The following is a 144,179-nucleotide window of genomic DNA, read 5'->3' as shown; positions in this document are numbered from 1 at the left end:
CCTTGTTCTATCTCTTGCCTAAACAAGTTCTCTAGATCTGTTTTTCCATGAAAAGTCTGAGTCCCTCTCAGAGAAGGAATGCCCTTTTCCTAGAATTAAGATTCCAGAAAGGATTAATCCTGAACCTGGCATTGTGGTAGGTTTGGTCATCCTCCAAAACTTGGCATCATGGCTGGTTAGCTCAGTCCCTACTCAGAACCTAAAATGACCCCAGTTCAGGGCTGTAGGTAAGCTTTACCCCTCTAGCTTTTTCATAAGCAGGAGCTCTTTGCTCCTCTTTCTTTCTCAATGTAATAAAGTCTCTCTAAACTTAAAACAAACAAAGCAAGTGAGCAAAAATGATTATATTAACTATTCCAGTCTTATAGTGAAAACCAAAACATTTTGTTCAGTAGATAGCAGCTGTACAATATTCTAACTTTGAATGCCTCTGAAATATTTGTTGCCGGTCCTTGACTTTTACAGACATTTAATTTTATAAGGAAATTATTTCATTTGCATAATTTATATAAATGCCAATTCACTAAAGGTAAGCACACTATTTAGAATAGCATCTCCCCTCAAATAATTTTTTTCTTCATAAACATTTAATATAGATTCAGTATTGTTAAAACCAGGGTTTTTTTTTTTTTTAGCTTAATTGACTGCATGCATTACTTACTTACCTTTATATTGACTCTTTTAGAATAAACAACAACTTCCTTTTATACTTGTTTTCTTTCTTCTTCTCTTTCCCCTCATTTATTCCTTCTACTTCTTCCTTCTTCTTTCTTCTTTCTCTTAGTCCTTGCTTATTTTTATTCTTCTACATCCATCTCCCTCCCCCTTTTATCTCCTTTTCCTTTTATCGTGTGTGTGTGTGTGTGTGTGTGTGTAGACAAGATCTCATAGAACTTATAGCCCAGGCTGGCCAGATATTTGTTGTGTAGCACATGCTACCTTTAAATTTACAGAAGTCCCGTGCTTTAGCCTCTTAAATACTCAAGTCACAGGCATGCAGAACCATACCTGCTTGCAACCACTTCTTAATTTAAAACCTTTATGTGATGTCCACATTATAAAGTTTAAAATTCATTCACTAAAATTTGACAAACATGTTCTGAGAGGTTGCTGTATATGTATTTTATTGTAGGAAGTAATATAGTGATGTATAAAACATTCTTCTTGCCCTTATTACAACCTTTAAGTTAAGAATCATACTAGATAAATGCACTTGTCTTTTCTTGGCACATCTTTCTGTGCATCTCGTGTTTTAGATAGCAATTTATTCAATTATTCTTTTTCCCTGTCAAGTCCCATACATTGTAAGTTCAATGAGGCTATTTTAGTCAATCCTATATTTTCAGCCTGATGCAAATCAAAGACTCAAGAAATATTTGGTGAGTAAATTTATGAATACTACTATTTATGGTCCTTTTCTTAAACGTGTATACCTTTTCATGATCTTTTGATTAAAGTTATTAGCAAACAACAAAGGGAGTTGCTTCAGAAAGAAATCTTAATGTAAAATAGGCCATAGCTCTAAGATCTGAAAATTTTTGCAAGGGAAATATCTGATTTACTTTAGCACATTTGAGTTATGGATCCAGTTCCTTTTACTTGAGGTCACACTGTTAGGGTATGGAAGATTATAATAAATTTAGTATTTCAGCTCTACTGTAGAGCTGCAATTTAATCTGTACTTCAAGAGGATGGAAAGGGGTGATATAAATGAAAATTTGTTTTGATGTAGATCAAAATTATTTTATTAAAATGCAAGCATGGTAATAGCTCACCATGAACAGAAGAAAGTTTAATAAAAGTAAAGCAGTTGTAACTTTACTCTCCATTGGAGAATCTGCTTCTCTTTTTCAGATAGAAGCAGATTCTAAGGAGAGAGCCACCCCATCATACCTCAAAAGAGCCCTGGCTGAAACTAAGAACAATTGGCAAAACAAATAAGGGTGCTGTTTTCTTGGTGAACTGGGTATCAGCACAAGGGTGAAGGAGATCAACACAGAGAAAAATCAACTCCTACCAAATCAGATATCCAGAGACCCAGAGGCCCCCAACACCTTGTCACTGAAGCAGACCCAAAATGAACCCAACATGGCTCAGGGAAATTTTGCGGAAGAGGGGGCAGAAAGAATGTCAGAGCCACATGTTGGGTCATGATACGCAGAGACATTTTTCCTGCCCATAAATGTGGGATAACTCCATAAGGCATGTCCCCATACCTCAACAAGGAAGGGCCAGGAGAGGGGGTAGGACATTGATGGTCCTAACAATGGTACCAAATTGACTGTATTCACTGAGTACAAAACTAATGAATAAAAATAAAAGTAGAGCAGATGGGCTTTATAAATATACATTGCCAAGCTGAGATAGATGTCATTTGGGACAGTTGCCCTTCAGATGGGATCAGGTATATTCAGGGTGGTAGTGTCATAGATTAGTAGCCTTTTAGAACGTATATTTGAGATACATAAAGAACTTCATATTAAGTCTTCATGTTCTCAAATGATACTATACTGAATGTATCAATCATCTCCAAGAAGTGTTTTCAAGTTCTGATGTCTGTCCAATACAGTTTAAAATATTTTCAAAAGTTTCCTTCTGCATCAACTGGCTTTTGGTGATGTCTGTCTGTCATACAAATTAAAGCAGGCACTGGGTAGCTGCACTGAATACATTCAGACTTAATAAAAAAAATTATGGCAAGACAACCTTTATAGTTAATGGACTATTTTATTGTTCTGTTTGCACTTTAACTGTGACATGAGAGATTTGCTTATTTGAAAGAGCAGAGTCAGTAACTACAATATATGACACTTGAGGTACTGGTTATACTTTAAAGAATTTTCTTCCATTGCCTTCTGTGAAAACATGGACGTTAAATGATGAAAAACACATCTTGCAACATTGTTTGGGATAATTTCAGAATTGGTGGATAGTTTTGCAGACTTTTTAAGTAGAACACTTGTAACTGAGTGCCTGTTTCCTCTTTAAAGTATTTAGTGGTTCACTCTTAAAGACACCTGCTTCCAACAACATTGAGTGGCCTGGCCATCCTAATATTGCAGCTATTGTTTGGAATGCTGTCTTCTAAGGCTGTCTGTGGCTTTATGCTGTCTTCTTGGCTAGGTCCTTTCTGATGCTTTCCCCATGCCTATAAGATACCCCAGCCAGAAGCCTTTTGACAGGAGCATAGAACAAAGCCACAGCCTTTCTCAGACCAGCTGTTGGGGCTACACTTCTCTTCACTGACTACCTCAGATATGGTACTTTGTTGCCACTGGGAAGCAAAAGGTCAGCCCTGCTCAGAACAGTTTTTTTTTTTTTTTCCCAAAGATATGGCCTCATTCTATATCTTTTCATCTATGTCAACCACATGCTGATTCATCCAAGAAGGCAAATATGCTGGCCAAAAAGTTCCCTTCTGTATTTTCTTCTTAAGGTCACAAAATAATGCCTTAGTCATGTTCTTCTGAATCCTTGCTTTTTCCAGAAAGGTGTCCAGGGTGCCTATTATTTCCCTCATGGTGTGTGCTCTCAGATGTAGTGATCCTTGGGTGACACCTGTCAGTCAGGGGAGGGCCTTCTTTGGATCTCCTATATGAACATATGAACATATAGGTGCACTTTGAGCATTAAGGAAGCCATGCTGCAGAGGCAGAAGTTAACACACATCTGCAGAGCCAGGCGAAAGATGAGTGGTGTACAGAGTCAATTCTTTGTAGAAAATTCTATAGGAAGAAGCAGCGACTGAGTGTAAGAGGCAGTCAACCAGGTGGAACCAAACCAGTGCCATCTACAGATGGATGTTTGCACTGTGTAGTTGCTTTCTTCTATGTGTTTCTGAGGGCCCGAGTCCAGATAATTTTAGTTTTGCTTGATGGATGGACTATTGACTATTGACTTTATAAGCTAATAAATTAAGGTGGATGGAAGAATAGATCAAAGCATAAGGGGCATGGAAAGATATAATGAAGTTACTACAATAAAATGTTGATTGCATAATATATATGGTAGTTATAATAACTTTGGTGATAAAGTTTGTTCAACTTTTTTATTATATATATTCACTATGTAGTCTCAGGAAGACATGAACTCATGGCAATATTCCTATGTGTGCCTCCCAAATGCTAGGATTAAAGGCATGTGCCACCACACCCAGCTTGATATAAATTTTAAGAAAATGTTGTTTGGGGGCTGGAGAGATGGTTTAGCAGTTAAACGTTTGCCTGTGAAGCCTAAGGACCCTGGTTTGAGGCTTGATTTCCCCAGGACCCATGTTAGCCAGATGCACAAAGGGGTGTACATGTCTGGAGTTCATTTGCAGTGGCTGGAAGCCCTGGTGTGCCCATTCCCTCTCTCTCTCCCCCTCCTTCTCTCTTTCACTCTCAAATAAATAAATAAAAATAAACAAACAACAAAAAAGAAAATGTTGTTTTGGGTAGGTTGTCATTCCATCACCATAACAAAATATCCGAGCTAATTAACTTAGAAGAGAAAATACTTATTTTGGCTCAGTTTTTCAGATTCCAGTCCATAATTGATAGACCCATTGCTTTGGGCTTCTGATGGATGTACTAGGTGAAAGTTGTGGTAGTATATGGCAGAGTAAGCTACTTCCCTCTTGGTTGGGAAAGAGCCAGACAGTTCCTTAATGGCACATCCCCAATGACCTAAAAACCTCATGCTAGGCTCTCCCTCCCTCCCACCCTGGAAGCCCAGTCTTTATCCTGATGTAAGTTTGAGGCACATGCAGCCTTAAAACTATAGAAGGTGAGAAAATATAATGAAGATAAAAAGTTGATGGAGTTGTAAAACTTAGTTAATGAAAATCTACTAATTTTATTATGTAGACTCCTTGGTGTGGATAGTTGAAAGGGGTAAAGTCACCAGCAAATTTAGATTGATTTGATCAATTCTGTACTAGAATAATCTAGTTATATTTATTCACCCCAAGAAAACCATTAAATGTAAGTCATTTTTGTTAAGATATTTGTCCTTCTATTACTGCTATTTTTTCCTGAACTTTTTGAATTTTATAAATCCTAAGAAGCCTGCTGACTGTTTTAACTCCTTGGTTTTTATACCCATAAAGTTCAGCTATCCATGAGTGCCCTTATGGTTTTTATTTCATCACAAGAATGGGAATCAAGAGGAGTGTTTGGATCTCACTAAGTTTTGACTTATCTTTGTCATGAATTTGCAAGTATGTGGCTTGATCATAAGGGCATTGATTTATATAGTTTGTGGCTCAGAAATCTGACTTGTTTAGACCGTGTCATAACCCATGCATCATCACAGTTGGTAACCTTCAAAACACTGATGCATTTTTCTACATGCTGTTCCCGAATGTGCTGGACCAGCTGTTGAGAGCAATACCGTCCAATCGCCTGGAAGACCTCTTCTTGGACCACAAATCACCTAACATACTCTCCCTCTTTGTTCTAATGAAGGATGGAAAAATTAAAGCAAGCCACCGTGGTTTATTACTCATGTTTCCTCTGTTAAGTGTGGGCGTGGGAGTCACTGCATTCACATTAGGCGGCCTTGGCATTCTAGGTAAGCATTCATGCTGGACATGCCAATGAGCTCAACATTCTTAGGACTGAAAGTAATTTTGTAAATGTTTGAGTGTGTGTCTGTGTGTGCATACATGTTCTTTGTCAATTTCCCAATGAAAATTGCCCTGACAGATCTCAATGTTAATGTATTCCTGCTTACATTTGACTTTGGAATATGTTACAGCTAATTATCATTACACAGGCTGAAAGATCAGAGGCCTGAGTGAGGTGCTTGGGTTTAGGAACAAAGAGACCAATGCAGCATCTTGGCTCTAGGCCCAACTATTGTAATTATACATCTTGAAACTGGTGGGATCTTTACATTTTAGTTATTTGTTTGTTTGTTTTCTTCCATCACTTTTTGAAAGGGAGTGGGGAAAGGGGTTAAGGGTTTGAAGGGGCTGAAATTTCCCCTTGAACATGATGTCAATATGTTGGCATGTCTCCTTTTATTAAGATGCCATCCAACTGATAACAAGTCCTGCTGTGTTTTACCAACATAAAAAATTAGACTGGAGACCGAGGAGCGGCAGGTGGCTTTTGGCACCAAGAAATAATCACACTTGATGTGGAAAGTAAAGTAAAAGGAGCCATCTGTTCACTGCAGGAGGACGTGAAAAATCACATTAACATATTGTCACTAACATCATGAAATACACAGTTAATAATAAATTTAGTTATCATAGCAAGGCACACTGGATACTTTCTCTGAAAATGTAAGATTTGAAAGATACTCATTCTTTCCCACCCCATCTTATTTTTTGAGAGAACAACAACAACAAAAAAGCCTTTCATTGGTGTGTGTGTGTGTGTGTGTGTGTGTGTGTGTGATGGGAATGCAGAAAAAGTATATTTCATTTAAAAGCCTAGCTATGTTTCATTGATGCTAAGTGAGGAAAATAGCTTCTTATGCAAATGGAATGAATCACTTCTCTGATTCTGCCTACTGTGTTGCTCTATAACCTCTGACCTGTATGGGGAACCAGAGACTTAGAGAAATAAAAGATCTTGATGATGTTTCTTACAGAAGATGCAGAGCTTGCAAACCTACTGTGAATAAGACTTGGGTGGCAGGGTGCAGACGCAGAGAATGGCCAGTGTCTGCTGCCTTTCCTTGATAGGCATCTGAATTTGCTGTTATTCCTGCAGAGTATTTTCCTAATGGGTTTGGTGTGAAATGCCTGTGCATACTTTATGAGAGAACAAATGTGTTAAAGCCATGTGAGAAGAAGGATTCCTTGCACTTTTTTGTGTGTATGATGTTTGCATATGTCAACTAAATAAAGAAGCTATAGAGTTCAGAGGTCAAAATGTACTCATAAAACACCAGTGTAATTGTTATGGAGTTGTCATTAATGCCATATTTAAATACTTTTTGTGGTAATTGTGTACTATCTAGTTTCTCTAGTTATTGCACAGACCTGCAAATTTGTGATTTTAACTCACCCTATTATTATATTTTTTAGTATCAAGATCATAGTCCACTATGTTAAGAAGTTAGTTGTCACATACTATAAATATTCTAATAATAATATCACTAATAATAATTCCTTGTTCATGGTTTTTAGTCACATTCAGTCAATTTTGTATTTCCTTAGAATAAAGAGAACTTCTAAAATGTGTTTGCTTTCTTGAGAAGAAAAACAGAATAACAATCAGAATTTTAGTTCTAACCATGATTTTAACTACCTTTATGATCTTTAGCAAGCCACATTGTCTCTCTGGTCCTTATATTTTGACCAAGAATAAAGTTAAAATAGCCTCCAAAAACTTCTTTTAATTAAAATGTAAGTTGTTTTAAAAATGCTCCTCAATGAAAGTTGATTTTTTTTTTAACTAAATGGAAGTAAAATAATGTTTAAGAATAAATCATTTTGGTAATGTTTACTTAAAAAAAACCCTGCGTTTTCCTGGAAGGTGACGTGTGAATTAGGTTTGCCAACTTTCATCCAGGCAGAGTCAGCAGGTTGTGATGGCATATGGGGGAGACCTGCTGCTTTGGGAGTGGGCTGGAAGTGGGCTTTCCTTCAGTGGCATATGTGCTATTCTGTTCTGAGGGGCAAACAGTATGATATAGTCCTGACTTAGGTGCAAACTCTGTCTCCTTTCTCATCATCACCACATCTCATTCCAGCTATTGCAAAACCATAGAGATGGAGGAAAGAGAAATTTCTGTTTTGTATTCCTGGGGGAATTCTGAGGAGTGATGCAAACTATGTTCTCCTGGAATGCTGGTCATGGAAGGAGTCTGTTTTCTCCTGACAGAAGTTGCAGGAGTTGGAGAGCTGCTGGTTTTCTCCAGTCATCGTGTGTCACATGTTGGTTTGCTCTGCTGGACATTCCTCCTTCTCCTCTTCACCTCCTTTCCAAAGGACTTTTAGGTCATTCTCTCCTTCGTCCTTACCCAGAGCCATCAGCGATGTTGAATCACTTTGCTGTCATGCTCCACTGTGCTTCTACTTCCCATCTCCTCTAGCCATCATGTCTCTACTGGGCGGACATGGACCAAGAAAACTAAACAATATACTTAATAAAGCTTTTTGTTGCTCCCTGTACATGTGTCCCCTCAATGCTTAATATATGTGTAACAACTTATGTACTCTGTTCCAGATAATCAGCTCAACATAAACACAAAGTTTTAAAAAATTTCTTGATGACTTCATACATTTTCTAAGTTTATTAACATAGTGACATCATCATATCTTGGACAAGCTATTCATCAGTAAACTAGAGTTCATGATTTTACCATTTTTTTTCAACTTAGGAAAATAATATAATTTTCTAGAGAAGATAAGATGGCAGAAAATTTTTTTTATGATATCAAGAAAAAAATATGTGCATCTATTATTGTGACAATAATGCATGGAATGAAATGAATTGCCAAAAATAATTAAGCAATATTTGAAATGGTGAAACAAATTGTTTATTCCCCAAAACTATTACCAGAACAGCTATATTGACAAAGTCCTAGATATTGCATAGAAGTATACCATACATACCTTATTGAATATTCAATATTTATATGTATGAAATATTTTTAATAATAAACAATTTTAATACTGAGAGATCACATATATATTGTTTTATAAACTGAAAAATTGGCAAAAAGCAGCCATCATGAATGAAGTCTGTAATAATCATCTTAAAATATGGATAAAATTAGACAGTCATCAAATTTAATGATTCTGAATTATACTCTGTAGGAAGATACCAAATGTTTGGACTTAGGTTGGAAATATTTTGCCACGATCCATAAAAATTACCTCAGATCCTTTGAGACAATTTTACTAACTGACAAGCATTTTTAGAATTGACATCCTCCCTTGCCCAGTAGATATTGCATTCCCTGCATGCTGGGCTTCTTTGCAGTTGTGGAAAACCAAGGCAGATGGGCACTCCAGTCAGCCTGAGGGGACAGGAATAACATACTTCAGAGCCCTGGGTGTCCTGAGATTCCTCCTTTTCATCAGATAGGCTAATGGATCCACAGAGGCCAGGGAGTCAGTGATATCCTAGTGGATCTTGCAGGCGGTGGGCATTGAAGTGCTGCAGAGACTTCATGCTGACCCTGGTTTCACAGAGAGCATTGAAAGCACCACTCTGTCACTATGACAGCCAGACTTTGATGTGAAACTGCATGGTAGAAAAACATGGGTGTACAGTATAGAAAGCATTCATTTGCTGCTAGAACAGCCCTAGTCTGCCTGTCTTTCTCTTTCCCTTTCCTTCTCATTGGTTGATTCTATATAGCACTTTCTTCCCCTGAACTTCTAAGGCACTCAGTGTCTCTCATTCAACATTACCAATTCCTTTTTCACATCTAGAATTCATTTTCCTCTGTTTAGAATATAAGATACTTGACGGGCTGGAGAGATGGCTTAGCGGTTAAGTGCTTGCCTGTGAAGCCTAAGGACCCCGGTTTGAGGCTCGGTTCCCCAGGTCCCACATTAGGCAGATGCACAAGGGGGCGCATGCGTCTGGAGTTCGTTTGCAGAGGCTGGAAGCCCTGGCGTGCCCATTCTCTCTCTCTCCCTCTATCTGTCTTTCTCTCTGTCTGTTGCTCTCAAATAAAAAAAATTAAAAAAAAAAAAGAAAGTGCTGGTATTAAAGGTGTGCACCACCACGCCCGGCTATACCTCACTTTAAAAACACACAAAAAAAGAATATAAGATACTTGAGGGCATTATGTTGATGTTTGTATTATATATTCTCAGTAATACCTTACATATAAGAATAATAATGCATAATTTTGCTCTTTTTTCATTAAATATTTGTTTAATATCACATATTTGAGAGTCACTGGGCTAACTTCTGGAATATAGTTGTGAATTACACAGATGCAATCTTTTCCCTTATGAGGTTCAAATAGGTAATTATGACAAAACAACAATTCATGTAGGCAAACTAAAAGTAAAGTGTAACAGGCAGTAGAGGAGTTCAAATGGGAAAGCCTGAGCATTACTGGTGTTGGGATGGATGTTATCTCTGCTTTTTATTTATTCATTCATTTATTCATTTATTTTACTACTTTTCTCTTCTCTCTTAACTCTCTCCCATTCTCTGACAGGCATTACAAATCTCTTCTTTCAGCATGACTACAAAAAGCTAATCTTTATCATTATGTTTTTTCTTTCCTATACACCTCTCCAAAGTGTGTAGTAGTATATCTTTTTACAGAAAGGAAAGGGCAAGGCTTTATCTTTTCCAGATGTAGTAGTAATGTGCATTCAGAAGATAACACATAGAATAAATTTGAACACAGATGGTACACTTTGCTAGCACTGAGAAGTTTCCTTTGAACCCTCTCTGGCTTACAGATTGACAAGTTCTTTTTGTCTTCACAATAATCTTAATCCTCATTGTGACTGTACCGGAGCTCCAATATCTGTTTTGTAAAACCACCAATCTTATCAGAATTGAGCTACACATATATCATTTTATCTTAATTAACTCTTAAAAGTATGTATTCTCCATCATGTTGTAGTTACCTTTGCATTGCTGGGATAAGTAACTGACCAAAAGCTGCTTGTGGGAAGAAAGGGTTTATTTTGGTTTACAAACTCAAGGGGAAGCTCCATGATGGTGGGGAAAAGAAGGTAGAGCAGAGACTGGATATCATCTCCTTACCAACACCAGGTGGCCAACAGCAATGGGGGATTGAGCCAGATTCCAGCAAGGGGTACCTGGCTATAAACTCCCCTAGGCTGTTCCTAACAACACACCTCCTCTAGCAAAGCGCCACCTCCCAAATTGCCGTCAGCTGGAAATCAAGAATTCCAAATACATGAGTATATGGGGATCATTTAATTCAAACCACCACATAGAGGTTAGGTGGGGCTTTAGTTTTTGAATGAAGCAATTTCGTTAATTGTGCATATTAAGGCAAGAATTACTCAATCATCCAGAGTCAGGGTGAAACTAGGAAAATGGAAAAATATAAGAATTTGCACTAGAGGGAAATTAAAGTAAGAAATTCATTTCACAGAAAATGAAAGAACTGAAAATCCAGAAGAGCTAGTGAAGCAACCTAAAGATTAAAAATTGAAAACCACCTAATAAATCCAAAGTGGAGAGACAAAGTAGTAGCCCTACCAAAGACAGGTATGGGACAGCCTGGGAGAAGTAGATCCATCCAGGTCTGCCTAGGCTGGGCCTGGGAGCTTGAGCCATAGTTTAGCACAGCTAGTGCTCCAGAGAGATGGGAGAGCCCTGTGCTTTGTCCTTCCTTCTGCTCTTCCTATACTCTTACTTCTAGTGGCTAAATGTACAAAGAATTTGCTAATGTATGAGGCTAGGACTTACTTATGTCCTGGAGAAGAAGAGCAGTGAACAAGCCAAGTGATTCGGAATTGCCCTTTAAATAAATGAAGGCTGATTTGCATACTTGTATTTATGGTTAGCACTGTTATATAAATCTACTCACAAGTGGCCAAAGAAGACTTATGCTATTTTATCTTTGTAATTACTTAAAAAATTATTTCCTATTTGTTGCTTAGAAGAACTATTTTCCCTCCTACCTCACAATCTTTGCATTTTAAAATTACAAACTTTCTTAAAGCCTTGCTTGAATTCTCCTTGAAGTTTCTTTCTTATTTTGTTTTATTTATTTATTTATTTATTTATTTTTGGTGTTTTGAGGTATGGTCTCACTACAATCCAGGATGACCTGGAATTCATTATGTAGTCTCAGGCCAGCCTTGAATTCATGGTGATCCTCCTACCTCTGCCTCCTGAGTGCTGGGATTCAAGGTGTACACCACCATACATGGCTCCTTGAAGTTTCTTAAGTTTTTTTTTTTTCTTTTTCCCTTTTCTTCTTAATCCTCATGTACTGCCTATACTCATACCAAGGAAGTAACAACTTTCTCTTCTAAATCAGCAATTATTTTCATACAGATATGTACTTTACTGTGGGGAGCCCCTCGCCCACATGGCCAAGGCCTATGGGGAGAGTACCCCTGGCCAAGCCCTAAAGATGGCGCCTGACGGAAGTTCAGTGCTTGGGACAAACAAGTCCATATTTGGAGGAGTTTGCCATCTCTGCCGCTCATCCGTCTGGAGGGGTTGCGTGGCCTGGGGTGATTGGGCGGAGTGAGTGCACTTATAAGGAATCCCCGCCAGAGGCTCGGGGGAGATGAAGCTTGAAGCTGCCTGAATAAACTGCTGTAAGGAGAACTGGTGGTTGTGTCTTCCTTGCTGGTCGAGGTGGATGCGACACTTTACAAGGATGGCAGCTGGATGTCCACATTTTACTTCTTAATACTGCAGCTTATACCATTTTGAAAATCAGTAAGTATGCCCAAGGAAAAACTGTCCATAATAAAAATGTAATAATACTAACATAAGTCACAGTCAAAATTTCTAATCTGATAAACCCTCCTACAATTTCGTCATCATCTTTTAAAAAGATTGTTTTAAATATGTTATTAATTAATTTATTTGAGAAAGAGAGAGACAGACAGACACATATAGAGAGAATGGGTGTGCCAGGGCCTCTATACACTGCAGACTAACTCCAGATGCATACACCGTCTTGTGCATCTGGCTTACGTGGCTACTGGGGAATTGAACCTGGGACCTTATGCTTTGTAGGCAGGCATCTTAACCTTAACCATTAAGCAATCTCTCTAGCCCTTCATCATCTTTTACTATACAGATATTGAAATTAAGACAACAAAAGGAAATTTTATTTTTGGTTCATTTTAAGGAAGACATCTCTTGCACTTTCCTAGGTGAGAACTCAGCCTGGAATTCAAGGATATACCCACTTGTCCCATTTAAATATGAAAGAGCTTATAAAATTTTAAATCAGTATTCTAACCTAATAGGACTTTTCTGGTTTTGCTTTTTCTTTTTTCATCATGACCCCTTTTGTAGATATTGAAATCAATACATTCTTTCCACTAAGATTTATTGAGTCTATATGTGTGTGAGGCATGTGCTAGTCTTTGGAGCTATATTAGGAAACACCATGCAAATTCAGGCTTGCACTCTAATGAGATTAGCTTAATATAAAATGTAAGTTTCTTTGAAATGATGTGTGATATGAAAAGGGAAATACAGTAAGGTCAGATATGCTGAATAGAGGTAGGAAGGTGGTTGTCATAAACAAGTTGAATAGTCAGCCTCACAGTGAAGGCCATATTGGAGCAGAGACTTTGCATGTCATTAAATTACCTGTATATGGGTGTGAAATATAAGCCTTCCAGAAAAAATAGAGTGCCTAAAATCTCCCAAACATACAAACAGTACCAACAGTGTTTTTGTCATTCTGTCTTTTGTTCTAATGTCTCTCTACCAAAAGAAACACTTAACATTTCCGTTCATTAAGTATGTGTCTCAAATAAAAATATACATAGGTATATTTTGCCAAATAATTTAGTGGTAATTTGCAAATATATATATATATATATATATATATATATATATATATATATGATATAAATCATATATATATACATATATATTATATATATATATTTATATAATTTAAGAGACAGAGAGAAAGAATGTGTGTGTGTGTGTGTGTATGTGTGGTGTTAAGGATCAAACCTAGAGCCTTCTTCATCTCTGTTCTACTAAGTACTTTTCAATGGACCATATATGTTTACAGAAAACTAAGTGGTTACCCAAATCTTGGAATTAAGTGGATATTGATATAATTTCTTCTGATCTGTGTGGATAATAAAACCATCCCAAGAATCATAAAGATATGACTCCTAAGAAGGAGCTGAGCACAAATTTATTTTGAACCCGGGATCTGCTTTCCCTTAGAAAGTTGAATGTATCCCATACACTTTTGTGAGACTGTTCTGTCACTCCAGGACACACCTGTGAAGAGTTCGTGGAGAGTGAGTATCGTGTATTTGAGGAGCAACAAGAAGGCAGGTGGGCTGGAAATGACAGAACAAAAGGGAAATAAATATAAACAAGAGAGAGGTAACACGAAGAGACAGATGCATCATTCTTGTGGTTGGTAAGAATAGCCCTGTTACTTTAAGTAATAGGAAGTGTCTTACTTCATTTAGGCTACTATAATAAAATATAATCTAAGTGGAATAAGGACAACAAAAATTGATTTCTCAGTTTGGTAGAAGTACAAGATCAAGGAAGGCACTTGCAGATGCTATGTCTGGATATAGCCCAATTATAGTTTACAAATGAGCCTTGCCATGTTCTCAAAGTCTCAAAGTCCTTTATGTAAGAGCATTTAATGCATTCATGGGACTCCACTATCATGACCTAACACCACCCAAATCATCATTCTGATGTGAGAAATTCAGCTTATGAATTATGGGGGATGGGTGGGAAATCATAACAGGGGAGTTTGTGCTAAAGAATGATCTAAACATTTTCACTTTGAAAGCTGTGTTGAGAAAAATAAGAACTGAGTGGTAAAACAAGATTAAAAATCAGGAGCCCTGGCAGAACCCTACTATAGCAAACTAGAAAAGGAATGAGACCAGCATAGGAATAAAGTAGGTAGTGGGATAAGGCCGTACTTAGAAAATGAAACCATAGAATATATTGATTAGACTTGAAATGGAATATGAGAGGAAGAGGAGAATCAAGCGTGGGTGGATTTTAGGCTGATGGACTATAAGGAAGGACTTGCTGTGATCTAAGAAGTAGGGTAGACCGCAGGTGGGACAGGTATGAGACCTGTATTGTAGATCTGTTCAGTTTTAGACTTTAGTTATATGTATAAGAGGAAATGTTGGCCTTGCCAGCTAGGGATATGGGTGTGATGTTCAGAAGGGGAGTTTGGATAGAATTGTAGGTTGGGATGGTCAGAGGTTCAAGGGTGATATTTGGAATCATGGAGCTGAATGAAATACTGATGATGAGAATATATAGAATAGAGAAAGGTCCAGAGGGTAAGTTTTGGCACTCATCAATATGAGAAAAGAGAAAATTAAAAGTTCAGTGAGAAAATGAGAGTGTGGTACTCTGAAATCTTGACAAGTACATCTATTTTGTCTAATGATGTTGAGAGGTCAATAAAGAAAGCAGTTCAAAGTTGGTAAGCTCAGAAATTGAATTTTTGTCATTTAACATCATCATTGGTATTACTGTGCCTGACATCAATTGACAAATTACCACATGCCTTTGCTATTGAAAAATCAGAAAATTAGAACCATGCTCCTATGGTTTGAATCTGAAATGTTCTCCAAAGTTTTCTGAGTTGAAAGTTGGTCCACAATACATCAGTGTTCAGAGATGGGGCTTTTGGAGAATGATAGAACCAGGAGGCTCTGAACTTATCAATAGATCAATGAGTTCATAATTTGCTGTGTTATTGGAAAGTGATGGTAACTTAGGCAATGGTAAAGCATGATTTGGGGGGTCAGGTGTGGTCACCCAGTATTTATGAACCCCAAATTTCAAGTTCTGTCCTAGCTTTAGTAAAGATCAATAAAGATGGACCCAAGAAGGATAAATTATGAATTATTAAGTTTATTTAGGGGGGGGAATCACAAATTTGAGGGCTTATTTAAGGAAGATTTGGATTTAAAAGAAACTGAGGCTTTTAAAGAGAGGTAAAAGTTGCAAGCACATGGATTTAAGAAAAACTAAGTTTTTTTTTTTTTTTTAAAGAATAGAATAAAGCTGCCAGCATGTGGAAAACTCACTTAAGAGAAACTGAGGACTACCATCAATCATGGGCTACAAGAGGACTTATACCTATTAAACTCTCTATTAAAAAAGTAAGGTCTATCTCATTTGTCCTGGTGCTAACTTACTCTCCGTTGGAGAATCTGCTTCTCTTTTTCAGATAGATGTAAATCCTAAGGAGCGAGCCACCCCACCATACCTCAAAAGGGCCCCGGCTGAAACTAAGGAACATTGGCGAAATAAGCAAGGGTGCTGTTTTTCTGACAAACCAGATAACAGCACAAGGGGGAAGGAGACCAACACAGAGAAAAATCAACTCCTACCAAATCAGATATCCAGAGACCCAGAGGCCCCCAACACCTCATCACTGAAGCAGACCAAAAATGAACCCAACATGGCTCAGGGAAATTTTGCGGAAGAGTGGGCGGAAAGAATGTCAGAGCCACATGTTGGGTCATGATATACAGAGACATTTATCGTGCCAATAACTGTGGGTTAGCTCCACAATGCACGACTCATATACCTCAACAAGGAGGGGCTAATGGGGAGGGGCTAGGTCACGGATGAGCCTAATAATGGTACCAAGCTGCCTGTACTTGCAGAATAGAAAACTTAAAAAAAAAAAAAAGAGAGAGAGAAAGAAAGAAACAAACAAAAAAAAAGAGAGAAAAACTGAGGCTTTCAAGAAAAACAGGAGTAGAGCCACAAGCATGTGGAGGATAGAATTTAGGAGCTTGTGTAAGGGAGATTTATGAAGAACACCCACGGCATCTTCCGTGTGCTTTCCTCATGGGAGAATGTTAGAAGAGCAAGATTTAAGAAAGGATAGCAGAGAGTAAACATCAAAGAAGAGACCAAGAAATTCAGAGGAAGAACTAGTAAGGAAGAGAGTTGCACTCATGGTTACCGCAAGTTTAAAGAAACGACACAGGTAGCAAGGCCTGGAGTTAGGGGCACCCACAAAGGTAGATAGAGAGTGTAAGGCAACTGTGAATTTGGCAGATTCACAGGCCAGAGGAAAATCATGCATGTAATTAAAGTGAAGTTACCCCAAAACGTAAAGCAGAGGCAAGCTGAAGAGTTGCCCCAGACCAAGAAACACTGTTATGCTCTCCCGGCTCACCCAGCCAGACTGGATGAGGGGGAAGCCAGACCTACATGTATTCCAGCAGAGATGAGAGGGAATCCAGAGAGAAAGAGAGACCCACAAAGCTCCACGAAGAGGAAAAAGACCCAGACAGGAAAAAAAAAAAAATGAGAGTCTTTATATAAAGGAGAAGACCCGACTGGTTTGTGGATTTGAAGGGCAGACCCCAGGAGCCAGGACACCTGAGCCACCCCATCTAGGTAGAGTGCTAGACTGTGGGCAGCAGAGGGCGCTGTAGATCAGTCTCAAGCAGGCATGAATTCCATTCTGCCAAATGGAACCGATCTTGTGCCAGATTGAGGTAGCATGTGGGATGTCATCTCCCGGTTCTCTGGGCCTCAATCTCTAACTGAAACTAACTAAAGGAAGTCAACTTTCTCTATCCTCCTTCAACGGGACCTAGTTGAAGAATGTGGGTGGGGGGAAGAGGGGGTCATGTCTTTGGCAATTATGTCTTTTTCCTGGGCCTTGCCTCTCTGTGTCTCTTTCAGGGTCTTTCTGCTTTTTCACTGCCATTAGGTGAGTAACTTTCAACATATGCCCTTTTTCCATGATGTATTACCTTACTATAGAGTCCCAAACAAAAAAAACCTAGTGATCATAGACTGAAACTTCAAAATTTTGAGCCAAACATATTTTGTTCTTTAAAAGTTAATGGGGGGTGAGGGCTGGAGAGATAGCCCAGCAGTTAAGAAGCTTGCCCATTAAGCCTAATGACCTGAGTTTGATTTCCCAGTAAACACATAAAGCCAGATGCTCAAAGAGGTGCATGTGTCTGGAGTTTGCGGCAGCTAGAATCCCTGGTGTACACATTCATTATCCCCTTCTCTCTCTCTCTCTCTCTCTCTCTCTCTCTGTCTCTCTCTCTCTGTCTCTCTCTCTGTCTCTCTCTCCCTCCCTCCCTCCCTCCCTCCCTCTCTCCCTCCCTCCCTCTCTCTCTCTGTCTCTCTCTCTCTCTGTCTCTCTCTCTCTCTCTCTCTCTCCCTCCCTCCCTCCTTCCCTCCCTCTCTCCCTCCCTCCCTCTCTCTCTCTCTCTCTCTCTCTCTTTCTGCTGCACACTTCTTTAATCTTAGCACCCAGAGGCTGAGGTTGAAGGGTTGCTGTGAGTTTGAGGCCAGCTTGAGTATCACATGGTGAATTCCAGGTAGGCCTGGGCTAGAGTAAGACCTTATCTCAAAAAAGCAAAATAAGTCATTTGATTAAGAATTTACTAAAGTGATAAAAAGTGAAAAGCTGACTAACTTATATTTTTCTAGCCCTGTTGTGTGGAGTTTATCGCAACTACTTACAATAAATTCTAAAACAAAAATTGTTTTAAGAGTTAAAGATGACAATAATAATACTGATACAAAAATGTGGTTAATTAAAAAAAAAACTATTGGCAAGATAAATACCTTGGAGGTATATGGCTGCGTTTATGTTGTGACTTAGCACATATTTAGTACTGCTGGATATTGCAGAACATCTGGTGAGAGCAGGTAGCACTTTTCTTCTGAGTATATTTTAATTAGCAATTTGATAAAGCTGGAAAATAGAAATTTTAATTTAAAATTGTCTTTGCAAAAAAGCAATTTCATTCCTATTTACTGTGGATGCTTGAGTTGGTTCCCTCATTTCAAAATAAAATTTTCTTAAATAAATTTGATAAAAAATCTATTAAGGTATGTTTTATTATTGTTACACATTCTTAAATATCTCATTTTTCACTGAAACCTACCATTGTCAACAACGTGGATTTTTTTTTTTTGATCCAAAGATACTGTTACTTGACTCCATGGATCTTCTTGCTGTGGTTTCTGTGTGTTCTCATGACCTAAGACATCCTTGTGGACCCCTACTCACCTGGCCTGAAACTCATGAGTGATCACTGAAGAGATAAGAGAGGGATGGTGAAATGGCTCTAAAAATGAGGTCCTATTCAGCTGATACGAGGCTCTTTGTGCCTCTGTGATGGGACTGTTTCTGAACGTGCAGCAAAAACAAAACTGGAACTTAGAAACCAATGCTCCAGTGATTGCCACTCTGGGTAACGAAGCGTTGCTGGGTGCATAAGACAAAAGTTGGGCTGCTTGGGGACTACATTTTCTTATTTTACATCTTTAGTGGTTGAAAAACTCATAAGACTATCTCATGATACACAGAAATTCTATGACATCACATTTTCTGTGTCCACAAACAAGGTTTTAGTGAAGCTCTGTCGTTAACCAGCCTGTCGTCTGTGGCTGTGTATGCGCTGCAAAGTTTAAAGGAGTATACACAGAGACCTTAGGACACACAGCCTCTAATGTTTACTGTGTGGCTCATTGTGAAACGTTTTCCTGTGTATTCTTTATACTCATGAAGCTCAGTTGTGGCAGTAGAAAAAACTAAGCTGATTAACATTTCCTGACAAGGACACCTGCTGTTTACTCATCTGACCTTGACCAATCCCCTCCTTCCTTTCCTTGATCAGCTGCTGCAGATTCTCATCATTGTCCTCTGTCAACATTCTTGCTGCACCCCAAGCTATGAATTCTGATCCTCACTTTTCATTGCTCACTCTTTAATGCACTGCAGTTCTTTTCTCACCTTTAACTAATCTTATGAAATGCTACCGCAAAGGTCATCCATGACATCCCAATTCCCAGTTTCACTCCTATCTTCCTGTGTTTACATTCCCTAATCTCTCTGGTATTCAGTGTTGTTAGTCACTCATCCTTAAGATTTTCCACCCCAGGCTTCTAACACACTGCATTCTTCTGCCTTCCCACTTTTGTTTTTTTCCTGAGTATTTCCTCAACTGTCCCTGATTTAGGTCCTCTCCTGTGTTACTACTCATGCAATGTCTTGTGCAGTAGTTTTCTTGAGCACAAGATTGTAAATCAATATCCACATGCTAAGAAAATTACAAGTATATCCCCAATTTGGCCCCAGTCCAAAAATAGTATAGCCACCTGCCCAGTGTTTATCCCTACCGGTATGAGTGCATTTCAGTTCAATTTATCCAAACAAGGTCATCATTTTATCAGTCCGCTTCTTCTTCATTACTTTTTTATGAGATCTTTGGCTTATAATCAATCAACCAGAGAACTATGAGTCACTCTAGATTCTCCTTTTTTACATACTTCAAATTCAATTAATCTCGAAGTCTGCCCGATTTCCATTTTTAAATATCTCACAGTGTTTTCTAGTGCATAGGCTCTTGCACTAAAACCTTCCCTTGCCCTGCTTTAACTGTCATCATCTCCAAAGTGGGTACAATCACAGGCTGTAACTGGAGGGCCCTCTGCCTGCACTTGTTATCCAATGGTCACGTCCCACATAGTGCAGCACCATCTTTGCATGACTGGACTGTCGTGCCTTTCCTCTGAAACCCCTCCAAGACTCCTCTTAACCACTTATGTGTGAATTTTAAACTTCTTCACATGCTGAATAATACTATGTGGGCTTTCTCTCATCACACCCTAATAGTCTCATCATGCTTCATATTTTTATGACCCTGTGTTCAGAAGTAAGTAAAATGCTTTCTCTTCTTTGAGATTTTTGCTAAATATTTTGTCATTCTATTTAATTGATTCAAGAATTATTGTGGATAATTATATTATAAATAAAACTTTAGTGCAAATATGGTTCATGTAACACAATATCAGACCCTGTGTTCAACCAATTGTATCCCTGACAGAATTTTTTTGTCTCTAGCTACACAATCCCTTACCCAGAATTTGTTTACAATATTTCAAAATTATTTTTATTCATTTGTATTATTTTCCTCAAAGAATATGAGAATAATAAGAAAATAACACATATTTGTCATTTTCAACAAGGAAATAAAAAAAGTGACAGAATGAGGAGCTAAAGGATGCCTGGTGGTAGAAATAGTACCCAAATGAAGAAAAATAGGCAACTATATGAAATATGTAATGTAAGCTTGGTAGTTTCCACACTCAGATTTATAAAATAGTTCCTTAAGCTATCTTTGGAGCTTCAAAGCTGAACCTAGGCCTCATACTTTCACAATCACAATGCAGGAAAGAAGACACAAAGCTCTACAGCAAATATCATCGCTCTCTATGCTCCAGAAATCCCCCACTAAGCAAAGTGTTGAGGATATTTACAATGGTTCTTAAAATAATTAACTTAATGTTTGATGTGCATGAACATAAAATCAGAAACTTAAAATAAATGGTCTTTTATTATCTCTGGTAATATTCTTTACATTGATATTCTACCAATCTGTATCTGAATATATAGTGCCATGCACTCTACCTTGTATCTGCCCAGTCACCCTTTCCATCTGTACACAAGTCACATTACCCTGAACTCAGTATCTTAACCCCAGGAAGTCTGGACTTCCCCTATTTTTAGAACACTCTTTAACTTGCCATGTTCCTAGTTTTGTTTCTGTCACTTCTTTGGCCTAAAATTCTAATTGTCTCGTGCAGTCTGTATATTAGACGCTCAACATCTGTTACATTTTTAAATCACAATTCTAGATTCTTTAGAAGGACTGGAGAGGGACTTTAACAGGAAATTTTCCCTTTCTTCTCTATGTCTGACCATAATCATACCTACTCAAACTGAGTATTGCTTTATGGTTCAGATAGTGCTTTCAGAAACATGGCTCTATTTTAAACCCATGTTATGTTTGAGTATGAAGTGCTCCCCACAAGACTGTACAATGAAATCTTGGTTCCCAGCATGTGGTGTTGTTTTAAAAAGGTGTAAGGGGCTTTGGGATGTGGGACTTAACTTCGTTGGAGTAAGTAGTGAGAGAGTGTCTTTGGGGGCTGTATCTTTCTCTGGCCCTATTATCTGCTTCTGTGTGGTGAGATTAGCAGCCTTGGGCCACATGTTTCTGCTGTCTTGATGCTCTGCTTCACCATGGGCTCAGAATCATGGACTATGGACTGACACTTTCAAACTGTGAGTAAAAATAAAGAATTCCTCCCTTGAAGGTGTTTTATTCAGGTGTTTTTGTCACTATCAATGCAGCCTGCAAAGAATTCTGGGAAGAGATATCTTGTGTAGCATTTGATGGTGAAGAATTTGAAAATCAAACTGATTGGCCTGATCACCACACACACAGTAACTCCTTACTCTTGGTGGAAAGTCAGACCCATCACAGGTACCACACTCCTGGACTCTTGTCTGGCCCTTGTTTGGCTTCTTCTCTAAAGATGAGGAATCCACCAGGCAAAGAGGAGTCTGGCCTACTTCCTTTATGTCACAAGGACTCTGAAATTGTTTGTTACACATTTCAAGATAGCTGCAATGTGTAGCTATAAGAAACTATGGTCAAAGAACAGTTGTTTTCAAGAAGGTAACTGAACTTGAACATGGGTACAGGATCCACAGATGACTTGAGGCTCCTTCCCTCACATTTTGGATAGGAAGTATGAATCAGAACAGGAGGGGCTGTGTTCTGCCATTCGGAAATCAAAATTCCCTCATCCCTTCCTCCATACTGTTGATGGGAATATGAGGCACCTAAGAATTTCAGATTTAATTCCAAACATCACAGGATGTTTTAATGAGCATTTATCAAGGTGAAATGGGATACACCACTTTTTTTATTTGTTTATTAATTTGATTTATAATTAAAACATCCTGAGGTTTCTTTAGTTGAGGACTGTTTCCCCATTTATTGATGAGTCGTGGTTAGAGCATAAAAGTTGACTATCCAGCAAATGGTGAAACAATTTTTCGAATACATATATATGAGCTTCCTGTGGTATTGGTTAAGGCTTTGTTGGGTCTGAGCTATACTTCAATGTCACCTTCTGCTCAATTCTATTTCCTTCTCATTTTCTCCAGCCAAGTTGAGTTATGCTAAAAAATTTTACATACCAAAAAGCCTTAGTATCTGTTTTTAGAGAGTCTTGCCTAGGATATCTAACCCTAACAACACTAAAAATATTTTATGAATATATGGCAGACATGTAACATATAATAACTCACAAACTATTTAATCTGTGTCTCTTACTATTCTCAGTACCTCATCCATATTATTTCCAGTGATATTATTGAGGCAAGTACTATTATCAATCCCGAATTAGATAGGAAACTACACAGTACAGAGAAAATGCATCATTAGTTTAGGGTTCTACAGTTGGTAAATCATGGTTCTAATCCAGGCTATTTGATTCTTAAGTCCATATATTTCACTAAAGTATATCTTTTAAGATATTCAGAAATTTTCATAGGATGAATTAAAAGTAATGTATTTTTGTGATTAAAATTATTCCTGATATTAATTTAAATAATCAGTTAATTATTAATAATTATTTTATTATGTATTATACTGTATTATAATGTATTCTTGTATATTATATCCTATTATATATTATCATATGATAATTATTAATTTATGCTTTGAAACATCTAAAATATAGATATTACTATTGTCTAGTAAAATTCAAACAAAGTTTAGAGTAAGAAATAAGAATTTTTTAAGAAATGTTTTAATTTACTAATTAAGAGATGTTTATTTTTCCTCCCATATTTCCATATTTATGAGAACATTTATGGTATTTTTTCTGTTCCCTTTCATGTTACTCATGATAGGAGCCAGTCTTTTGTATAAAATCTTTTTTTCTTTTAAATCATTTGGCAAAGACTATGCATGACCTATGATCTACCATTCTTACTGATAGACTGCGGTTCTTGCTTCTCCCATGTCCAGAAGCTGACTCTGACCTGCACTGAAAGGATGTAATAAAGTGGTCTGGCAGTTGCACATTGGCCAGCTCTGTGTCAGTTCAGTGATGGATTCGCTTCCCATTATCTCAGCATGAATGACTGGCTTAGATCTCATGTAGTGACGTACGTGCTGCTGTTCTTTCTTTAGTCCATAGGATCCTTGTTGGTCTTTGGTTCGTACTGAATTGTATTTCTTGGCCAGATTATCTGTCTATTACTTTGCCTTTTTCATCTGTCAGCTCAAGTGGTCATCTTTGGAGAGCTTGAAACTAAATCCCTGCCTATCGCCTACCCTGCTCCATTCTACCTAATCTATGGATTTTCACTCAATCAGTTGAGGAAAGTTTCATTTGCCTCTCTATGGGCCCTCTCCCACTTTGTTTTGTCATACACTAGAATGACCATCCCAGCTTTGCTTCTTTGTTTGTCCCTTGTTTGTTACGTGATTCTAGTTCATTCTGAAAGGTGAATTCTGCTACCATTTTATCTGTCCAAATTTCTCATTGTTTGGGTTAATTTTACAGTCTTAGGAAATGTAAAATGGATGTTTTTGTATTTATTTTAATCAAATGCATACAAAAACTTGAGCCAAGCACAAAAAAAGATTCTGTTAGGAAAATAGATGGCTCTTAAATCTGAAATCAAGTAATTGTCCTATCTCACTGGTTTTGTAAAAAATGGCACTGGAGCGCAGACCATGGAAGTACTTTTCTCAAATCTCCGTAGTAACTCATTCACTGGAGGAGTGATCGTCCACCTGACAAGTGTGTGTGCAGCGGCCACTGAATGCGGGTCTGAGTACACTGCCTGCTTCTCGGTCTTAGAGGCACAACACCTTTTGTATTTCTGACTCTACACATTTCTGTGTGTTATAGCAGAAACTTCTAATCACTTTATTAAAATGTTGGAAGCATTATTATTCTTATTGCAAAAATTAGTTTAGATACGCTTAGAAAAGTTCTGGTGCCTTAAGTTCTGGTGACTGAAAAATAGTACTGAGGGGAAAATTTCAGGCTCTTAATTATTCTTCATACCAAGTGATAAGAAATTAAAACATGAGAAGTCATAGGGACCAGATGGGAAGATGTCTCAGTAGTTAAAGTTATGTGTTTGCAAAGCCTGCTAACCTGGGTTCGATTCCAAAGCTACCTATATAAACCACCAATAAAAAGCTGTGCGAGAATCTGGCATTCATTAGGAGCAGTAAGAAGCCCTAAAAGTCCCATAATTTCACACACACACATACACACACCTCAGGTGAAATTGCCTTTTTACACTGATAGGATTGACTCTAGCACTTCCACAATGATTTAGACTATTGACTCTTAAATAAATAAGATACTGTATTTTTTTCTCTTTTTTCCCTGAAAACTATGATATACCCTTTTAAAAATTATTTATTTCCGTTAAAATTAATGAGTGGATTGTCATTCAGTGCTCCTGAATGGTCATTTTTCTGTAATATTCTCTTAAATACTTTAGCAAGAAATAAATATAAGTTGTATTCACACAGAGAGATGTACAGCTGGGAAAATCTAGCCCACTGGTATTTCTAGGATACTTACTTGCATGATACCGTAAATACAGTCAATGCATGGAGAGACACAATGTAAACTGTTACTTTGAAATGCTTGCTTTTGGCACAACTTCCTCACAGGCGTTTTACAATTTACAAAGCAGTATGGAGTAATGTTGACAACTTCTGTGTTTACAAATTCACTGGTTCCTCTCTACTCAAGGCAGGGTTTTTAGTTTGGCATCATTTCAGCTATTCATCATTTCTTCTCAATGCTTTTCTGCATTGGATATCACTCTTTATTAGAATATCTGCTATTTTATCCCAAACTGAATGGAATTCAAATAAGCTATGTGATTTCCCAGTAGACACACACACATATGCACACATAAAAATATCCCATTGAAGCTGATGTTTTAAGTCCCTAGAAAAATGCTCTATATCACTGCTTGTACAATATCAGAGGACGAGTTTTGTTTCAGCAATATCGAAGAATGTTAGAATATGAACCGAGGAGTCAAATAGTAATCATGTTTGTAAGTGTGAGGAACTACTATTATTCAGTCATTTCTAAGGAAAAAACAAAAGGATTTGGGATTTGGGTCAGTGGTTGAACACTTGCATAGCATGCGCAAGGCCCTTTGGAGAACCCCAGAACCAGAGAAGGGGGGACTTCGTAAGAAAAATGTAAAGTTTCTACCATTGAAGTGTAAGCCGTGTTATTGGCAATTTTAAGATCCCTCAGGCAAATTCAGTAGGACAGCTGTGACTTTCCAAGCCTGTGAGGTGGGAGGAAGACTAGATACTTTAGCTAAAAGTGAGAACAAAAATATTAGGAATCAGGCACACTGATATGTGCCTGTTAATTCCAGCACTCCATCCAGGTAGATGGAGGGAGACTGCAGATTTGAAGCCAGACTTGACAATGTCTAAGATCCTGTGTTGAGGAAAAGAAAATCAGGAAGGTGGTCTCAACCCATGTAGGTTCAGGATTCTGAATTTTCTGTAGGTTGGCTGGTTCAATCCTTAAAGAGATTTTGTATTTGTTATTTTCACTTGATAAGCATAAAAGCTAGAAGATGGGAAGATCAAGTTATTAATCACATAATATACAGATAGTAAGCAGTAAAATTTGATTTTTTTAGATTATGAGCTAATTAGCTCTTAACTATTGGCTATCAGTGAATATTATATAGAAGTCACACTTCACACAGGATACGTAAAAATGGCAGCATGCATCATCAAGGCTGCAGCTCACATCTACTGCAATTCCAATTCCAGATGTTCTAGATGTGAGTTAGCCTTCATGCACAAATCTTGCAATGGTACAAGATGTCTGTCCTAGGTATTATAACTCCATACTTACGTATTTGTTGAACAGATGTATAAACATATCTACAAAAGACTTGTAAAAGAATATTCTTGTTCATAAAGTCCATTCTTTGTGAACCAAGTTATGTTTAGTATAACAATAAAATTATATATTTGTGGTATGTAACACAATGTTTTAATAAATATACACCACTGAGTGGCTAAATCAAACTAATTACAATATACATTGCCTCATACTTATTTTTATGGACACATAAAATCTCCCTTAGACAATTTCCAAGTATTGCTGTTACCATTGTGTTGCTGGCACAAAGCAACTTACCAAATGCAGCTTGTGGCCTGGCATATGTCTTTAATCCCAGCACTGAGAAGGCAGAGATAGGAGGATCACTGTGAGTTTGAGGCCAACCTGAGACCACGTAGTGAATTCCAGGGTTAGAGCAAGACCCTACCTCAAAAAACAAAAGCAAAAATTAAAAAAAAAAAAAAAGTAAAGTACCTTGTGGGATGAAAAGATTTATTTGGGCTTATAGACTTGAGGGGGAAGCTCCATGATAGCAGGGGGAAATGTGATATGAGCAGAGGGTAGACATCACCTCCTGGCCAACATCAGGTGGAAAACAGCAACAGGAGAGTGTGCAAAATACTTGCAAGGGGAAACTGGCTCTAATACCCATAAGCCAGCCCCTAACAATACACACCCTCTAGCAAGACTCCACTTCTCAAATTGCCATAAGCTTGGGGATCTAGCATTCAGAACACATGACTTTATGTGGTACATATAATTCAAACACCCACACCAAGTATATGATGTCTTGTTATTAACTTTAGTCACTACATGTTATATAGCATATTTCTTGAACTTATTTATCCTATCTAGCTTAAATACTATGTACTTTAGCTTGTGCCTTCCTAATCTCTGTAGACCCCTACTTCTGGTAGCCACCTTATTACTCTTTGTTTTATCAGTTCAACTTTTTTAGATTCCATACATAAGTAAGGCCATGTGGTATTTGTCTTTCTGTGCTTGGCTTATTTCATGAAACATAATACCTTCTAGGATGAGGGTATTGTCCCCAATGACAGGATTTCCTTCTTCAGGCTGCTGGGCTTCAATTGTGTATGTGTGCTTCATTGCCTTTATCCTTTCACTCAACAATAAAAACAGGTTGATATGGCATCTTGGCTACTGTGAATAATGCCAGTCAACATGGAGGTATAGATGTCTCTTCAGCCTGGTAATTCATATCTTCTGGATGTGTCTCAGGGAGCTCTCTACTGTTCTCTGTGACGGCTGCACTCAGTTATGTGTCCCCCCCCCCCCCGACCCCCATAAGGGCTCTCTGTCCTCACTTCATCAACATTTGCTATCTTTTGATTTATTGATAAAAGCTATCCTATCAACTTTAAAATGGCATCTCATTGTAGTTATAGTTTTTATTTCCCATTATTTTTCCATATTATTTTTGGCCATTTGTGTAGTTTTTTATTTCTCATATATTTATTTATTTTTTGCAATGTCCATGCAGGTTTTGCCCATTTTTAATCTTCCTGTTTAACTGTTGTATTGATATTAAGTAGTTTAGGCATTAATCCTTTTGGGGACTGTATGTGTCTATGAGATCCATTTTGCCTATCCTGTTGTTCAACTCCACTGTTTCATTATTGCTATTCTGCCTGAATATCCATGTTGAAAGGGGGAATTATGTTCCTCTCACTTCAGTTCCACTAATAGTTGCTTTATAGATTCAGGTGGTCTGGTGCTGGGTGCTTCAGATTATGCTTTATAACAACTTTGTTCAACAGAAAATGAGTAATGATAAAAATGTTATGGATTTGTGGCATCTAATACTGTAGACATTTGTCAGGTTAGCTGCTGTACATTTGAAGTGAGGTTAGTGTGATTGAGTTTGAATATATGTTCCCCCATATACTCAGTTGTTTTTTTATGCTTGTAACTTGGATTCCATCCCACATGTATACAGAGCAGTCTGAGCTCTGGAAGTCACTCTTCTGCTTGCTGATTTTTGTTGTGTGTACTGATGATGGTGTTTTTGTTTGCTGCAGTTGAACTTCCTCCTGGACCTATGAGCTTGAAATAAACCCCCCCCCCCATAAATGGTGTCTGGTTTGTATGTTCATCCCAGCCACATAGGAATTGCACCAGGAATTGAATTTTTAATTGGTGATCTGATAGCTTCATGCATCTTCCAGAAAGTGGACATCTTTCACAAAATAAGTGGATAGCACTTTAAGTAAACATCTGGTACAGTCATGACAAATACTTTCCCCACTACTCCTGAAGATCAGAGGACTCAAGTATACATTGTAATTTCAACATAAGCTATACTTGGCCACTGAGTGCTCATTTTGCTACATTGGAAGAGAGCTGGCCATCATGTTGAATATAGAAAATATGGAGACTGGTTATTACTGGTTACCTTTTGGATTTAACTATAATGTTGTTGCATATACTCTTTACAAACAACTAAGTAAAATAGGATGGAATAGTAATGATAAAATTCATCCTGCCTCATTTTATTTACTTATTAGTGACAATACTTAACTTAAAAAGTATGAATTTTGGAAAAATTGCTAATTTAGATGGGTGCCTGGGCATTAGCTATATTCTGGGACTATCAAAGAAAATTGTAACATATGGCTACCTAATTCATAAGATATTATCATACTTAAACAAAACTTCAGTTATTTTAAAGAATAAATAAAACAATAAGGAATTTATAATAGAAATAAAACTCATGAAAACTCAAGAAGGAGGTGAAATGCACTCTAAATAATTGCATGTGAGGAGAAATCTGCTACCAAGTTATCATCTGTTCACTTAAAACAAAATTAAAAATTAAATGTATGCAAAATTCACAGTTGAAAAGAGTTTATTTCTTGTAAAACAACAGTTTTTGTTAAAAATGAAGCCAATTCTATTTCATAAGTTATTAAAGACACATTTTGGAGTTTCTGGAAATCTGAATTAAAAAGAAAGGATATGAAATATTTCAGCTTATGAATTCATATTTTATTCCTGAAAAGTGTTTCATTTCTAAATTAAATATTTTGAAAAATTAAGAAGAAAATGTTGTAAGACATAAGTTTTTAATGAGATCCCTGAATCTTCAGCTTATTTGGTAACATGCAATGAAACAATAGCTGTCACATGAAGATCTCAATTAAAGTGATATTTTGGGGTTTATTTATTTTTAAATCACATATTTTCTATCAACTTATACAGTTATAAAATACACTTTCAGTAAATACAAATGCATGATTCATCTGCCTAAAGTGAAACATCAGTACACCTGAATCAGTGAAAATATGCAATAGACAAAGAAATTTAGGAAGACAAGTGAAATATATATATCATCTGTATCCCTTTGATTCAGCAGTAATGGAGTGTCATGAGGAAGTGAGAGACTTCTGAAAGGCCATCATGATTGCTCTGCAAGTTACTAGTCATGTATGTGTATTTCTGGAAAAGGCCATTCTATGAATTATATAGGTTTAATATAAACATAGGTCAAATACAAATTACTGGTGAAGATGGTAGTCATCCCAGCAGTTACAGGGAAATGAGCAATTGTGTTAAAATCTTCTCAAGCTCCCAGGTGGCCAAAGAATCAAGGTCTCTGTGGCCAGTATTTTCTAACTTTGAATGCATCTTAGCTTACGATTTCTTTATATTAATTAAATCACTTAAACTTTTTTGCAAGAACATTTAAAGCAAATAAATACCATTTTATTTTGAGTTCTAAAGTTTATAATTTCATATCTAGAAGAATAATAAATTCATAGTATTTTTCTTTTCTGAGCTGGGCATGGTAGCTGTTGCAGACAGCTTCAGGTTCACTAAGATGAATTTCCAGACTAGGTACAGTTATGAAGGGAGGGATTTATTGAAGCTTACAGACCCAGGGGATGTTCCATTATGGCAGAAGAAGCTGGCCTGCCTTCACAGGTCCAAGCACAGAGAGAGAGAAGCACAAGCCTAAAAGCCAAAAGCCATACAGCATAGCACACTTCAGGAACTCCAGCTAGCACACTTTGTATATCTTTACATTGGAATCTTAATCCCACCACCACACCCTAAGATCTACCCAGTGACACTGCCTCTAGCCAGGTGACTACAGATGCAAACTACACACTAATAAAAAACTGAATATATTGGGGGCCATCTATTCAAACTACCACAGTAGTAGAGGCCTTTAATCCAAGCACTTGGGAGGCAGAGGTAGGAGGATCACTGTGAATTTGAGGCTGGCCTAGTAGTACAGATTGAGTTCCTCGTCAGCCTGGGCTACAGTAAGGCCCTCCCTTGAAAAACCAAACTAATTATTTTCTGAAAAGAATAAACCCTCTGGAAATAGATAACAAGATAAAGAATAATTTTAAAATCTACCTTACAATAGAATCCATGTAACCTGGTAGAATTGTATTTTGTTCCTTTGTTTTACTTACAAATCTCCCATTCTCATCGTTGAAAAATTTTCATGCATTGGGGCTGAAGAGATTGCTCAGTAGGTAAAGTACTTGTCGCTCAAGTATGAAGCTCTAGGTTCAGGTCTCCAGGACCCCACAAATAATACCAGGCATGGTGGTATGTGTTTGTGATCCCAGAGCTGGGGAAGCCAAGAACCCCTGGGGCTTTCTGGCAAGCAAGTGTAGCCAATCAATGAGTTTTAGGAGCAGTGAGAGACACTGCCTCAAAGAGTAAAATGGAGAATGACAGAAAAAAAAAGTGGATCGCTGGCTTTCCTACACACATGTACACACCCAATCACACAAACACATGCCTGCAAATGCACATATACACATGCCTAAACATGTGTACCCTCATGTATTTGAATATGCATACACATGCATAGCTCACACATAAAGAAACATGCAAAAATTTTCCACATGTTATAGAGCAGATGATTGTTCATACTTTAAACAAAGTTTCCTGAAATGAGAAATGGCCTGCTTTATAGAGAAAATTGTCACATGACCTCCTAAGCTAACATATAATTTCTACAGAGTTTATAGTTATGTTTTATAACCCAGTACCTATCAGAGTGCCTGTCAGGAGTGAGGTGTACAGTGTTTGTGGAACTAAACTTGCTGCTCAAATAAAAAACTTTATATTGACATTGCTATGTGATTCCACTTTCTTTGTTAGCACATTTTAAAAATAGGTTTCATAACTTTATATTTTATTTTGTTTTCTAGATGAATTTTGTCATCAGGAAGTATTTTTAAAAGTTTATTATACATATATAGACACTTAGAATAACCATATTTTATATATATATTATATACTGTTATTCCCTGGCCCCAACTCCCATTGTCCTGGGGGTCCTCCTCAGTGAGGTTAAGGTAACCACTGTGGGATCATGAAGGCCTCAGTCAGTCCCTATGGGGCTGTGGGGGACAATGCCTCAGGGTGTTCTACCTGTTCTATGGCTCTTATAGTCTTTCTGCTTTCTCTTCTGCAATGTTCTTTGATCCACTACAGGCCTGTTGGCAGTCTGATTTACCAATGAGTTATTTGTAGTCTCTGGAATGCTGTTTTCATAGGTTTTGGTTATTCTAAGTGTCTATCACCATCAGCCTATGGCTGGTTGTCAGGCTAGCAGTAAGAGCAGTATCCATATTGCCACATCCTCTGCAATTTTTCCTGGGTCCTGCCAGATGTGCTAGAGGTGGAAAGTCTCATTGTGGGCAGTCGGATATCTTCTTGTCTTACTGATGGATCTAGGCTCTCCTCCACTTTCTCTGCCATCTATAAAATAAGAGATTCTCCAACTAAGCATGAGAACAATTTGGATTAGAGAGGTATGCAAAGTTGTCTAGGAGATCATTGGTATGATATCCCACTCCTTCCTGCTTAGGGCATTCTGATTTAGTTTCCATTACCAGATTTAAGTTCCCTCCCACTGAGCAGGCCTTGTATCTAATCAGAGAACACTTGGTTTTCTGTGGAGGTTGTGTGCCACTATTGCACAAATATGTACTTCTTGTCTAGCTGGTTGATTTTGTAGTCTACAGGGTCCCTTGTTTATTCAAGCTGTTGATAACCATTTTCCTCTGGAAGCTCTAGTAGGGCTCTCCAGAACTATGAGGGCTAGCCATGAGGGAGCCAGTTTCCTTTCTGATTCCAGCATGCTGTTATAATGTCCTGTGACTTCAGCTGTGGCCTTTTCAGCAATAGGGTTTTATCTTTTAGCTCTAGTAGGTAATCAAGAGGTTTGTCAATGGGCTACATTGTTTCAGGGATCTCATGGGTCTCCCTGGCCAACAGCTCACTGTGGGGGATAACCAAATTCTGGACCTTGGATTTGCCAGCTAGAGACTGTGGTACAGCAACATTCTTCAATAGAGATAGAAAAACCTGTCTCAAATTCATATGGAAAAACATAAGACTCAGATAATCAAAAATGTCCTCAGCAAAAGAAATATATCTGGAGGTATCACCATACCTAATTTTAAGGTTACAAGTCATAGTAACTAAAACAGCATGGTACTGGCTCAAACACAGACATACAAAACAATGAAGAGAAGGGAAGAGAAGAGAAGAGGAGAGGAGAGGAGAGGAGAGGAGAGGAGAGGAGAGGAGAGGAGAGGAGAGGAGAGGAGAGGAGAGGAGAGGGGAGAAAAGACAATATCTTCAATGGTACAGATGCAGAAGAATGAAATTAGACTGATTTCTCTCACCTTGCACAAAAGTCAACTCCAAATGGATTAAGAATCTCAATACAAGACCTGAAACTGTATAAAAATCTAAAAGAAAAAACAGGTAGAACACTATGACATAGGTGTAGAGAAAGACTTCCTAAATAAGACCCCAGTATCTCAGGAAATTAGATCAATACTCAATCACTGGTTTAGAAAATTAAAAGCTACTATACAGACAAGCAAAGCATCATCAGAGTCAATAGACATCCCATGGAATGTGATAAAATCTCACCAGTTATACCTTTGACTAATATTTAGAATCAAACAACTCAAAAAACTAAGTAATAAAAAAATTACACAACCCAATAAAAAAAATGGGGTAGAGAATTGAACAGAGAATCTTCAAAGGAAGAAACAGAAATGTCCATTATTCATTTAAGGAGACACTTAACATCTTTTATCACCAGAGAAATGCAAAGAAAAATGATTCTAAGATTTCATCTCACTCCAATCAGGATGGTATACATCAAAAAGTCAAATGACAACAAATACTGGCAAGGCTATGGGGAAAGAGGAACTCACTGCTGGTGGGAGTGCAAAATGGTACAGCCTCTATGGAAATCAGTAGGGAGACTCCTAAACAAGATGAAAAGAGACCCATCATTTGATCTACTTATACCACTCCTGGGCATATGCCCTAAAGACTCCACTCTTTACTACAGAGATACTTACTCAACCATGTTTATTGCAGCTCTATTCACAATAACTAGGAACTGGAATCAGCCCAGATACCCATCAACTGATGAATGGATAATGAAGATGTGGTACATATACACAATGTAGTTCTATACAGTAGTAACGAAAAATGAAATTTGCAAGAAAATGGAAGGAGTTGGAAAAAAAATTCATTATAAGCAAAACCATGAAGGTACAGAAAGACAAACTTTGTATGTACACTCTCAAATAAGGTTCCTAACTGAGATCAAATGGAACTGAGTGAAAGGGTAGTTAGCAACAGGAATATAGGTATGAAACTCGAGTGAGACCAAGAAAGAGAAAAAATGTGGTGGGGAAAAAGGAGGGGTTTCAGGATAGGTTGAGAGAAAGATAGAATGTGGGGGGTGTGAGGAGAGTGAAGGGGTGGAGGTGGGGATGGTGGGCAGGGAACCACACACAAATAAAGTCAGCGTTAAGAATCAGTTTCATGGAAACCCTCATTCTGACTAGCATTCTACAAGATATAACCAGTTAAGGGGTAGGGGGCAATCTGGATAGAAGGTGGAAGAATCCTTTTTTGATACTGTCAGTTGGTGTGTGGCCATTAGAAGGAAATTTGGTGTGTTTCTAGCCTCATTCAAGCATTCAGAGACCTGTTTCTGAAGCTTCATGAAATTCTATGGAGGTAGAGTCTAGGGAGGCATCTATATTGCATTATCTCCTGAGTGATAAGACATTATCAAGAGATTTATTTGATAATTGTATAGCTTAAATAGGTTGCTAGGTTGGTGACATAGAAGAATTTGCTCTTAAAATTTAGCTCAAGAAAGCATTCTTTTAATGTATTCTTTCATGCTCTCAAAACACCCTGTCAAAAGACTGCACTGAAATTAATGGCTCAGAACCGATGCTCAGCTTCCAAGAATGCTGCAGTGATTTATTGAGTGGTGTCAGTCTCTGACTTCATTGGGTGGAGAGCACTTGTCTTCATGTAACAGGGCTAATATTACTTCAAGCTGTTGTCAGTTGATTTGGTGAGATTGCTTCTCCCTACCCTCCCCTTGTAGTTAGCCGGAGATGATTGCCCTTAAGCATTCACAGAGCAGAAGCCGTGGGGAAACGCTAATTGGCCACCCACAAGGAATATGTTCCAGCCCTGTAAACAATGTCCTGAAGTCTCTGGGCTGTAATGAGGACTGAGACCCAGCCACAGGTCTTGCTCTGTGTTGTGCCACTGCATCCAGGTTGAACAATTTTCAAGGCCAGAGTGATTGAAGTCAGGCCCTGAGCTGCACGAAATCGGCTAATCAAAGTTCAAAGATGTCAGTCTGTGGAATCTGCAGGGAGCATGAGCTCTTAGGCACTAGAGAAGATTTTTGGGCCAATGTTGAGAAATGGGGTGAGAGCAAATTGGCTTAAATGTCTATCTGTTTAGGGCACATCGGGTTCTCTTTGGTCTCTGCATAGTTGATACCTTGTTCTCTTTCTTTGAATTAACTCAAAAGTTCAGGAAACCTGTAACTTCATTCAGCTCTGCTGGTGACTTTCTCATTCCTGTGAGTACTCTTCTAACAGAGCAACAGTCAGGTTGGCAATAAAGAAAGGATGGCTCAAGTCATGCGTGTGTAAGTAAATTGGTAGAGGATTCAGAGTATGAATGTGACCAAACCTAAATCAGTCCCTTAAAACTCATTAAGGATCCAAGACAATTTAAGTCTTCATGATGGAATTTGGGGGAATAAAGATGTGAGGGGGATGGGTCAAAAGAAGGTAATGGAAGGGGATTATGATCAAAATACATTATGTACATGTGTGGAGATTGCCATGACATGTTAAATGTAAGTTAGTGAGAACAGAGCAGATAACTCCCTTGCTCCTCACTCATTAGAGAAGATAGGAGAAATGAGCTCAGAGGGATTGCTAGAGGCGAGTTGGGATTTGATCAGTATCCCAATTCCTGGCCATAGGGGAGACCTGAAAGTAATTCCCAAGGCTCAGAATTGAAATGAGAACTTGAGAAGCATGAAGAAAGATCATTAGTGGCCACTAAATTCTAAAACACTCTTGGATCCTTGAATTATAGTAAGCAAAAGCAATGCCCACTTCCATGTGGGGAAACAATGGCTTCCGGTTACTATGAATACAGTGACACTTATCTATGGACATCTGTTTCTGAGGAAGGCTTCTGCTGGCTCCAGAGCAAATATGACTTATTTGCTAAAAAAAAAAAATTATCTTAAAAATCCTATAGACCAGAAAATTTGAAATATGAGAATTAAATGTAAGAAATTTTTGTTGGCCCTTTTTACAGAGAAAACTTCAGATTTTAGGAATATGCATGCATTGGATGAGTAATGTGTTAGACATGGCTATCTTATGTAGGCTGAATTATAATATATTGATATATTTAAAGTATTTTAGTTATAGTTGCTATAATTTAAAGGAAGCTAAACAAAAAATAGATTTAGCATAGGCTCTAAATGAGATCTCAGTTTCCTATTATGAAAAGGACAATGATTTCATGATAAGCTATTCACTCACATTGCTAAGTGAATATTCATATTGTTATAAGTAAAATTCTTTGATATTGTTCATAAAATAGTTAAGGCTTAGTAGGTAAATTTTGTGGTAGATTTGCAAATAAAATTTGATTGATTTGAATAGCTTATGTTAAGTAATTAAGACAAATTCCCACAATGCCAAATATCCTCTCAAAATATTTTACTTGTGTTATTTTGATTTTTAAAATCGCATTTAATAGAAATTATGAGTGAAATTTCTTGTCCTAATATTTTCAGACATATTTTACAAAAATAAATTTAAAACAATTTTATTTATAAGAGTTTGATGTCTAATTTTGTATCAACTTGACTGGACATGAAGTACTGGACATTAAATCAGCATTATAATGGATGTGACTGTGGGTATTTCTAGATAAGATTAAGACCTGTGTGCCTTACCTAATATAGTTAGGGCCATACTGTCAATCCAAATAGAACAAAACAGTGATTCTCCCTGGATTAATCGCCTGTGAACTGTGCTACTGATTTTTCTCATCTTCTGATGTGAATTGAATCATCAGCTCTTTTGAGGTCGTAAACTTACCTACTTTATTTTTATTTTTTTGATCGGCAGTACACCATTTTGGGACAGAAATTGTACATTGGCTTTCCTGGGTCACTACCTAGCCAGCTTTCCATAATTTGAGACCTAGTTTTCATAATCATATAGGCAGTTGTTTCTCTCTTCCAAAGAACCCTGACTATTCCAAGAGCCTTGAATGAGAATCCTATCTTCCCAAATTACCAAAAAATATAATTCAAGGAAGTTCTTCAGAGCACAGAAAAAATACAATGGATGCTAAATAAACAAAGAAGATGGCCTCCAAATCTACTAGAAGTAGGGTCAAGACTATTGAAATGGAAACAGGAGATTGAACTCAGCTCTGTGGAAGCCATGGCTCCTAAAGGTTCTATGTAGGTTTATGTATCTGGTGTGATTTGGGTGGATTTTTGCAAAGGCTAAAGAGAATTCTTTAAGTGTATTCTTTTTCATTTTAGCATGCAGTAACTTTGCAGCAATACTAGTTCTCATTTTTCTTGTTAGGCAAGAGGTAAATGAAATATTAACTTAGTTTTAACCCTTGAGCTTTCTTTACTAATATGTTGTTTATTTTTTCTATTAGTTATTGGATTTTTAAATGACTGTGTTGTCTTACTTGTATTCTCAGAAAAGACTCTTACGTACAAATATTTGTAGGTAGCCTTTTATAATTGTAAACCATAGTTAATAAAATAAATACAATTTTAACACAGGTGTTTATGATTCCTTCTACTTGCACTAATATAAAGGACTATACATCATCAAAATTATTTTCTTGAACTTCATTTAGTATCAAAATCTACCTTAAAGAAATGTAGTGGTAGATAAGCTTAAGATACTCCTTGCTCTAACAAAACTTACTTTTTAGTGATAGAGCAATCAACGTAAGCTAAAACTTCTTCCAGCTCCTACATATGTTTTTTTTATTTTAAGTAGATATCATCGTTTTCCTTAAAATAAAATTAAAAATTAATTTTAAGATGATTACGTTTTTTATTCAAAGGTAACTCTCAAAGTCTTTTTGTTGTTAACTTCTATTCTGGGCACTGACACTTCAATATTTCATGCATATAAAAATTAATATGTTGGGCTGGAGTGATGGCTTAGTGGTTAAGCATTTGCCTGTGAAGCCTAAGGACCCCAGTTCGAGGCTCAATTCCTCAGGACCCACGTTTGCCAGATGCACAAGGGGGTGCACACATCTGTAGTTTATTTGCAGTGGCTGGAGGCCCTGGTGTGCCCATTCTTTCTCTCTCTCTCTATCTGCCTCTTTTTCTGTCACTCTCAAATAAATAAATAAAAATAAACAAAAATTTTAAAAATTAGTATGCACATAATCCATATGAAAACCCATATCCAAAGAAAATACTGAAGATAATGAAAGAAATACCAACTGTTTTCTGAATATATGAGGCAATTCTAAGGTTTATTGACTATCTCCTAATTTTACCATTTAGAGCATCAAGGAAGGCATTATTTAGCCCTTCCATTTTCTCATAATGAAAGACCAAAGTGTTAGACCCTCAGGCCATGGTTAGAGCTTCTCTCTCCTTTCTGTGTTTTTCAATGGTAATAGTGTCCAAGCAGCAGATCTCTAATATGGGAGTAGGAGAGATTTGCATCATTTTGACATCTTATTGCATTTTTAATTCCCTAGTATGCTATTTCACTTAGAATGAAAGAAACAGCAACAATAAAGTTACATCGTTTCTTAAGGGCTCAAGAAGCTTCAAATTGCTTATAGTTACTAGGTTTACACTTTAAGAAAACTCACAAAATGAGTAGCAGTACTTTAACATATCAATAATAACCATGCTCCATCATATGCAGAGGCTTCATTTTCTCTTATGTGACATTAAATAATAATAGCAATATCGTAGAGTGTACATCAAAGTCCTATGTCTCTAGACTTCTTACTGATCCCAATGATGCTGACATATTTAAAATTTTTCTATAAGCCTTTCCAAACACTTATTGGTGCCAGTGAAATTGTCTTCATATCATACTTAGGATTTGCCATAATGTTTGACAAGATGTCTTGAAAATCCATTGTGTGTGTGTGTGTGTGTGTGTGTGTGTGTGTGTGTGTGTGTGTATTGTTAAGAATATAGGTCAGGGCTGGAGAGATGGCTTAGCGGTTAAGCGCTTGCCTGTGAAGCCTAAGGACCCCGGTTCAAGGCTCGGTTCCCCAGGTCCCACTTTAGCCAGATGCACAAGGGGGCGCACGCGTCTGGAGTTCGTTTGCAGTGGTTGGAAGCCCTGGCTTGCCCATTCTCTCTCTGTCTTTCTCTCTGTCTGTCACTCTCAAATAAATAAAAAATGAACAAAAAAATATTTAAAAAAAAAAGAATATAGGTCAAACTATTACTTTTATTTTACTTTACCCATGTTTTGCTTTTAGATGCAGATAAATGGTCTTTGAATAAAAGTTTGGACTATGCCATGCTAGAATCTCTACTTAATGATATCCACACTGATAGTGTCAATAACATTGTATACAAGTCTACTGAAAAAATAACTTATTATAATCTACAAGGATGAGAAAAATATTTTTAAATATTTAGAAAACAACAGAGAAACAATATTTTCCAGAAAGTACTATGGTAACCGAGACAGCATGTGGTACTTTAAAATGCAAACAAAAGTAAGATTTAGTTGGTGCAGTTTTACCTTTGTTTTTACACTAGTATAACAAAGGATGGAATTAATAATATCTTTCTTAAAACATGAGGCCAGAATTTGTCTTAATTTTGCAAGGAAAGCCACCTGCCTGGAGAGTGTCTGTCCCATTGAGTACAGGATGTTGCAGAGTTAATATTGATTTCCTGGGTCTCGTGCTGAGGTTCAAAGCTTTTCCAGCCTGGGAAGTTCTTAGACTATTTAACATGTTCCATGTAATCCACTTAATTGCACACATAAGCTTGTCAGAAGAACCTCCAGCTAAAGCGAGTCAATAATGTATTCAGAGCACAGTGGGAGGTACTGATAATGGAGCGTCCACTTTCCAGAGTGTGTGGGCTGATTTGCTTCTCAGTCTTATTGGTTTGATCAATAATTAGACCAGCAGCTTCTGAGCTCTGTGGTCAGGTTCTGACGTGTGGGATCTGATTAACTGATAGTAGGAGTGAATTAAGAGTACAATTTCCACATATTGAAACCTGAATCATGAGGAGACTGGCTTGTCTGCTCATGTAATTATGAAACTCATAGCCTTCATTCTAGAAATACTCATGAATGTCCACTTATGAGCTAACAGCATATGGTGATTTTTAAAATGTTTTATAGGGGCTGGAGAGAGGCTTAGCAGTTAAGGCACTTGCCTGAGAAGTCTTAGGACCCAGGTTTGATTCCCTGGTACCCATGTAAGCTAGATGCAGAGGTGGCACATTCATCTTGAGTTCCTTTCCAGTGGCTGGGGCCCTGACATTTTCATAACTAACTAACTAAATAAATAAAATGTTTATAAAACATATATAACATTGGACAAACTTCCAAATGCAAGCTTGTCTACCCCCCCAACACACACCTCTTTTGTTCTTCCTCTCCTAATTTCTCTGTTCTGCCACATCTCACTCCAGTTATTTGAATATAGGGAAAAACAATATTATCTTTCTCTTGCCACATATAATGCTTTCCTCAATATTTCTAGAAGCATTTAAAATCATAAAACAATTAAAAATAGATCATATATAGGGATAATTTAATATAAATGTTATTTGTATGTGGCTCCATTCATAATATATATCCAAATGTCTGAAATAAGGCAATGAATTAGTTGCTATATTTTCTATGTAGACTTATATAAAGAAACAAAATGCTCACAGAACTTATCTGTGTTTAAGTTTCTACATCTAATTACAAACATGAAATTTTCAATTAATTTGGGTTTAAAGAAAAAGAAACTCACTGGATCTGTAAGTACGTACTGATTATCACAGTGGAGAAAGCATACAAGCTTGCTATTTATGAATTTGTGGGGTGGGTGACTGAAAATAGTACATAGATATGTATATAAAGTACTACATACGTTCAGATCATGTGAAACAGCCACCACCAAACAGTGATAGAAAAATTAGAGAAATCTTATGGTGCTAACGTAAGCTGAGACTTCAGTGTTGTCTAGACGAAAATGCAGCTTCAATTCACAGGTTAAGAAGAGAGCAAGTCAAACATAAGGATGAAGGGAGAGAGTTGTGGGACTGTAAAGTCAAAATCAAGTTGACCAAGTTCCATTTGAGATGAGCTTCTGTGCTTCACTGGTAAGCTTTCCTTGCTGATCCATAATAGTACCTGATATAGGGTAGGGATTCAATTAAATGAATGAATGGAGCAGAAAAGTCCCAAATGAAAATATTATGACTGTTCTGATTTATGTGTTGTTACTACCTGTTCCCAATCAAAGTAAGCCAAAAGTTCGATGTCACAATACCATCCTGAGTTATCTGAGTAATAATCTACTGGGTAAAAATAATTATTGGAAATTTATCAATATTTGTTTGAAAATGAAATTTAACAAAGCAAATGAATATATGTATGAAAAATGTTACAGATTCAAACTCTAACCCTAATAGAGATATCAGAGGTCATCTAACTCTGTCATTAATTGAAATGTGGCTTTGAGGCCAGCAGTATCAGTTGTCCTGCTGCTTGATAGAAATGCAGAACCTCACTTTCCAACCCACCCTTCAAATGAGAATCTTTATTTCAAAGTATCTTGGTGATTTTTAGTATAGATTAAATGTGAGAACTAATGCTTTATAGCAGTGATCCCCAAATTCTAGATTTTGCTGTCTTTATGAAAAAAAAAATACACTTGGAGTAAGGAGGCTTATTTTACTTTATTTTTATTTTTGATTACTGAACTGCAACCCTTGAAAAGTAAAATTCTGGTTTGGAAAATTTGCATTAAGCAAACACATTTGTCTATTTGATTCTGAGGCATCTAAATTCCTTCATTTGTAAAGTTGATAGATCTAGCAAATTGCACTGGCAACATGTTTACCTGATAATTATTTCTTGTTTATCTGAAAATCAAATTTAGCTAGGCACTCTAACAATTCCATTAGTTTGACATATCAGAGACAGTTTAAGTAACTTTACTCACCACTAGCCATATTAGACATAAGAGACAAAACAAGTTCTTGTGAGTATAAGAATTCTTTTTTAAAATTATTTTATTTATTTATTTATTTGAAAGCAGAAAAAGAGAGAGAATGAAAATGGGCAAGCCAGGGCCACTGGCCATTGCAAATGAACTCCAGATGCATGTACCACTTTGTGCATCTGGCTTTATGTGGGTGCTGAAGAATTGACCTGGGTTGCTAGGCTTTGCAGGCAAATACCTTAACAACTAAGCTATCTCTACAGCCCAAAAATTCTTTTTAAAATATAAATATAAGGCACTGATAATTGTGTCAACTAGAGAATATTTGTCTTATTTTCTAAGTTAACAAATTTTCATACAAAGTTCAATATTATTAACATGTGATTATACATAGCACATGAAAGAAAATTATGAACCTCTAAATGTAAGTAAATCAAGGGTAGCTTATTATAATAAAGTTATGTTCTCTTGACCTATGTAATCTGTTAGCTTAATGCAAAAGAAGAATCAGAAAGTTTTAATTTTTCTTTCATAATACCTTGTAATCACAGGTTTTATTTACTTAACTGTGGTCAAATTTGAATATATAAAAGTTATCTTAGATGTTTATATCATATATGTTTTTTTGTTGTTTATTTTTATTTACTTATTTGATAATGACAGAGACAGAAAGAAGCAGATAGGGAGAGAAGAGAGAGAATGGGCAGGCCAGGGCCTCCAGCCACTGCAAATGAACTCCAGACACATGCGCCCCCTTGTGCATCTGGCTAACGTGGGTCCTGGGGAACTGAGCCTTGAACCAGGGTCCTTAGACTTCACAGGCAAGCGCTTAACCGCTAAGCCATCTCTCCAGCTCATCATATATGTTTAAATAAAGAATATCTCTCAGTGAAATACAGTTTGAAGCAAAAGTTTGCCTATGAAGTAATATTTTGGAAGTTTTCAAAAATGGTGGCTCTTTTTATTAAATTATATGTGGATATTTTATTATAATTGGAATATACATAAGTATAGAAATTATTTAAAAGTTTTCTATAATCTTAGTACCATAAGTTATCAGTAAATGTCTGAGCACAATAGTTTCTAAATATTTTACTTTGCAAACATTTTTTCATTGTTATAATAATATTTTATCATAATATATAATAATATTATACTTTTGGACTTCACATTATGTCCTAAGTGCTTTTTATTACATGGAATGCTTCATTTATTGTAGATATTATACTCAGTCAGCTAGCTACACCTAAGTTTCATTTTAATTTCTTAAAATTACATTTATTTATTTATTAAAGAGAGAGAGAGAGAATGAGAATGGGTGTGCCAGGGCCTCTAGCCACTGCAAATGAACTCCAGCTGCATGCACCACCATGTGCATATGGCTTATGTAGGGCTGGGGGAGTCAAACTAGGGTGTTTAGGCTTTGGAGGCAATACCTTAGTCACCAAGCTACCTCTTCAGCTCCAAGTTTTAGTATTTCCTTCAAATGGTTTGGGCTTGGGTAGTGTTATTCAAATGTAAGCTTTTCATTAATCATGCCACAGGGCAGAATAAAAGAAAACAAGAGCATTGCTTCTTTCTTGTCCTTATAAACCTGTCCAGTCTTAGGAGATATAATGACAGTGCCCCCTTGGGAAAAGGCATGTCCTTGGATTCTGGCCTGTTATCACAGCCCACTGATTTTTGAAAACTATCTGGAAGTTCTGATGGTTTCCACATACAAGGGCTCTGAAAGCTGAGGGAAATTCAACTACAGCTGTCACTCCAATATGAGTAAGACTAAATATAATTTGTTGGGTGGAAAGAGTTAAATGAACTTTAACTGTAAAGCTCTCTTTCTCTTCTATCAGGGTAGAAAATAGCCAAGGGCAACAGCGGATGACTAATGTGTGGAATATTGCAATTAGTATAGCAAGGTACTTACAGGGATCAAATTAAAAAATTCATTAACGTACGCACTTAATTAAGAAACACTTTTCGGTTTACATGATAAATTATGACACCTATTAAATCTTCCAGTACAAGCTGTAATGGCTTCTTTGCTCCCGGGTAGGGAACTATTGCCTCTGAGGTCCTTTGAAACTCCCCAAGGACCAGCAGTGTTAGTTACAAGTGTACTAAAAACAATGCTTCCCCCTTGCACGGTGCAAGTGCCTCTTTATTGAAAACTAATTTAAACTTAAGAAAGCACTAGGGAGCAGGAGGCTATCACTATGCAAGCAAACAAACACCAAATGACCTTGAAAGGGACTGGAAGTTCTCAAATGGGAAATGGCAAGAAAGCAGTCTTTGTTTGGAGGTGGATCTTTTATCTCTGTCTTCTTTCTGCTTCCCTTAAGAATAAATGTTAGCAATGGAGAGAAAACATTGGAAGTAAATTATGTATTGGTAGATTTTTGGTGACTGTGCTTTTTTCTTTGCATTTAATGGGAGTAATTAGGAGGTAGAGAAGAAGGGAAAAGAGTAAAAGAAATAAAGGAGCAAAAGAATGAGGAATAAATATATAAGGTAATCAGATATATCCCTCAGAACTTCACTATAGAAAGTATGGCCAAAGTTCTACATTTCTATTATTTTCTTCAGAATATTTCAGTAATCCCAAAGTCAAATCTATTCAAGATCTCCAGGACAATTCTCTCATCTCTGGATTACACAAAGTGTTACATTGAGGACAATTCTTAAAGGAACCCTTGTTTACTCTGCTGCATGGCCTCAGTGTGGAAGGGTGGTTACTTCAACTTGCAAATCACAGAAGCAGAACCTACTGCTCCTGATGGTGAGGAGAAAACTTTGAACGCTGCTCAGCTTGTTGGGATCTCTGTGGGAGCTGAAACACTGTCATCTCATGGAGCAGGAAAGATTCTAGGTAGGGAGGGTGAAGCAGGAGTTATAAGAATAAGGGAAACAGAATTGAAAGATAAATGGGGCTGGACAGATGGCTTAGCAGTTAAGGCACTTGCCTGTGAAGCTTAAGGACTCATGCTTGACTCTCCACGTACCACGTAATCCAGATGCACAAAGTGACACAAGCAAGCAAGGTCACACATGCACACAGGGAGAGAACAAGTCTGGAATCCAATTACAGTGGCTGAGATCCTGGTGTGTCAATTCTCTCTCTCTATCTATCTATCACATAAAAAAGAAAGATAAATGTCTCTCTGTACTCATTTCTTTCCAATCTGACCCCTGTGGGGTCAGTGTATGGAGTGATGTCACTAACTCCACAAAGCAACATGCACATTCTGACTGATAACATGCAGACCGCATTGTCCCTGTGCTTCCCGCCCCCCATCATATCACTCCCTACATCATAGAAGCAATATGAAAACTGCCTTAAAAAGGAAAGAGTTAAAAACAAACCCCAGCACAGCTATTTTCATTTTTATTTCTTATTAAAGTCAGTACAGCTTGTAATCATTACCATCTGCAATTGTCAAATATGTCATCTAGGTCTCACCAGAAACCATTTTCAAATGAAGAAGTCATGGCCACAGAAAACACTGTCTCTTCCTCAGATTCTTAATGATTGCACTGTAGTCTTACCATGGGAGCTTGCAGGAGGTTGAGGTTTCATGCACGTCCCAGCACGACCATTATGCTACATCACATACTCTGAGCAACAGGGGAGATTGCAACAAAGTTGGGACTTTAAATTCTCTTTAGCTCTCAATATGATTTATAACTGTCAGCCTTATAAAACATCCAATAGACAGTTGGGTTAGTCTTTCAGTGTGGGCTTTTGCTACTGTTTAAAATCAGAGAAGCTCACTGAAATATCCAGGTCTTTATTCAAGGCATGATGGTTAAGACCTGAGGTCTGAGCAATCCGAGGCCATGACATCATCCTATCAACTCCAGCCTGGAGAAGACAACCTCCTCTAGGTCCTTTCAGAGTTACCTTGACTGCTTTAATTGATAGTGTTATTGCTATAATTTATTGTTCATGATATCCAATATCATTCAAAACAGCTGGACCATACCAAATTCCTAATAGTCACTATTTTCCCAAAATGATTTTCTTAGCTGTTTTCCTATTTTGATCACATTCACCCCATTGCCTTCTCATATATTCCCTCTCACTTTCTCTGAACTCTTTCTTCTCAATTATCCCCTCTTCTACGTGTGTGTGTGTGTGTGTGTGTGTGTGTGTATGATAAACTGGGTTAAATTATGATTGCTTGCATGCAGATGGGTGGGAGGTTATTTCCTGGGCAAAGGAAACTTGAAGAAAATGTTTCTATTTGCCCTGGCAACCAATAACTCCCCAGAGAGGATTGGGACCTAATGAGCTACCTTCTCATCCATGAAAAAATGTTGATGGATCCTATTTTGTACAGGTCTTATGTGGGTTAGCACAGCTATTGTGAGTTCATAAATGTAATAACTACATTTTTCTCAGAAGATAGCATTTCATAACACTCTTCCCCATCCTCTAGTTCTTACATTCTTTCTAAAATTTATTTATTTATTTTTCAAAAATTTTTTTAATTAACAACTTCCATGATTATAAAAAATATCTCATGGTAATGTCCTCCTTCCCCCCTAAATTTATTTTTTATTGACAACTTCCATAATTATGAGTAATAACCTATGGTAATTCCCTTCCTCCCACCATTTTTCCCTTTGCAAGTCCACTCTCCATTATACCCCTCCCACCATGTCAATTAGCCCCTCTTTTATCTTGATGTCATCATCTTTTCTTCCTACTATGATTGTCTTGTGTAGGTTATGTCCGGCACTGTGAGGTCATGGATATCCAGGCCATTTTGTGCCTGGAGGAGCATGTTGTAAGGAGTCCTACCCTTCCTTTGGCTCTTACATTCTTTCTGCCACCTCTTCTGCAATGGATTCAGAGCCTTGGGAGGTGTGATAGAAATGTTTCAGTGCTGAGCACTTCTCTATCACTTCTTTTCAGCACTGTGGTGCCTTCTGAGTTATCCCAAGGTCACTGCCATCTGAAAAGAGAAGCTTCTCTAACAAAAAGTAAGAATAGCATTAATATATGGATATTAACATTAAAAGAAGTGCTTACTGGGCAGTTTGGTGAGCATAGTATATACATTTAGGCAGATACCAGCACATGTTACACCCTTAGGGCTCATGACTACCCCTGTGATAGGTTTTCAGTATCAGGCAAGTATTTCCTCTCATGGAGTGAGCCTCCAGTCCAATTAGAGAGCAATTTTTTCCCCCCTATTACAGACATGCCACTATTGCACTTGTTGGCTCATTTGGCCTAGTTGGCTAAATTTAAGGCTTACAGTGTTCACTGTTGAGTATCTATACTGGTGATTTCACTCTCTCCCACTGAACTGCATCCAGCATAGCTTTTCCCATCTTTCTGCCACCTGATCTACATGGAGGAGGTTTATAGCTCAGGTCTAGCAGAATTTTTCAGTGACCTTGCAGCCCAAGTATGTGGAGTCTTCAGCAATATGGTCATACCATCTTTTCCTGGTGGGAAACCAGGAGCCTCGGTAATAACCTGTAATGTTTTGAGAGCATCAAGGACCTCCCTGGCCAACAACTCACTGAAGGTACCCCATCCTTGGCACTGAAAATTGTCTAGTAACAATCCATGGCTTCTGGGTCTTCTGCTGTCCAAAAAAGTAAGTTTCCATATTGCCCCATCTTTCCAGATGACTCTGGAGCCTTTGAAGGAGTTGTCCTTATTTCCTTTTTTAAATTTTTTTAAACATTTTTCTATATATGAGGAAGAGTGAGAGAGAGAGAATTGGCATGCCAGGACTCCAGGCACTGCAATCCAACTCCAGATGCATGTGCCACCTTGTGTGCATGTGTCACCTTGTGCATCTGGCTTATGAGGGTTCTGGGGAGGTGAATTGGGTTCTTAGGCTTTGTAGGTAAGCACCTTAACTACTAAGCCATCTCTCCAGCCCCAGTTCTTATTTTTATGTTGTTTTGTAAGAGGAAATATTTGGCCATTGAAAATGGTACAAATTACTACAGCATCCTCTGTTCTTAGCCTAATGTACCTAATAATGACATAGGTACTCTTTACTTGATCCTTAGAAATACTCACAGCTCATATAAGGTTGGAATTAATAAGTGACTCCCAGTTATTGAGTTGCTATTACAGCTGATATTTGAACTTGAGTATACTGACCCTAAAAGTGAATTCTTAATTTTTTTTTTCTTTTGCCAATCACTGAAGAGTCATTCAAGAGTTACTTTGCTTTATAGAAAAGAAGGTAAAGATGGAATAAGGAAGGTGGGAGTGTACTGACTTATTATGGAGAATAGATACCATTATGTTATCAATAGTGTTGTTCTAGAAATGTGAACACATTAATTTTCTTTTATAAACAACATATTTAACAACAATCATTTACATTTTATTTATGTTATTATAGGTGTCTATTCCCTCCAGTTAGTCTATAAGGCTGATTTAATGTTAATACATTTAGTGTTTTGATAGAATTATTCCTTGCACTGTTGACTATATAATTAAGATATATGGGTGAAGTTTGCCCTCTTATTACTAATTTTACTGAATTTATTTTACTGCAGTTGAAATTCCAGCACTATTTAATTTCAAAGTCAGATTTTTTTAAATAGAGTCCATATCTCCCAATAGTATTTATGCATGCTGTTAGTCCCACCACTCAGGAGGCCAAGATAGAAGGATTGCTGTGAGTTCGAGGATTGCCTGAGACTTCATAGTGAATTCCAGGTCAACAGGGTTAGTCTAAGACACTACCTCAAAAAAAATATGTATATATATACTTATGTATATACGGACTTTAAAAGGGGTATGATACTTTTAAATGAATCATGGGAGGGAAATGTCAGTGTGAGCATTTTCTCAGATGATGAAGTGTCAAGTAGTCTAGTAATAGATCATCCTTATGGATGTTTTCTTTGCAGATCATTTTGTGCGAAGATCCTTTATGAATTCTCCAAAACAGCCAGTGATGGCTGCTAATCACCCTTGCGTCAGAGCTTATAGCATCAATATATCTTGTTCAGACTATTTCAAGAGACAGTAACAATTTCTAGAACTAGTGCTTAAAACTGCCTTCAAATAAATTCGCAGTCCCATTTCACCTAAATGCACATTTCTATTTATGATAGAGGAGGGCAGTTGTCCTTAGTTATGAAGAAATTCTCATTGAAATCTTACTTCCAACTTTTTCTTTTTCTTGTCACTGAGAAAGCCTTAGTTTGAGTAATATGGCATCAACCACAGCACAGAATTGTAAAGTGCCTCCTCTTGGTTTTATTGGACCCATTGAATCACATTGGCAGGTATTTTCCTCAAACGTGGCTAAATTTTCCCCCTCTTTTAATGAAAATCATTATTTTTTATCCTCTAGCCTATTGGTGTTTGTTTTGACGTAACTGACTTTATAACACTTTCTCTCTCCATGTAGGTCTTACACTTACTTTATGTCACTTACTTTATGATTAAAGCTAGCTACTTGCTTCTCTCTCAGAAGTAAATGAAATCTGTTGGGATGAACTGGAAAAAAAAAAATTGTCACTAGTTCTTTTATCCTAGTGCTGGCTCAGACACATCTTAACCTGTAACTTTCCTCATGCTTCTGCCCTGTGACATTTAGAACAATCTAGCTCTTCTGTACATTGTTCTCAATGGCTTCTAGTCTCTCTACTACTGTATGTCTTTGAATTCTGGCTTTCCCAAATTGTTCTAACTGAAGACCAAAACCAAAATAAAACCAACCAACAAACAACAAACAAACAAACCCCTCAGGGCTGGAAAGATGTCTTAGCAGTTAAGACACTTCCCTGCAAAGTGCAAAGCCAAAGGACCCAGGTTCAATTCCCCAGGACCCATGTAAGCCAGATGCACAAGGTGGCACATGCTTCTGGAGTTTATTTGTTTGCAGTGGCTGGAGGCCCTGGTGTGCCCATTCTCATTCTATTTCTGCCCCTCACCCCTGTCTCTCAAATAAATAAATAAAAATAAAGTATTTAAAATACATGAATATAATGGATTTTTGTGCTTGTGCATGTTGAAAGCATCAGTTGCACAGGATATCTAGCTGTGCAAATATAAAGTAAAGCACATAATCCAATGGCAAAATTAATTTCCAGGAAATATATTGAGCTTTGTCTGACTTCTCTTTGTCTTATATAACATCTGATGAATTCTGTTTTATCAATTTACAGAGAAACATGCAGCTTTGTTTTTTCTTTTAGGTATAGAAGTTGTAATTTGGACTGTAAATGTCTCCAAAGGCTTGTGTATTAGTTTGGTTTCCAATGCTATTGGGAAGTGATGAAACTAAACAGGAATTAAGACCTAATGAAGGATTTAAGCTCACAGGGGAAATGGCCTGGAAGGAGATGCTGGGGCGCATGTCCCACCTTTCCTCAGCCCCTCCTCTCCTCGGCCACGGTGCCTTTAGCAATTTTGCTGTATTGCGTGTCCCTCTCCATGATGGTCTGCTTTGCCAAAGGCCCAGAGGGATGGGAAAAATCAGTCCTAGGCTGAAACTTGTAAGTGTGATTTTAAATAAATGTTTTTTTTTTTCCCCTACATATTGAATTATTTCAGGTATTCTGTCACAGCAATGACATGCTGACTAACAAAATGAATTTATGGCATTCATGACTTCACATTAATTTAGCATCAATTATATTTCAATCACTGTGAAATGATTGGATATAAATAATCTCTCCTTGTAAAAATATTTAGATCTAAACAAAGTTTTATGCATCATTCTCTACAAGTTACTTTTTGAAGTAAGTTGTTGATAATAGAAAGAAAGATTTTTTTTTTTTTTTTGGTTTTTCAAGGTGGGGTCTCACTCTAGCCCAGGCTGACCTGAAATTCACTATGGAGTCTCAGGGTAGCCTTGAAACATGGCAATCCTCCTACCTCTGCCTCCAGAGTGCTGGGATTAAAGGCGTACGCCACCATGACCGGCTCAAGAATGATATTTTTTAAGTTAAAAATAACCTGCAGGATGCACCCATACGTTTGTTTCTATGTGTTTACTATTCATTTTTTTGAGTTTTCCATATGCTTATATCTGTTTAAATTCCTCTATAGATTCAAGTTTAGAGGCACATATATTTAACAACCAAAAGCTGTTGCATTATTACCTATTTCCATTGAATGTATTATGATGGAATACCTTTCAAAATACCAAAGGAATATTTATTAATAGAGGCTCTGGATAAGACATGTCTTTATTTTCACAAAAAGGGTACAGATGAGTGGTGTTGCTCTCCTGGAATGAGAGAACTTGATGATGTACTGGGAAGAGTAGACAAAAGCATCACTGTATTTTCCCCTAGATTAAAAGCACACAGAAATAACCTCCCACCAATGCTCATTCAGATAACCCTAGTTAAACTCACTGGGTAACATAAATACACGAGAAAAAAGTTATCAAAGTAGAAGAGGAAATAGTTGGAAAAGAGAAGGGTTTCAGTGGAAGAAAAAAGAGGGAGAGGGGACAAGAAATGATAGTGGGGGATTGTGATCAAAATAATTATATGCATATATAAAAATTGTCTATAAAAATATAAAGACACAACACATAGAAGCAAAGAGCTCTACCACTTCCTACCAAAACTGGATGACAGCCTAAAAGCACTATTTCCCAGTGTTAGTACATCTTGAATGGTAATGTGACACATATTTCACTATGAAAAATTATGATTTATGTCACTGGTTCCTTTTTTGCTTTCCACTACCATCACCGAAGACTACCTTCTGTTTGAGGGCAAACCCAGCAACACACACCTGCGTGGCAGCTACGCTCTCTGCTTTCTTGGCCTGATCCATCTGCAGGATGAGACTGTGTGCCAATTATGACCATTCAAGTGTGATGAGAGTCCTGAGAAATTTGTGAGAAGCCAATAAACATTGAATAAATATCTTTCCCTCTCTCCCAACCCAGCTTTCTTCTATCTATACACCTCATTGTTCTTTCCCTGTCTTTCTCTTAGAGTGACCTTGCATATCAACAGGAAAACTTGAATCAGTGCCAATCAAGCCTTGTGGGGTAATTATTTGACCTAGTGATCGGCAGATACCCAGCTAAATTTTTGTAGATAGTTTGTAACACAGGTAATCACCTATCTGTGAATAATTTCTAAAATTGTGGTTACCAGAAGGTAAATGATTTTTTTGATCCTGCAGCAACAAATAAACAATTACATAAAATTGCACATGCCAAATAATTCAATTTTATTTTTAATTTTCTTTTCCTGTATAGATTCTGGAAAATTTGTTTTGATTATTTAAAGTAAGTTTCCCATATGCTATAGCATGGCTAATTTTTGTTTTTTCTTCAAATACAGAAGCTTTAATATTTCCCTTCTATTGTGAAAAACTCTTAAAGAAAAAACTGGTGAGTCTATTAAGATAGTCCAAAGCATTTGATTCCCTAAAGTATATTAAAAACTAGCTGCATGGTTGACACTTATCTTTGGTGCATAGAATATATCTAAGATATTATGGATCACAAGGGATTCTGAAATAAATAATTGTATGTGTGTACAAGGGCGGGGGTTGCTGTGTGTTGTGTAGCAGATTCCTCTGAATTGAAATATTCTCTTCTGAAGAGAGAAAGGAGGCTCTGATTCAGGAAGCCAATCTGGAAAACCCAAAACTTAAAGATGACACAACTACTCTTCAAGGTTATGTTAGTTAGAAACTGAAACATTCTGTCCTGGGAGGGGCAGGGAGGAAGTTCTAGAATCCAGGAAGTCAGCAAGTCTGGCAAAGGGTTGCAAGACCCTGTCCTAAGGCCATATAAAGGGGAAACAACTGCTTGGGAAGAGGCCTATGTAATGAAGCGTAAGTAGTGCAGTGTGCTAGAGACACTTGGACTGACCTGCCTGCCAGTGGTATAGGGTGTGTGACTCTCCACTTGAGCTGCCTGAACGTAGTTCAGTATGCTCCAGAGATGCTGCTTCTGTGAGTCATCCCAGTGTTGCGGTGAGCTTTCTGGTGATACATCTCTTTATGAGACATAAGCAACCCTTCATCTTGCTCTGTAAGTAATCCCAGTAAACTCAATTGTTCATCAAAACAATGTCTGGAGCCGGGCGTGGTGGTGCATGCCTTCAATCCCAGCACTTGGGAGGCAGAGGTTCTGGTGTAATCATCCTTTGGTCAGAGGTTTATGCCCTATATGGGGAGAAGGTATGTTTGAGTGTCTCCCCAGGGAAAAGGTTTCTTATGACACATGTGTGTGTGTGTATGTGTATGTGTGTGTAATGGTTTTTAAAATAAAACAAACAAAAAACAGGGCCACACATGTTAGGAAAGAGCTTTATAACTGAGTTATTTCTTCAGTCCTCAAAATTAGTTCAATCAAGAGGAGGGAATGAGAGGAAAGTTAATTAAAATTCAAGGTTTATGGGCTGGAGAGATGGCTTAGCAGTTAAGGCATTTACCTGTGAAGCATAAGGATCCAAGTTCAGGTTCAATTCTCAAGGTTCCATGTAAGCCAGGTCACAAGGTAGCACATGCATCTAGAGTTTGCTAGCAGTGGCTAGAGGCCCTGGCATGTTCTATGTCTCTCTCTAATAAAATAAAAAAATAAGTATTAAAAAAGTCAAAGTTTATGGGCAAACAATATGGATGCCTACATCTTCTATAGCTAATAATATATATGTTACAAAAGAGTTTTGGCAGAAGTGCTTTGTGGGGGTGGATAATGTTGTCCCCTGAAGCCATAGATTGTTTTTAGAAACAATTTCAGTGCCAGGAGTGAATACCTTTTAGTGACTTGTTGGCCAAGGAGGTCTCTGAAGCCCCCCAAACATTGCAGACTATTGGAGAAGCTCTTGGTTGCATATCAGATCTAGAAGATAAGACCCTATTGCTGAAGACTTCACATGCTTAGGCTGAAGGTCACTGAGAAATCAAGCTGTAGCTGAGCTGGAAACCTACCTGTTGAATAGCTGTCAGTATTGCTGGAAAGACATATGCAGCCTGCTGGAGAAGTCACCTAGGGTGTTAACAAGCTAGGGAATTCCTGCCTGGTACTAAAAGGCCTATGGCTTGGGAGGTCTTAAGCCCTATGGGGGAAACTACTACTAATGTCTGGCTAAATTGATGTATTATGCCCACCAAATTGTCCTCTAAATACTTATGTTTATGCCCACACACTAATGCTACTCTCACTTTGGTTGAAGAAGCTTTTCTTTTCAGATAGAGGTGACCATTGGGGTGACTCATAACTCACCATAGTGCTAAGAAGTGACAGTAGAATTTTTACAACCTCCATGGCCCAGGGACCATTGTGGAAGAGAAGGCTGAAAGAATTTAAGAGCCAAAGGAAGGGGAGGAGTGTTTAAATGCTATCTTCCATACACAAAGTAGCCTTGATATTCATGACATCACAGTGGCTGGTGCTACCTACACAAGATCTGCATAATAGGAGGTGGGGAAATGATAACATCAAAATAGATGAGAGACTTGTTGGAAAGAAGGGATTAGTGGAGGGGGAATTAGGAGGGGTAAATAGAGGGTGGTAGGAGGAGATTATGATCATGGTAAATTGTTTGTAGTTATGGAAAGTGTCAGAAATAAGTTTAAGAAAGGAATAACTCTTAGGAAATTTGATAATATAAGTCAAATTATGTTCATATAACTATATATAAGTTACATTTTCCATCATGAACCAATCCCTCAGCAAATCTGACTGTACAGAAATGATGCAACTGCTACCATCTATACAATGATCATATCACTTTTCAAACTTTCAACCAAGTAATGCAATCATTCAAAGAGTAAGTATGTCAGTGTGCAAATACAATGAGTGTGGTGATAATGACTGTAAGAAAATGTATAGTGACTGATAAGAAGGACTAATCTGATTATAAAACTTCTAGAAAGATTTTGGTTGAAGAAGCTTTTCTTTTCAGATAGATGTGACCATTGGGGTGACTAACAACTCACCATATACTCACTTATACTGATAATTTGTGTCATATATATTAATGGTGAAAATCTCTTTAAGAAGGTTTTCTTTGAGGTTGCAGACTCAGAATTCTGGGCATTTTGCTGCCATTGAACTTTTAATTCTCATTACTTTTAGATTATTACATACTTGGTGTATAGAAGCTGGCCTAAACATTTTTATTTAGCTCTAATAATAGGAGGGAGAGTAGATTTGGGTTGTCCAGAAGTTTTTAAGTAATTGAGTTTTAGGGTAATATAATTTATAGTATAGGTAACAAGACTGCATTCAGGAAACTGAAAACAGCTTTGTGGTGTTCAGGGGAGAGAAGGAGAGAGAGAGAGAAAGAGAGTTGGGAAGGTATAAAATTTGAGAGTAAATAAAGAAGCCTTTTCATTTAAGAGGGCTAGTCTTTTATCAACTTAGAGTAAGAGTCAGTGAAAAATTTTACATATGGAATTGATCTGGTCAGAGTTGTATTTGTGAAGGCCCAGTCTCCTGTATAATGACATTTGGAGGACAATTATAATAGGAGAATGGAGTCAGGGGCTCAATAATAATAATAAATAATTCAGGCAAGAGGTGATGTGGACCATAATCTATGCAGAGTTGATGGGAATGTTGTGCACAGTTTGGATACAGGGAGCAGAATTACTAATACATTTATTGTAGTATTTATGATAGCATTAATTTTGTACATAGTGAGTTTGAAGTAATGATATCTGGCAAATGTTTATATAAAGCAATTTGATATAATAGTTTTGTTTTGTTTTTTTACTCAAAATGAAGATATTAGTTCAAAACAGACTAAGGAGACAAGATATAGCATGGCAGAAGAAGGTAAGATAAGACAGGTTCTTCTGCCTTCTCCCAGAACTTTGGAGATGAGAAAAGACAAAGTGTAAAGAACTAGATGATGGAGATTCGGAAATTGAGGAGTGAGGGAAGGAATTAAGGGAGGGGAGGGCATTGAAGAAGTGGGAAACAAATCTAGACTCAAAAAGCAATGGTACCATAAAATTCTACTTCTTAAAAGACAGGCCAAGTGGCTGAACCTTCACCAGGCCCTTACAGGGAACACCTGAACCACAAGACACTGGAGAGAGTAGGATAAAGGCTATCCTTAGTCTTCTATATCTTCCCTCCCTCCCTCTCCCTCTCCCTCCCTTTCTCTAACTCTTGTATATTAGTTATCTTTTTCCTCATTTTCTTAGCGGGCACTGACCTGTAACTCCTAGTACCAGCATGGGACTATCATCCACAATGAGCGTTTGATCAGAGAGACCTACAAGGTTTCCTAAAAGACAGACAGATTTCTATCAGAGTACTTGATGACCCACCAAAGGTTAGTGTTAAGACCCGACTGCTGAAGACACATATGCATTTGACACGTAAAATGAAATGGCATGGCTAGAAGCTAGAAGAGAGTCAGTCCCCAGACAATCTAGTGCCAGAAGGCGCTACATGGGCAACTGGGGGAAAATGACCAATATCTGTCCAAACAAGTCATGGTCTAACATATTTAGCAGCAAATAACCTGTTGTGATGCCCACACAAGTGCAATAGTGGCACACCATGGAGGGGAACCAACTGCTCTTGACTTCGCTAACTGATCCCCTCAGTGTTATGGGACCCATTGCTGGAACTGGGAAACAAGTCAGAACCATATCCAAACATTAGCCCACTCTCCAATGGGCTACAAGAGGGCCTACACCTATTAAATTCTCTATAAAAGAAGGTAAGGGTTATTTCATTTGTCCTGGTGCTAACTCTGTTGGAGAATCTGTTTCTCTTTTTCAGATAGATGCAGATCCTAAGGAGAGAGCCACCCCATCATACCCCAGAAGGGGCCGGGCTGAAACTAAGAAAAATTGGCGAAGCAAGCAAGGTTGCTGTTTTCCTGATGAACTGTATACCAGCATAAGGGAGAAAGAGACCAACACAGAGGAAAATCAACTCCTACCAAATCAGAGATCCAGAGCCTCAGAGGCCCCCAACACCTCATCCTTGAAGCAGACCAAAAATGAACCCAACGTGCCTCAGAAAATTTTGTGGAAGAGGGGGTGGAAAGAATGTCAGAGCCACATGTTGGGTCATGATATGCAGAGACATTTATCTTACCCATAACTGTGAGCTAACTCCACAATGCACGACCCATATACCTCAACAAGGAGGGGCCAATGGGGAGGAGGTAGGCCATGGATGAGCCTAATAATGGTACCAAACTGACTGTATTTGCTGAATACAAAACTAATTAATAAAAAAATTAAGAAATTAAAAAAAATTCCTATAAGAGGGCTGGAGAGATTGCCCAGTGGTTAAGGTGCTTGTCTGCAAAATCTAACGACTTGAGTTTGATTCCCCAGCACCCATGTGAATCCAGATGCACAAAAGAGATGTATGCACCTAGAGTTCATTTGCAGTGGCTGGAGGTCCTGGTGTGCCCATTTTATCTCTCTGTATCTGCCCCTCTCTGCTTGCAAATAAATAAATAATATTTTTTTAAAAGAATGTGAAAAATATTTATTAAAGTCACTAGATTAAATTTGGGAGAATTTAAAATCAAGATGCTAAGTTATAATTGACAGTAAGTTATTGGATTCTGTACAATAGTTAATCACAACCTTAGCAACTCACAATAATACAACAGCTGTTTTCTCCCATTTTCTTTGGGTTAGGAAAATAAGCATGATTATCTGGATCTTCTTTTAAAGATCTGATCTCACTGTTCAGATATTGGTTGGAACTGGGATTAACACTGGAAGTACGTTTTGTTTTATGTCCAAAGTCACAGATTTGCAGGTATAATTAGTTCCCTGCAGTTTCTTTGTATAAGATCCATGGTTCTTTGATGTGCACCAGAGTCTGCAGTCTTTTCCTTGCCACCTAGTTGTCTCTAGCACACTTTCCTGCTTAAGTTCACAGAAATCAAAAAAGCATTAGCAAGAGTTTCAAAGAACTCATCACGTTTGAAACTTAATTATAGAGGAAACATTTTAGCACCTTTGCAATTATCCATTGATCAGATTTACTCCCAAAGGAGGGGATTATTCAAGGGCATGACTACAAGGAGATCATTGGAGGGAACATGTTGGAAAGTCACCTACCATAGTCGGTGACCTTTTCCAGTACAGTTTGCAGAAAGGTAGGAGCAGAAACTAGACACTATTGGTTGACAAAAAGGCAAATAAATGTGGAGGTTTATGTAGACAACTGATTAAAGAGTTTCAACTGAGAAAAATCAGTATATTCAGAAAAGAAAATGTTTTTAAATAATGGGAGAAAATTGAGTGGGCCTATAAGATGATAAGAAATGACCATGAGAAAAAGAGGCAGGAGAACCAGAAAAGAGAGGGGAGATAGCTGGTGGATCACAATACTTGGAAAGTCTACAGAGGTTATGACTTAGAGACACAGGGAGGTTAATAATAATAAACAAAGAACAGGGACTTTCTCCTGTAATGGAAGAGAAGGACATAATTGTAAACAGTAGAAGTGAGCTTATAAGGGTAAAATCTTACCAGAATTTATACATAGCAACTTAAACATTCTTGCTCAGATATGTGGCAAGGTGAAAAATAAATGGTTTTAAGAAGTAGACATAAGAATAGAGTTGATGTATTTGCAATTTTGTATAATGGTAGAGAGAAAAGAGAAGGTAGGAGTGAATAAAGATGCTATCAATTTTTATTTCAATATTTAAATATATTTCCTGTGATAAGTGATCTACAATGTATAACAATCATCAAGACTTTTTCTGATTAGAGAAGTATGGTGAAAATACAATTTTAAGACTAGACTAAGAATTTGCAGGAGTGAGAGAACTTTGCCTAGAGGGGGAAAAAAACATTTGTGGTTCTATGGCTATAATTCAGGCAGAAGGCCATTAAAAAAAGACAGTTAAGATATATATAGGGGCTGGAGAGATGGCTTAGCAGTTAAGGTGCTTGCCTGTGAAGCTTACTGGCCCATGTTCAACTTTCCAGGTCCCAAGTAAGCCAGATTCAAGGTGATGCAAGTGTACAAGGTTGTGCATGCTCACTAGGTAACACAAACACCTGGAGCTCAATGACAGTGGCTGGAGGCCCTGGCACACCAATTCTCTCTCTCTCTCTCTCTCTCTCTCTCACTTTTGCTCCCACTCTCACTCTCACTCTCTTGCATAAAAAAGGCCAGTCTGTAGGACTTGCCTAAAAAGCAAAACAAAAAACACAAGAGATATACGTGGGATAGATGATAATGACGACAGTGTTGGGCTATGAAAGAGTGAAGTATATGTTCAAAGGTTTAAAGACAGAGTAAAATAGTCTGTGCATAAGAATTAGGTTTGTGTATCTACATAAGTAACTTAATTTTCATGATTAGTACATCCCTTCAACCTTTTCTATTCTCTTCCTTCAATTAACTACTACTAGAAAAATAGAAAGAGTGCTCAAATTTTTATGTAATTCAACAGAGAGAGATTTATTCAGTCAGTGAGGAGGTTTTTTTGGAATGTGCAACTGTCATAAACATCAGATTATTTGAGGGCTCTTAAATACGTATCTGACAGGAGAGACTGGAAAGACTTTATGGGGAGAGCTGTTTCCTGAGTGATGTTCTCAGACAACTTAGTCTGCTATGATTTGATTTTTAGGGTTGTTTTAATTTACTTTTTATTAGTATATGAATAATTCTGGTGTTTCCAAACACTTTTTTTGTTCTCCTTTCCCACTTCCTCTTCCCTTCTTGTGTCTTCCTCCTCAAGGTAGCCTTCTTTCTATATTCATAATAAATTTCCTTTTTGCCTGCTCCTAGTTTCTGTCTCTGCTTGTTCTGCCCTTGTGATCTTGTGTTTTGAATCATAGCCCATATTCAGAAACCTGTTATGAACATAGTTGAGTGTTCTTACCATTTTAAGGATATAAGAAACAAGCATAAATAGGAAAGGTTATGGAGGAAAGCTAGGATGGTATTTGCAAATATATGGAAGCATTGTCAATGAGTGAAGGATTATTTTTACTTAAAACTACATTTAAGTATCAGTCATTTAAGCTTTTATTTTCTATAAGTAGAGTGGACTTCATGGGAGCAGATCAAAATTATAAATAGCCAGTATGTACCTCCAAACTATTCTGAGGCTGGCAGAAGCTGAATTCAAAACCTGTGGTCAATGTGTGGTTAAGGGTTAAATGACAGCCAAAAGAAGCTTCCTGAGATACTGTGATGAGCTTTTAGCACCCAGAGATCCCTGCTCAATGAAGCCTATTGTGTAATTAAGAACTAGTAGTGTAAATGTCAGTAGGGAAATTTTGATCCATGAGTGAGCAACAAATAAACTCACGAGGACATAGTGAGAATAATATGTCCTAAAGGGTGAGATTATCAGTGTTTGGTGAATTTTTTAAAAAATTTTTCTTAAAGAGAAAATTTGTGGTATAATTTATATTTAATTTGATGTCTCATAAAGAATATCTTTGGCTTGTTTCTTTACAAAGCAGAATGGTAAAGTGCATTTGATTATTTTGAAAACTATTCATTTTAAGTAGATGTGTATTTATGCCTTGGCTCAGAAAGTAGTCTAGGGACATATTATGTCAAAACACAGCAAGCTGAAATTATGGCATTGAAAAATTAATGAGTAGAATTAATTTGAATATAAATTGTTTTGATTTTAAGTACATAATATTATGACTAATTCCTAAGGTTATTTTCTTTCTTCTTTCTTTCTCTCTTTCTTTCTTTCTTTCTTTCTTTCTTTCTTTCTTTCTTTCTTTCTTTCTTTCTATCTTTCTTTCTTTCTTTCTTTCTCCCTTTCTTTCTCTCTCCCTTCCTTCCTTCATTCCTTCCTTTCTTTCTTCTTCTTCTTTTTTTTTTTGAGGTAGGGTCATAATCTGGCCAGCATGACCTGGAAGTAACTATGCATTCTCAAGGTGGCCTTGAACTCATGGCAATCCTCCTACCTCTGACTCCCAAGTGCTAAGATTAAAGGAATCACCACCATACCCAGCAAATTCTAAGGTTATTTTTCTAAACCACAATGCTGTATTTCAACATTCAGCAGCATATATCACTTATATAACTTATAAATTGTAAAGTTTAGAGAAAAACTACCTGATACGTTCTTGCCCATTTTTGTTGCAAATTTATTTTTTATGTTTTTTTTAATTTATTTTTATTAGATATGGACATATTTAGCATATAAACAGCATGTGTTGGTACCATCCTTTCCTTCTTCCTGTCCATTTTTTGAAGTGGTCTTCCTCCTTGGGGATTGCAGGTCAACCCCATGGGGATTGTAGGCCATGCATTATGTAGGCAGCAGTCACTTATGGGGGAAAGACAATGTCTCTGTACAAAATGTTCCAACTTTTTGCTCTAACAATCTTTTTGCCCACACTTCTGCAAAATTCCCTGAGTCATGTTGGGTGCATTTTAAGTAAAATTCAGTGATGGACACTTAGGATACTCTGGATCTCTGGTCTTGTAGGTGTTGAGTGTCCTCAGTGTGTATCTCCTTCACCTTTGTGCTGATATCAGATTCACTAAGAAAGCAGCACTCTTGCTCATTTCCCCAATTACTCTGTGGTTCCAGCTGGGCTGAGATGGAGTACACTGAGTTGTTTATCTCCCCAGGTCCAGCTCCCATCTGAAAAAGGGAATCAGATTCTCCAATGGAGAGTGAAGTCAGCACTGGTTAAATGGGATAACCATTATTAATTTAGAGAGAATTTAAAGGGTGTAGACCCTCTTATAGCCCAAGATTAGTGGGAGCTTTATGATGGAAAGCAGAATTATTATCTGGATATGATTCTGACTTTTTTCCCAGTTCTAGATAGCTTTCCGTTCCACTGAGGGGATCTGTTAGCAAATCCAAGAGCAGGTGGTTACCCACTATGGCTGTGTGCCACTATTGCACTTGTGTGAGTATCATGTCAGGTTGTTTGCTTCTGAGTTGCCTAGACTTTGTGTTGCTTGGTCAGATGTTGGCTACTTTCCCCCAGTAGCTCTGGCAGTGCCTTCCAGAACTAGATTTCTTTCTCTGCATATTTGTCCTTTGCATATAGAAAAGATACTGATTTTTGTGTATTAATTTTGTATCCTGCCAATTTGCTGAAGCAATTTATCACCTTTAGAAATTTTGAGATAGAGACTTTTGGGTCACTTATATATATATAGGATCATGTCATCTGCAAATAGGGCTAACTTGACTTTTTCCTTTGAAACTTGAATCCCCTTTATTTATTTCACCTGTCTTGTTACTTGGGCTAGTACTTCTAGTACTATGTTGAAGAGCAGTGGTGAGAGTAGGCATCCCTGTCTTGTTCCTGATCTCAGTGGGAACTCCTTGAGTTTTTTCCCATTAACTATTATTGGGGATTTTGGAGCATTATATATAGCTTTTATTGTGTTGATATATAAATGCTTCATGCCTATTCTTTCTAGCATTTTGATCATGAAGGGATGTTATATTTGTCAAAGGTCTTCTGTGCATCAATTGACATGATCATGTGGTTCTTATAGTTAAGTTTATTTATGTGGTGTATTACATTAACCAATTCCCCTATGTTAAACCATGCCTGCATCCCTGGGATGAAGCCTACTTGATCAAGATGGATAATGCTTTTCATGTATTGTTGAATTTGGTTTGCAAGGATTTTGTTCAGGATCTTTGCATCTAAGTTCATTAGGGATATAGGCCTATAGCTTTTTTTCCCCCCTTCTTGCATCTTTGTTTGGTTTTGGTATTGGAGTAATGCTTGCTTCACAAAAGGAATCAGGGAGGATTCCCTGCTCTCCAATTATGTGAAACAGTTTGAGAAAAATTCATTTCAGTTCTTCAATGAAGGTTTGATCGAATTCAGCTGAGAAGCCATCTAATTCTGGACTTTTCTTTTGGGGGACATTTTTTATTTTTCAATCTCCGTGGATGTGAGAGGTTTGTTTCAGAGATTAATCTACTCTAAGTTTATTTTTTGTAGGTGGTATGTGACTAGGACTTCATGCATTTCTTCCAGATCATTCAGTTTTGTGGAATAAGGTTTTGGAGGTTTGCCCTGATGTTTCTTCCAATTTCAGCAATGTCTGTTGTGATCTTTCCCTTTTCATTTCTCATTTTGTTAATTTGTAATCTCCTTTTTTCTTGATCAAATTTTTCAGGTTTTATGGTATACCACAGTTCCCCCATATTCTGTTCACTTGAATTTTTTTTGAACATAGCAAAGATTTTAGGTTCCCAATCTCTTTCTTCTGTCTTGTTGTCTAGGTCAGAGATTCTGTCTTCCACATGAGTAACTCTGTTGATGAATAGATCTAGAGTGATTTTTTTATAATTTCTTTTTTTTTCTAATGTGTTATTTTGCATCATGTCCATCTCCTTTTTTGAGGTACAATTTCAATTTGAGTTCTGATTTTCTTGATGCTTCCTGGAATTCATTATTGCATTTGATAAAGTCTTTAGTAAGCTTAACAAGTTGTTGAGATCTTCTATTTATTTATTTACCTTGAATTTACTCATATTTCTTTGGCGGGTTCAAACATTTTCTTCCATCAAGTTAATTTTACTGTCAAAGCCTGAAAGCTCCAGGAGATGACTCAGGTCAATTTCATTTATAAGATTGTTGGTTCGTTGATGGTTTCTTTCCAGTTCAATGATTTTTTTTTTTTTTTTTTTTAATCAGGGTCTCATTGGTTGTTGTGTTTTCATTTGGGGAATGAATTTCTAGTGACTTCTTTATGATTTCATTGGAGACTTCCATTGTAGGACTAGGCATCTTGGGTGGAGATCCCTCAGTTTTCTGATTTTTGTTGGCTTTTTTGTGTTGTTGTCTACCCATTTTAGGAAGACTCTTTATTTTATTGAGCAGGAAGCAAGATTTTGTCCTTTAGCTCATGTACCCACTGATTCAGGTATATAGGAATATTGGTACCCAGTGGCCTGTTAGGATACTAGAGCAAAAAGCTTGATTCCACAGCTCACTCAAAGAGTGGGCCTCCCCAAGCATGGCACAATAGTACCTTCCAGGACCAGGCGACTGAAAGGAGTTGGGAAGAGTCAGTAGGACAGGGGTCTGGCCTACTCACTCCACACTGACATGCCTCCCTGCCCATAGTCCATGCAGGGAACCCAGACTCCCTGCCCTTTTTTATAGAGAAATAGTTTTGGAGGGTGTATAGCCTTTTCTGACAAAGATCTTTAGGTCAAATAAGTGAGAAGTGGGAGTTAAGCAATGTTTTATGAGTCTCTCTGAAGGATTTTTCTATATTACCACATTACATATATTCAAAGGAGGCTTCTTCATTAAACATATCACATATATGTTATAGTTTGAATATGATACTGTAAATGTATGGCCCCATACATTCAGGTGTGTTATTAAAATTGAGTTTGCACTGGGCATGGTGGTGCATGCCTTTAATCCCAGCACTTGGGAGGTAGAGGTAGGAGGATTGCTGTGAGTTCGAGGCCACCCTTAGAACACAGAGTAAATTCCAGGTCAGCTGGGGCTGGAGTGAGACCCTACCTCAGAAAACCAAAAATAAATAAATAAATTGGTAAAATTGAGTTTGCAACTTCAGCCCATTAGCAGGCAGATTCCTGGGTGGGGACCTTGTCTCTCTGGGATCTGATTCTAGCCCAAGTGTGTGGAGAGACCATTTTGAGCTCTGGTAATTTGTTCTTGTTCATGGTACTGGCTGTTTGGTGATTTCTGTCTGCTTGGATATATGAAAGGGAGTCAGCTTTTGCTGCCATTGATGGGACTTTCCCTGGATTTGTAAGCTGAAATAAACACCTCCCATAAACTCTGTCTGATTGGATGTTCATTCTAGCAATGTGGAGCTGACTACAGCAATATATTACTTATTATTTGTATTGCATATTCATATTATACATACTCAAAAAGAGTTTCTTTATTAAGCATTTTTCTATTGCACCTTGTATGCAAATAATTTTGATTAGCAATATTGTCCAATTCCTGTGGGTTAAAGAGGAAGCAACTGAACTAGACAGGTGAAAGACTTTTCCCATAGCTAGGCATCTATTTTGTGAAAACAAAAAGAAACCAAAAAGTTTGAGATTTATCCCTGCTATTTTCTCTATTATGAACATTTCTCTACAGCAAATGTCCTAATAACCAGTATATATATGTAAATATGTACCACTTTTCATTTTATATGTACTAATTTCATTTCAACTAAATTAGTTGTTCAATGTATTTTAATAAATACTATCTTTCTAATTTAGTTGTTCTAAGCAAGTATCTATAAACTTCACAAATCAGCACCCTCATAGGTTTCCTTTGAGATGACACTGCCCACTATGCTTGTTTCAAAACATTCCAGTGGTGATGTAGAGATGAGCTCAGCAAGTAGTTTCCATGAAAAAGGAAGTTATTTACTTATCATGGGGACGATGTATATTTTGTGAGACAATCTGGGAAAAACATGATTTCTGTAATACATGCAATTATTTTGTGAACGCTATGACAAATATGTGAGATTATTAAGGCTCGTTTTTTGGCTTCTGTCCATGATCAGTTGGACCTGTTGCTTTTGAGCCTGTGGCAAAAGAGAATATAGTGGTGAGAATGCCTAGAAAAACAAAATTGTTTGCTTCCTGGCCAGTAAATGAAAGAGGAAAAGGCAAAGGCAGGAACCTGGATTCCATGACACCCTTAGGGGACATGCATCAAATCACCTGAAACCTCACCACTTTTTTTTTTGTTGTTTTTGAAGGTAAGGTCTCGCCCAGGCTGACCTGGAATTCACTATGTAGTCTTAGGGTGGCCTCGAACTCATGGAGCTCTTCCTACCTCTGCCTCCCAAGTTAAAGGAATGTGCCACCAGCCCAGAAAGATCTCACCTCTTAAAGGATCTACCATCTCCCAGTAATACCTCCCTGAAGTTCAAGCCTTTAACACATGGGTATATTTAGGGCAATTATTCAAATTGAAGCATATACACAGTAAAATTTGGACTAGACTCTTGGGTAATTTGTAAAATGCTTTTCAAATATTTTTCTTCTTGTTTTTTTTTCTTTTTGTCAATTGAACTTGTAATAAGACAGTTCTATTATGATGCTAAATATTATCATCTGTCCAAGAAGTAGTCCAATTTCAATCACCTTATTTTGCAAAAGCACACATCTGACATATGACAGACTCATAGGATTGATCAAGATTGTATGACTTCTCTGTGCAACAATGAATGATGGAAATTGGCCAGTGGGTTTTAGTTTGGGGGAAAAAACAGGAATAGCATCTAGCTTTTAAGTTAATGTCAAAAACATTTCTAATTCAAAAAGGGCCTGAACAGTGACCTAAAGCATTGATTATGAACTCATCAGCAAATTCTTTTTCAATTGTAAAACAGCATGAATGAATTATCTAAAAAGCATTTTAAAAAACTATATTTTACTGAGCAGACCAACTGTCCTTGCTACTTTTATGACAAAAACTATTTCTCAGTTAAGCCAGTGAGGATTCCAAATGGCTTAATACTTTTCTAAATCTTACTGACTTTAATTAATCACAAAAATAATTCTTATATTTCCATGAACTTGTTTAGTGTAGGGGTATAGCTTATTTTCTTGGATGTTTTCTCTGAAATCATTTTTCCTCAAAAATTTTAGACTTTTTTGCCAATTAAAATTTCCTTTTAAAGTTATTATCTTAATTTTGTTTTTCAAGGCCACTAATTATTTTCTTTTTCACAGCTCTAGCCTTCTATCCAGTTAATTTTGTTCGTTCACAGCTAAGTTGTTCTTGGACTAGGCGTGGGGTTTTGCACAGCACAGGTGGGTAAAGCATGGACCTCATGCTGCTGCTGCTTCTGTCGTGGTTCTTAACAACACAGAAACTCGATGTAGTACTTAAATAAAACATCAAGTGACGGGCAAACAGTGAAGATGATCAGAGTTTTATCAAATCTAGTGAGCTTTGTAAATTATACAGAATAACTAGATTGATGCCTTAATTCTAAAATTAATTCTCATGTTGCACTAATTATAATAAAGAACTGGACTTCAGTAGCACAGTTTTTATCCTTAACTAGAATGCAGTATGATAATTATGCTTTGACCTCACTCACTATCTTCTTTCTATTTTCTCATATTTTCCTTATCTTTATCATTCTACTTTTTAACTGCCAAGTCTAGGCCCAAATTTTGGAATTTTATTAAGTTGAGACAATTCTTAGGTAGCATCAAGCTGAGATAATTCTGAGTTTTCTGCCTCTTCTGAATTCTCTTTTCTCCTATTGAAAGCAAAAAAGAAAAAGAAAAAGAAAAAAATTTGATCATGTAATCCACAGATAAGGAAGTATTAATGACTTATAAACATATAAGAAGATGTTACAGGTTTATTCTGAATTCTAAACCATACTATGCTAAAGAAAACTTCAAAACATTGTGTACAATATATTTCTATTTGTGTATTTAGTATTATGTGCAAACATGTACATGTATAACAAATATATTCATATTTGTATACATATACATATGTTATATTATTGCACATATATACACATCAAGCATGTATATATTATCTAGTCATTGAAAACTGTGAAAGCAGGTATTATTAGAAGTTGTTTTGTTACCATTTTATTGTGACTTGGGTACTGGCCATCTTCTTTTATTTTCACTGGCATACAGAAGTTAAGGTATCATTCATTCTGGCATTTTCAATTGTAATTTGTATTTGTTGATTCCCATTCCCCCTCCTATCTCCAGTCCTCCTCTCCCTCAGTTTCATTCCCTCAATAGTATTCTCCTCTTTTCTTTTTGCTTTTTTGTTACAGTTCTAGTTTTATAGATTTTTCTATTAAAATTATATGTAAATAACATCTGGAATATGAAATGTACTGAAATACTATAAATTTATTTTCAATGCAATTAAGCAATACATATCTAAGGTACCTTCTCAGAGAGTAAAGTAAAAATTTCATTTTTGCAAAAGCTAAAATATTTTTGGTAAAACTACTTTAATTCAGATGTAGACTAAATTCAAAATTAGTTTGAGATTATAGGATAAGGCCTCTAAGAGTAATCTACTTCATAAAATCTATGTTTATAATATGAACATCAACTTCATGACAATTGTTAACATGTTCTCTGCATCAATCTTATCAATGTTTTTCATGTCTGATGAAAACACACTGTTTCTTATACTTGTAGGCTTCTAAAAGGCATGTTGTGATGGATTTTCAACATGGTAATATCAGTGGAAGACAAAGAAAGTAATCACTGTAAATTTAACCTTGCCCTAAGTTCTCATGGAATTGAAGATCATGTATCTGAAAAGCTATACTCACTGTTGCTTATGCTCAGGAGAAGGCATCTTCATTAATTAAAATATTGGGAGGCTTAGAAGAAATATATATCTTATGAAAATAAAGTGAAATTATAATATCATTACTAACTCATTATCAAAGCCAATTTAATTTATTCAATTATACTAGGCAGAAGAAAAGATGGAGCTATTTAGTTTGGGGAATATGAGTGAGATTGGGTGGGATATGAGGAAAAACCTAGGTTAGATCCAAAGTCTGGGAAAATATTTCTGGATGGATTTTCCAGACAGTGGACTGAGTATTGAGAGGATGTTAGAAGGGCTTCTTCTCTGACTTAATGAATGAAGTAGTAAGGAATTATTTGTTAAGAAATTGTGGTCTTAAAAAATGAGACAGGACTTCCGGTTAAGATGGCGGCGTAGGTACCACGCCAACACAGCCCAGGGGGGAAAAAGACCAAAAAAAAAACTCAGCAAAATACACACTTTTACTAAAAAGTGAGGTGTATAGGAAATTGAGGCGGCAGCGGAGAAGTGGAAGAGTTATAGAGCATCCAGAGCCCGCACAGGCGGGAACAGCGGCTCCGGGGCGGCTCGGCCACCCGCCGCAGCCGTGGAGCGGCAGAAAACTGCCGGACTCTCGGCTCGAGCCGCAGGACAAGCCAGGTGCGGGATTTTCCCCGCACACCGCACTCTCCGCAACTCGGGAAACGTGAGGGGAGAACGGCAGCGAGCAACGGAGGGAGGAGCAGACCGCGAGGAAAAAGCACACGTGGAGAAGCGATACAACCAGAGCAGCCGCAGCTCCCTCCCCTCCCCCGCCACCTGAACCCAGCTCCAGCGAACACAGCAGCGGCCCGGGACCGGCCACGCCAACTTGGGCTGACGGCGGGACCCAAGCAGGAGCAGAATTCGGCAGCAACTTCAGCGGCTCCAGCACCGGTACCAGTGGCCCCAGCAGCAGCGGACCCAGGAGCGGCAGCGGTGGCAGATCCCGCAGCAGCGGCTTCGGGGTGAGCAGCGGCGGTGGACACGGCAACGGCAGCTTCAGCAGCAGTGGTGGCTCCGGGGGTGGCAGCTACAAAAGCAGCAGAGGCGGCAGCAGAGGCTCAGTTTGCCCCGTAGGAAAAGCAAGTGCCCAGCTCCAGAAATCAGAACAGCAGCCCGACGACCCAGGCAGCAACTTGACTGAGACCACAATCACCCAAGGTAACTGGGATTGCACCAGGGAAGGGTCTCACTTGGTCACAAGCTGACTTGGATACCTCAACAGACCAGAAATCTAAACCTCTTTGTTGATAGAGGATCTGGTCGTTATAATAACTACTCTTGCATACATACTCGGGGCTGTTTTTGATGGAATGTGTACAGTGTTTAGTTAAATTTTAGAATCTACCAGTATTTTATTCCACTCAGCCTGCTTGAATACTCCTATAGCAGGGAAACTCAACCCCTAAGAACATCTTTGTAGATACTCTGAGAGTCTTAAGAGCCACACCTAATACCTTAAGGTCCTACCCTGAAAATATATTACATCAAATCAATTGATACAGCTAAGAATACACAGCTAGCTAGAAAATCCAAGCATTAACTTAATCCAAGATGCAAAAATATATACATTATAACACAAGAAACACTAAAAAGCAAGACGATATAAATCCACCTAAAAGTATTAATGCATCAGAAATGTCCTCCAGTGAGAAAGAGTTAGAGGAAATGCCTGAGAAAGAGTTCAAAAGAATAATTATAAATATGTTCAAAGAGGTCAAAGAACACATGAAAACAATCAAAGAAGAAATCAAAGAGGAAATCAAAGAGGAAATCAAAGGAATCAAAGAAGAGGCAGGACACCAATTTAATGAAATAAAGAAGGCAATACAAGACATAAATAGAGAAATAGAAATAATAAAGAAAAACCAGTCAGAATTACTAGCAATGAAGAACACAGTTAATGAAATAAAAAACTCTGTAGAAAATCTCACCAGTAGGATGGATGAGGGAGAGGACAGAATATCTAAGCTAGAAGATCAGGTGGCAGACCTAATGCAGTCCAACAAAGAGAAAGACAAACTTATAGAAAAGTATGAGTGGGAATTTCAAGATATTCGGGACACTATGAAAAGATCCAATATAAGAATTCAGGGCATAGTAGAAGGAGAAGAACTCCACTCCAGAGGCATAGTAGGCATCTTCAACAAAATCATAGAGGAAAAATTTCCCCAAATTGGGAAAGAGGTGCCAATACAGATACAGGAAGCCTTTAGAACCCCAGCCAGACAAAACCCAGAAAGAAACTCTCCTCGCCACATTATACTCAAACTTCCAAACACACAAACCAAAGAAAAAATATTGAAAGCAGTTAGAGAGAAAAATCAAGTTACCTACAAAAGCAAGCCCATCAGGATTACAGCAGATTATTCAACACAAACTTTTAAAGCCAGAAGGGCTTGGAGTGATATATTCCAAGTTCTGAAAGATAACAACTGTCAACCAAGGTTACTTTATCCTGCAAAGTTATCCATCCAAATAGATGGAGAAATAAAGACATTCCATGACAAAAGCAGGTTAAAGGAGAATCTGAAGACAAAACCAGCTCTACAGAAAATACTTGATAGAATCCTACATGCTGAACAAAAGGAAGAGCACACATATAAGGAACCTAGAAAAAACCAGCCATACTCAAATACCAGTTAACAGAAGAGAGCACAGGTAGAACAAGTAACACACACACACACACACACACACACACAAATGGCAAACATAAATACACACCGTTCAATAATATCTCTTAATATCAACGGTCTCAATGCCCCAACGAAAAGACATAGATTTGCAGACTGGGTTAAAAAGCAGGATCCTACAATTTGTTGTCTCCAAGAAACTCACCTTTCTACAAAGGATAGACATTATCTTAGGGTGAAAGGTTGGAAGACGGTGTTTCAAGCAAATGGGCCTAGAAAACAAGCAGGGGTTGCTATCCTAATATCAGACAGGGTGGACTTTAGTCCGACGTTAGTCAAGAAAGATAAGGAAGGTCACTTTATATTGATTAAGGGCACACTCCAACAGGAGGACATTACAATCCTAAACATATATGCACCTAACATGGGGGCTCCCAAATTCGTCAAACAAACACTATTAGAACTAAGGTCACAGATAACACCAAACACAGTGGTGGTGGATGACTTTAACACCCCACTCTCATCAATTGACAGGTCATCCAGGGAAAGAATAAACAGAGAGGCATCTGGACTAAATGAGGTCATAGAAGGAATGGACCTAACAGATATATACAGGACATTTCATCCAAAGGCTGCAGAATATACATTCTTTTCAGCAGCACATGGAACATTCTCTAAAATAGACCATATATTAGAACACAAAGCAAATCCTAACAAATTCAGGAAAATTGAAATAATTCCTTGCATTCTATCTGACCACAATGGAATTAAACTACAAATCAGTAGCAAGAAAGGCTATACAGCATACACAAAATCATGGAAACTAAACAATACACTACTAAATGATGAGTGGGTCAATGAAGAAATCAAAAAGGAAATCAAAAAATTTATAGAGTCAAATGATAATGAGAACACAACATACCAAAATCTCTGGGACACAATGAAGGCAGTTCTAAGAGGTAAATTTATAGCCTTAAGTGCCTATATTAAGAAATTAGAAAGGTCGCAAGTAAACGACCTAATGCTTCGCCTTAAAGCCTTGGAAAAAGAAGAACAAGGCAAACCAAAAAGTAGTAGACGGGAAGAAATAATAAAGATTAGGGCAGAAATTAATGAAATAGAAACAAAAAGAACAATCCAAAGAATTAATGAAACAAAGAGTTGGTTCTTTGAAAGGATAAACAAGATTGATAAACCCTTAGCAAATCTGACCAAAAGAAAGAGAGAAGAGACACAAATTAATAAAATCAGAGATGAACAAGGTAACATCACAACAGATTCCAGAGAAATTCAAAAAATTATAGGGACATACTATAAAAGCATATACTCCACAAAGTATGAAAATCTGAAAGAAATGGATGATTTCCTTGATCTATATGACCTACCTAAATTAAATCAAAATGAGATTAATCACTTAAATAGACCTATAACAAACATGGAGATCCGAACAGTTATCAATAATCTCCCAACTAAAAAAAGCCCAGGCCCGGATGGATTCACTGCTGAATTTTACCAGACTTTTAAGGAAGAGCTAACACCATTGCTTCTTAAGCTTTTCCAGGAAATAGAAAAAGAAGGAATCATACCAAACTCCTTCTATGAGGCCAGCATCACCCTGATACCAAAACCAGGCAAAGATAGAACAAAAAAAAAGAAAATTACAGACCAATCTCCCTCATGAACATAGATGCAAAAATTCTCAACAAAATATTGGCAAACAGAATACAAGAGTATATCAAAAAGATCATTCACCCTGACCAAGTAGGCTTTATCCCAGAGATGCAGGGATGGTTCAACATACGCAAATCTATAAATGTAATACATTACATAAATGGGTTGAAGGACAAAAATCACATGATCATCTCATTAGATGCAGAGAAAGCATTTGACAAAATCCAACATCCCTTCATGATAAAAGTCCTACAGAGACTGGGAATAGAAGGAACATATCTCAATATAATAAAGGCTATTTATGACAAGCCTACAGCCAACATATTACTAAATGGGGAAAAACTGGAAGCTTTTCCACTAAAATCAGGAACAAGACAAGGGTGTCCACTGTCTCCACTTCTATTTAATATAGTTTTTGAAGTCTTAGCCATAGCAATAAGGCAAGAGACACACATAAAAGGGATACAAATTGGAAAGGAAGAAATCAAGTTATCATTATTTGCAGATGACATGATTCTATACATAAAGGACCCTAAAGACTCTGCTAGCAAGCTGTTAGAGCTGATCAAAACCTATAGCAATGTAGCAGGATACAAAATAAATACACAGAAATCAGTAGCCTTCGTATATGCTAACAACAAACACACAGAGGATGAAATCAGAGAATCACTCCCATTCACAATTGCATCAAAAAAAATAAAATACCTTGGAATAAACCTAACTAAGGAAGTAAAGAATCTATACAATGAGAACTTTAAAACACTCAAGCGAGAAATTGCAGAAGACACTAGAAAGTGGAGAAACATCCCTTGTTCCTGGCTTGGAAGAATCAATATCGTGAAAATGGCAATCTTACCTAAAGCAATCTACACATTTAATGCAATCCCTATCAAAATTCCAAAGGCTTTCTTCATGGAAATAGAAAAAACAATCCAAAAATTCATTTGGAATCATAAAAAACCTCGAATATCTACAACAATACTGAGCAACAAAAAAGAGGCTGGTGGTATCACCATACCTGATTTTACCCTATACTACAGAGCCATAGTAACAAAAACAGCATGGTACTGGCACAAAAACAGACATGTAGATCAGTGGAACAGAATAGAGGACCCAGATGTAAGCCCAAGTAGCTATAGCCACCTGATATTCGATAAAAATGCCAAAAATACTCATTGGAGAAGAGACAGCCTCTTCAGCAAATGGTGTTTTGAAAACTGGATAAATATCTGCAGAAGGATGAAAATAGATTCTTCTCTCTCGCCATGCACAAGAATTAAGTCCAAATGGATTAAAGACCTTAACATCAGACCGGAAACTTTGAAACTGCTAGAGGAAAAAGTAGGGGAAACACTTCAACATATTGGTCTTGGCAAAGACTTTCTGAATACAACCCCAATTGCTCAAGCAATAAAACCACAGATTAACCACTGGAACCTAATGAAATTACAAAGATTTTGCACCACAAAGGACACAGTGAAAAAAGCAAAGAGGCAACCTACAGAATGGGAAAAAATCTTCGCCAGCTATATATCTGATAGAGGATTAATATCTAGAATATACAAAGAACTCAAAAAGTTAACTAATAAGGAATCAAACAAGCCAATCAAAAAGTGGGCTAAGGAGCTAAATAGAGAGTTCTCAAAGGAAGAAATACGAATGGCATATAAGCACCTAAAAAAATGTTCTACGTCACTAGTCATCAGGGAAATGCAGATTAAAACTACATTGAGATTCTATCTCACTCCTGTCAGATTGGCCACCATCATGAAAACAAATGATCATAAATGTTGGCGGGGATGTGGAAAAAAAGGAACCCTTCTGCACTGCTGGTGGGATTGCAATCTGGTCCAGCCATTGTGGAAAACAGTGTGGAGGTTCCTATAGCAGCTAGAGATTGATCTACCATATGACCCAGCTATAGCACTCCTAGGCATATATCCAAAGGACTCATCTCATTTCCTTAGAAGTACATGCTCAACCATGTTTATTGCTGCTCAATTTATAATAGCTGGGAAATGGAACCAGCCTAGATGTCCCTCAACAGATGAGTGGATAATGAAGATGTGGTACATTTATACAATGGAGTTCTACTCAGCGGTAAAGAAAAATGAAGTTATGAAATTTGCAGAAAAATGGATGGACCTGGAAAGTATTATACTAAGTCAGGTAACCCAGGCCCAGAAAGCCAAGCGCCACATGTTCTCCCTCATATGGGGATCCTAGCTACAGATGACTGGGTTTCTGTGTGAGAATGAAAATACTTAGTAGCAGAGGCCAGTAAGTTGAAAAGGAGACATAAAGGGTGGAGAAAGGAAGGGAGGAGGATACTTAATAGGTTGATATTGTATATATGTAATTACAATGATTGTAATGGGGTGGTAATATGATTGAGAATGGAATTTCAAACGGGAAAGTGTGGGGGTGGGGAGGGAGGGAATTACCATGGGATATATTTTATAATCATGGAAAATGTTAATAAAAATTAAAAAAAAATGAGACAGAAATGAAAATCACATGATTCACTTCAATTTTATAAATGGTGGATCAAATTTGGTTCTTTTATGCTAGGAAGAAAACAAGATTTAGAGAAATGTGTTCTAATCTTGTCTGTGGTGTCCACTGAGGTTTAATGGAAATTACTATACTCTACTCACTCTTACCTATGAGACAGATCATTCATATCATGCACCAAAGGTAACATTCATTAGAGCTGTTATTCGAATGAATGAATTTTAAAATACAAAAATTTATTAATTATTAAACACACTTGTGATAAAATATGCATAGATATGTGATACATTTAATGGCTATCCTACTAAAAGCAATATACAGAATCAGTACAATTCCAATCAAAATCTAAGTACCATTATTCACAGAGATAGAAAGAAAAATAATCTCTATGACTTCAGATAGCCAAAAAATGTCCTCAACAAAAAGAATAGTGCTGATGGTATCACCATACCTGATTTCAAGGTATATGGCAAAGCCATAATAATAAAAACAGCATGGTACTTGAACAAAAACAGAGACGTATATCAATAAAATAAATAGGACAAAAAATCCAGGTATAAGTTTTAGTAACTACAGCTACCTGATCTTTGAGGAAGAGGTAAAAAAAAAAAAAAATGTGCACTGGAGAAAAGATAGCATTTTCCACAAATGGTGCCCAATAAACTAGAAAATGAATCCAGGCCTTCTTCTCTCAGCTTGCACAAAAATCAACTCCAAATGTATTAAGGACCTCATAGATCTAAAATTATGAAATGTTTAGAGGAAAAAGTTAGGAGAACATTCCAAGATGCAAGTACAGGGAAATAATTTCTAAATTAGACTCTGGCACCCAAGGGAATAAGAAAGGCACTCAACCAGTCAGGCAAGCTGGAACCACCAGTGTAAGAACAGCACATAAATCATGGGGGTAAGCAACTCCTCTCTGCATGGATATGAGACCCAGTCAGTTTGAGGCAACTCATGTGTGGCACTGAGAATTAAGCCAGAACCTTATGGTTTAGAAGGTCATAGAATCCAAAAATAAGCTTGCAGTGTTCTATGGCTAAATGGAGAGGTACTGCCCATGAAAAAGTCCAATATATATATATATACATATATATATATATATATATTCATATATATATTCATATATATATATATTCATATATATATATTCATATATATATATATTCATATATATATATATATTCATCCTCTGTGTTCAATGGTGTTCTCACTATTGGTTTGGGGAACTGATGATTTATTTGAGAAAGAGAGAGAAAGAGAGAAGAGAAAGAAGCAAAAGAGAGAGAGACAGAATGGGTGCACCAGGACTTCCAGTTACTGCAAATGAACTCCAGACACATGTACCACCTTGTGCATCTGAGTTATATGGGTCCTAGGGAATTGAACCTGGGTCCTTTGGCTTAGTATCATTTTAACATTTTTTTTCTTTTTTTCAAGGCAGGGTCTCACTCTAGCCCAGGCTGACCTGGAACTCACTATGTAGTTTCAGTCTAGCCTCAAACTCACAGAGATACTTCTACCTCAGCCTTCCAAGTACAGGGATTAAAGGAATGTGACACCATGCCTGGCTTTAAATATTTTCAAGTCTATAGTTTAGGGACATTAGTGCATTTGCTTCATTTCCACATATCTTGGAACACTGTCATCTTCCCTGGCTGTACCCTAGTATTGATCAACATCAACTCTGCATTCTTTCCATTCATGTTCCACAAAGTGCAAAAACCACCATTGTACTTTCTGTATCTTTGAGTTTAACTATTTTAGACAACTCACAAAAGTAGCAACATATAATGTTTATCCTTTGGGTCTGTCTGGTTCATTTTACATAAAGGCTTCATGGTTTATCCCTGTGGCAGAAGAGGTTAGAATATCATTTTTTAAAATTTTTAGCTATGTAATTAAGAGAGAGAGAGATAAGCAGATAGAGAGAAAATGAGAGCAGTGGTACCTCCAGCCACTGCAAACAAACTCCAGACACATGCACCACCATGTGCATCTGGATTTCAGGAACACTGGGGAATCAAACCTGGGTCCTTAGGCTTAGTAGGCAAGCATCTTAACTGCTAAGTAATCTCTCTAACCCCTAGAATATAATTTTTAAAACTGAATAATACTTATTGTATGTACGAATACACCCTCTTGCTTATCCATTCATTAGAAGCATTTGCTTCTTTCTTTTGGTTACTATTCATAATAGCACTGTAAACATTGTGATGTGTGATACTCTTTTTAAAATAGTTATAACCCTGACTAATAAAGAACTCCAAGTTACACAGGTTTTACATGAATACATGCAAGTGATGCCAATAGATTTTAGATAATATTTAAAAAAACAGATTTAGTTCAAGAACAGTTTTATAAAAGGCAAACTGTGTATGTAAACAGTCCATGTGATATTCAAATGTAATTACTACTACTATAAAACTAAGGCATAAACATGTACAAGTTATATTAAAGTCCACAGTGCTAGAAAGTGATATTTTTTTTTCTTCTTCTTAACATTCTTTCCAGGCAATCCAAGGCCTCCCCTCAAAGTTGCAGCCTCAGGAATGGCTCAAATATCTGTTAAGTACAACATTTATGGTAAAATATTCTCCAGTGTTTGGCTCATCATTAACATTTCCCCTTTCCTAATTTCTCTGAAGACTAAGGTGATTTAAAAAAAAATCAAGTTCTGATATACTTCAAGTCTTAGGAAACAGATGAATTCAGGAAGTGGTGAAGAGAGGGGAATTCCAAGGGAGAGGGTTTCTGTCATTTAGTGAAGAGATGAACAAGATGCAAAAGCATAATTGCTCCATTCCTTTGTGGAGTAATTTTGTGACTTTCATGTAGCTTCTGGAATCATTACTGGGACTTGGCAAGCCTAATGAAAAAAAAAAAAACAAAACTGAGATACAAAGCAAAGGGCAGGGACAATGCTTTCCCCTATGATAATAGTAGAATTTGTGGGAAAGATCCATAGTGCATTTATTTACTGAATTCTCCTTATACTCATAATTGGAACTTCATTTGATCTAACACTGAAGATGGAATTAGTGGAGAGAGAATTATGCTTTTCATTTTTGAATTGGACTCTCCAGATGCCCCTCTACAAGCCTCCTTTAATCAGAGCCAGAGCCAGGAAAATTCTAGGCTAAATAAAAGGAAGCACTGAAAATGTGTTCAAATTGTCAAATGTTTTCAACAGACCCATATGTGTCCTACTGAGCTGGACTATGCTGAGATTCTGAAATTAAAGTCTTAAGTATCTTTTTTGGTTTGTGACCACCTATATATCACCATCTTACAATTTAATAGTTTTAGTATTTTAAAAAAAATGTTGTAAGATGTATATATAAATACCTTTTACCTACAAAGAATGACATATACAGCACTAACAAAGTAATCACATGGAATTAATCATAATCAAACTTGCCAAAAGATTTCATTAATCCAGGAGATTACCACTGGTTACAGTTTGCATAACATATAATGCAGGTCTAACCACTTGACATGCTCGGTCCTCAGCGTCTTCACTTCTGATGAGGATCTTGCACTAAATAATCTTTCAAGTCTTCTTTAGTCTTTTGTAAATTTATTTTTATTAACAACATACTTTGTATGGTCACAACACGTGTTGCTACCTTCTTTTTCCTCGTACCTGCCTGCATTCTGCAGGGAACTCTCCTCTGTGGGGTTGCAGGTTTTCCCCATGGGGTTGTGGTTTATGCATTGTGGAAGCAGCAGTCAGTTTTTTGGGGGAGGCCTCTGGGCATGAAGTCTCAACCTGTGGGTCTTACAATCTTTCCTTCACCTCTCCCATAAAATTCCCTGAGCCGTGGCGGTGTGTTTTAAGTTTGTTTCAGTGATGAGCTCTTAGGAGCCCCTGGATCACTGCTTTGGTAGGTGTTGGGTATCCTCAGGGTCTGTCTTCACTCTGACCCTGATTGTCAAGTTCATCATGGAAGCAGCACTCTTGCATCTCCCCAGTTCCTCTGTGGTTTCAACTGTGAGTTGACTGAAGTGTAAGGAGTAGTTTATCTCCTCAGGTCTCAGTATCTTCTGAAAAAGAAAAACAGATTCTCCAACATAGAGTTAAGTCTCATATTATACTAAATGGGATACACACTAAATGGGATGAGCATTAGTAATTTATGGAGAATTTTATGTATGTAGGCCTCTTTTAGCCAAGGACTAGTGAAAACTTGACACTGGAAATCAGAATCTTTGTCTCCATAGGAAAATGACCTGGTTAAAAGTTCCAGATGCGGGTTCCTTTACATAAAGCAGATCTCTTAGCCAATGAGAAAGCTATTGGTTACTCACCAAGGGTGTTTGCCACTATTGCAGCTTGTACATCCTGCCAGGGTGTTTGTTTCTGAGCAGCTTAGACCTCTGGTTACTCAGGCCACTTTCCACAGGTAACTCATGTAGCACTTTGCAGCACTAGATGGGCTGTCTGGGGACTGGCTTTCTTCCAGATTCTAGTCAGGTCTCTCCTTTTTCTGTATTGGAAGCAAATGGTTTCTTCAGCAATAGGGTGTTGCCTTTTGCCTCAGACAAGTAATCAAGTGCTTTGACAGGAGCCTGTCTTCTTTTGGAGACCTCATAGATCTCTCCAATCAATAGCTCATTGTGGTTAGCAACCAATTTCTGGTACTGGGAGTTACACAACAGAGACCAAAAATGCTTTCTAAGGTTTGGCTTCATCTTCCACTCTCCAGGACCCTACTTTTCAGGTGCTCCCTGCTTACTCCTGTTGAAGGTTATATATTTTAGTCTATCTTCAAGGATAAAGGTTTTTATAGAACTAATTAATCTTGGATTTAGTTTTTTGTCCTCCCCCACCCTCCTCTTCTCCTACTCCCAAATCCTTTCATGCCTCTTAATTGTAAGTACCTTGAGTTGCCTATCAGGTATGGTATATCAGCAACTTGTGCTGATTCAGGTTAGGAACCACAGATGAGTAAGACCATGTGGCATTTGTCTTTCTGTAATTGTGTGAGTTTGCTGAGTATGATCTGTTCCAAGTCTGTCCATTTTTTCTACAAATTTCACTGTATCATTTTTTTTTCTTACTACTGAGTAGAATTCCAATAGATAAATGTAGCACAACTTAATTATCCATTCATCTAATGATGTGCACCTGGGTAGTTTCCAGTTCTTAGTTATTATGAATTGAGCAGCTATAAACGTGGTTGGGCAAATATCTCTTTAGTGATGCATGGAGCATTTAGGATAAATGCCCAGTAAAAGAATAACTGGGTATGTTGGTAACGCTATGTTCATCCTTTTCAGGAATCTCCATATTAATTGTCATAGTGGTTGTACATGTTTACATTTCCACCAACAGTGAATGAGTGTTCCGCTTTTCCTGCATTCTCACCAACATTTGATGTCATTTGGTTTTTTAATGATTACCATTTTTACTGGAGTAAGGTGAAACCTCACAGTTGTGTTTCATTTTCTTAAGTGGGTTAGACATATGTATTTTTTCCTCTGAGAATTCCCTATTCAGTTGTCTGCTCCATTTTTGGAGTGGGTTTTTTTTTTATTGTTTAGTTTTTTAAGTTCTTTTAAGATTCTAGATATTAGGCCTCTGTCAGTGATTAGCTGGTGAAAATTTTCTCCCATTCTGTGAGGAATCTATTGCCTCTCATTATGGTATGTTTGTCTGTGCAAAAGCTTTTCAGCTTCATGAGCTCCCATTGGCTGTGTGATTATTTAATTTCCTGGACTACTGGAATTTTGTTCAGGAATCTTTCCCTACTCCTATATCATGAAGAGTTCCTCCTAATTTTTCTTATTAGGAGAAGAGTTTTAGATCTTATATTGAACTCTTTAGTCCATTTGGACTTGATTGTCATGTATGGTGAGATGTGTGGTTCTAGTTTCATATTTTCTACATAAGGTTATTTAATAAGTACAGCACCATTTGTTGAAGATGCTGTCTTTTCTACAGTTTATGCTATTGGCCTCTTTGTCAATGATCAAGTAGCTATAGTTACTTGACCTAATATCTGAGTCTCCAATTCTGTTCCATTGGTCCATGTTTCTGTTTTTATGTGTGTACCATGCTGGTCTTCTTACTATGGCTTTGTAATATAGCTTTAGTATAGGAACGGTGATACCTCCAGAGGCATTTCTCTTGCTGAAGACATGTTTGAATATCCAAGACCAGCTACCACTCCTTATAAATTTTGAGCTCACTTTTTCTATCTCTGCTGGAATTTTTATTGGTAGTGCATTAAATCTGTATATTGCTTTTGCTAAAGTTGCCATATTCACAACATTAATTCTACCTATCCAGGAGCAGGGAAGGTCTTTCTATCTTCTCAAGTACTTCTTGATTTCTTTCTTAAATTTTTTAATGTTTTCATTATGTAGGTCTTTAACATTCTTGGTTAGTGTTATTCCAAGGTACTTAATTTTTTTGTTGCTATTGAAAATGACACAGCTTTATTGATTTCTTTCTCTGTGTATTTCTCTTTTGCATAGAAAGGGTACTGGTTTTTGTATGTTGATTTTGTATCCTGCCACATTACCGAAGGAATTAATTACTTTTAAAAGTTTTGAGATGGAGACTTTCAGGACACTTATGTATAGGATCATGTCATCTGCAAAAAGAACTAACTTGACTTTTTCCTTTCCAATTTATATCCCTTTTATTTCTCTCCCCTGTCTTGTTACTTGGGCCAGGGCTTATGGTTCTATGTTGAAGAGCAGTGGTGAGAGTGCACACCCCTGTCTTGTTCCCCATCTCATTGGAACTCCTTGAGTCTTTCCCCTTAAATATTATTTGGGCTTTGGGTGCTTTATATATAAATGAGATGATATATATATATATATCATCTTTATATATATATATGAGATGATCATGTTGTTCTTGTGATTAAGTTTATTTATGTGGTTTGCTACATTGACTGATTTCTGTGTGTTGAACCATCCCTGCATCCCTGGAATAAAGCCTACTTGATCAAGGTGGATAATGCTTTTTATGTGCTGTTTAATTTAGTTTGTGAGCATCATGTTCAGGATTTTTGGATCTACATTTATCAGGGATATAGTCCTATAGTTTTCTTTACTTGTATCTCTGTACAGTTTTGGGATTCGGGTAATGCTATCTTCATAAAAGGAGATGGATAGCATTCCTTGATCTCTGATTATGTGAAACAGTTTGAGAAACATTGGTTTCAGTTCTTCTATTAAGGTTTGGTAGAATTTAGCTGAAAAGCCATCCCACTCTGGACTTTTATCTTGGGGATGTTTTTGATTGCCTTTTCAATCTCAGTGAATGTGATAGATTTGTTTAGAAGATTAATCTAAGTTTAGTTTTAGTACATGGTATATGTCTATGAATTTATCCATTTCTTCCAGATTATCCAATTTTGTGGAGGACAGGTTTTGTAAGTAAGTCCTGATGATTCTTCCAATTGCATTGATTTCTGCTGTGATCTCCCCTTTGTCATTTTTGATTTTATTAATTTGAGAGTTCTCTTGTTTTCACTTGAACAAATTGGCCAGGGTTTACCAGTCATTTTTTTTTTTAAAGAACCAACTCCTCATTTTATAAATTTTCTTAATAGTTTTCAGCTCATTAAATTTCTGCTCTGATATTGCTTTTTTCTTCCCCCTTAGGACTATCTTCATTTTGTCCCATAGGTTTTTGTAAGTTGTTTTTTCATTATCATTTGATTGTAGAAATTTTACAATTTCTGTATTTATTTCTTCCACAACCCATTCATTGTTTAAAAGTGTGTTGTTCAGTCCCCAGGAGTCAGTGGAATTTCTGATATGTCTCTTTTTGTTAATTTCTAGCTATAAAGAATTGAAATCTGGCATGATGCAGTAAACTACTTCAATTTTCAGGAATTTATGAAGGCATGTTTATGGTCTAATATATGGTCTATTTGGAAAAGGTTCCATAAGTTACTGAGAAGAATGTGTATTCTGTAGAATTAGGGTGGAAAGTTCTATAGATGTGTCCATTAGGTCTAGTTGATCTATAACATTGTTGAGCTCTATTATGTCCCTGTTGATTTTCTGCTTGGATGATCTGTCTATTGATAATATTGAATATTGGAATATTGAAGTCTTCAACTATGATGGTGTTCACATTTATTTCTGTTTTGTTGTCAAGTAGGTTTTGTTTTATAAACTGTGGTGCAACTGTGTTTGGCACATATATATTTATGATTGTGATGTGCTCATGCTGGATCATTCCCTGATTAATAAGAAGTGAAATTCTTTATCCTTTTTCATTACTTTTAGTTTGAAGACTATTTTATCAGATATTAATATAAGTAATACCATCTTGTTTTTTATTTTCATTTGCTTGGAATATTATTTTCCAACCTTTCACCCTGAGGAGGTGTCTATCTTTAGTGGTGAGGTAGGTTTCTTGAAGACAGCAGAAAGAAGGGTCCATTTTTTTTGATCCACCCTGATAACTATGTTTTTTGATGGGTAAGTTAAGACCACTAATATTTAAGGTTATTACTGTGAGATTTGAATTAAGCTCTGGCATAATGAGGTGCTTTACAGAGTTTGGTGTTTTGTTATGTTTTGTACTTTTTAGGGCCTGTTCTGGTTTTGGTTATTGTGATCTTCTTTTTGTAGGCTTTTGAGATTGGTTGTTTAAATGCTTCTGTGTAGAGTATTTACTGAAGTATTCTCTGTAGGTTTTGCTTTGTTTCCAGAGTTGACTTTTTTCAGGATAAATTTTCCTTTCACAATCTATTATGAGGGATACTTTTACTGGGTACAGTAGTTTGGGTTGAAGTCCATAGCCTTTCAGACTTTGAAGTGCTCCATTCCAGGCCCTTCTGGCTTTCAGGCTTTCCACTGAGAAATGTGATGCATTTCTGATGGAATTGCCTTTGTATCTAGTGGGTTGTTTCTTTCTTGCTGAATTTCATCACTCTGTGTTAATTGTTAAGATTTTTAACTATGATGTGCCTTGGAGAGTGTCTTCTTTTGTCCTGTTTGGTGTTCTGTTAGCTTCTTGTACCTGTTTGGGCCTCTCTTTTGAGAAATTGGGAAAATGTTGTTCAATAATTTTGTTGAATATGTTCTCTATGCTTCTGGCCTGGATTTCCTCTCTTTCTGGTATGCCCATGATCTGGATGTTTGATTGTTTTAGAGTAACCCGCAGTTCCTTTGTATTCTATTCACATGATTTTTTTAATTTAGCAAAGCTTCTGTCCTTCCAATGAATTTTTTCTACTTTGCCTTCCAGCTCAGAGGTTCTATCTTCCATATGAGTGACTCTATTAGTGAGGGATTCTAGAGAGGTTTTTAATTTTTTTTTTCAAGATAGGGTTTCACTCTACCTCAAGGTGACCTAGAACTCACTATGTAGTCTCAGGGTGAACTTGAACTTGTAGTAATTCTCCTACCTCTGTCTCCCAAGTGCTGGAATTAAAGTTTTGTTCCACTATACCCAGCAAGAGGTTTTTAAAAGCTCTATTTGACCTTTACTTTCTGCTATGTTATTTGGCATCATGTCTATCCATATTGGAGGTATGATTTTCAGTTCAAGGTCTGATTTTCTTGTTACTTCCTGGAATTCATTCATGCATTTGATCATGTCTTCATTAAGCCAAATCAACTGACTATTGACATCCTATGTATTTTTAAAATTATTTATTTATTTGATAGAGGGAAAGAAGTAGATAGAGAAAGAAAGAGAGAGAATGGGCATGCCAGGTAGTCTAGCCACTGCAAATGAACTTCAGATGCATGTGTCACTATGTGCATCTATCTTATATGGGTACTGGAGTATTGAACCTGGGTCCTCATAGGCAAACATCTTAACTACTAAGCCATCTCTCCAGCCTGAGATCTTGTATATATTTTTGTTTATTTTTATTTATGTATTTCAGAACAAGAGACAGAGAAAGAAGCAGAGAGAAAGAAAGACATAATTTCCATGCCAGAGCCTCCAGCCACTGCAAAAGAACTCCAGATGTATGTGCCCCCTTAAGCATCTGGCTTATGTGAGTCCTGGGGAATTGAGTCTTGAACCAGGGTCCTTAGGTTTCACAGGCAAGGGCCTAACTGCTAAGCCAATTCTCCAGCCTGAGATCTTCTATTTTTGATTCACCTTCAATTTATTTATATCTCTTTTGTGGTCTCTCTGATTTTTGTCAATTAAATAAAGCCTAGTGACAAAAGATGAATGCTCTAAGAGATGATTCTGCTCAATTCCATTTATGCAATTCTTGGTTTATTGATGGTTTGCTTCCAGTTCAGCAGTTCTTTTGATCAGGGTAACTAACATAGCATGTTGAGATTTTACTTTGGGATTTAATTTCTGTTGTTTTCTCTATAATTTCACTGGAGGCTTGCATTGTGGGACTAGGCATCCTTTGTGAAGATCTCTCAGTTTTCTGACTTTGGTTAGCTTTTCTGTGTTGTGGTCTACCCATCTTGGGGGAAAGCTTTGTTTTATTGAGGGGGAAGTAATTATTTTTATTTATAGGATCTTCAGTGACTATTCTGTTTTAAATATCAACCAGATTGGTGTACAGTTGGGTTATGACAATACATGCAGATTGTGGAGAAGGCAAGACTTCAAAGGTCTCCAAGGTAATGGCAGGTTTGGACCTTGGAGCTCTGGCTACTCACTCTACTTTTTCATACTCTTCAAAACAAGGGGACCAGGGGCTTGGGATCCAGGAGCCAGGAAACTAGGGAGACAGGGGCAAGTGGTCCTTATATCCTCTGGGTCAGAGGAATAGGGATTTGAGGACTCAGGGGTCAGTCAATCAAGAAATCTGAGCAAAATGCCTGCTTCCACAGCACACTTGCAGGTACCAGACTTCCCTGAGCCAGTAGCAGGGGCCTGGGACCAGGGAACTGGGAGGTGGGGAAAAAACTGGGAGCTTGCCTATTCACTCCACACATACCCTCTGGAGCAGGGGACCAGGGAGTTGTGGAACCAGTGTATCATTCAATCAGGAAGGCAGAGCAAGGAGCCTGTTTCTGCAGTAAGCTCACAGGGTCCAGACGTACCTAAACCAGCAGCAGAGGAACTGTGAGTTGGGCAAGGAACTGGGAGCTGTGGACTAATCACTCAATGCATACACCCTCTGGACAAGTCTCCTTTACTATTAAATTTCATAGCTATGGTTGTTTCAGGTACTCTTCCCTTTCCTACATCTTCATTATGATTACCAGTTAGATGTGATTCTAGGGAAGAGAAGTACATGTGATAAGATGAATATGAAATAATTGAAACCTCAGGAGATAGGTTATATTCAGTGATCTTGCACAGCTGAGAAATTTATCAATGGCATGTATATTAATTTTCATTGACTGTACAGTTGTTTTACTAGCATGTAACCAATTTTGGCATCATAATTTACCTATAGTTCTTTTTCCTAAATGTTCATATTTAAATTTTGATGTAATTGTTGTCTCTCATCCATAGACTTAATATATATGCATATACAAGGAAATGTATCTGCCTCCTCTACACAAAAATTCTGCCTTTTGTTGGCTTCTGCTTTGTGTGTGCATTCCTTCTCACCTTATAAGTTTGTTGGAAGAAGAAGCTATATATGAATTCTATATACCATGTTGCCAGAAAAATTATGAATTATATAAAGATACACCATGGGTTCTGGAACCCTTTTAAGAAAGCTCAGTGTTACATCAGATTTATCCAAACTTTCAAATCCTTCAAAACAAAACAAAATTTTAAATGTATTTTAAAGATTTGTGGTAATTTTTTATTATACAATATTTCTTCTATTTACTAACCAGCAGGCACACTTTATCTTGGTGAAAAATATGCTTTTAAAAAATCAGTAAATCAGGAGCAATAATAATAATAGAAAGAAAGCCCTGTCCATAAGTGACTTGGGGTTGCAATTTATGTCATGACATCTTATTTCTCCTTTAACTGCAACATAGGAGTCTCATTTACCTGCCAGTCTGATAAACCTGATTTGTTTCAGGTTGAAATTTTATATAAGCATATAATATATGATAAATGTATTCAAGACAATGAAGAGAAGGTAAAGAGCTGCTACAGGACATGGTGTGATAATAGATACAGTAATGGGGAATATGGATGGTAGACAGGTGAAAAAGCTACATTGCTTTTTCAAACACATTTTGAGTTTTTCCATGTATACCTGTATTCAGGCAATGAAGACATATCAAGACTCAAATGGTGACAAGAGAACTTCCTAATCTAGTTTAAGTATCTTCCATCTATGAATGTCTATCATAGCAGCAGCACACTGATCATGTTGCCATGTGTATGGTAGCTGTTTACCACACATACAACCACAGTTAAAGTGTGTTTTTATGTTTAAAAGGTTTGAAATTTTATATATTCATTAGAGAGAGGAGGAGGAGGAAAGAATGGCTACAACCTTTAACCACTGCAAACAAACTCCAGAAGCATGTGCCACCATATGCATCTGGCTTACATGAGTTCTGGGGAATCAAGCCTAGTTCCATAGGCTTCACAGCCAAGTGCCTTAATTGCCCTGAAATGTGATTTTATGTTGTGCATGAGGTTTTCTGTTTTGTGGCTTAAAGGTTCTGTATCCCTTAATTTACTGTACCATTATTTTTCTTCAATAGAGGTGGGCCTTTCTGCTTTTAAAAAATCATAGAGTTTTAAAATAGTTATTCCTTTTCACTAACTTTGTTAAACTATAAAATCAATTTAACTTTTAATAGCAATCTCCTTCCAATTTGCTGAACTTATCTTTTTAAAAATATTTTTATTGACAACTACTATACTGACAGACAACAAACCATGGTATTTTCCTTTCCTCCCTGACTTTCTCCTTCATAACTCTGCTCTCTGTCACATCCCCTCCCTCTCTCCATTAGTCTCTCTTTTATTTTGATGTCATCATCTTTATCTCTTTTTATGAGGGTCTTATGTGGGTATTGCTAGGCACTGTGAGGTCTTTGGATATCGAGGCCAAATTCTGTCCAGACAGTTGTATGTAGGGACTGGTAACCTTCCTTTGGCTTTTACATTCTTTCCGCCCCCTCTTCTACAATGGACTCTGAGCCTTGGAGGGTGTGAGTTGTTTTAGTTCTGGACACTCCTCCATCCTGTCTTCTTAGAACTATGTTGCCTTTTGGGCCATCCCAATGGTCATCACCATCTGAAAAGAGAAGCTTCTCTAACCAGAAGTGAAAGTAACATTAATATATGAGTTTCAACATTAGGTGTCATGATTTCAGGGCAATTTGGTGAGAGTGATATATGCATTTATCCAGACAGGAGCAGGCTTTATGCCCCTAATGCTCACGACTTCTCCTGCCATAAACTTTCAATTAGGTTTTCAGTACCAGGCACATATTTCCTCCCATAGAGTGGGCCTTCAGTCCATTGAGCAGTTGGTTTCCCCCAGAGCAGATACGCCACTATTGCACTCGTTCAGACATTTGGCCTTTCTGGCCAAACTTGAGGTTTCCAGTGTCCATTGTTTTCACCACTGATGACTTCTGTTTCCCATAAGACAGCATACAGTGCAGCTTTTTTCCAGAATTTGGTTTGCTGAGCTACCAGGAAGAAGGTTTTCTGCTCATTACCACCTTGATTTCTCAGTGACTTTCCACTCAGGCCTGTGACGTCTTCAGCAATAGGGTCTTAACATCTCTTTCTCACAGGGAACCAAGGGCCTTGGCAATAGCTTGTAATGCTTTGGAGGCAACATAGACCTGCCTGGCCAATGACTCACTGGGAGGTATCCCATCCCAGGCATGGAAGATTTTCTAGTAACAACCTATGGCTTCTGGATGTGCCATTATTTTATAAAGTAGATTTTCATATGTTTATTCTGAATATCCTGAAATTTTTTTAAATTTAATTTATTAGTTTTCCTTTCAGTAAATACAGGCAGTTTGGTACCATTATTTAGGCTCATCTGTGATCTACCCCTTCCCATTAGACCCTCCTTGTTAATGAAAATGGGTCGTGCATTGTGGAGTTAGCCCCCAGTTATTGGTATGATAAATGTCTCTGAAAATCATGACCCAACATGTGACTCTGACATTCTTTCTGCCCCCTCTTCCGCAAAATTTCCCTGAGCCATGTTGGGTTCATTTTTGGTCTGCTTCAGTGCTGAGGTGTTGGGGGCCTCTGAGGCTCTGGCTCTCTGCTTTGGTAGGAGTTGATTTTTCTCTGCGTTGATCTCCTTCCCCTTTGTGCTGGTATCCGGTTCACAGGAAAACATCACCCTTGCTTATTTCGCCAGTTGTCCTGAGTTTCAGTTGGGCCCCTTTTGAGGTATGTTGGGGCAGCTCTCTTCTTAGGATCTGCATCTATCTGGAAAAGAGAAGCAGATTCTCCAATGGAGAGTAAGTTAGCACCCGGAAAATTGAGATAAGACTTACTTTTTTGACAGACAGTATGGTAGGTTTAGGCCCTCTTATACCCCGTGGTTGATGGTAGCTTGATATTGTAGAGTGGGCTTGTGTTTGGGTATGGTTCTGACTTGTTTCCCAGCTCCAGCTATGGGTCTAGTACCACTGAGTGGATCAGTTAGCCAAATCAAGAGCAATTGATTCCTCACCATGGCTGTGTACCACTATTGCACTTGTGTGGGCATCACATCCGGTTATTTGTTGCTAATTAGGTTAAACAATGTGTTGCTTGGACAGGTCTTGGTCATTTCCCCCAGTCGCCTATGTAGCACCTTCTGGCACTAGACACGCTGACTGTCTGGGGACTGACTCTCTCCTGGCTTCCAGCCATGCCATTCCATTTTACATGTCAGCTGCGTATGGAGTCTTCAGCAATAGGGTCTTATCACTGGCCTTTGGTGGGTCACCAAGTACTCTGACAGAAGTCTGTCATTGTTTTGGGAAACCTTGTAGGTTTCTCTGATCAAAAGCTCATTGTGGATGGTAGGCCCAAGCTGGAAGTGGGGGTTACAGGTCAGTGTCCACTAAGAAATTGAGGAAAAAGATAACTAATATACAAGAGTTAGAGAGGATAGAGATAGAGGGGAGAGGGGGAGAGGGAGGGAGGGAAGATGTAGAAGATTTAAGTCAGTTTTGATCCTACCCTCTCCAGTGTCTTGTAGTTCAGGTGTTTCCTGTAAGGGTCTAATATCCTGAATTTTGATTGACCCTCCATCTTTTTTTATACAATCTCTTCCCCTGACCTTACTTATTTCTTTCCTCTCCCTATAATCTGCTCTTCTACTTATGCATATACAATACCATCCTCTTAAGACCTTCCTGCTTCCCCCTCCCTTATAGCCTTTTTCTAGCTTATGGGCCTCTGCTACTGATTTTTGGTTCCAGATCACACACAAGTCTCTACATTTGTAGCTAGGATCCACATATAAGAGAGAACATGTGACTTTGGCTTTCTGGGCCTGGGTTACCTCACTTAGTATAATCCTTTCCAGATCCATCCATTTCCCTGCAAATTTCATTTGTCTTTACCATGGAATAGAACTCCATTCTGTAGATGTACCACATCCTTGTTATCCATTCATCTGTGGATGGACATTTAGGCTGGTTCCATTTCCTAGCTATTATGAATAGAGCAGAAATAAGCATGGTTGTGCAAGTATCTCTATAGGCACTTAGAGCTATAAATTTCCTTCTTAGGACTGCCTTCATTGTGTCCCAAAGGTTTTGGTATGTTGTGTTGTCATCATCATTTGATTCTATAAATTTATTGGTTTCCTTTTTGATTTCTTCAATGACCCACTGATTCAACAGTGTACTTTTTAGTCTCCATAAATTTCTGTATGCTCTGTAGCTTTTCTTGTTGCTGATTTGCAGTTTAATCCCATTGTGGTCAGATAGAGTATAAGAGATTATTTCAATTTTCCTATAATTGTGGAGATTTGCTTTGTGTTCTAACATATTGTCTATTTTAGAGAATGTTCCTGTGCTCCTGAGAAAAATATATATTCTGCAGAATTTGGATGGAATGTTCTGTCAATATCTGTTAGGTCCATTTGTTCCATGACATCATTTACTTCAGATGTCTCTCTGTTCATTTCTTGCTAGGATGACCTGTCAATTGATGAGAGTGGGGTATTGAAGTCTCCCACTACAATTGCATTTGATGTTGTCTGTGACCTTAAGTCTAATAGTGTTTGTTTGATGAAACTAGGAACCCCCATGTTAGGTGCATATATGTTTAGGGTTGTAATATCCTCCTGGTGGAGTGTTCCTTTAATCAGTATAAAATGACCTTCTTTATTCTACCTCACTAATGTTGGTTTGAAGCCTATCCTGTCAAATATTAGGATAGTAACCTCTGCTTGTTTCTTAGGCCCATTTGCTTGAAATACCATTTTCCATCCTTTCACTCTAAGGCAGTGTCTTTCTTTTATTGAGAGATGAGTATCCTGGAGGCAACAAATGGAAGGATCCTGCCTTTTAATCCATTTTGCAAGCCTATGATTTTTGGATGGTGCATTGAGGCCACTGATATTAAGAGTTATTATTGAAAGGTATGCATTTATTCTCACCATTTTTCTTATTTTGTGGTGTTTCATGTTTTCACTTTACTTGCTTGTTTCAACTGTTATTTGGGTGTGGTTTATTTTTTCCTATTTTCTCCTGTGTATGTTTTGTTTTCTCTTTGGCATTAAGAATTCCTTCAAGTATTTTCTGTAGAGCTGGTTGAGTTGTCATAAATTCCTTTAGCCTGTTTTTGTTGTGCAATGTCCTTATTTGTCCATCAATTTGGATAGATTGCTTTGCAGGATAAAGTAATCTTGGTTGACAGCTGTTATCTTTCAGAACTTGGAATAAGTCATTCCAAGTCCTTCTGGCTTTTAAAGTTTGTATTGAGTAATCTGCAGTTATTCTGATTAGCTTGCCTTGGTAGGTGACTTGCTTCTTCTCTCTAACTGCTTTCAGTATATTATCTTTGGTTTGTGTGCTTTGTAGTTTAATTATAACATGTCGAGGAGAGGTTCTTTCTAGATTTTGTCTATTTGGTGTTCTAAAACCTTCTTGTATCTGAATTGGCATTTCTTTCCCAATTTGAGGAAAAATTTCTTCTGTGATTTTGTTGAAGACACTTATTAAGCCTCTGGATTGAAATTCTTCTTCTGTTATACTCTGAATTCTTATGTTTGAGCCTTTCATAGTATCCCAGATATCTTGAAATTATCATTTATACCTTGCTATTAGCTTGTCTTTCTCTTTGTTGGACTGGATTATGCCTGCCATTTGATCTTCTAGTTTAGATATTCTGTTCTCTCCTTCATCCATTCTACTGGTGAGACTTTCCACAGAGTTTTTTATTTCATTGATTGTATTCTTCAGAGCCAGGATTTCAGCCTGGCTTTTCTTTAGTATTTGTATTTCCTTACTCATATCTTGTAATGACTTCTTTATTTCATTAAGCTGGTTTCCTTTGTTCTCTTTCATAAGCTTGTTTTCTTCATTAATTCCTTTGTTTTCTTCTTTGACTTCCTTCATTTTTTCTCTGATTTCTTTGAGCATAGATACCATCATTTTCTTGAAATCTTTGTCAGGCATTTTATCTAAAACAGTCTCATTGGTGATCATTTCTGATGGATTTATAGTTTGCTTGTTTTTTTTTTAAATTTTTTTTATTTATTTATTTGAGAGCGACAGACACAAAGAGAAAGACAGATAGAGGGAGAGAGAGAGAATGGGCGCGCCAGGGCTTCCAGCCTCTGCAAACGAACTCCAGATGCATGTGCCCCCTTGTGCATCTGGCTAACGTGGGACCTGGGGAACCGAGCCTTGAACCGGGGTCCTTAGGCTTCATAGGCAAGTGCTTAACCGCTAAGCCATCTCTCCACCCCGGATTTATAGTTTTTGATGGGACTGTATTGTCTTGATCCTTTCAGTTTCTTGTATTATATTGTGGTGACTTTTGCATCCTGAATTGATTTGATGCTTGGGTTTTCTACTTACCTGCAGAGTTTCCAGACATGGAACTCCACCTCTATATACCATCAACATATGAGTTCAAGGTGCTAGGTGTAGCTGTTGTCTGCCGCAGAAATAATCCTAGGTGTTGAGTTTGCTTGCCAAGCAAGTATTCTAGTGGATTGGGTGGAATAATTTACTGGCAAATTCTAAACTTCAACTTAGTAATATACATGATTAATCAAAACCAGCACAAAGTGTGCAATTGTGGGGATTAAAACAAACAGATAGTCATATAAAGCCAAAATCCCTAAGGGTGTGTGTTGTTCTACACTCTTAATCTTGTCAGCTGGGAGGTAGAAATTTCTGTTCTGAATTGGGTTCCAGGTCATCCTGGATCTGGATCAGAATCTGCCCCCAATAATGACAGAAGCAAAAAAACAAAGGCCCTATATATATGAAAGCACCAAAGGCAATAAAATTCAACCCCCCAAATACAGGTTATTCGAAAATGGTAAAGCCAACCAAGAATATATACTTCATAACCTGCCCTAACAAAGAGAGAAATTAGCTTTGGCAATGCAGGCCTGTGTATCTGTTTTTGTTTTTGTTTTTGTTTTTGTTTTTGTTTTGTTTTGCTTGTTTGTTTGTCAGTCAGCCTCGTTACCTTTTGGGGTGGCTTCCAAACTCACCAAAGCTGAGTGCCCGCCTTGATCCCTCCACATTGTGCTGTGCAGCTGTACTGATCTGCTCTGCTGGCTGTGCTTCCACTGGAGTCTGAATGCTGGAGGTTCACAGTTCTGATGGTGGTGAATGGGAGACTTCAGACTTCTTGAGTTGCTTGCACTTTCAGTAGCTCTTTAGTTGATCTCAGCTGTCTTTCCTTCAGATTTCTTAACTTTGCAAGAAGGCTGATGGAGTTGAAAAACCCTGTTGCTTGGTCTCTGCTGCAGCTGTTGCTGCTGGGAGTGCCTGGTGGGACTGAACTGGGAGGTCGCATGTGGATCACAGACCACAATCACCTCAGTGGGACTCTGGCCATTTTCTTCCTTTCTGGTGGGTCTTGGTCTCTCTAGCTTCTCTGCTATGTCTAAGAATAACCTATATTCCTTCACTTTTCAGAAGATAAGTGTATTTTGCTCGGGTTTTGCTTAAATCCCTTTCTAGGCTGGTTTGGCATGCCTCCTAAGCTACCATCTTACCTGAAAGTCCCCTGAACTTATCTAAGATATTTCTGCGAATATACATAATGCTATTTGATCAAAGTGTTTCTTTCATTTCCAAGTGCCATTCAGCATCTTACTATGATTTTAGAAACTGAAGTAGAATTCATCTAATAGCAGCCTAAAACATAACTGATACTTATAATAAATAAAGAAATATAAATTTGGATGGCATTGTGATCTGTTTAGAAATATGCACTCACAAATTTTATCCATTCTAAAGACAAATATCTAACAGAATTTGCATTGATTTATGTATATTGACATGATTTGTAAATAATTATTAATGAAATACAGGCACATCAGTTACTTTCTCATTTCTGGGACAAAATACACATCTAAAGCAGCTTAAGGAAGGGAAAGTTTTATTTATGGCATACAGTTTCAGAAGGGCAGAGGGAAAACATAGCAGGAGCAGGAAGACAGTATCCATCATCACATCAGCAGGGAACTAGCAGAGGGAGAGAACAGAAATCAGTGCCAGGCTTTAACAACTAAAGGCTTTCCTTCAGTAGGGCTTAACATTCTCAACATTCTCCAATACTCAACACTCCACTAACTGGGGATTAAATATTTAAACACATGAATCTTTAGGGGACATTTTATTATAAACTACCACACTTTGCTTTTAGCTCCCATACACTCATGGCCATCTCATGCATTGGGCCCAGTATTTAAAGTTCCCAGATTTTACCAGTTCAAACTCTGTTCATAAGTTCAAAAGTCCAATGGTGGTGAAAGTGCCTCAGTGAGGTCAGGAGAAGAGACTGAGTAAAGGAAAAGTAAAGGGAAGGTAATCAAAATCTAAGAGGATATAAATAAGTCATATGGAAACATACTTTTTTGGACAATAGAACATACAGGAGCCACAGACTGTTACTAGAAAATTTTCAGTTCCAGGGATGGGATACCTTCCAGTGAGTTGTTGGCCAGGAAGGTCCCTGATGCCCTCAAAACAATATAGGCCATTGCCAAGGCCCTTGGTTTCCCACCAGGAATAGATGGTCACTGAGAAATCCTGCTGGAGCTGAGCTGAAAACCTCTTCCATGTAGACCAGGTGACAGCAAGCTGGAAAAAGCCATGCTTCATGCAGCTCAATGGAAAAGAGAGAAATCACCAGTGAAAATACTCAACAGTGGACACTGAAGACCTTATCTTTGGCCAGGCAGGCCAAATGACCCAACAGGTGCAATAGTGGCACATCTCTTACAGGGTAAACCAGTCTCATCTGAGATTCAAGGTGATTTCTTATCTGTGAGCTTTGTAAAATTAAGTTACAGACTTCCAACACACAACACAGTATAAATCTTCTCATTCCAAAATGGAAGATTTGGAGCATAGCAAAGAAATATTAAACCAAACAAAATAGAAATACGTAAGGGTAAACACCAGATCTTGCAGCGCCATCTCAAGTATTCTGAACTGTTGACAAAATCATTTCGGCTCCAAAAGGCTTGGGTAGTTCCACCCCTGCAGCTATTCTGCCTGTAGCTTTTCTCACAAGTTGAATCTGCTCTGAGTCTGCAGCTTGTCTTGTTGGTAGATGTCTATTGCAGGAAACCCCTTTCCTTGGTGAGACACAAACACACATCTTCTCTCCAGGTAGGGCACTAATTGAAGACCAAAGGAATATTACACTGAACCAGTTTGATGAACCAATGAGGTTTTTGGGATTCTTTGCAGATCAGGGTGAGGGGTTGCTTACAGGAGCAATAGATAACACAAATTCAGCAACACCATGAGAAGTCTCAGCCCATCCTGGATGATCCCTTCCCCATGGCTGCTTAGACCCAAAGGCAGCAGCATCACCAGGAGGCACACCTCATCATAAGTGAGGACGCATGGAAGCTGCATCCCTGGAGCTCAGTGTAGCACTTTCAGGTAGTCCATTGGAGAGTCTCCAGCACACTACATCACTGTCAATACATCACTGATATGCAGCTCAATGAGAGTCTTGATCACACTGTACCACTTGCAGCAGTTCCATCAGATAGACTCATGGAAAGTGTGGTAGTTTGAATAGATGGCCCCCAATATATTCAGTTTTGTTTTTTTTTTATTGTTTGTAGTTTGCATCTGCAGCCACCTGGCTGGAGGCAGAGTCATTGGGTGGATCTTAAGATATGGTGGTGGGTTTCAGGTTTTAATCTAAAGATATGCAAAGTGTGCCTAGCTGGAGCTCCTGAAGTGTGCTGTGTGGCTTTTGGCTTGTATGTCTCTCTCTCTGCTTGGTCCTGTGAAGCCAAGCCAGCTTCTTCTGCCATTTATGGAACTTCCCCTGGATCTGTAGGCTTCAATAAATCCCTCCTTCCATCGCTGTGCCAGTTCTGGAAGTTCATCGCAGTGAACCTGAAGCTGTCTGCTACAGCAAGGCAGTTGTTTCTCCTTTATATAGCCTTGGGGGGGGGGGTTCTTGTAACCCTTTCCCAGACTTGTTGGTTTCCTGAGTCTCTGGAACTTCCTTCCTGCCCCCTCCCCCAGGTAAAGGATGTTTTAGTTTCTAGCTAAAATAATCTTGGGGGGTGTTTGTGTGACCCTTAAGATTCAGATTCCCCAGATTTAAGTTTTGAATCCCCAGCACCTCCTTTTTCTCTTCAATTCAGAGGAATCTGCTACACAACAATGTCCCATAGTCCTGGCATCTCTAACATCCTGGGGTCTCCATTGCAATTTATAGTGCACCTTCACAGTTACAAACAAAGCCATCATAGGATCTCCTGCCAGGGACTCTGACCATAGCTCACCTTGCTTAGATTTGGTAACTCTCTATAAACGTGAAATATTCCATGAACTTCTTTATCTTGCCCAAAACCAGTATCATGTGGCAAATGTTGCCAAGTTCTATTGTCAGATATGAGTGCATCTCACAACCATGCAACATAGCTGTAACAGCCTTTGTAGGCTGGCTTTGGAGAGGAAAAACCTGCTTTATCATTCTTCGTTCAGACATTTTGGCCTTTCACATGAATTGCCATTCTTCTTATCTTGAGCCTTCAAGGGGTTGCATCTTGCCCTCTTAGCATCCTTCTTATTGTCCTTGTGCACAGCTGTTGGCTCATCCTTAATGATGGTAATCTCTTCAATAATTACAGCTGAAATGGTTGTCATTTCTGTGCCTGGGACTTTAACCTTGCTCACATTTTTTTCCATGCCAAGCCTTATATCTTTCTGCTCTTTCTTCCCTTCTTTCTTTCTTTTTTTATTTGTTTTGGTTTTCAAGGTAGGGAATCACTATTCCAGGCTGGCATGGAATTCCCTATGTGGTTTCAGGGTGACCTCAAACTCATGGCGATCCTCTTGCCTCTGCCTCCTGTGTGCTGGGATTAAAGGTGTGCACAACTACGCCCAGCTAAACTTTATATTTTTTATATATTTTCACTCTGAACTTTGCTCTCTCACTGAATCAGAGCACTTTAGAGAATTCATGCCATAGACTTTCCTCTGTCAAACACATTAGTTCATTATTTTGAATTTTAATTTTGCTCTAGGTCTCAGGACATGGGCAGAATATAGTCAGATTATTTGCCAGATTATCATGTAAATTGCTTCTAGTGTAGAATTGCTGGATATATTCCATTTCCCCCTCTGGTACCTCATAATTTAAGCCTCCATTATTCATACATCTCTTGTCTTCCTTGTCTTTTAAACTCCAACCATACTGACCCTTTAATCTTTGCTTATAGCATTATAAGTCTTCTCTAGTACAAAGTTCCAAAGCCATTCCAAAACTAAGTAAGGACCACATAGCCAGGCTTATTCCATTAACAGCCCCACTTCTTGGTATGGGTTGCTTTGTAGTTGCTGTGACTATGTGTCTGGCAATAGCAATTTAGGAAGGAAGGAATTTATTTTCAATTGACAGTTCCAACAGAAGTACATCATGACAGGTAAACTGTGGCAGGAGTAGGATGTCAAAATATCCTCATCACATCAGCAGGGTAGAAGTAGAAGGAGGAAAAAGCAAACAAGACCAGATTGTAACACTTTAAGTCCTCCAGACACACTTCCTCCAGTAATGCTCCACTTCCTAAGGGCTCCACATCCTTTCCAAACAGCCCCACCAGCTGGAGATTAAGGATTCAATCACACGAGTCTTTGGGGGCAGTCTACAATTAAACCACCATACTAGCCAACCTGTTGATTTACATTGTCTTCATGAGAAGTGACTGATATCATTCCAATTTACATTTTTTTTCCCCAGTTTGTTATAATCACAGTATTTGACAAATTGGTTATTAAAGAATTAGCTTGTTTCTACAGTGGCAATAAGGCACAGTCACCAATTGAGAATGGTATTCAATATAGGTATTTCTTTAGCCTTTGTAGAGAAGTTAATTATAGTAATTACAAATGATACTAAATGATTTATGATATTCCTTTAAACTAGTTGTTGTCATATACTGTTCCATTTTCAGATTAATCTGTATCATTAAGTATAGCAGTTTGTTTTCCTGGATGGAAAATGTATTTTTAGAAACATAGAGCAATTTATATATCCATGTTGATGGTGAATATTTGAAGTTTTGTACTGGCTTGTTTCTTTAGATATGATAGATACTTTATTTGCTGGATATATGTGCATAAATATTCATGATATATTCAGAAATGAAATTCCTGAATCATAGGATATATTTAATTTGGTTTTAGTACATAATATTAAGTAGTTTTCCAAATTTAAGCTAGAGTAAAAATCTCTGTGTATTTTAATGAGTCCATATTTTCAAAAGCTATTATTGGGTGTTTTTGTTTTGGTTTGTTTTATTTTTATTTTTTTCAAGGTAGGGTCTTGCTCTACCCCAGGCTGACCTGGAATTCACTATATAGTCTCAGGGTGGCCTCGAACTCACAGTGATCTTCCTATCTCAGCCTCCTAAGTGCTGGTATTAAAGGCATATGCCACCATGCGTGGTGTGATAAACATTCATAATATTGATTTCTGCATGGGCCCCAGGTCATTGAGAAATCAAACTGGTTAGAAATTTTGGTTTATGTTTGTAGTTCATTTGAATTAACTTGGACATGTTTAGGCCCAACTATCTCTCTATATCTATCTATCTATCTATCTATCTATCTATCTATCTATCTATCTATTAGTTTTTTGAGGTAGAGTCTCACTCTAGAACAGGCTGACCTGGAATTCACTATGTAGTATCAAGGAGGCCTTGAACTCACAGTGATCCTCCAATCTCTGTCTTCCCAGTACTGTGATTAAAGATGTGAGCCACTGTGCCTGGTCCCAATTTATATATCTTTTTGAAAAGCATATGAACTTGAAAAGTTATTTATTTGAGGATTGTGGATATAGTGTTTTATATCACATAAACAAGAATAATTAATAGATTCATTGTCTTCTATGATTTTACTTTTTGTCAAGTTCTATACATTTCTAAGGGAAGTAATTAACAATTATTATTATTGTAACCATTTTTAATGTTTTGCTGCTGTTATGTATACAGATATTTGTGATTGTCATATTTTTTTAATGAATAGACATTTTCATTATAAAAAATATGTTATGAAAATATGTTTTTATCCTAAATTCAGTTCAGTATGACATATGTATCCAACTTCCTCATGCTTGTTGCACAATATATTTTCCCACTCATTGGCATCAAATATATCTGTGTCTTAGTTTTAAAGTCAATCATTTGAAGACCATGAAGATTTTCCTTTTATATTTATCTAGCATAATATGGTGGATCTTTTAATTGTAACGTTCAGCACTTTCAAACTTAAGGTAAGGGGCAAGAGAGATGGCTTGGTGGTTAAGGTGTTTGCAAGCAAAGCCAAAAGACCCAGTTTCAATTCCCCAGGACTCACATTAAGTCATATGCAGAAGGTAGCACATGTGTCTGGAGTTCATTTGCAGTGGCTAGAGGCCCTGGCATGCCCATTCTTTCTCTCTCTTTCTATCTCACTTTCTCTTCCAAATAAACAAATAAATAAAAATAAAATATTTTCTAAAAACTTATTGTGACAACTGGATGGGTTGGGACATGCCTGTAATCCCAGAACTTTGGAGGTAGAGGCAAGAGGATCAGAAGTTCAAGATCATCCTTGGATAAACAACAAGTTTAAACTCAGTCTTGGCTACATTAGACCTTGTCACAAACCAAAACAAAAAATCAAAGCAACAAAACAAAGAAACTACTTAATTTTATGAGTGAATATAATAGAGATTTGTGTTTGCAATATTATTGGTACCAATTTTGTATATTATTGTTTTTCTTACTTATTTGTGAGGAGAAAGAGAGATGAGAGAGAGAGAGAGAGAGAGAGAGAGAGAGAGAGAGAGAGAGAGAGAGAGCAAGCAATATGGATATATTTCAGGGCCCCTTGCCCTTACAAACTCCAAACACAGGAACCCCTTTGTTATTTGGCTTTACATGGGTACTGGGCAATCAATCCAGGCTTACAGGCTTTGTAAGCAAGTGCCTTAAATCACTGAGCCATCTTCCAAGCCCCTTTTTTCTTATTTTCATCTCTCTTTTTTTTCTTCCTTATTTTCTATTGTTTGAATATTTTAAGAAATTACATTTAGCAAATTCTGCTTTTGGCTATTTCTCTTTGCATTGGTCTTCATTGATTGTTTTAAGGAATGCAGTATGACTGCTAAAGTGTTCATGGTCTCCGTAACTTCACTTTGTATAGCTAGCATAAAATGTGGAAATGTTTCAGCCATGTAGGTGCTTGAAATTCGCACATATTTCACCAACCTTGCTTGGTTTAGCCATATAGTCAGATGTTCTCAGTTTATGTTTTTAAATTTTTATTTTTATTGATTTATTTATTTGACAGAGAAAGAGGGAGAGAGAGAGAAAGAGAGAGAGAGAATGGGCACACCAGGGCCTCCAGCCACCACAAATGACCTCCAGACACATGGCGCCCCCTTGTGTATCTGGCTAATGTGGGTCCTGGGGAATCAAACCAGGGTCCTTTGGCTTTGCAGGCAAACGCCTTAACCCCTAAGCCATCCCACCAGCCCTCTGAGTTTATTCTTAAGAATTCTGCATTTCTTTTTCTGATATCAATTCTTCTTCATCCTCTGATATCACTTCTGAAAAGTTTTCTAAGCATTTAAAACACTTACCTGAATCTATTTTTTCCTATTATCAGTTAACAGATGAAACAGTAACTATAGCCATTTTTGCTACTCCAGTTCCAAAGGTATATTTAGCACAATTTTCATGTTTATATTTATCCCTCACATTGTAGATATGTTCATATAATCTCACATTTCAGACCCATATGATTATTATTAGCTTGACATAGATTTTATTATAGAAACATGATGTTTATGAAGCAGTTCCACTCCCTGAGTTTTTTAAAAATATTTTCTCATTGCCTTATATTTATTTATTTTTATTTGTGTATACGTATATGTGCATACATGCTGTGTGTACAGAGGTCATGTGGACGTGCAAGGACAGTCTTGGTGTCAGGGTCCACCTGAAGCCTGAAATTTGCCTCTAATATGAAGAGCAAACTATTTTTCATGAGGCTGTGTGTGTTAGCAAGCTGCATAGGTAGGAAAAGTAAATGTCAGAGCTACAATGTTCCATGACTTGACCCTCATGTCATTTCAAGTCTCTCTTACTATTGTACTAATCCTGATGTCCTGTGACCCATTCCCACACTTTACCATAGTGCATACAATAACATGTTTCTCCTAAGCATTTCATCACTCTTGTCTATGATGAAAGGCTGTAGAAGCTCAGGACTCCATTGCCAGAGCATGAGACCTGTCCCCTTCTTCTTCTAGGTCTGTACTAAATTCTTGTCCCTGAGTCTTTATTTCAGTTTCACAGCTTTCATCTCTTCTCTTCTTTGCCCCAGCTAGCAGGCTTGGGATAGGTTTCATCCTCTCTTTTCACCTTCTTTTAAGACAGGATCTCTCTCTGTCTCTCTTTTTCTTTTTTCTTATTTTGCTATACTGATTATGAAGTTATGGATTTGCCTAGCTCATCCTCCCGTTGCCACAGATGTGTTGAGATTATAGATGCATGTACCAGTTTGCACCTGGCTTTAAGTGGCTACTGAGAAGCATCAAACTCAAGTTGGCATACTTGCAAGTAAGTACTTTTAACCACTGAGTCATTTCTCCAACCCCTATAATTCTGTCTTAATTAATTAAGGTATCTGTTCAAGTAGTATCTTAACAAAGAATTGTGAGTGAGTTTACTTTTGAGTCTAGTGCATCTACAGACAATTTCTGATGCTCTGACATATTAGCATTTACTTTTATGGATATGTGAATCTTGGCTCCCAATCCCTCTTAAAATCCAAAACATTATTGCACCTGCTTTTTTTTTTTCTTTTTTAGTAATTGGTATAGTAAATAAAAAATTTTAATGAAGACATTTTGCTCTTTTTCTGCCTTTATGGCTCATGGGGCTATTGGTTTTTCTCTTATTATTCTGTGTTTTGCTCATGTAATTACAGGCTTCAGTTGGAGAATCTAGGATGATGAGAGGAGTAAAATCCTTTTTTAAAATTTTTTTAAATCTCCTACTATAATACCTAACAATGGATGTTTATAATTAGGAATTATTATTTTTATCTCTACACTTTTTCTAATTTTAGATTGTTCCTTCCACAGTGTTGTATTCTTGATGACAGTATTTTTTTTCATGGGTTTTGTAGAGGAATTCATCACAGTGGCTCTGTGCTTATTTTATTCATCTTCTCAGGCAGGAAGCCAGACCGCCTTCTAGGCTCTCTAGTTTTGACCATTTACCTGGCAGGTAATGCCATTAAGTTGAGGCTTGAAGGACCATTCTAAACTATTTGCTAATATTCCTCAAACCTCAGTCTTTCCTGGGTTGGGTAAAAGTGAGTACCTGCCCTAGCCCTCCATATTATTTGTTGTGTGAAGATGGATTTCTTTCCATGGCAGTGGTGATGTGTATAGTTTCCAGAGAGAATCCAAACTATGTTTTCATTTTGATTATTGCTTGGTCTCATGTTCAATGAAAAATATGGGAGCTGACAGTTTGTCATAATGCCAACACTTTAGGAATAGTAATTGTAAATCTGATAATTGTTGGAAAAGGAGAGGGAAAACTGCTTTTTGTGTCTTCTGGGATAGGGAAAGGGGAACACTGTATCAGGAGGGGTGAGGCAGATCACAATTAGTATGCAAAGCCTTGCTCTACATGGATGGCTGGTGGTATGAGAGAGGGACCTTTGTTTGGACCTGGCGTCTTTGCTTTTCAGAAGAAAGCTTTCATCCAGATAGCTGGAGTTTGATCTCACGTCATTCTGGTGCTGAGCTACGCTGTGGCTTGCATAGTGCAACCTCCTTTTTTCTGTGGTTCTTTGACACCCCCACCTCCCTGCCAGCCTGGTGTGGCTGATCAAGCTGTTCAAACAACTGGAAGACATCAGAAGTTAAACACTCATTATTTTAATTTGATGCTAATCATGTGTTAATGAGACTAATCCTTGCAATGATTCAGGTAATTTGCTTAATGGCTGCCCAGAGTACAGATTACAGCAATCAGTCACGTCTGATAAGATGTCTGTTGTGGAGAAGGCTGTCAGGTGAATGAGGTGGGAAAAGACTCAGGAGTCAGAGTTTGATGTTAGGCATGCTCTATGTGGAATGGTATGGGTTGAAGGAAACTATGGAAATAAAAATTTTCAACCAGAAGCAAGCATCAACATGACTCTCTTTAGCAAAAAAGTTCATATTGATAGCCTTTTCATCCTGTAATCTCCTCCACATGCACCCTGAAGTAAGCGCATTTAACAAATTGAAGATATAACTAATTTTGTCCAATTCATATGACTAATTCAGTACACTATTAGCGACATATAGGCCTACCATTGTTAAAATCAGGTTAAAATCTCTGTAACCAAAAAGACAACAGATGAAAATGAAACCACTTATAAGGAAGAATTAAGTATTTCTTTTCCTAGCTGGAACATAGGAAGTAAATAAAAAGCTCAAGTGAAGCATGTTTGTGCTTTCAGTATATTGGAGCCCAGAAGTTCATAAGGCATACTCATGGATACCTAGAACAATTAGCCAGAGTAGTTGGGTATTTCACCTTTTGCAGCAGTGCAGTATCAATTCATGCCATATTTCCTTTCAAAATACTGAAAATTAGTAACTCATTAAATGTACAGATGTAGAAATAAAACAATTAGAGAATACCATTTTCAAAAATTCCATTATTCATTTGGATTAATATGACCATAGGGATTCAAAATTTAAACTTCTATAGTTATAGGTCTTATTTACAGATATCTAAATCACTTTATTCTCTGTAAATATTTGGGTAAAATAGATCTAGGCAAGAAGAAAGGCTCACAGATTATTTTATGTTTGACTTAACCATTTTGCATATTCATAATACCTACATTGTTTATGAATCTCAGTTTAGTTCAATTTTTATAAACATACCTGTATTAATAGTAATCTTCCAGTGGATATTTCTTTATCAGGATGTAAAGGAAATGTGTTATTTTCAGAAAGAAATATTATGCTCATCTTTGGCTATGAAGGTAGTCATGAGGATGAAAAAGAGAAATGGAGAACCTGCTATTTATGAATTAGACTCACCTGTTCTAAGTAGTAATATCAGTTAGAGTTAATTAATAATATAGTTATTATGGATGTGAGATGATGTAGTAAGAGCAGACGGTTTGGACAGATAGCAAAAAGTACAGGTTGGGGAAACCATACCTTCTAAGAGCTACATATATATAATTATAGGTACAAGTTATCCTGTAGGCAAAAGTCCATAGATTTTTTTTCCCTTATTTTCCATAGTTAAGAAGTCATTTTACCATCATGAAAGGCTTTCATGAATTACTGATTTCATGCTACAGAAGTGAATTAATGACAACACTTATAAAGATTTTTTTAAAAGAATCAAGAATGCTGACTTATAACCAACACTGAAGAGAACTACTTGTGTTGTGTTATTAACAGGGGTCAACTGGCTACAATTTGAGCCACTGCATAACAGACAAACCAATTTTGCTATAGTAGTTGTTGCTTTTGTTATTGTTTTTATTTCCATTTTCTTTCTTTCAGGAAAGGATGCTAGTATGTGTTGCAGTCAGATTCTCCTTGCTGGTAGAAATCACCCAACCAAGATCAGCTTGTGGTAAAAAGAGGCTTATTTTGGCTTACAGGCTCAAAGGGAAGTTCCATGATGGCAGGGGAAAACGGTAGCATGAGCAGAGGGTGGACATCACCCCCAGGCCAACATAAGGTGGACCATAGCAACAGGAGAGTATGCCAAACACTGGCATGGGGGACACTGGCTATGACACCCATAAGCTCGCCCCTAACGATACACTGCCTCCAGGAGGTGTTAATTTCCAAATCTCCATCAGCTGGGAACCTAGCATTCAAAGCAACTAAGTTTATGGGGGAGCCCTGAATCAAACCACCACAGTTTATTTTGGGCTTAAAGTCTTGAGGGGAAGCCTAAAGCTGCTGGGGAGAGCATGGCTGAGAGTAGTGAGAGAGTGAGTCAGCTCTGAACACACAGTGGTCTACAGTAATAAGTCTCAAGGTTCACACCCAGACATACACCTCCTCCAGAAAAGCTATGCCTCCCAAATTGCCATCATCTGGGGACCAAGGAATAAAACCAATTAGTGTATGGGGGATACCTCATTCAAACCACCCCATTTGCTCCTGGCCTCCATAGGCACATGACTGTCTCATGATGTAAAGTGTATTTCATCCAACTTTATATAACCCCATTTTTTTTATCAGTCTCAATGTCATTTAAAAGTCCAGTGTATCATTTTAAAAACTCTGAACCTATAAAATCAAAACACAAGTTAAATAATTCCAATACATAATAGCACATAGTAAACATTTTCATTTGAAAAAAGAGGAATTGGGCATAAGAAGGAAAAATTGGACCATGCAAGATCAAAAATGAGCAGGACTGTCTTCAAATCCTGCAGTTTTCTCTTGGATCCAAAAGGAAATCTCTGGGCTCCAAATTCTAACCCTCTAGTCTTAGATGCATGCTATCTGGGAAGATCCTCCTGAGTTTGAGCAAGCAACTTTCCTTGGTAGCTCTCATATGTTAGCATCTCCAAAATCCAGGGAACTGGGCTGCAACTCACAATTCATCTTCATGGCCTCATGCCATTGACCCTTATGTCCTCTACACAGGGACTATGACCCTGATTCACATTGCCTGCCAGCCATATCCATAAACACCCTATTGCAAATCCAATGACCCACTCCTTTATTGTCATGCTTCCTCAATTGGTAATAGGTGGGCTATCAAATTTATTAATCCATAGGGGAATAAAGATGACTTTTAGGAGCAGGAAATTTCTGTAACATTCTTTCTTCAAGCTCCCTCTTTAATTATTGCCACAGTAAAGATAAAGTGGCCTATCCTCAGTGGTGGTAATCTCTTAACCAATTGCAGTTGAAATGAATTTTTTTTCTTGGTTTTGAAATCTGAACCTGTTCACATTACCTTACCGAACACACAGGTCCATTACATTTAAACTTAACTTTGGCTTCTCAGGCCATGGTCAGAATGCAGACAGTACATCACATGAACTATTCCGTTCTGCCAAGGTCCCTTTTGCCCTTAGGAACCTCATAAGCCAAGCCTCTACAGGGTCAAAGTTCTCTCTGCATGTAGGTCTTTCAAACTTTCACCAGAGTGGCCCCTTTAAGATTTGCTTAACTATTATAAGATTTTCCAAATACTTCTGTGTTCCTTCCATAAACCAGTTATAAAAAAACCAAAATCCACCATCAAGCTTCTAGCAGTCATGACCTCACTTCTCAATACTAATTTTATGTATCATTTACCTTTGTATTGCTAGGGAATGCACCTGACAAACAGCAGCTGATTGGAACAGAGGGTTTATTTTTGCCTACAGTCTTAAGGGGAAGCTTCATCATGGCAGAGAAATGGTGGCATGAGCACAATGTGGCTCACATCTTGTTACATAACTAGGTGGAAATACCTGGAGCTTAGAAATTGCCTTTAAACCTCAAGGTCTTCCCCTGCTGACACATCTCTTTTAACAAGACTTCACCTTCTATATTGCCAAGAGCTGGGGACTTATCATTCAAAACAAATGAGGCTATGGGGTACATATAGCAGGATGAATCAAAGCACATCTGAGGAATAAATAAATAAATATAAATATAAATATAAATATAAATATAAATATAAATATAAATATAAATATAAATATAAATAAAATATATATATATATATATATATATATATATATATATATATATATATATGTAACCACAACACAATTTAGTCTTTATTTTCAGACTAATGCTTTGAAAATTAATTTTTTTGAGGTAGGTTCTCTCTCCATCCCAGGCTCATCTGGAGGTCACTCTGTAGCTCCAGGCTGGCCTCAAACTTACAGCAATCCTCCCATCTCAACCTCCTGAGTGCTGGGAAGAATATTATTACATTTTAAAATCATTTCTTTCTTAAACTCGAGAGGTTATGCTACTTGTATCTGAGAATTGAGACGGCCTATCTTCTTTGAAAGAAGTTATAATTTCTTTCCCCAAAGAAAGGAAGGAGCCTGACTTTTTTGTTGTTGTTTGTTTGTTTAAAGTCTATGGCACTAGACAAAAATTTATATCAGTTTCTAACTGCTCTGTCTCTAAAAGGTTTCCAATCCCCACCTTCCTTTTAGGAGAGAAATTGTCAGCTTAAAATTAATTACTAAAATGTGAAACAAATCAAAAGACAAAACAAATCAGCCTGTTAAGACAAACATTAAAAATCAAATTATCCTCTCAAAATAGGCAATTTACAGCTTGGAAGGATAATTGGCAAACCTGAAATGCATACAAATAGTTGAAATTACTGACTCAAGCAGTATATTACTTATTGGAGGGTAAAATGTGACAATGACTCTTGAAAAAGGGTAGAGATTCTATCATATTTCATGATTTAATGGCAAAATATGGGCTACTACTCTGTCTACAGAAGACTGAACGAGGATTAAATTGAAGAAAGAGGCTCAGCTGAAAGAGAAACAGGAATTGAAGCAGTGTGTCAGCAAGAGGCATAGAAGGATCTAAAGTTTTACAGCTGTACATTAGATGGACACTTTCTCCAGAGGCAAGGACTGACCACCACATTTCTCTAAATCATTATAACAGGTTTAACTCACTGATTGTGAAAAGGAGGACACATTGCATCTGACCTGGCAGCTGAGCCATCATAGAATAAATCAGATATAAAGTTCTGTGATTGCTTATACATTTATCCACCAAATCCTTTCTCAAACTCTACATCAAGTTGTTGCCTGTACAATTTGAAATGTTGATTCTAATGCATTACTTCACATATTGGACAAAACTATCATTCATCAGCAATGGAAGTATTTACCATTTTGATATAGTGATGAGTGCCAGGTGGTATGGAGGAGTGTCAAATGACAGAAGGGAGGCCAAACCCATGCCTCAGTTAGATGTTGTGTCTCTCTGGGCTGTTCATCTAGTTCATCAGTTCCAGCCAACATCTATCTTCTACCTGTAATACTTCCTGTGATGTTTCTGTTTTCAATGTATTTGTGTTTATTTGCAAGGGTGTGTGTTGTGTTTTTTTTTTTTTTGTGTGTGTGTGTGTGTACACTGGTGTCTTTTTGTCACTGCAAACAAATGCCAGGTACATGAGTCACTTTTGTGCTTGGCTTTATGTGGTGTACTGGAGACCTGAACCCAAACTATATGCTTTATAAGCAAGAGCCTTTTAACTGCTGAGCTATCTCCCAAGCCCCAGTGTTTACTTAAATGTGGAATTTCCCTTATTGAGCTTAACTCTTCATGCCTTGCAGAGTGATAGTGATTTCATCATCTCTAGACTTTCTCAGCTTCTGTAGACAATAGTCCCCCCTTCTCTATTGAGATAGAACTGACATATAGTAAATTAAGCAAATTTGAAACTGCACAATCTAGCATGCTCACAGCTATGACTAGAAGTATAATCATGATAAAAAGCACTGGTATAACATGCCAAAGTTTTAATTATGCCTAGTATCCCTCCCATGTTCCATTCTTCCCTGATTAAGCCTCTTTGCTTGAAAGTCGCTGATGTATAATTTACCACTAGAAAGGGTCTGCCTATTCTAGAAGTTTATAATTGGAAATGTACAGTAGGCAATTGCATCTGAATTCATTCAGTCAGTGTAGTTATTTTGTGATGTATCTAGGTTGTAAAATACCCATGAATTTCTTATTTTTGAGTAGCATCCTTCTGTGTAAAGATACCATTTTGTTCACCCTTTTTTGTAAGGAATGATTTCCAGTTTTGAGCTCTTACACATAAAGTTACTATGAATATTCACATGCAGCATCTCTATAGATGCATACTTTCTATTCTGGGGAAACTATCCAGAAATTAAATGGCTGGTTAATATAGTAGTTAGGTTGTTTTTAACATTTTGAGAATCAGAAGATCAGGCTGGGTAGATGATTCAGCCGTTTAAGATGATGCTTGGAAAGGCTTTGTGCCCAGGTTTGATTCCCCAGTACCCATGTACAATGTGGTACATGCATCTGGAATTTATTTGTAGTAGCATAAGGCCCTGGAACAGCCATTCTCTCTCTAGTTTCTCTCTCTCTCTCTCTCTTTCTTTGCTTGCAAAATAAATTTAATAAGATAAAAAAGGAAACTCAAAATCTATTTTATTAACTGCCTTACAACTTCATACTTTTTCCTGTTGTCTCTGAAAGTCCACATCTTTATATCTTCCTAAGATTTACTATGGTCAGGTTTAACTTTATCTACTTTGATTCAAGGACTATATATACAATGTTATTTTAATTTGAATTTATCTGATGATTATATTGGAAATCTTTTCATAGTTTTTATCTTCTAGCCTTGATGTGCAGCCTTATTTTTTTTTTTTTGTAGTATAGAAAATAGATAAGAGTTTATCATGGTTAAGGCATAGCACTTTTTTTCACTTTGGAATTTATTTCTTTTTCAAATTTTTATTAACAACTTCCATGATTATAAAAAAATATCCCAGGGTAATACCCCCTTCCCCCCCACCCACTTTTCCCTTTGAAACTCCATTCTCCATCATATCCCTTCCCCATCTCAATCAGCCTTTCTTTAAATTTTGATGTCATGATCTTTTCCTCCTCTTACGATGGTCTTGTGTAGGTAGCATCAGGCACTGTGAAGTTGTGGATATTCAGGCCATTTTGTGTCTGGAGGGAGCATGTTGTATGGGGCCTACCTTTCCTTTGGCTCTCACATACTTTCTGCTACCTCTTCCGCATCAGAACCTGAGCCTTGGAAAGTGTGATAGAGGTATTGTGGTACAGAGCACTGCAGTCACTTCTTTCTAGGACCATGATACCTTCTAAGTCGTCCCAAAGTCACTTGTGCAGCCTTATTTGCCTTTCAAGTCTTTTATTACTGTTTATGGTGTATCTTCTCCTTATTTTGGTATTGTCTTCTACAAGAAGATGTTTTTAAATTTGATGGAGTTAAATAGAAAATTTTGTTTTTATAGATTATTCTTCTTGAATCCTGTTGAAAAAAATTTCCCTATCCCAAAGTCACACATATTTTTTTTTAAAAAAAACATTTATTTATTTGGAAGCAGAAAGAAATAGATGAGAGACAGAGAATGAGCATGCCAGGGTCTATAGCTGCTGCAAATGAACTCCAGATGCATGTGCCACATTGTGCATCTGGATTTACATGGGTACTGGTGAATTAAAACTCCATCATTAAACTTTGCAGGCAAGTGCCTTAACTGTTGAGTCATCTCTCCAGCTCCAGATTTTTTTCTTTAGTTTCATCTCAGATTTTTATCTTTAACATTTTTACACCCATACCAATAATCCATTTTTAGTTAATTCTTATTTTAGTTAACTTATTTATTTATTTATTTATTTCAATGGAAGAGAGAGAGAGAGAATGAAGTAGAATGGGCACACTAGTGCCTCTATCACTAGAAATGAATTCTAGATGCATGTATCATCTTGTACATCTGGCTTTACGTGGGTACTGGGGAATGAAACCTGGATTCTTTGGCTTAGCAGGCATGTGCCTTAATCACTAGGCAATCTCTCCAGCCCAATTTTTTGTTAATTCTTGAGTACAATGCAATATACAGTTTAGGGACTTTTCTTTTGTGTATGAAATAGTATCAATACTATAACTCATACCATTTGACCTCCGAGTTACCTCTGTAGCAGAGTTCTTAATGTTGCTTACCTCAGAAAAATCCACTTAATAATATCTGATAGGCTAAATTCAAGAATCACATAGTGTGTGTGCATATATATATATATATATACATATATATATATATATATATATATATATATATATATATACACACATATATATCTCTATCTATCTATCTATCTATCTATCTATCTATCTATCTATCTACATTTACAGAATAATTATTTATAGGTCTATCATGTCAAAATGTCATGTCTGTGAGATAGGTCTCATTTGAAAACACTGGGAAGAGGGACAGTATATATGGATTAATTATTTTCACCTTATGGTCATTTTAACCATTCATCACTCACTTTTCCTGGATCAATGACACATAAACTATTTGAATATGGATTCTGTTCTCAGAGTCTCCCTTGAGGAAGACCCAAATGAAAACAAGAATAAATTCATGTAATTCAGAGAGACTGCCTTGACTAACCCATAGAAAATTTTAGTGACAACCTCATGTACTTGTAGTGAAAACCTAGTGTACTTCATTTTGTAATGCTGAATTTAGACAAAATTGAGGGTTGTTTTTGCAAATTTTGGTGATTAAAATGTTTTCATTATACTGAATTGTTCTGAGGGTGTTTGTAACAAAGATTATATTCAAAAAATATAGAAATTTGACAACCTGAAACGTTACAATTTTGGGGGCATTTTCTGATCATAATATATGATTAAATGACTTGTATTTACACTTGTTGCAAACATTAAATCCAAATCTTTCTTATTCTTATTAGGATCAGAACAAAATGTTATTTGGTATAAACCATGACATTATTATTTCTCACATTTTTTCTGGATCTTTGATGATAACAGAAAAACCAGGCTTCAGGCCTAGGAAAGGAAGTGGGTAAAATAGCTAATGGGGGAACACATCTCAAATTACTTACACATTTATAATTGCCTTAAAGTTGACTATTTAGGGGCTGGAGAGATGCCTTAGTGGCTAAGGAATTTTCTTGCAAATCCAAAGGATCCCAGTTTAATTCCCCAGGACCCACGTAAACCAGATGCACAAAGGGGACACATGTGTTTGGAATTTGTTTGCAGTGATAGAAGGCCCTGGTACCACTCCCACTCTCTCTCTCTCTCTTTCTCTAATAAAATAAAAAAATAAAAATAAAATAAAAGTAAAAAAAACTAAAAAATAACAATTGAATCAGACTATTTAAAACACAGCCCTTTATAAAAAAATTTTGACTGATTTTTATCAATGATAGTTTCATCTTGATTTTTCTGGAAGAATTAAGATTTGCATTCTTCTGCTGTCATTTCATGACTATAAAGTAGAGATAATTCCCCAAATTTACATTCCAACCTATTTCTACACTAGGTCTTATAGTTTCATTATTATGACTACTGAATTTATTTCCTATAGCTTTTGTCAATTACATATTATTTTCCATTTAGTTGGATTTCATTGTCATTGGTTTCTTCACTCTTCAGTTTCTCCAATTATTATTTTATGCACTTTGGGTTTATTTAATTAATTTTCCAAGTTGTAAATTATCCATTTTGCGACTGTAATTTGTTTTTAATGTATGTCTTAACACTATGATTTGTTTCATGCTTGTAATTAATTTTGAGCTTTAAAAATAAAATTACATGGCAAATCATTATAGGTAATGTCATTGTCATAGACAGCAAAGCTGAAATTTGTCACAAAAACAAACTTTATTTTTATTTTGATGCTTATAAGGAAAGCTATGACACTATGACATTTAAAAATGAATGACATTGCAGAAATGTAGCAAGCACAATTTCACATTAGAATACCACCACTCATCTCTAAACAACTTTATTGCATTCAGTATTATTATCTGTTACTTCAGACAAAAAAAAAAAAAAACACTCCAAAACTTATATCTTTAAAGTTAGCAAATTGTTATTTTTCACAAGTATATGGATCAGATTTGATTTGAGGGCTGATTGCTATAGATTGGACTTGCTCATGTACGTATGTTCAGCTGATAGGCCAGCTTCTATGAATTGACCAGGACCAGTGGGCTGCATGTCTCTCAACATCAATTAGGCTAGCCAGGCTCCATTTCTATGGCAGATGGAGTGCTTGAAGAGCATGGGAGAATCGTGGAGAAACTCTTCAAACCAAGACCAGAACTGGGTCATCATTTCTATCACATGCTGGTGACACAACTCAAGAGGAGAGAAACAGAGTCATCTGGTATGTTAAACAAATTTCAAATATCTTTTAATTATCTTATAGAATTATCTTGCAGAAGATTCAGATTGAGGAAGAAGAAGAATTGTGACCAGTTTTTTAATCTACTTTCTCCAAGTCTGGACTCTCAACCAAAAATTTTCAACAGTGAATATCCTTCTCGCATGTTTTTCTATCTCATTCATAAAGTATATCTCTAAAAATAGATATTATGTGAATGTAAATGTTATTTCACAAAGGCATAAACTGTTGAGCTGCTTCTTTCTGTGTGTAGATTATGACAATCCAAACAGAACACAATAAGAAAATTTAAATAAATAATAAATTTTGTGAGCTTTGGGGACATTTAAATGCAGATTACTGTCTAATAAAATGCCAAAGTTAAAGTTATTATATTGTATTTAAGCTATTAAGTCTCAATTCTTATTTTATTAAGCCAGAATCTAATTCCTGATTACTCATTATATGTACTTGTATAAATAATTTACCTCTTTGTATTTGAAACTCTTTATATTTTGAAATATAGATGGTACTAGTATGTGACTTGAAATTTTATTTTGAGGATGAGGAAGAAAAAGCCACTGGCAATGTGAAATCAGTTTAACTGTCCAAAGCTCTCAAAATGAGCCTTGACATATACAAATAATACATAGATAATATTTGGATTAATTTTTACCAAAGGTTTATGGTGCCTTTCAGCTAACTATTTTTGTGGTATTTTTATTGCAATATGGTTAATTGGTGGAAGAAATGTTTTGAGATTCAGTAAATGACATTGATTAGGAAAATTTAGCTAAATATGTTGAATTCATATTTCAAAATGGAAAAATTATAGTAAAACAGCACTGTAGATATTTGTCTATACCTTGTATTCTTGTGATAGATGCTATATTATAAGAATAAGATATGATCATAAAATAAAAAGTTCAAAGATTTTCCATAATCACTATGTTCCCTGTTTGGTTTTTTTTTTTTTTTTTTTGATTGTGCTATATTCATTACTTTTCTTGTTGCTGAACAAAATACTGTATGTGCTGGTTTGATTCAGGTGTCACCCATAAACTTATGTATTCTGAATGGTAGGTCCCCAAATGGCAGCAATTTGTGAATTGGAGCTTCCTGGAGGCTATGTATTGTTGGGGTGGGCTGATGGGCATTAGGCCGACTTCTCATTTCTAGTGTTTGGCACACTTTCCTGTCTACCTGATGTTGATGTTGGCCAGGAGGTGACACCAGCCTCTGCTCATGCCATTAGTTTTCCCTGCTATTATGGAGCTTCCCCTAGAGTCTGTGAGCCAAAATAAACCCCTTTCTCCCATGAGCTGATGTTGGTTGAGTGCTTTCTATAAGCAATGAGAAGCTGACTGTAACAGTAAAATTGGTACCAAGAGTGGGGCTGTTGATACAAAAAACCTGATCCTGTGGCTTTAGATTTTGGAACTGCTTTGCAAGAGAAATGTGGATGGATTTGAAATCTTGGTCTAAGAGACTCCTTGAAATGCTATAATATTGACAGACCTTTCTAGTCAGCAGTGAAAGATTTGAATGCAGTAATAACTAAGGACTGTGAGGTTGGGCTTCCAAAGGGAAGAAAGAACTTTGCCTGGATTGGGCTAGAAACAGTTTGTGTGAGAGGCTTACTGTTATGCTTATGTCCTGAAAACTTGTGTAGGGTTGCTTTGCATAGAAATGGACTGCTGTGAACAGGAGGACATAGTACAGAAAGAAATAAATTTTGGGGGCTGAAACTGCTGCCTATTCAGCTAAAATTGTATGAGAGATTATAACCATTGAAACTAGGCCATCTGATCTACATTGGGACAATAGGAAAAATACAGAGTCTTTTGAAGGGTCCTGAGTGCTAAAGGAGTGTCCTCTTCCTCAAAGTTGAATTTATTTCTCCCTGAATTAACAAATTGCTACGATGCATTGTATGAAGTATAACAAATGCAAGAAAGAGAGGGTCATTGGATTTACAATGTGCTCTTGTTTACTTTTTTATTGTTTGTTGTTTTGTTTTTGCAAAGGCCATCAGCAATGTGAAGCATGACTGTTAATAGTCTCTGTGTAGAGACTGCAATGGAGCCATGTGGATGAACTGTGGATTGCAGTAGAGACCCAGTAGAAATTCCAGAACTATGGGATGGCTGCCAATGAGAGCTGCTGGCATTGAATGAGAAAAATACGGTGCAGTGGCTTTACTATAGGATAGTATATTGATCTATAAAACCATAGAACACCAAGCAAGGTAGTAAAGTAAAATCAAGGTCCATGAAAAATGTGCTATTCTATATTAATGAATAATTATTATGAGCATTGAACTTTGTAAAATAGCTTTCACAAAAATCCATTTGGTGACTTTTATTAATCATAATTTATTATTAATTCAATTAATTTTTAAACAATAAATTAAATTTCTACAGCAGTCCCTAAGATACAAACCATATGGAGGATATTTCATTTTGAAACCAACCCTAGGCTAGTTTCCAGCATGGAAATGCATAAGTATGATTCTGCTTGAGGATGGGGCCATGTCACTAATTTGAATGAAATGAAATATGCAATGAAATATGCTCCATATGAAATTTAAAATCACTTTCAAGACATGTGATTTCCTTATTTTTCAACAAACTCAATCATAGGTCCAGAAAAATCATGAAGATGATGCCCATTCAACATGCAAAAAGAATACAATACATATTTGCTTCTACTAATTCTTGTTTAGTACTTGATGAAAAGACTCAAGAAATAAGATTACACAAGAAGAAAGTAAACAATAATTAACTTGTGATACCATTTTCAAGTAAGTGTACTTATGGAGGCATTACTTATATGTGTTAGTTTGAATGTATGCCCCCATAGACTCAGGTGTTTTACTAAACTTGAGCTTGCAACTCAAGCCTCTAGTAGGCAGACACTTACTTCCTTATCACAGGGAGTGTGTCACTGGAGGTGGATCTTAGAGTCCAGTTCTATGGTGTGTGGAGAGCAGTTGGAGCTCTGGTCATTGGTGCTTGCTGGCTGTTTGATCTCTGCTATGCATCTATATACGTGAGCTAACTTCTTCTATGCTTCTGTTTTCCTTGGATTCTGTAAGCCAGAAATAAACCCTTTCCTCCTACTAGCTGCTTTTGGCCTGGTGTTTGTCCAGCCACATGAAGTTGACTGCAACATTGTATGTTTTAAAATTATTTTAAAAATATTTTATTTATTTATTTGGCAGAGAGAAAGAGAGAGAGAAAGGGAGAGCATGAACAAGCAAGGGCCTCTAGTCACTGCAAATGAACTCCAGACTCATGCACCACCTTGTGAATCTTGCTTTAATGGGTACTGGGGAATTGAACCTGAGGCCTTACACTTCACAGTTGAACACCTAAACTGCTAAGGCATCTCTTCAGCCCTGAAATTATTTTTAAGGTGGAAAACTGGTCAGTTTATTTTTGTGATAGTTGGTGGCATATTTAGGGACGGACATTAGAAGGTGATTTTTAATAAGGTCCATTTTATTATGTAAATATTTCCTAAGTTTCCATTAGCAGAGATATAAAAGTAGATAAGAAATAGGATATAGAAAAGCGGGGAAAGGTAATGTTTAATTGTAGCTCTTAGATGTATAATTTATAGATTTATTTTGATAAAATGCCATCTTTATCATTCAAGTTTTTTTTTTTAACAACAACCAACAGCATGTTCACTTTGCTATGATTCTCTTCACTTGTTATCTCTGTTATCGTTCACTACCACACATTTGTTAGGCAGCTCAGACTCACTACAAAATAGAAATACATTTCTTAGCAGCTGTTAGCATAATTCTAAAAATATACTCTTACTTACACGATTTCAAACCTTCTGGGCTTCTTTCCAGTGCTAAATCCTGCCGACTGGATTTACTAGGATAAAGGAAGAAAGAAGCATTGCATTTTAAGATCTTCCCTAAGCACTCAGAAAGGTAATAATTTTGGCATGTTACAAAGTATGTCTGTTACCTTCCTCATGGCTTTCTTCCAAATGTATGCTCTCCAGTTCCGTCTTAGCCTTTGCTTTCTTGAATATCCATTTTTTTTTTAAATCATTCATCTTGTTAGAAAGAGTACATTCAGAACAGCAGAGTTGGGTACATCTTTGCACAGGGCAAACATGCGCAGCAATGCCACTTGTAATTTGGGTACACCCCGCTCAGTTTCCGGTCATGCTCCCAAGATAGAGGACGAGCCCTTGGCCCAGGGAAGGCTGGGCCCCTTCTGGAGCTTCATGTTATACTACCAAGATCTTGCTTCTCTAAAACAATTCATGTCTAGTCAACTATGCCATGTTGCTCCGGCAGAACTTGGGAGGGATATGCCTGTTCTGCGTACTTAGGTGATGGTGATGCTCCAGGACAGAACTATGGAGAAGCAGGGGGATCCTCACAACCTCTCTTCCTGACAGCACTGCTTCCCTGAACCCAGTCTAACTATATCTATGGATGTCCAAATATCGGGTTTATTGGACATACATAATTGTAGGTCAGAGAGTTGGCAATTAGACTCCTGTTCTCCTCAGTGCTTCCTTTCCTTTCTACTCCACCAGTTAATCAGAGCTTTTATGTTCTGCTAAAGGAAGATAAGGAAAGTAATATTTCTTGCTTCTTTTTAATCACTGGCAAGCAGACATTGGAACTATGATCCATGGAGAGTGCCAAACAGTTGACCCAGTTACTGCTCCTTTTTGTGGCATCTTATCTTGTGGTTTGTGGCACTTTGGAAGACAAATTCACAGCTATGAGCAGTTAGGTTTCTCACTGTGGCAAAGCCAGATTCGGATTCAGAATCTCATAACCTGATGCATGCCCAGGCACATCTAGCCTGTCCAGATAAGCTGAACAGGAGGGTGAGTTCAATGCCAAGAAGGAAGACAATCAGGTCCTCATTAATCAGAAACAAATAAGTCATTTCATGGTGATGTTGAAGGAGATATAACTGTGTTCTTACAGGAATCCTGTGTTCCTCTACAATGACACTGTAAAATCATGACATGGCCAGTCACTGCCACGAAGGGGCAGAATACTAAAACATGAATGAGTCATTTGGACTGTGTCCTTATGTTGTGTTTTTGTGTTTTAATGTACTTTCAGGTATAACTCAACTTCATGGTTTTTATTTTTTCACTTTTCCTTTTTGGCACACTCAGTTTCAAAATGATTTTTGATTAACAAATGCATGGATGAGGAAGTGCTCTATCTGAGTAAATCAATTATTATAACCAATAAAATCAACATTTAAAAAAATCACAAGGAAGAAATGAAGGGAAGGAGGCAGGGAGAGAGAAAGGGAAGGAAGAAAAATATCTGAGTGTCCCTGGGAACATATAAATCAATAAATATTAACTTGCAATTTCCCACTTTTAGTGTTCATTTGAGTCTCTACCCAGTACTATTCTCTGAAAATCAAAGCCACATGTCATCTATGTCTTGAAACTTTCATTGTTATTCTACTCACCACTGGCATTGACAGCCCCTGGACTCCCTTTAATGAAATTTCCCCCCCATTGTACTTCTCCTGGATTCTAGACATGTTCCTGGAAAGGACAGCTGATGCTCTCACTCTGAGGTCTTCTCTACCTTTGAGGGGTAAGCCTGTCAGAGTCACCTTTGTATCTATCTGTTCAGTGTATTCAATCTAGCAGTGGCTCAAGAACATAGTGTATGAAAGCCTAAAATTGATGCCTTATTTCTAATTTTCCAGCATCTTACTGAAAATTTTGACATTTACTAAAAATGAATCACATATTTTCCTGGAAAACAGTTTACAATTTGCATTTTCAATGAATCCAAGGTTGATGAAACTGTGACACGACTTGAAGTTGTTTGGTGGGTTTATAATGAACCTATTAATAGCCTTTAGATAATTCATTCTGAAGTTACTATAAGAATTTCATGGAGTAATAAAAAAGTCAGAAATGTTCAGGCCAGTTAGTAACAGGTAGTGTGATTGTTGATGGGTTGGGAATAGAATTTCCAGGAACTATTAGCACAGAGCTTTATTAAAAATGATAAGAGGTAAGCCGGGCATGGTGGCACACGCCTTTAATCCCAGCACTTGGGAGGCAGAGGTAGGAGGACTGCTGTGAGTTTGAGACCACCCTGAGACTACAGAGTGAATTCCAGGCCAGCCTGGGATACAGTGAGACCCTACCTCGGAAAATCAAAAGTAAAAAATTAAAAATTAAAAATTAAAAAATTAAAATGATAAGAGGAAGTCAGCTTGTGTCTTCCCCTTGCTATTTTCTGGGATTGTTTCTTTTTTATTATTAATTTTGTCAGAGAATAACAGTGGAGCAATGTAGATAATAATGTTGGGGAATTTGATGACTTAATCTGAAAATATTGACCTTGTTCATAAACATTGGTTTTCAGTTTTCCCCAAAGAAAGTTTACTTACTTAGAAAAATAAAGAGTACATTTTAGGGCTTGAGAGGTTCTTCAGTGGTTAAGGCACTTACTTGCAAAGCCTAAGAGCCTGAGTTTAATTCTTCAGTACCCACGTAAAACCAGAGACACAGAGTGTGTATACATCTGGAGTTCATTGGCAGTGGCAGGAAGTCCTGGTGTGGCCTAGTCTCTATTTGTCTCTGTGTTTACAAATAAATAAATACATGAATACTTATTTTTTTTAAAAAGAGTACATTTTAGACAGCAGTTTACAGAGGAAGGGATAGTAGTAATTACCTGGAATTCAAGAGTAATAATGTTGTATAGAAAGCATAGGTTGGGCTGTTTTCAAAGTAAATGAATGATTAGATTTAGTTTAGGATTTTGTTATTAGAAGTCTTTTTCTGAGTCTAACTATTATGTAGGAATAATATCCATTTTGAAGTTTCTATAGTATTCATGAATTATAAGAACCTTTTACAAGCTTATATATGTGGTTGTAAATTAATAACATAAATGTTTTCAAATGGAAAGCTTTTAAAAATAAAATTGGAGTTCTCTAATTACACATACCATACTATCAACTTATTATGTTTAGACATTCACTTGTATGTATTCTGACCTACAAGTATGTTTGTATGTCTCTTCATTTAGCATCTGAAAGATTCAGACACCATGCTCAGCTCATTGCAGGCAAGCATCTTAACCACTGAGCAATGTCTCCAGCCCCATACTCAGCTCATTGTGTTGGCATAAAAAGATGCTCAATAAATGTTAAATTAAATAAGTCAATTCTGGTGACATTTAGGCAGATTCCAATGTATGCTGACATGAGAAGTTGAGCTCCATGAAAATGTGTGGTCTAAGGTGATGGCTTCAACTTTCTGACGAAGTACTTCTGCAGTAACAGTTTGAGATGTGGTGAAGAACAGTTCTCTTTACCTCTTGATGTTACATCACATGAATGAAGCACACCTCAAAAGAAAGCAAAACAAATGCAGTAGTCAATTTTTATCCATTGTCTTGACTTCTAAACTAATCATTAGATTCTTCAAGGTGAAACACAGAAGTATGTACATCAACTCTATGACTACTGTAGCCTGTGTCCTGAGCAGATCTTTTTAGCTGCCTGAGAAACACAAAGCTTGGCATTATCATGGAAGAATATTCTCCTTACATTCAGTCAGAAAGAATACTGTGGTCTGACTCCAAGTAGGAGACATCTCTCAGTGTGGCTACAAGTTGAGGATAGCTGAATAATAGCCAATAGGTGGCAAAGGGGCAAATAAGTGTAAAGATCCTCCAAGAAAATGGTTTTACTAACAAAAAAAGGAATAAAATAAATCTAAGAATGACTTTAATCAAAAACTAAAATGAACAAATCTCAAGTCAGAAATATGTTTGATCCATGCTTTTGAAGGTATCAGTGAAGATTTGCCTTCCTTTTTCTTTTTGAGCATGTCATAGGTCTTAGAATAGCTATCCTATTCTACATTCATATACAGAGTCATTGAGGCATACATGTGACATTGTACTGCTACCGCAGGCTTTAGGCTGTCCTTCCTATAATAGCCTACTTTTTATATTCTGTGCCCAATTTATACATATGAGCAGTAGAAGCATGAGGGGAAAATTCTACATCAATTTTGTACTGTTTTATGTAAATAGTTCCTGGAAGTTGTGGGAGGAAGAAGTATTCTGAATAAATTGATAAAAATATTAATAATTTTAATATATAAACATTTAATGCATCCACAACTAGACCTAGAGAGGTGGTGAGATCCTTATGGTCTTTTACTGAGACATTCTTTTTTCTTTTTTGTGCATTGATAAGTGTGTTTCTGTGTGAAGCAGGGCTGAGTGAGCATGAAATAATGAGATAATGAAATAATGAGATAATGAGTATATGATATATATATATATATATATATATATATATATATATATATACACACATATTGCACTCACATAAATATAAATATAAAACAACTTTGGGATGTAAATGTTAAGGTATTTCCAGCTAAAGCCTGGAGAGATGAACAATGTGTATCTTGAGTTGAAGGGAGTAGCGGGATTATAGGGAGGGAGGACAATAGAAAGGAAGAGGAAGGAAGGTAAACAATTGACCTGTAAAGGATAACATTCAGGCAGAGGATTAGACAAAAGCAAGTGTTGGTGGTTACGGTTCTTTCCAATGAAATCATGACTTCTACTTTTGTGTAAATTTATGTCTAACAAGAAAAGAATGATCAAGACAAAGTTGGATTCATAGCTCCTGTTTTGAAGCAGTTGTCAGGAAAATCTTTCTCTGAATAGAAAACATTTATATATCCTACACATATCTTTCTCATAAATTTCATGAGAATTACTTCCAAAGCAGTATTGGACAATGGCCTTTTACTTTGTTCTATCTTTCCATCCTCTCCAAACCATATACTCAGAAGTCACCATGTTAAATTCTGAGTGGTCAGGATGGTATAAGTGCTCTTGCATCTACACTGATCAGAAGCAGTACCTGATGATAGCATGACATACTGTCATTCACAAGAAGCACGATACATTCTTCATCATACCGGACCGTGTGCTCCTAAGATGGTACTTCTACTCTGTTTTGAAGTATAGTTCAATGATAAACATCACCACTCTTTCCTGTCGTGTCGCTTTTTGAGAGGCACTGGTGTCATATATATGGACTGACCATGAAGTAAGTGACCAATGATTTTAGGTCCATGGTTAGTTCCATAGAAACAACAAATATGCTTTGCATTGTCTAAGGAAATATGTTGAAATTTCTCAACTATGCCTTTAAGTAGAAGACTCTCTACTCATCCCAGAAGAACACATATTCTTCCCTCTGCAACTGTCTGGGAAATTGTAATAGTTTGGCCAACCCATTTACCATTGGCATGATTCCTAGGCTGACTTCCATTTCTCAGGCTGTCTTAAGAGTTTTCTCTTACTAACTTATGATATGAAAGTGGCCTAGCTTAATTCCTACTCTGGGGGATCCATTCTATACTGTGATCAGCACTTAGAATTTTCTTTTCTTTTTTAATTTTTTTTGTTTATTTTATTTATTTGAGAGTGACAGACAGAGAGAGAAAGAGGCAGATAGAGAGAGAATGGGCACGCCAGGGCCTCCAGCTGCTGAAAACGAACTCCAGACGCGTGTGCCCCCTTGTGCATCTGGCTAACGTGGGCCCTGGGGAAATCAAGCCTCGAACCAGGGTCCCTAGGCCTCATAGGCAAGTGCTTAACTGCTAAGCCATTTCTCCAGCCCTAGAATTTTATTTTCAATCACAATACCACAGGGAAATTATACTCTATCTAAATGAATGAAGGAAAACGGACTGTTACATATAAACTTGTAGTATGGCATTTAATAAATGAGCCTGATTGATTAAACATTACATTTTAAAGTATATTTACAGTGATTTTTTAGATAGAATCTTAAAAGCACAGCTAGTCCTCACTTAAAAGAAAAAAGGCACAATTTAGCACTAGTATCCTCAACATATCTTGCTTATTCCATACAATCAAAACAACAGGTTATATGTTTTGTTATAGGAAAAATACGTTGAACTGGAAGCTGCAATAATTATGAAAAAAGCTACAATTGATATTCAAGCAATCCCAAAAGAATTCTGACAGACTTAGATGTAAATAATTTAGATTTGTTTGATACAAATACTATTTACTTTCCATAAAAAATAACCTCATCACCAAAGATACTAGTTATGTTAACACTAAAATTATTAAAGAAAATACATATTAGCTATCTGAAAGTTATGTCATATTCTTCTGCACTGCTGTATTAGTTATCTCTTTATATACATTTTTATTAAAGCCAAATTTCTCTGTGACCTCATCCTCAAGACATAATCCAGTGACTGGAGAGAAGGTTTGGCAGTTAAGGCTCTAGCCTGTGAAGCTGAAGGACCCAGGTTCAATTCCCCAATACTAGCATAAGCTAGATGCACAAGGTGGTGTATGTGTCTGGTGTTCATCTGCAGTGGCTGGAGGCCCTAGTGTGCCCATTCTCTCTCTGTGTCCCTCTCCCCCTCAAATAAATAAATAAATAAAATATTTAATAAAAACAATGTAATCTATTTGACCAAGAATTGTACTCATTTTTCAATTAGAAAGGTCAACTAATTTCCTATGTCACATAGGATACTGGCAAGAAAGAACATAAGTAGCACACAGTTTTCATATTACATAATTATCCTTAACTTTTTAAATAATTTCAGATATCTAAATCTTAATTTTCTCATAGTTAAAAAAATATTTATTTATTCGAGAAAGAAAGGAGCAGATATAGAGAGGCAATGGATTCACCAGGGCCTCTAACCACTGCAAACAAACTCCAGACACATGCGTCACTTTGTGCATCTGGCTTTCATGGGTACTGGGTAATTGAACCTGGGTCCTCAGGCTTCACAGGCAAACACCTTAACCACTAAGCAATCTCTTCAGTCCAGTTTTTTGATAAGTTTTATGATAAAATCAAGATAAATATATTAAGCGAGAACTAGAAACCCAGAACATCTCAAAGAATAAAGTTTAGCACTACTGACTAGAAAATAAAGCATTTAAACTGAAAGGCATCTTACAAGACCACAAGATTCTCCATTATTTATCTTGTCTTTTGCCAATAATATTATTTCTGCAGAAAGGAACATAGTTTGAAAAACTATTTTGATAAGATAGACGTAATGGAAAAATGTAGAAAACTCCAAAATACATGAAAGGTAAGAAGACAACTAAAAGAGTCTTTGTCTGTCTATTCTGTAGACGGTTGGTCTGTGTGATAATACCAAAAGTAATTGCATGGTAAAAATTAAATGTAGCCGGGTGAGGTGGTACACACCTTTAATCTCAGCACTCAGGAGACAGAAGTAGGATTGCCCTGAGTTCGAGGCCACCCTGAGACTACATAGTGAATTTCAGGTCAGCCTGGGCTAGAGCAAGACCCTACTTTGAAAAGCCAAACAAATAAATAAATAAAATAAGAATGATCTGTTCCAGGTTCAACCATTTTTCCTCAAATTTCATTGTGTCATTTTTTTCTTACTGCTGTATAGAATTCCATTGTGTAGATATACCACATCTTAGTTTATCCATTCTTCTAGTGATGGACATCTGGGTTGATTCCATGTTGGGTCATGATATGCAGAGACATTTATCCTACCCATAACTGTGGGCTAACTCCAGAATGCATGACCCATATACCTCAACAAGGAGGGGCCAGCAGGAGGGGGTAGGACATGGATGAGCCTAACAATGGTACAAGTTGACTGTATTCATGAGTACAAAACTAATTTAAGAAAAATAAACAATAAAAAGTTTAAAATAAATAAATAAGTAAAATAAAAAATAAATGTGTTCCCCCTTCAAAAACAGCATTATATAAAGATTTGAAAGAATTAATTGTTGAAATCATATAATGCCAGGTGATAATTAAGGCTTTTTCTCATTTTCAAAATTGTCTTAGATCAGACAAGTCTATAATATATATGTGTTTATGTTTGTTGATTTATATGCAAAAGCTCTCTAGTATTCATATTCTGTCACTATGTTCAAATATACAATTCTTAATGCATGGAAGAGGGAGTGTGAGATGTTACTAAAGGGTATGAAAGCTAGACATACTGCCCAACCCTTGCTTTAGCTAGTAGTATTGATTTCCTTCCCTCGGTTATATATTTTGGATGAGATAGGTATGGTCAGAACAGATGTGGCCACTGCTCTTGCCCCAACTGAATTAGAGGCAAATAACCATCATCATATTATTCCTTCAACTAAGAAAGACATATTGAATAGGCTTCTAGGATATAGTGTACAAATGTACTTTGTATTTCAGTTTTCTAATTATTTTTGCAATTCATCTTTCCAAAATGTAGAAAAGTTAACAGAGTTTCAATGATTTTCTTCTTTTTCTTTTTTTTCCTCCAGGAATCTTTCTGGCAGTTACAAGTTCAGAACGCTTTTGTGCATTCCAAGCAGTCTTGCCCAGATTCCACCACCTGTTCCATCAGTCTGGGTATATTTAGGGTGTAGTTCTTTTCCATATGGGCAGTGTAATTCCATTAAGTAGCAATCCAGCATAGTTACTTTTTTTTTTTTTAATGTTAAACCTCAAGAGTTAATCGTCCATCTGTGTGTAATCATCGATTCCATTAAGCCTTATGGCCTTGTCAGATTATCAAACATTTTATGCAGTACTCCTTTCTTCACAGGACACACATTTGATAATTAAGGGCATGATGGAATCTAAGTTTTTGAGTCTGTCTCCAAAGACCCACAGTGGCTTATGCTTAATCCTGAGTCAAACTTCACCTCCTCCCCATCACTGAGCTTCGACTATGACAGTATGTATTGATCTGATTCAGCTTGATTTTTAAACATGATGTTCACATGGGCTAAGACAAATTAAATGTTCTACTCAGTTTTTTTTTTTTAATTGAGAAGTTTAGTAAATGACCATACTTTAATTTAATCAAAATCCCCTCCCATTACTCTCATTAGTAGCCTGTTCTCAACCCCAATTCCAGTGAACCCTCCTCCTCTTTCCATGTATTGCCTCTTTGGTTGGATGTCTTATTCTTGAATTTTTCCTTTCACCATTTATGGCAACATTTTGATGGGGTCAATATTGTGCTGGTCTTAGGGAAGTAGCCACCTTCACTGGAAGGTCATGAATGCACCGGCCCTTTCCTGTCTGGAGGATAGTGTCCCATAGTATATTCTTTCTGTCCCCTGCTCTGCAGTGTTCTCTGATAGAAATGTCACTTGCAGTGCTAAACTAACTCCCGAGAGCCTCTTGTTTTCAGCACTGTGATGAATTTTGAATTTCCTCAGTATCCACCACCATTTTAACTTACAAGGTTTACTTTCAAATTTCTGAATCACATTGAATGTTGCTGAGAGTGTATGAGCTGATCCTTGAACTTTTCTCTTACTTGTTTTTGTAGGTGTCTTCCATGTCTTGTTCAAAAGATTAGATGTTCAAAGTCTCCACAAAGAACTTTACAGAAGGCTACCATAATGTGGAGAGATGCCTTGTCAAATTGAATTTGAGTTTGAATTTTATGAAGCTAAAACATAACAATTCTTCATAAGATATTGTTTACATTCAGAATTTTTGACCTTTTTGTTAATTTAATATAGGTGAGAACGGAATGAGTCAAATTAGTAGGGGCTGGGAAAAAGAATTATAGAGTTCTGCAATCTCTTTCTCTTTCTCCCAAATAAATGAATAAATAAAATATTTTTTAAAAATTTCACAAAGGGATGGAGAGATGGCTGAATGGTTAAGGTGCTTGCCTGCAAAGCCTAATGACCATGGTCCAATTCCCAGTACCCACATAAAGCCAGATGCACAACATGCCACATGCTTCTGGAGGTTTTTGCAGTGTCTGGAGGCCCTGGTGCAGCCATCCTCTCTCTCTATCTGTCTCTCTCTATATCTCAAATAAACAAACAAACAAACAAACAAATAAAATTAAATTTTAAAATTTTAAAAAGAATTTTGCAACTATCTGCCCTTGTGAAGTTCAATTATGATGGAGGCACTGAGCGTTCTTAATGCACTTGTCATTAAATGAATTCAAGAGCCCAAATAACCAGCATATTGTAATTATCCCATAAAAATAATTCAAATAGAGCATTGCCCTACGCCACTGGAGATGTCACCTTTTGTATGGTTATCTGAATACAAGCTTTAAAGTTAAGAAATAGAAAATTCCATTGCCTTCAATACTCTTGATTTCAGAATCAACTTAGTTCAGACACTATAGCTCTGATTCTCTTCTTTTAAAATGAAATATTTGTCCTGGTCTGCCAAAATCTAAATAATCTAATGTATATCAAATCACATCTTGTGTAACTTCAAACCACTCAAAAGTCCTTTTCAGAGTTCAGCTGCGTGTCTGGACCAGGCGAGGCAAGCAGGCTTTGTCTGCTCTGCTGGCTGGAGAGCCAGGTCTCAGAGACACAGTCTTGGCCTTTGCGGAGCAGCAGGTCTGGACGGCTCAGTTCACTGCACAGCCAACTCCGAAGCCCTTCCGGAGCAAAGCTGGCCCAGAAGGCTGCACATATTTTTGCCTGGATGGACCCTCCGTGTTCAACAGGAGCCACTGTGGTGACTATGAGGGCCTCCATATTGCTTGCACAAAGCTGCCGAATGGGACAGGAAATCTGGCTCTTTAACCCTCTGGCTGCTGCACATGACTGTTTGGCTAGCAAAGCAGAAAAATGTCGACAGCCTAAGGTTTAAATGATTAGTAACAGGTTTTTGAGTGATTTTCCCAGAATGTGCTAGTCTAAATAGAGGACTGTGAAAGTGTAGTTTGTGGAATTTTTTTTCTTTCTTTTGGTATTGTGATCTGTTTGTTTCCATTTCTTTCTGTTCATGACACGTTCCCTTTTATGACAGTGGAAACCCAAGCCAAATTCTAAACGCAGGCTGTAAGGGAAGGTGCCCACCTTCTGATGCTTCCTACCCAGTTGTTGCATCCAACTGTGGATGGCTTGCAATCTCTTAAGATATGTCCATTCTTTTTAAAAATTTAATTTATTTACTAGAGAGAGAGAGGATAGAAAATGGGCACCAGGGCCTCCAACTACTGCAAATAAACTCCAGATGCATGCACCACTTTGTGCATCTGGCTTATGTGGGTACTGGGGAATCAAACCTGGGTCCTTAGGCTTTGCAAGCAAGTACCTTAACCACCATCTCCTCAATCAGGCCATCTCTCCAGCCTGTTATATCCAATCTTGAGGGCTTTCTTAGCTCATTCTACTCATGATTTTGCTAAACTAGAAAACTTAAAAGTAATGGTACAGTATTACTATTTAATATAAGATTAAGGACTTATTTTATCTTTAATGAGCAACGGGCTATTTATTGAAAATTGTATTCTTAATAAACAGGATTACATTTTAATTTGTATCTTTTTCAATTTTTTAGTCACCATTTAAAGCCATAAAATTTGTATCTTGAGGGGCTTGGGATATATTACTTGACTGATGTCATCTAACAAGAAATTTCACCATCTAAAGCAAAGCTGTGAGTTTAATTATTGCAATAAATGTTCTCATCCCCTGCTAATAAAAACATCTTAAAATGGACATTACTACCTTCTAATGGAAATAGCTATATCCAGTTCAAAACTATGGCTTTTATAACTAATTTTTTTACTTTATTTATTTATTGTTTATTTTATTTATTTGAGAGTGAAAGACAGAGAGAGAAAGAGGCAGATAGAAAGAGAGAGAATGGGTGCTCCTGGGCCTCCAGCCTCTGCAAATGAACTCCAGATGCATGTGCCCCCTTGTGCATCTGGCTAACGTGAGTCCTGGGGAATCGAGCCTCGAACTGGGGTCCTAAGGCAAGCGCTTAACCCCTAAATCATTTCTCCAGCCCTGATCTACATTTCTTGATCAACTCGTGAGCAGGCCAGCACTAGCTCCTTACATGCTACCTTACGGACATAGAGCATATATTCTGGTTTCCTTTGTCTTGGAATACATATTTTCGTGCAAAACAATATTTTCTATTTTTTAGGGTAAAATGCAATTAAATTATCACAGTGTTGGAATCCTCTAGGATCTATATGAATAAGCAAAAAAATGTCAATAGAGCTCTCATTCCTATAGTCAATGATCCCTATCTACTTGCCATTTTATGTTGAATCAATTTCCAAAATCTTCTTCTCAGGTAAAATGTTCCATATTTAAACTACAGGGGAAGGGGAACATGGTATCTTTCCTCAGTTTATATGGGTGCTATTTCTATCAACTCATAACCCTTTTCTTACCTTTGTTCTCATATGGTTATTCTGATCTTTAAATTCCCACTTTCCTTGTTCAGATTATTTTCATGAGAGACAACTTCTGTTCAGTGACCCTTTTCTCACACCCACTTTGAGTCTGGAGCCCACCACTCTACTGAACCAGCTCTCACAAGAGTCCTTTGTATCTTGACCTGACTTGTCCTGTTGCACATGATCTCATCCCTTCCCCTTGATAATTCATGATTCTTTCTTTAGCTTCTATTGTTCTTTGCTGTAGTAAGGTTCTCCACTGATCTTTCCCAGGTTCCTTTATGTGATTCTCCTTCCATGTACCTTTTAGTTTTCATGTGTCCCTGGTTCAATTTCCTTATCTTACTCTCTCCCATTTACTGTTCCCTGACTTGAACTATGGAATTAATTCTTCCTGCTGTGAATTACAGCTTACGTTATGAAAAGTCCAGAATTAGTTATGGTTTTCTTAGATATATGTCACAGAAGTACAAACATACATAAGATATAAAACTCAACAGAAAGATTTAAGAGAAAGTTAACTAGAGGCTTGGCTGAGTCTCTAGGGATTCGAAATCCAAGCAGACCTCAGTTTCTCTTGATTTGTAGCCTAGCCTCTGTAGTGAATTCACTTGCAAATTTCACCTTTGTGGAGAAAAACAGTGTCTTCATTTCTTCATTTATCCTGTGCCCTGCTTGTTCTTTTAGCTGCTGCTGATTATGGAAAGAGTCAGATCCTTTTCCTACAGCATTCTTAACAGAGCTTGCTTTTGTTTTCCGGTTGGCTGGCTTACATAAAGTATCTTCTAGCCCAAGAAAGATAGGAAAGGCCTTCCTGAGGATCAAGGCTTAAACGAGAATCAAGAGCTTAGAAAGGGAGTCTTTACCCAAGAAACAAACATTAGGTTCAAAACCAAATAATAAACAGAACATGAAGCTTTCTACCACAATGCACCAATCTAGAATTATTTTTGTTCTTTTTTTGGTGCATGCCACATGTGCTTGCATCAGATGGGCTTTCTTATTGCTCATCCATCTTATTTACTCAAGGCCATGGTGTTTGTCTCTAAACCTGGAGCTGCTGTTTTACTCATCAGACTTATTGACCAGTGAGGCTCAGTTTATCTTATCTCTGCTAACCCCAGCACTGGGGTCATAGGTATATCCAGCCACTCCCAGCTTTTTATATGGGTGCTTGGTATTGAACTCAGGTCCTCATGACTGGCAGCAATAGCTGTTATCCACTAAGCCATGTCCTCGGCCCCTAGACCATATTTCTTGGGCATATTCTAAGATCCATACAAATATGTCTATTTTCATTGCAAAATCATATCTTCAACACTGAAATCATTACTTTTTTTTCCCTCTTATACCAGATTGTATTTTTCTTTTCTTGTTTTTAATAATGCCACCACTATCTAAAAAATCCTTGGAAGCAGAGAGCTAGACGATATATTAGATATATACCTGTCAATTCTATCATCTAAATAACAATGACATCTGGGTTGTATTTCTTCTTGCCTCTGAATTTATTGCCACTACAAATTTCAAGTGTACATTATCTGGAAACAAAAGGATCTCCTAACAAGTCTTCCTTCCCTCTAATCTACTTTCCATATTACTATTTCATTGTCTTTCTAACATATAAATATAGTAATTTTACTTACCTGCTTTTAGACAAAGTATCCACAGGATATTTCTACAAACCTATTCTTCCTCATTACACTTCCAAAGCTGAAACCCAAGCCAAACTAAGCTACTGTTATCCAAATATGCCATTATTTTTTTTTCTTGCTTGAGTGCCTTTGAACACAGAATTTCTTTGTCCTAGGATGACCTTCTCCCCCATATTTTCATACTTATTTATCCCATTTATTTATCTCAATTAAAGATATACTTTATGTATCTCCAAACTGGATTGAAAATTTTCTTGCTGCAATGATGAGTCTTACATGTGATTTCATTATTATACTTATGAAATGGTTTTGTTTGTATATCAGTCTCTCAAAATTGAGCTCCTTAGTGAAGAATGTGCTTTGTTAGACTTCATGGGAACTTACTGAAATTTGTCCAGGGAAAGTTACAAAGTCTGGAATATTGTGTGAAAATCATTTGCATTGAATTGATACATTTAAGCACAATTGAAGAAATAAATGAAATAACCTATTTTTATAATCTGAAAATATGAAACTTATGTCTACCATCCCAAAGCTAAAGAAGAACTTCATTTCTGGAAAAGTTTAAAGCAAAACCTCCAATTTCTAATGATATTAAGTTCTATAACAGTTGTAGTCCAGAGGCTATAGGAATATTTCAAACATTTTCATTTGGCAACGTCATTTGTCTTCATGGGGAAGGCCATTCACTGTCACTACCCCTCATGCTATTGTGCATATCAGAAGAAACTGAAAAACAGGCTGACTTTGAATCATATGCAACCAGTTCCAAGGCACACATTAGTAGGAGAACTAACTGGAAACATGTCTACTCCCTCAATCACTAAGTAGAGTAATCAAATCTATTTCCTAAGCTAAGTATAGATGGCCAGAACATCCTATTTTAATCCATTATAAAAGTTCTTCTCCAATCAAAGAAAGGTATTAGTGAAATGAATGAGAGTAATTAAATCCAATTTAGTCATGCAAATGAGTTTAATTAAAAGAAATCTACCCTTTAATAACTTCAGGGGGAAATGTAGTTCCTTATGGAGTTTGAAATTTAGTTAAGCTCACAAGACACAATAGCTGAACTGATGAGCCAACACTGTTGTAATCTGCTTGTGTAAATATTGACACATGTGGCATTTAGTTTGTCTCACAGTGATGATACTTGCTCTAGGCTTCTGATGAAATCTGGCATTCATAATTATTAAAAGATGCTCGTTATAAATGCTTGAATCCATCATGTTCATTCTATGAATTAGATTGCTGGTACATTGACTGACCTCCAGAAGTTTTTGTTTTGTCTGGAGTTCAAGAAAATGAATTCAAATTTAACATTTATTGACTCTATGCTGTGTAAAAAGCATTGACCCTGGGATAACAGCACAATGGTGGGAGGGAGGAAGAAAATTGGGAGGATCCCTGTCTTGAAGATGCTTACAGTCTAACAGCTGTAACGTGTCACTATAATCATTGCAGTGATGATTATTCATAATGAAAATACAAAATCTAACTGCTGTAAAGAATAAACAAAATTTCATAGGTGAAAATAAAGTAGACTGCTTGTTTGGAATGACTGAGAAGAAATAGAAATGCTACATGGCCAAAGGAGAATTTGAGTTGGCTTTAGGGACAGAGGAAATGTCAACAGCATATACGTATATGCATACATAAAAATAGGAGAAAAAGGAGACATCAAAGATAGAATAAGAACCATATCCAAACATGAGCCTGCTCTCCATTATCAAGCTACCACCAATTGTGGGCTACAAGAGGGCCTATATCTATTAAATTCTCTCTGAAAAAATAATGGTTATCCCATTTATCTGGTGCTAACTTTACTCTCCATTCGAGAATCTGCTTTTCTTTTTCAGATAGATGGATATCCTAAAGAGAGAACCAACCCATCATACCTCAAAAGGGCCCCAGCTGAAACTAAGAATAATTGGCTAAACAAGCAAGAGTGCTGTTTTCTTGGTGAGCTTGGTACCCGCACAAGGGTGTAGGAGATCGACACAGAGAACAATCAACTCCTACCATACCAGATATCCGAAGACACAGAGGCTCCCAATACCTCATCATGGAAGCAGACCTAAAATGAGCCCAACATAGCTCAGGGAAATTTGCAGAAGAGGGGGTGGAAAGAATGTCAGAGCCACACACTGAGTCATAATACACAGAAACATTTCCTCATACTCATGACTGAAGGCTAACCCCACAATGCATGACCCATACACCCCAACAAGGAGGGGCCAAGGGGAGAGGAGAGGACAGGGAGGAGGCTAGCAATGGTAACAACTTGACTGTATTCACTGAGCACAAAACTAATTTAAAAAATATGGGACCATATAAATATTAAAAGGAATTTTACAATTTCAAAAAATAATAAATAAGCAAACAACAAAAAGATAGAACAATACAGGAAGAACATTCCTCAGAAATGGAAAGAGTTCGTACTCTGATTAAATGATTAGTTTTGTGGGATACCTGAGAGGTGTTTAGAACACAGCCTCATGGCTAACCAAGAATCAACGGGAGATGATTTTCAATGCTGTAGTTAGTATTGGGATATTTATTTGGAGGCATTTTAGGTGAAAAAGGTTTTGATCAAAAGAAAGGAGCTTAAGTCAATCATTTCTAATGAACTCTGCTCAAAGGTATGGAGAGAATTTGTACTGGAGGTCAAATGGAAAGAAAGAAGGTATGTGTGAGGGGCTGGACACAAGAGGCTGTGTGTAATGAGTAATCTAAGGAGCAGATGAGGATGTTGTAGTTTAGGACAGTCATAGTAGGGTACACAGGAAGGAGCAGAATCCTCAAGCTCAGTGTTAGCCTGTAGAATGTTAGGTATCTGTTTCAGGGTGGACAGAGTGATAAATTAGAGAGCACACAAAGCCCACCCACACCTGAGGATTTGAAAGCACCGTCCATACCCTTGATCCCATTTTGCATAGCCATTATGCCTTCCCTCTCATGCAGTTAATCTTTTAGGGATGTTGCTTCTTCTTTGTTGGATGTATGCTCCACAAAGAAATGGATTTTTGTATAATTATTTATTGGTCTATCTTGAAAGTATATCACTTGCTAGATCAATATATTAGAATCTGGTATATAATGCATACTTGGAAAGTATTTGTAAAAAAAATGCTGAGTAATTATAATTTTGAAATTAATAAGGGTGGTTTCAATATAAAATGTCCTCTATAGCCTCATGTGCTTGTGATTCAATCCAGCCCTACTTGCCAGGGCCAATGAGCTTATTCTTACTACATCCTCCATTCTGATGCATGGAGATATAATGCCCTGCTGTCTCTTCTTGCTATGTTTTTCCAACAATGATGAAACTTCCATTTAAACCAGTAAACTGGAGATAAGCCCATTATTTTCATAAGCTAATTCTGATTGTATGTGTTCTCCCAGAAATGAGAAGATAATTGCTACAGATAATTGGTAATTAATTAGTGGGGCCATTACTGTGATAAGCCTGATTGTATGGCTTTTACTCATTTGGAACTGGGGAATATAGAATGATCTGGAACTTTGTACTAGAGAAATTTCACAATGTTATAAGCAGATCCCCTTGGGCCATTCTAGTAAGATGTTGAAAGACCAAAATGCAGACAGAAGTGTGAACTGTGGACACTTGTCTTATGAAGTCTTGGAAAGAGAACTCAGGAGTGATACTCTGGCAGAGGTGCTGATTGCATTCTGACTGTTCTGAGCATTTGAGAAAAGTTGATTTAGGATGCCACTTATATCAGTTATATCCAAGGATATTCATAGTATCTCTTAGGCCATTACATATGTTCCCTGCTCTGTTTTAGAAAAGCCTAAACCATTTCTACCTCTGTCCCTCCCCTAACCACTTGAGTAATCCCTCTTCATTCTTCAGGAACCAACTATTTCTGTTAGAAGCTTCTCTTGGCTTCAAACCTTGTGTGGATGTCTCTTATTCATCTATAATACTCCATTCCTCCATTGGAGGAAAAAGTCTACATTGCCCATATTCTCTACATTGCATTAGTTATCTGGTGGTTGTCTATTTCTCTTGTTTCTGCTAAATTATATATTCATGAAGGAAGAGATCAATATCTCATGAAAATTTTCTCATCACATACTGCAGAACATATAGGAATTTAATATAATTACCTTCAAAGGACAAAGAAGGACATTCAGTTTTCAAAAGTAAGCTTCAGGGGCTGGAGAGATGGCTTAGTGGTTAAAGCACTTGCCTACAAAGCCAAAGAAACCAGGTCCAATTACCCATCACCCACATAAGCCAGATGCACAAAGTGGTGCATACGTCTGGAGTTCATTTGCAAAGGCTACAGGTCCTGGTGTGACCATTATCTCTTTCTCTCTTTTTCTCACTTTCAAATAAATAAGTAAAAAGAAAACAAAAATTTAAAAAATGAGCTTCAAAATGCTGATGCAGAAAGAAAATAAATGCATAAAAATACTAGTGAGGAAATTTTCCAGAAGATTAAAAATTGGGAGTTAATTTATGAATATATTACTGTTTCTTATAAAATATGAGGCTGTTGAATGACAAGGTTGTTGGGGAATATGTTTGGATTTGAGAGGACATGGTAAATTAATAATATTTAGGATAATCTAAGGAAACTACATAGAAGAGATAGCCAGATGTAAACAATAGAAGAAATTTTCTATTGATAGGATTTTTTGGTATGCTCTCAGACATCAGAGGGCTATGATAATGCTCATTTGCATTACAATTATACTTTGATTTATAAGATAATTTAAAATTTAAAGCATTAATGATATGGCATTTACAAGGTAGGAATTAATATTGATAATATACTTCACTCTCATACATTAAAGACTCACCATACTTGGAAATTCAGTGTGAGAAGTTATAAGGTTTATGACTTAAGGTTTTTGTAAGGATATGGGAGCTGCTTATGATGTAACTGTGGTTATTGATTTAATTGGTAGTAAGAAGTGTACTTACCAAAAACCATTGCTCATAGCTGTACTGGTTGTAACTTGTATTGTCTCCCAGTGCAAGTGGTGAGCAGAAGCTGCCTCATCCTTTATGTCATACCTATTCTTCATTGTCAGCTTGACCATGTTTACCACCACCGACCAGGTACACCTATGTCTGTACCTTTGGAAATGTTTCCAGAGAGGTTTAACTAAGGGGGAACACTCACCCTGAATGTGGGTCACACAATCCCATGGGCTGCCATCCCAGACTTAGGAAAAGCAGGAGAAAGTGAGCTGTGAGCCTTTATTTGTCTCATTGCTGTCGACACTATGTAACCATCTGTCTCACACTCCCAAAGATGCAGGTGAAGCTTCTATGAGCACTGGGATTTCCTTCCTTAAGGAAGATATTTAGTCCCCATAATGAGACTAGTAACTAATACACTCTACATGTCAAGCTACTGTGAGCCTGCAGCTGCTGGTAAGAAGAGGCACATTTTTCTCTTCCTTTTCACATGTGTATGTGTGTATGGTATGAGAATATGTGTATATGCATGTTTGTTTGTGTGTGTGTGTGTGCGTGCAGGTGCAAATGCACATGTGTGTGGAAGCATGGGTATCTTTGTTGATGGTTCTCCTTATTGAGAAAGAGACTCTTGCTGAACCTAAAGCTTATGGATTGGGCTGGTCTAACTATCCACCAGTGGCACATTTTCTAATAATAGCTTCAATTCCACACTGTGCCTTAAAAGAAGTGGGCCATATTCCCCTCAGAGAGGACATCTTTTTCCTTGTTCTCCAAAAATATAATATGGATTAATAGCCACCCTTTATCAGAACAAAGTGTTGTGTGACTTCTCCTGGAAAGATGTGAACAAACATTCATTCACTATCATCATCCCAGGGTACCAATGACAGATTTGAGAAAAGATGCCATTTGGAGAACAGTGAATCTGACTTGGGTTACTTGCATGAGCCTGAACAATTTAAGAGCAGCTATATCACCCAAGAGGAGTCTCCTCCCTCCCTAGGCAACAGTTAGGTTATCAACTTGTATATTCCTCAGGGAGGGGTGAGGCTTTGAGTGCCTCACACAAGGCCCTTTATAGTGGCTTTGAATAGCCTCATGAGCTTTGTGAGCCCCCCCCCCCTTCAACTAGGGAATAATAAAGGCTCAGTCTTGTGAAGATCTCTTGTGGACAATCACAGTTGCTCTGATTTCAAGATGCAATGGTCATGTCAAAGGACGGAGTTACACAATGCAAGAGGATGGGAAGCTTAGTTCAGGTTAATGTACAAACACTAACACTTGAAATGTTTAACAACATTCATATTACAAGGGTGATCATGAGACAGTGTTAACATCAACTCATCTGGGATTTCTTTAATGGGATGATGTCAGCTTAAGGATACTTTGAATCTATTTTTGGAAAAAGAATTAAAAAAAAGAATGAGGGCTGGAGAGATGGCTTAGTGGTTAAGCGCTTGCCTGTGAAGCCTAAGGACCCCGGTTCAAGGCTCAGTTCCCCAGGTCCCACGTTAGCCAGATGCACAAGGGGGCGCACGCGTCTGGAGTTCGTTTGCAGTGGCTGGAAGCCCTGGCGCGCCCATTCTCTCTCTCTCCCTCTATCTGTCTTTCTCTCTATGTCTGTCGCTCTCAAATAAATACAATAAAAAAATGAACAAAAAAAATTTTTTTTAAATTAAAAAAAAAAAGAATGAATAATTACATATCCAAAAACAGAAGGGAAAACTTGTGCACACATAAATAATATCTTTCTGCTTAGGTTTTATAGTAAGGATTCTTTCTGCTTTCCTTTTCTATATGTTTTTTTTTTTTTTCTACACAGTCCTTATTGCTACAGTTTTGTTGAGGAGGATCTAGGGGAGAGATGGAATTGTATATGCTTCTATTGTGGATTTCTCATTGGCTATAAGAAACTTTATATTAGGTTCAATGTGCTTTAATTTTTTGAAATGAAATTATGCCATGAGATGTTAATAAAAATCCTTGAAAGCAGAAATAAAGAAAGTATAATAACGGCTTTGTCTTTTCATCTCAAAGGATGGATTTATCCATCTGCAATTTCACTTAATGTAAGCACATTGGGAGATTCTATTTATAATAAACAAATTATGATTTACTTAATTTGTTTTTGTTTTTCAGATAGGGCCTTGCTATAGACCAGGCTGATCTGGAATTCGCTGTATAGTCTCATGGTGGCCTCAAGCTCACAGCAATCCTCCTACCTCTGCCTCCCAAGTGTTGGGGTTAAATGTGTATGCCACCATGCCTGGCTTATAAATTTAATTTTTAAAATAAAACTTGGTTTTGAAATTTTATTTATGAGATTGAGACTAAAGCAGTGCTTAAACACATGTTTATTTCCTCTAGATGAATTTGCAAATCAACACACTAAACATGGAACAGTAAATTCCATTCCCAGACACATGGAGACCTGTAATGAATAGATCTGCTTAAATGTAGTTCAAGAGTGCACAGGTTAGAAGTTTCAATGTTCAAAGCAATACACAATTGGAGATAAAATTTCTTAGGGATTTCTTTCAAGCAACTCCCTCAAACATCAGTATTGCTCCTATTTTAGGGAACTCTGGTTTTATTCTGGATAGTTTTCTTCATAAACTGTATCCTTTTGCTCTTTTTAAAAAATATATTAATATTTATTTTATTTTATTTATCTTCAATGTGGATAGATGATGTTCTTTCTCCCTGTGATTGCTTGAATACAATGTGTAAATATAATGCACAGGTCTTCTATCCATCACTTCTCATAGGGATTAGGTTTGTAAAGCCTTCTTTTGCTCCATTGGGCCTGAGTTGACTAGAGAAAACTTGCTTTTCTTTTAGTTCCTTCATACAGTAAATTTACAGTCTCAGGTCTGTAAACAGAGCCAAGCAAAGTCTGTGACCAGTCTGTGTAATTTTGTGTTTCAATATTTAGAAGCCCATTTTGCATCAAACTTAAGCTCTATGTTCCAACTGAAGCTTTCAAAAGTGTTAATGCTGCCCTGTTGGCCTATATTTGCCTTACTCTACCCTTTCTTTCCAGTGCTTCAAAATCTGGGTGAAGAAGACCAAACCCTTTCAGTTTACAAGCTTATGAAATCTTGATGTTTTGTATTGACCCTTAATATCATATTCTTTGCTTTTCTGCTTCCCAGACATAACTTGGTTCAGCTCTGCTTTGTCTTTTAATGAATAAGCACATAACTTCATTTTGGTGAAACATTTCCCAATTCAATTTTCCTGATTTATTGAAAGCATCTTCAATTGTTTTTCCAAGAATATTATGAAGTATATACTTCAGAGAAATAAAGTATCCTCAAACTACATAATTCATGGTGAAACTGAGATAAAGAACTTTCTTAAGTGACATAGGTTTTATTTTAATCAATGATTTTAAATACTAAGTCACTTGACATAGTTTTATACTTATTGTAGAAATGGATAATTGGACAGTGATATATTTAGGTGCAATTTATATTAAGAGAGATTCTCTGTGTGAACAGTATGTTAATGTTTGTGCAATATTTCATGCATTCTCAGTCTATTAGTAATTATAGCTTTAAGTGACATAATGAAATTGTTCTTTGCTCAAGTTCTTTATTAAAAAACTTAGACATGGGAATAAGAAACTGATGTCTTCTGTGATATATTTATTTTTTTATTTGTGGTGTATACATGTGTACATGTTTGTGTGTGTATATTTTTTGTATGTGTGTATGTGTGTATGTGTGTGTGTGAGAGAGAGAAAGAGAGAGAGAGAGAGAGAGAGAGAGAGAGGGAGAGGGAGTGTTTGAAGGCCAGATTTTAATATCAGGTGTCTGCTCCTCTCTTTATATTTTAGGACAGAGTCTCTTACTGAACCTAAAGCTTACCTGTTTAGGTAGACTAGCCAATCATCAAGACCCAGGTATCTTCCTGTTACTGTCTCCCCAGCACTGGGATTACATTTGTGAACAACCTTGTCTGACTTTTTCTGTGGATGCTAGGGAATCTGGCCTCAGGTTGAAATGTTTGTGCAGCAAGCACTTCACTGAGTGAGCCATCTTCCTAATAATTTTATTTTATTTTTTTAGGAGGGGGTACAGAGAGAGAAAGAGAAGTGAAAATGGGCTTACCAGGGCCTAGTGCCATTGAAAAAAGTCCTCAGACACAGGCACTACTTTGTGCATTTGGCTTTATGTGGGTACTGAGGACTCAGACCCAGGCCTTCAGGCTTTACAAGAAAGCACCTTTTATTGCTGAGCCATGTCTTGAGCTCTCAAACAGAACAGCCTATTGGGAAAGATAGTGACATCTTCCATGTAAGGACTACTGCACATGAGCGGTTAACAGAAAGTGATTAGCTTGTGACAGAACACTGGGGTTTATTTCTTGGAGAGGAGAAGATGAATAAATGTGCTGTGGGCTGCATGGCTGAGGTGGGGACAAAAATAGTGGAGGAGAGTTGAATGAATTTTCAGTTTGGTTGTTATCTTTCTAGTGAGCCTTCTTGAACAACTATTTTCAAATTTTTGAACTTTCCTTGTAAATACACATAGACTGTGCACATACATGTTTATGTTATTGGGTTTATTTTATCATTCATAAAACTATCTAAACTCTATATATTTTTATTCTGTGCATTTATTTTCCATCTTTTCTATTTATATGGCTTCTGTTTAAAAATAAAGGCATTGTTTTATGCTGTGATGCTAACTGTGTGTTCTTCCCATCAGAACTTGATGAATCTAAGGTACTGGGTAAATACTTTATGCACTGGATACATATGTTAGTAATGAATGCACAGGGATGTTATTGGAAATATTATCTTTATGAAATTTAAAACAATTGAAAGCCTTATAGGTGCAACATAGGCAGAGGTAGTTAATCAGATGCTACAATCTTTTAAAAATGGTGATAGGCCAAGATTCTATAAATCTGCCAGGAGTAATACAAGTGAGGAATTCTTTTTTTAACCTTATTTTTTATTTATTTATTTAGTAAGTTAGTTAGTTATGTGTATGAGAGAGAGAGAGAGAGAAATGCCAGCAACTCTAGCCACTGCATACAAACTCCCAATGCATGCACCAACACTTGCATCTGGCTTATGTGGGTTCTGGGGAATTGAACCTGGGTTTTTAGATTTTTCAGGCAAGCTCCAGCAAATGAGGTATTCTGACAGCATAGTTCATAAAACAAAGGGATTTCAGGGAGGTAGGGAAGACTCACCAGATCTGGTTATAAGAAGCAAGAAGCACATAACCATAGATCTATGTACATCACAGGGAGAGCTGGGAGATGTTTTGAGGAAAGATTCTCTGAGAGTAATACCCAAGTGCCAAAGTTAGAAGATGAAAAGAGAAGAAAAGATACAGACAAATAGTCTGATGCTTCAGCACGTCAGGGACTTACCTTGTCCTGCTGAGAAAAGTCAGATCATAAGTACTGATTACAAACGAGTTGCAAAAAGCCATTGAGATATGTTGCATAATGATTCCAGTTTGAGATTTTACCTTTGCTGATGCTTGATCAATCCTGACATGATCTCATCTCAGTAGTATCATGCCCTGTGCTCCTCTACTGGTTCAGTTTTAAGCATGCCTCTCTTCACTTACCACCCTGTGAGAATTCCACCAGGTCATGTCTTTAACTCTCAAGGAATGAACAATTTATTTTTTAATAACTATACATTTTTATTATTAGTTATGGACATATTTTATATGTAAAAATCACACGTTGAAACCATCCTTTCCCTCCTCCCTGCCCCTTTCAGAAGAGGCCTTCCTCATTAGAGATGCAGCTCAACCCTATGGGGATTGTGGGTTATGCATTATGGGTCAGCAGTCAGTTATAGTGGAGATGCAATGTCTCTGTGCACAATGTCCCAAGTTGTGTCACTAACAATCTTTTCTACCCTCTTATGCAAGATTCCCAGAGCCATGCTGAGAACATTTTAATCTAATTTAATGATTGGCATTTAGGAGAATCTAGATGTCTGGTTTGGTAGGTGTTGAGTGTCCTCAGTATCTTTTTCTACCACCCTTGTGCTGATATCAGCTGAACTAAGAAAGCAGCACTCTTTCTCATTTCCCCAATTCCTCTGTGGTTTCAGCTGGGGCCAGGGTGGAGTGTGCTGAGTCATTTATCTCAATTCCAGTTCCCATCTGAAAAAGAGAAGCAGGTTCTCGAATGGAGTGGGAAGTCAGTGCCAGTTAATTGTGATAACCATTATTAATTTAGAGAGAATTATAAGGGTTTAGACACTTTAAGGTCAGTGAGAACTTGACAATGGAGAGCAGAATCATTATCTGGATATGATACTGACTTGTTTCCCAGTTCTAGATATGGTTACCGTTCCACTGAGAGGATCTGTTAGCCAATCCAAGAATAGTTGGTTACCCACTGTGGTGGTGTGCCAGTATTGCACTTGTGTGAACATCAAGTCATGTTGTTTGCATCTGAGTCACTTAGGCTTTGAGTTGCTTGGATAGATGTTGGACACTTTCCCCTGGTAGATCATGTAGCACCTTCCAGTACTAGATGGGCTAATTATCTGAGGACTAACTCTCCGCTGGATTCTAATTCAGTATCTCCATGGTTCATGCCTACAGTGATTGGAGTCTTTAGCAGTAGGGTCTTACCATTAACCTCTGTCAAGTCCTCTGACATAAGTCTGTCTTGTTTGTTTTGGGAGATTTAGTAGGTCTCTCTGATCAACAGCTCATTGTGGATGTAGACCACATTTTGGTATAGGGAATTATAGGCCAGTGCCAAGGGAAAAGAAACAAGCAAAATCCAGAGGAGAAAGTTAAACAGGAGAAATTTGAGGTTAGGTTTCATCTCACTCTCTCCAGGTCCCTTCGATTCAGGTCTAGGTTTGCTTGAGTGGTCCACCTTTTGGTCTGATTTTCAGGATATAGGATTCTATGGTGACAGTTCAATTTGGGTTCAGTTTTCTGTCCCCTCCACACACCTTGTGGTGGTTTGATTCAGGTGTCCCCCATAAACTTAGGTGTTCTGAATGCTAGGTTCCCAGCTGATGGAGATTTGGGAATTAATGCCTCCTGGAGGGAGTGTATCGTTGGGGGTGGACTTATGGGCTTTATAGCCAGTTTCCCCATGCCAGTGTTTGGCACACCCTCCTGTTGCTGTAGTCCACCTTATGTTGGCCAGGGGGTGATGTCCACCCTCTGCTCATGCCATCGTTTTCCCCTGCCATCATGAAGCTTCCCCTCGATCCTGTAAGCCAAAATAAATCTCTTTTTCCCAGAAGCTGCTCTTGGTTGGGTGATTTTTAACAGCAATGCGAACCCGACTACAACACACCTATCATTCCCTTTCCCCAAATCCCTACCCTCCCTATTGTCCAAGCCATGAAATGCCACTCAAGTTGGCAGCAACTCAGGCTGATCCAGGTCAGGAACTGCAGATGAGTGAGATCATGCAGATTGTGTTTCTGTGATTGTGTGAGTTGACTTAAAATAATCTATTCCATGTTTGACCATTTTTCTACAAATTTCAATGTGTCATTTTTTTCTTACTGCTGAGTAGATTTCCATCATGCAGATATACCACATCTTGGTTATCCATCTGACAATGGGCACTGGAGTTGATTTCAATTTTTAGCTATTATGAATTGAGCAGCTATAAACATGGTTGAGCAAATATCTCTGAACTGAGATGTAGAACTTTTAGTATAAATGCCCAGTAAGGTAATTACAGGGTGTGCTGGTCACTCTATTTTAATCCTCTTCAGGAGTCTCCAAATTGATTTCCGCTGTGACTGTACAAGCTTACATTCGCATCAAAAGTGAATGAGGGTTACTATTTCTCCACAGCCTCACCAACATTTGTTTCCATTTGATATTTTTAATGTATTCTATCCTTACT

Source organism: Jaculus jaculus, chromosome 2 (assembly GCF_020740685.1).
Source record: "Jaculus jaculus isolate mJacJac1 chromosome 2, mJacJac1.mat.Y.cur, whole genome shotgun sequence".
NCBI classification, from domain to species: Eukaryota; Metazoa; Chordata; class Mammalia; order Rodentia; family Dipodidae; genus Jaculus; species Jaculus jaculus.
This window is presented reverse-complemented; position numbering follows the sequence as displayed.